The 121,896-nt window shown below is 39.9% G+C and overlaps 1 protein-coding gene across 5 annotated transcripts; it reads left to right on the forward strand.

The window, feature by feature from the left end:
• The first annotated feature begins 39,747 nt into the window (after positions 1-39,747).
• On the forward strand, positions 39,748-118,679 carry pbx3b (pre-B-cell leukemia homeobox 3b). 5 transcript variants are annotated; one of them, XM_015006961.2, is made up of 11 exons: positions 39,748-42,761; positions 43,312-43,385; positions 100,607-100,848; positions 102,238-102,428; positions 104,768-104,903; positions 105,805-105,834; positions 111,046-111,211; positions 112,725-112,802; positions 113,288-113,400; positions 114,242-114,331; positions 116,950-118,679. In XM_015006961.2, the coding sequence occupies exons 1-11, from the start codon at positions 42,514-42,516 to the stop codon at positions 117,040-117,042; spliced, it is 1,461 nt and encodes a 486-aa protein (XP_014862447.1). In that variant the 5' UTR covers positions 39,748-42,513; the 3' UTR covers positions 117,043-118,679. The 5 variants fall into 5 exon arrangements, with proteins under 5 accessions (XP_014862447.1, XP_014862452.1, XP_087865153.1 ...); XM_015006966.2 differs by lacking the exon at positions 113,288-113,400; XM_088009027.1 differs by lacking the exons at positions 105,805-105,834; positions 112,725-112,802 and adding an exon at positions 112,934-112,936.
• The last annotated feature ends 3,217 nt before the right edge of the window (positions 118,680-121,896 follow it).

A 121,896-nucleotide genomic window follows, 5' to 3' on the forward strand; every position in this document is an offset into this window, starting at 1 on the left:
TATTTATTTGCTTATTTTTTTTTTTTTTTCCAATATGTGCACTGTGTTGCATTTCAATAGCACTTTTTCCCCCCTCAGCTTAAGCGTATTATCACACCGCGCTAGACCCTCGACCCACCTCTCTCTGTAGGCTCTTATCTCTAGCTGGAAATAGGCCTCAAGACACTTCATCAGTGTCCTTCACCCTGCTATCTGCTGCTCCCAACTTTTATTAAAACTTCAGCCTTTATCAGCTCCTGGGTAATTCAGGCATGACAAATTGGGCACCAGATGCCACCTCCATTTGAGGCCGCTGTACATCTCTTGCTCCCCTATCAAGACAATGGGAGGTGGCAGGCTGCAGCATTGTGGGAAACCCACCTTTAGCCCATCACATCAGGTTACCTCAACAAACTTCCTACATCCATCTGAATGCTAAATACTTTGACTCGGGGAAAGTTCCTCTCTGTGCATCAGGACAGATGACGTTTGCTTTATTTATTTATTTATTTATTTTTATCAGTGATATGAGAGAATTACTACATTTTATTGACTCTAAACTGGGGGAAAAAAGGAACAATAAAGGAAAGAAAATGTCTCTTTCCAGATGCAGTTTGTGCTTCTCCATGCTGTTCTGAAAAGAAAAAGATCAACATTTATTTGTTTTTTTATGGTGCAGAACGAACGTATTTGCCAAATTGAGAAATGCTGCTTTGATAATAAGAATTTGTCTTGTGAGTGCGAATGTATTATGGATAAAACTGCTGAACTGAGCGATCAGCTGACGATTTTCACTTTGCACACCGGTTGAGAATTCAAAAATCAAACCTTTTTTTTAGATGCACCACACTTTAAATGCTACCAGTTTGCACTACCCAAAACACTCTTCTGTGTGGAAGTTATTACTGACAAAGTAGTGGGAGCACAAATGTGAGTTTAGCAGATGCATCTGACCGTTTTATAACATTTTTTTCTCTTTTTTTGCCAGTTGTAAAATAAAATGTATTTTTCCTGAAAGGGTCACATGGATGGGAACGGCTGATCACTTTTTTTTTCCATATTTATTAAATTATTCACAAATTTTTAATTTGTTGCACTTGCTTGTTTATGTGTCTTACACCTCCAATATGGCCACACTCAGTATTATGATGTTACATAAAACCAGAATCTGCTACTATATCACAGCAAATTCAACTGTACTGATCGGTAATGCAACATCTTAAAGAGTTCAAGATGTCAATTTGACATAATTGTTTGTTTTTGTCTTTTTCAAAAACTAAACGAAAGGATGGCCAAGCAGAAAGAAACACCTCTGAAGAAGCTGAAAATGTCAGAGGTCCTACAACATCTAACGTCTCCTTGGGGATAATAAAATATCTTCAAACTGAATTGAAATCAACATTTTGAAAGCTAGTTCTTGAAATTAATCAGCAGTCCAAATCGGCTAAAAAAACATTTTAGGACGGTCAAAGCTTTAGAGAGAAAGACCAGAAACCAGCAAAGCCGCATTTCAATGCAGTCATCTTGATGACACGGACAGCTCATACAGTATTTACCACCTCCTCCTCCATTACATTTCGGTTTTGGGCATGTTTAAAGATAGGACATAATTTATGATGCATTTAAAGGGGGGGGGGGGGGGACACAGAGCAGAGTTCCACGCTCAGTTTAATAAACCCACAGGAGGCCGATATAGAAAAGGAATTAGTCAATGTCATTAGTTCATTCATGACTGACTGGAACAGACAATACACATCTACTCACGTGTGAGATAACCTAATTCTGTGGTGTAAAAGATTTTGAAGTTGACAGGCATGCGCGCGGAGAAACCAGTTGGATCATTTACTCGAGCTCTTGGGATACAGACAGTATTCATGGGATATGGTCCCTGCCTTGACCTGCACATCATCTGCTCTTCAGGGGATTCAGTGAGGGTCCTGTCTGTAAATAAGAATCCATGATAGAGGGGCAGCAGGCGTGAAGCATGAGATTGGAAACCAAAGGCATCACACTGGGCTGTTGGATCTTAGTGATGTTTATCAACACATAACTCTCATAACTCTGCACACAGACCCCGGACATTTGGCACGAGCCAGTACACAGCCGTGCTCACAGGATAAGACGGGCTTCTGAACACTCTCTCACACACTGCATTACATCGGCATCCGCATTTCACAAATGTGGCTTTCAAATGAGCTTATGATAATCAAAGCCTGCACTTGGAAAGACGTTCTGGATCCAGCAGAGGATGCGAAAAAACCAAACAAGCAAACAACAACAAAAAAAAAAAAACAGCATAATGTCAATCCACTCTGATTGTCAACAACTGTGCTGCATTTTATTTCTGACATCCCAACGTTTGGTCCAGCCATGCCCGGCGCTGCAGCGCTGGCCAAGATGCCAGCTGCGTTTCAAGGCTGAAATGTGTTTTAAGCGCTGCTGCAGGATGGTAATGTGTTGTGAAACCTGCCAGCCCATGAGCATCCCGAGGCAAATGGGAGAAGCAGTGGTTAAAAAGCAGGCTTTTTTTTATTGGGTCAGAGCCAAGGAGTAATCTACCACATAAAGGCATGGTGTAACCGGGGGCGATCATATGGGATACGCTTCCCAAAAGGCATCATTTTGTGCGGAAAGCCTCCATTATTTGGTGCCAGTGGAATTTGGCACTAAGGGTCTTTTGTGGTCAATTAACATTTGGAATTAAAAAGCGCTTTACAAAGCCATGTTAAATACATTAGCAAACAGATTAATTTGTCAGGAACATAACATCATCAAAGTCACTGAGTTAAACAGAAAAAGCTGAGACTAATCTCTGGAATGATAAAAGATGTTTTCTTTGTTTTTTTTTCTTCTTTTACCAACTGATTTCAACATTATACCGATTTACTCAGTGGAAAGTTTTTTTGTTTTTTTTTGCAGTTCAAATAGGATTGCAGAGTGAACTGGACTTGGGTGCAGAAGTAAGTGATGAATTGAATCCATTAAGCGGGAATCTTAGAAACCGCAAAGTGAAAACATACCTAAAACAAGAGCATCATTAGGAAAATGAGCAAAGACCTGAACCTGGAGAGTTTCTGAGCAGAGATGAATGATGGCATCACACCTCAGTCCATTATAGACTCTATTTATACACTGGGACACAAAGGAGCAACACTACTTAGAGGCTTCTCTCCAATTAGGTTATTACTGGTCTGGGAGCCTTTTTACTGAAGAAAATTTCACAGTGAAAAATATGTCTTTAATCAAGCAGAAGAAAATCTATCCTGGAAAAAGTTATTCCCTGGTGTTTTAAGTCAAGTAGTCTAATACTCTTTGCTTAGTTTAGGTGAACATCTTCTTTTTTTTTTATTCAGCTGAAGAGGAATTATAAAAAAGAATATTTACTGGAAATACAATAGTCATTAATGAATGCCTTGGTTCTTTGTTTTGGAATAGATTAAAAAAAGTAAGAGGATAAGAAAGCAATGCCGGATGAAAAGGGATTATTTAGTCAGGCTGAATTATTTGATAAGGGTTTATTTTTTCGTTTGGTTTCAATAGGTGGAGCAGTGTCTGATTTATTTTGCTAAGGAAATGCTGCTTCACTTGGTCTACGTCTGGTTCCAATAGCAGGAATGCAAGGTAAGGAGGTAAGTACTCGATGTGGGAGGCAGAAGATATTGCGCAACTTCATTATGAAATAGACCAAATTCTTGTCACTAAATTACTGTTAACCTTTTTTCACTAATAACATCTAAGTCTCCCATAGGTATATCTAAACCACTTCCCAAAAATATCCCAAGCAGTAATGAAAAAATAAAAAATAGAGCTTTGAAAATATGAGGAACCATCTGTGATCTGTTCCAGTACAGTCGTCATGATCATTTTTCAGATATTATTCAGATTTTCACCTGTTGAGCAGATAAACACAGCGGGTCGTCAATGTGTTTGGGCAGCATGCGACTATAAATTTATAATAATTTTCAAATAAAACTGGAATAAAAGAGGCAGATGCAGGAACATGTTAAGATATTCTTGCAGCTGAAAGTGAAATACCCCCCACCTTTTAACCATAAAGCAGTGTTACTTCCAGGTACCACATGAGCAAAAGTTTTGACACTTATCAAAACAATATTTTTATACACTTATTGTCTACCTTAATAACTTAATATTATTAAATGTAAAAAAAAAAGAATTGATCCACTGCATTTTATTGCATTGAATAAGTATTTGATCACCAAGCAAATGACAAGAACGTTGGCTCTGACAGACCTGTGTGTTCATCTTTAAGTCCTCTTGTCCTTCATTCATTACCTGTGTTAATTACGCCTGATTGAACACAATGTATAAAAAACACTGTCTGTTAGTGGTGGTTGGTGAAAACAGTTTTCAATCAATCAATCAATCAATCAATCAGACTCCAACCTCTCTGGACAAAATCATAAAGCAGTCTAAAGACATCATGGACAAAGTTGTACATCTACACAAGGACAACAGGACAAATGTTGGTGCCAGAATTAGAAAATGGAAGAAAATGAAGAGGACTTGCGATCTGTCTTGTGGAATATCAATGATTGTAAAAAAGGTGACGAATCACCTTGAAGGAGGATCTGGTCAATGATCTGAAAAGATCTGGGACTGCAGTCTCAAAAGTTACCATTCATAACATACTGTACCATCCATCCATCCATCCATCCATCCATCCATCCATCCATCCATCCATCCATCCATCCATCCATCCATCCATCCATCCATCCTTGCCCGTTGGAAGTATTCCAATGGCCATCCAGACGAAGGATGGGAGAAGGTCATGTGGTCACATAAGGCCAAGACAGAATTTTATGGAATAGACTTTTCTCACAATGTTGAGTAAAAGCCCAAGGATACAATCCCAACCATGAAACCTGAAACATCACACCTTCCCTCAGTAAGAGAATTGAAGGCGTTTCATTCCTGGATCTTCTAGCAAGAGAATGACCCAAAACCCACAACCACGTCAACGGAGGAGTGGATCAGTAGGAAGCATTTCCAGGTCGTGCAGTGGCCGAGCCAGTCTCCAGACCTGAATCCAATAGAAAATCTTTGGAAGGAGCTGAAACTTTGTTGCCCAATGACAGTCCCCAAACCTGAAACATCCAGAGAAAGTCTGTGTCGAGGAGTGAGTCAAAATCTCTGCTGTGATGTGTGCAAACCTGGTCAAAAACTTACATTTTGACCTTTGCATTGGCAAATAAAGTTTTCTGTACCAGATATTAATCATGCTCCCTGAACCACTCTTTCACGTTGCGTGCCTGATGAAACTGAACAGACTGGGAGGAAAAGACCCTTATGTGATTAATTTGATGGAATAACTGTGATAAGATGGTCGTGAAAGTAGCAGGTAAAAAAAAAAAAGATGGGGTCAAGACTGAGGGCAGCCCCTCAAGGCTCTGGATGTGAATTGTTAGCGAGAAAGTTAAAGCTACAAAGATGAAAGTCAACCAAAAAACCCTTGACAACACTGTACTACTGTTTTATTAAATCTGTATTAATAAATCTTCCAGTATTCTCATTTCAACCCCCCTGAGTGCATCGCACCCCATGGACAATCCAACTCTTATCAACCCTGGTACAGACAGTATAGAACTACATCACTGAGATACCAAAATGTTACTAGTCTACCTTTCTACCACCTGCAGACTCTTGGTATTTAAACATAAAGCTAGAATGTATAATAACTTGTCCACTCTCTACAGCATTACAATATTTAAACTGCTGCACGTTGTTATAGAAACGCTATAAATGCTAATGCTAAAACTGTTTTGCTTACAATTCTATTGAGGCCATCCAGAACCACACCAAAACAATCACACCACTTTTATCGCAGAAAATGGGTCTCAACTCTTTCACGAAAACATTTGGTGCTATGTAGAGGGACACTGAGGGTTAAAAAGGCAATAAATGTTGTGCCATAATATGAGGTAATGTGTGTCTGCTCCCACGCAGCCTGAGTGACAGACAGGTCAGCGTACAGCCCTGGAATTCCCTCCGCGCTCCGCCTCATCACTGGACATGGTGGCCTCACTTGAAGTCGAGCGAGGAATAAAGGATTGCCTTCTGTATTTTTTCATTAGACTTTTCTTTTGTTACGGAATACATAAATCCATTGTGGCAAGATGCAATATGTATCACGGCACTCCACCTGCGGACGTCTCATAATGGCTGCCATGTCCCTCCAGTCAGAGATGATAAGTGAACCCCCTGTGAATGTTAATGATAGTGATCATTCTGAACCAGCCCGCCTCTCCGTCTTCGCTCGCAGCCCGGGTGTCACACGCCGGGTGGCAAGGTTCAAGGGACCAAAATGAAAACAAACACTCATGGAGGTTTATAAATAAATAAAAGACATAAATGAATGAACGAGCCGCTGAATGAATGGGTGAAGCCGCGCCGCAGAAAAACACACCCATATATATGGGAGATTTTTTTTTTATTATTTTTTTTCCATTGCTCTTATGCAGAAACGTGCGATTCCCAAGTGCTTTTGGGGTTTCACGGGGCCTGATTAATTAGCGTGCCACTTTTAATGCAAAAGTCCACACTGCTGGAATATTTCTGAAGAGAGAGACTTATTTCATTATTTACAAAACCCAGTAAACACCGGGGAGCAGGTGGGTTCAAACAGATGTGGCTGTTTACATGACCACAATAGTCTGGGCTTCATATCTGGTCATTGCTCGTAAATAGCTCTGACAACATGCACACTTGCTGGGCCAGAGGACGGCTTGATTCAGCTAATCGAAGCTGACAGTACTGAAATCACAATGAGCCTTTTTATATCAAGAGCTGCGAGTCAAATAGGAGGTGAGCCTTAAGGAGAGCAGTAATGCTGAGCAGCAGCCCCACAACACGACCGACCTGAGAAAGATCCTGCATGCACAGAAGTCAGTTTCATCTAAATCCGCCCCTCTATCCCCCCCCTCTCACACACAGCCTCATTAATGTAGCTTCCTCCGCAACATGTGGTTTTTTTTTTTTTTGTGTTTGGCGGATTGTTTTGACCAACACGGAAACTCTCTAAGCAACACGCTGTGCTTGAGTATCAACCAAAAGGGAAGGGGGGGGGAAGCCATTTCAGTTCATCCCCCTTTTCTCTGTGTCTCATTGCTTTCCTCCTTGTCTAACTTTGCCAGAGTCCTTGGAAGTTGCCAAATGCGGTCATGCCTGCTTAGCTTGCTGGACTGATTGTGCCAGAAAAGAAAATAAGACACAGATGTATACAAACTCTTGGTGGTGCCAGTGGAGAGACAGCTAATGGCTTCATCTTGACCCTCCCATTGTAGCCGGGCACAGGTGGGGATAATTAGAGCTCGCTCCCCTCCCCTCACAGGGGGATTCGACCCTGACAGCTTCAGCCCTGCCCGGCCTCCCTTACTGCTTTGTGACACCGGTGGGTTTGTGTTGGCAAAACTTGAGAAAACTGAGAGAATAGACACCAAGAACTTTCCCACTAGGGGAAAAAAAAAAAAGCCCCATAACAGAATGTCTCCTTTCAGGACAGACAGCGTCACAGTCCTTTAGTGAGAGATGTTGGCAGTGTGTCATAGCAAGGTTAAACATCTCAGCACAAACAATGTGAGCTTAGTAGAGATTGAAAGAAAGTAAGCAGATTATTTGTAAAGGTTTTATTTTCTGTTGAGATACGTTGAATAAAATCAGCTTTTAGCTAGAATTAGCAGTCTGATCAAAAATGACCATTGAAACTCAACTCAAATCGCAAATCTGATCTTTTTACGACCAGTGAACACACCAGATCTTGGCTAACTTTTTATTAGCAAACTTTAATTCAATTACATTTTTCAGGAAATATAGTAAACAGAGTAAGAAGAAGCAACACATGTAGGAAGAGGAAACTTTTATCCTGCATAAAAGTCAAGCATGTCTACAGTTCATTGAAGGATGCGAGAGAATAAAACTACCACTTTGTTTTGAATAAATTACATGCAGTCGTGTGGAAAACTGTTTTTCTGCATTGTGCAAACACTTTTTATATTTGGAGTGAGATTTTGTGTGGGCAGAGTGAGACTGCGCTGCATTTGGCAACTGCTCTGACCCCTCCATCAGCTCCTTCTCAAGCATGCTGCTATTAACACATAGTGACTGTATCGGATGATATTGGAAACTTTTGCTGACTTTCTGGGAACAAGCAGCAGGTGGGCCTTTGGGGCGCTGCCCTGTCACAAATGACGTAAGCCTGAAACTACTTCTGTCTAGGTTGGTTTTGTGAGTTACTGTAGTGAATCATAATGTTGAAAATGAAACTTGACTTAAGAAACCTAACCCATAAAAGACTAATAAAAATAACCCTTCCATTTCTTTTTTCTTTATGCTTTATATAAAATGCTTTATTTATGCTCATTTCATTGCGTGGACAAAAAGCCAAGGGAAGAAAACCCACATCTGCATCTGAAGCAACTGAGTCAGTGAAGTAGCTACATATGCTAGCGCGGGTTATTTGCGGCCATTTCTTCAAGTCGCCATTCCTCCCCGCATTAGCTGTAGGTAGCGGTAAAACAATATTGCCACATTTAAGCTGTGATAGTTGATGTTCCCACATATTTTATAGCCTAAATCCTCTGTGGAAAGCCAGTTAGCGAGTTGCTAACATGTAAACAAACGGCAGTTCCGGTTAGCAGCGGATGTCACGCCCATAAATCACGCAAAGACTCATGGGATCTAGGAATAAGGCGGATAACCTGGAAAAATTAGGGCTTTAGAAGAACCTCTTCCAGATGTTCATTAGGGATGAGTGAATATCCAGGTTTGTATAATTGTCACCGCATAAAGCAACAGGACAAGAACTAATGGAACAAATTTATTCCAATATTAAAGTTTCATAAAAAAAAAAAGAAAAAGAAAAAAATATATATGGCACAGAATGTAAATCAAAGAATCATTGAATGACCACATTTAAAATATAACTATTATGGAAAATGTAGATTTTTTTGAGACTTTGTAAGATAATTCAATTATCATTAAGACACTTTAGAGAAACTGTAAACAACACATGTACAATAAAATCAATATCGGTAGATGAAAAACAGGAGATCTTAAATTTTCCACAAAACTACATAGTATAAGTCTAGTTTTCCTCCTTTAAAAATGCTATGCTCTCTCTATAAACACAGTTAATATCTTAATCTAACTTGACCTAATCTCATTATCTTAAAAAAAAAACTGCAGGTGTTTAAATAAGCTGCATAGTGTGACCTTTGTCCTCTCTCCAAGAGTCTCATAATGAAATATTCCTCCCTACTGAAAAGGAGGAGTGCTATCATACAGTCCTGTGTGCTTCACAAAGCCTGAAAAGGACCCTTTTTCCACCGTTAGCCTGAGTGACAGCAGAGAGACATGTGTCTTCAGATGAGAGGAGGCGAGTCTCATTACGCCGTATTTGGCTGACACTGAGTGATTCAAGTGTTCCTGGACAATTCAGACACACTGATATAAAACACATTAAATGTCTTTCACAGCACTTTACCTGACACCGCTCATCTGCGCTCATCTGTTATCCCCGAAGAGCCTGCTTTGGTCGCGGCTCAAAGTCTGGGCTCGGGATTGTGCTGAGCGGCGAATAAAGAGGAACTTGTAATGAAACGCAGGAAGACAAAACATTAAAAGAAGCGAAACGTCAAATCTCATTTAGAAGCTGGTTGTTTTTCATCTTTCCCGAGGATTAAATATAGCGCTCGCCGTAAATATATTGTTGTTAGTGTAGGACCGGATTGAGAATACACAGCAGGTAGCATCTACAGCGGGCTTTTTGTCAAAATTGATGGACCACCTGCAGATAAAAATCAAAAGCACCATAAACTTTGCTGACACATATGGGTGTCTGACAAAGTAAACTCTACCGTGGCATACAAATATTTGTTGCTGAACAGTAATCATACATGACACACCATAAAAATATGTTGTCTGACACTGAAACTGAATGTTGACATTGAATATTTGGCCGCTGAAAGAAGCGACAGATAATGCAATTTAAGATTTTTTTTAATACAATATTGTATACATCAAGGAATTTCAAGTAGATGAAGGAAACGTGGTGAAGAGAACTGAACAGAAAATAGAAATTTGAAGTAGGTCATGATAAAAATAAGATGCCACCTATTCCAAAAACTTCTCCAAAACAACAGAAAGCCAAAGGAAGTACATATAAATCACTGAAGCAGTTTTGCAAAAATAGTTCCATGTAAATGAAGCATATGCCTTGAAGCTTTTTACATTTCTGTTGTGTAAAAAAGATCGTGAGTGCATTTTATTGGGATCAACACAAAGTAGTGCATAACTCTAAAATGGAAGGATAAGGATGTCATTTTTCAAAATGTTTTATAGTCCGAAAGGTATGCATTGAATTTATATACAGTCCCTCTGAGTTAATACTTTGTTGAGCCTTTGGCTGTAGGTCTTGTGGGTTATGTCTCTTCCAGTTTTTTTTGCATCAAGAGACTGAAATTGTTGCCAGTTCTTCCTGAAATAGTTCAGTCTCCGTCTCTCTGATTGGATGGAGAACGTCTTGGAGTGTGACGTCTTTTCAGAAATTCTCAGCTGCACTCAAGTCTGGGTTCTGGTCCATTCTAACGCATAAATGTGCTTTGAGCTAAACCTGTGGTGTTCAAACGTTGTCCCATGCCGAACGTTGTTTCCAGGCCGAAACTGCCAACGTGTAACTATTAGAGAGTAAAATAATTTTATTAAATTGCACAATAAAATTTACTAGTTTTTAAATATTTTATTTTATCATATCAACTAGAAACTGAGCATATTTAATGAAACAAAGGATGTGATGTGATTTTTGTAGAAAAGGAATCTGTCGCTGATTGTAAATTTTAAAAAATAGTCCCAGATGTTTGGCTTATTTCAATAGACGCATACATTTTCTAGAATTTTTTGAATTAGCAGTTGTTTTTTTTGCAGAGCCCATCTGGTGACGTGGGACAAAACAAACAAAAAAAAATCTCATGGTCACAACTTGTCATAATTAAGTTATTACCCACGAGATAAATTGTTTCTACAAGTTATCAAGTCTTTGATATCATTTCCTATATATATTTTTCTCCCATGTCACCAGATGGACTCTTTATTTATTTATTTATTTATTTAATTTTATTTATTTATTTTTTCCCCAACTGGTCTAGTGAAAGAAACTCAGTCTATTTTTAGCAACAAGAAGGGAACATCAATTTCAGTGTTTTCTAACACACTTACTGTGTTTGACCAATATAAAAACTAATAAAGTTAAATTAATGAATGATCTTGTTTTGAGCAAAAGTAGCTTGATGGCTATGGTTCTATTTGCAATGGAGTTAAAATAATAATAATAATAATAATAATAATAATAATAATAATAATAATAATAATAGAAAAGAGAAGTACTTAGCATTGTACTCAACATTTTCTTTTTGGAGAAGATTTTAAATTGTCAGTAAAAAGTACTGCAAAAAAGTGTCCATATGCATCAGCTGCCTTCTGGGCCAAATTTGTACCATTTTTGGCTTGCAGTTAAGGGTCACATAAAATCATTTCAAGGGTCACAAGTAGCCACTTATGACCTAAATCATTTCTGTGTACCTTTGGCTTGTCCTGTGAAAGGTGAATCTTCACTCCACTTTCAAGGCTTTTTTTTTTTCCTCTGACAGGTTGCCTTGTATTTAACTCCATATATCTTCCCATCATCTTAGCTTCTCGATGCCCGCTGAAGAAAAGCATCCCACACAGTATCATTTTTCTTGCACTTCACAATATATGTGTTGTTAAAATCCCAGTGATTCAACTAGGTGGGTTGTAAAATGACAGCATGTGAAAATATTTTAGATGCATGGATGCTTGTCCAAGTAGTTGCAGACAATAATACCTTCTGTTAATATATGATGTGTGCAAGAAGGGACAGGGAAGAAACAGAAATAGAAAACCAGCCAAAATCCCACCTTTCTTAAAGATTTGTAAAGTCAAGGATGCCTGATTAGACACACAGATATGAACTGAGGGTTCAACACCGTTGTCAGGCTGCAAAGAGTTCTCAAAAACCAACAAACCAAAGTCAGCAGCCAGAACCTTTCCTTGCAAGCATGCAGTCAGAAACTGTTAGCCTTCATCCCTCCTCTTTGACACAAAGGCCTTGATTCACGCTCCTGCTGCAAAGACGTTGAGGCGAGAATGAAGTGAGGATAGAGATACGGTGATAGGGCAGGTGAGCGGAGAGGATGCCAAGCCCAGTGGTCAGCAGGTAACACCGAGAAGGCGGCTGTCACATCCTGCTGACTTAGCCAAGACAGATGAGACAATCAACAAACCAAGGCCCGGACAGCGCTTCAACCCCGCCTGCATCCTGTGTTCCAGGGCAGGTTGTCCACACCATCTCCAAGCTGATCTCACCTTTCTCTCTGCTGCTGGCCGCTGCTTTGGATTGATAACAGACATGTGAAGTGTTTACAGATATTTGATGCACTCCGCTAACCCTCAACGCTGCACATATACAGCAGGCAGTGCACTTTATTTTGACAAAAAAAAAAAGAAAAGGTAAGCAGTAAAACATTACTGTCGACTACGGCAGTACAAAGATTTTTTGGGGGGTTGAGGGGTGAAAGTTTCGGTCTATAACTAACAAAGTACTCTGCCCAACATTTAAACCTTGGATCAGATGTGAGAAGGTTCTCATGGACTATCTAGATTCAACACTAACACTTACAAATGAGGCGTGAGGCGAGGGTAAACAATCACCTGGAGCACCGGCTCATTTGTTGTTAATTGTTCTAAGCTCTGGTAATTGGTGAAAGAAGAATTTCATACTGCCACAAAAATAAAAATGCAACCTGTGCAAAAGCTCCGAATGTGGATGTTTATCTCCAAAGTTTTACTTTACTGAATCCATCATTTAGGAAAAAACAAAAAAACAGAAAGAAATGTGCCTGCGTGTGAATGTGTGTGTGTGTGTGTGCGTGTGTGTGTGTGTGTGTGTGTGTCAAAAATTTCCTAAAGACCAGGCAGCTTCCACCCTCTCTCCTAATTGCATTGATTTTTTAGCACAGTAAATCTAGCTGTGTCACAATCTGCACTCCCCAGGCAAGATGTACTGCTCCAACACCAGCCTGCATGTCTGCTCCCAGAATTGCTGGCTTAAAGTTTGAACGGTGATGGCGTGATTAATGGTTGAATTAATTAATTGCTAAATATATGCTAATTGTTTAATCGGTCGCCTGATCTATATAAGATCATTTATAGAATAAATGAGTTGATTTAGAAAGTGTATTGATTAAATGTGACAATGAGTTATACGCCTGACTACCTGATTTGCTATTTTCCCAATTAAATTTGCAAAGCTCTTAAAAAGAGTGTGGTTTTGCAAAGTGTGGCCCATCCAAGTGATCTACACCACACCTGACACGGCTGTACTTATTTATGAAATCCGACAGCTGATAATGATGCATTAATATTAATGCAAACTGTAAATTTTCATATTGCTCTACAGAAACCAATCCAAACGCATTTGTCACCACAACTGCAGCCATATTTTACACTTTTTAATGGAAACTGAAGTGTAGGTTCTGAGTAAGGTCAAGTGAGAAACTAGATTTTTTTTTCTTGTTTCTTTTTTATTTATTTTGTCCTGTAAGCTACATGTAGATTATATTAAATAATAATAATAAAAAAAAAACATTCAGGAAACGTTACTGATATTCAATCTAAATTACGATAGATTTTCAAACTAGACAAGATGTGATGTGATTTAAAAAAAACACTTAAGGGAGCTGAAGGCATGACTCAGAAATTATAATGAGCTACAAATAAAGTTGTTGCAAGATATATGAATCAGGAAGTTACTGATTTTTCTTCTATGCTGCTAGAAGAGATTCTGCAAACCAAGAAAAAACAAAACAAAACACAATTTCAACTGTTTGTTTGGTTGTTTGAAGCAGAGGATCTGTTAGCGGACCCCCAGTATTTGCAGGGCTAGGGGCCACCACAGGTACCCATGTATACTTGAGACCTGTTGTAAAAATGCTTAGAGCTGGCTATTTTAATGAAACAAACACCAAATTAGCAGACACACTGAAAACTGTCCTAGTTTTACCGCAGAAGCTAATGCCTACACTCTTCCTTATGTCCACTCCTGAGGGCACAGCCAGAAAACAAATGAAGCTCCTGGATTGGTCGCTTTACAAACGCCAGCCAACAGTGTGCCAAGTGGTATTGCGCCCAGTTGTTCCAGCTCTCCAAGGTGTATTTTCTTCTTAATGTTTTAGATATGCTCTAAATATAATAAATAAATAAATAAATAAATCTCCCCAAGGACAGTTTTTCAGCAAATACAGAACCATGAATTGGAGGAGTCCAGTGTAGTCGTAAACAAGCTGTTAATTAGATCTGTGATAAACAAATGTCATTCAATGTTCTCCAGATTCTTCATTTAGAAATTTAAGTGTGTCTGTGAGTGTTTGTTATCATGACAGCATCTACTGTCCCAAGGCTGTTGAGAGTGGCCCCCCCAGTCCAGCAGGGGGCCCCCAAGAGGACCTAACCTCTGACATGGACTACATGTCGAAAAACTTCAGATTTGTAGTTCTGTTAATCAGGAGTTGTAAATATGCTTTGAGGGCTTCTGGATATCAGATTTGAAATAATTTAAAAGTAGTTTTAAAGTTAAAATTATATTTAGTTGGTGATTGGTATTATTGGAAGTGGTCACATAAATAACAATAAAAAAATAAAAAAACCTTTCCAGGCCCCGAAATACTTGAGAATGAATGGAGGCAAGACAGCAACACGGACATCAAGTTAAACTAAAAATGAATGGCCTAGACTAAAAGCTTATCCATGAGTTAGAACGGCCCAGTCAAAATCCCACTGAAAATTCTGCGCCACTTTGTGTTAGTCTGTCACATGAAAACTCAATAACACACAATAATGTTTGTGACAAAATGGGAAAAGTGGATATGAATAATCTTGCTGGTAGAGTGTTTATAAAATGCACAGGGAAGATATACATGTAAGCGTCCCACGATTCTTTTCCTCGCCGAATGTTGACATTCGAGCGACTAGTATTCCCAAATGACTAAGTTCAACTTAACAGTTATCAAAACACCTTTGCACAGCGACGCCCGGTGAAAAATCACATGTGATAAACACACGCTCGCGCATGTGCTGACACCCACGGAGACTAAAACTTGACTGAAGCTTTAAAAAATATATATATATGTAAAATTTCTGAACTGGACATCTTATTCAAGCAAACACAGAGATTCCAACAATGAAATCCAGGTTTTCTCTGAAATCACAACTGCCAAGAAATCTACCTTTCAGACACATTCATCTTCCTCTCTGTCTTGTCTCCCACCTTCTGTTTATTCTGGCTCTCTTCAGCGCCATTACTGCCGTGCATGTCAGATCTCTTAGAGGGAAATGAAAAACAGCAGTCATTTTAAAGTGCAGGGTAGGTTATAAAGTCTGGCACATCACTCTCTGTATTTGTGTCTCCCTTGCTAGTATATTCTGTATTACATGCTGCATACCACTGCTAAATGTGAAACTTCATAAAATGTCTCCCAATTTAGTGTCTCTCTTTTAACCGAAGCTAAAATACGAAACAGCGGCTCCAGTTTTGAGACTTCCAGCACGTTTACATCTGACCGCACAGAACTTATAAAAGCTTAATATGGTCTCCAGCTCATAGAAAGAAAGAAGAGTGACACTTTTTACAGCTATGAAACCCACATGCAATCAGCTCTCAGACAGAAATTCATCTCTGCAAAAATGTTCTTTGTGGAAAAATTCCTCTTTTGTAGCTCATATTTACATTTTGTCCATCCTTGTGAGTGAGTGAAAGCAATTAGCCTAGCGAAGCTCTCCACAGTGTCATGACAGCACTGAAAAGGAATGATTACACAGGTGGGAAACATCGCCGTGTCTTCAGAAAAGAAATGCACATAAGCAAATGTTGGTGTTCTTGGTCCAGAGGTCACATGTGGCACTTGTAATGATTTTTTTTTTTTTTTAGATTTTTCGTAGTTCCTCTGAGGTGATGAATGAGAATGGGTAATGTGCCAGTAGCAATATCTCTACAAGTAGCTTATTTCATGTTGCCAAATATGATTTATGACAAAAAAAAGGGGGGGGGGGGAGGGAGGAATCTTGTGACTTCACCATTTGCCCTCCTGCACTTCCATATTGCCCGAGAGGAGTTTAGGGGTACTGGATTGACACAGCAGCTGCACACATCTGGTTTGGCCATATACTCAAGCTCTTTTTTTAAGCCCAGAGACTATCTGCAGAAAAAAAAGGTGAAATAAGGAAAAAGAATAAATATAATAAGGCAGAGGGGGGGAATAGTATCCATGGAAAAGATAATTAAGTTACTCAGTTGTTTCTCAGACTTTGCTGTCCAACATTTTCTAAGTCCACGTAGTAGTAATGTCCTCGCTGGCATTCTTTTAAATGAGTGCCATTAAAGTGACAAGAAATGTTTTCACGTGCAGGAATAACGTCAGCCGTCTGCTGTGCAACACGAGAATCCCTGATTGGAATAAAATTTACTGTTAAATGCTGTTTCTTTGTAAGGCTACCACATAAAAGTTTTACTGCTGAGAGAGAGAGAGAGAGAGAGAGAGAGAGAGATAGGAAGGTTTTGAGATGCTCATTTAGTTTTACGCCAGATGTAGCTAGATATCCAAAAAGTGCCACTTTTGCCTTGTCTTTCTGCAGAATATTTTCACTTGGAGCCATTTTGGTAGGAAGGCTACTCATGGGAAGGTTCATCACAGTTCAATGGTTTCTATATTTAGAGATAATGGTGTTCATTGTGAATCTCCAATTGTTAGAAATTGATGTTCAATGAAAAGCAGAAGTCATTTTTGAAACCAGGTTATTTCAGCCCATTTTTTTTCTTTTACACTGCTGTAAAGATTTGTTTATTTTAGAATAATCCAGACGAAATTACTGCAACACCAATTCAGAATGAATATTTCTACTGTGTCAAAATATTATATATGTATGTAAATATATCAAAAATATATATTTCTTAAAGATTAACATAAAATTTGAGGAAAAAATGTGCTCTGACACTTATGGAGAAAGCAAGACTGTCTTTGTGTTATCTTTCATCAAATAATCCGTTGTCAGATTTGTTAAAAAAAAAAAAAGAAAAAAAAAAGGTCTCCATCCATTCTCAGGCAAATGAATCTATTTGAAAACAGTAAGAGTAGTTTGTTTGTTCTTTTCTACAGTAAAACTCCAAATTTTACATAGTGGAGTTCCTTACTAATCCATCCATTTTCTTTACACCCTTGTCCCTCAGTGGGGTCGGGAGGGTTGCTGGTGCCTATCTCCAGCTAACGTTCCGGGTGAGAGGCGGGGTACACCCTGGACAGGTCACCAGTCTGTTGCAGGGCAACACAGAGACACACAGGACAAACAAACAACCATGCACACACGCACCTACGGGCAATTTGGAGAGGCCAATTAACCTGTGGGAGGAAACTGGAGTACCTGGAGAGAACCCATGCATGCATAGGGAGAACATGCAAACTCCATGCAGACAGACCAGGGCCGGGAATCAAACCCAGAACCTTCTTGCTGCAAGGCAACAGCTCTACCAACTGCGCCACTCCTTACTAATCCATTTCCTGAAACTACCGAAAAATCCCCAAATTTTACTGTTCATAAGTGCCATTAGCGTCTCTGTCATTCTAAATAATATTAATATAAAATCAATGTGGCTAAAATGTTCAAGACATTTAGAAACTCTATTAATTCCAGCAGCGTGTGGCGTCATATTTAGATTTAATAGAACATTTTTAATGAAGCAGATTGGAAAAGGGATCCTTGCCTCCATTACTGGATGATAGATAACCGAGAAAGGTTAGCAGCCACTCATTAACACTCTCTTAAATTACGAAAGTACTTACTGCTTTTTTTTCCCCCTCCCCATCTTTCATTGCTTCCCTCTTAAATGAGATAAAATAATATTGAGAGGATAGAAGTTGAATCAAGCCAGACCATAATTAAACGCTCTGACGGGGTGAAAGTATCCTTTGGTGGTGGTGGTGTTTGTTAATGTAGCTGCATGTTCACACTTCAGTTTCAGTTCCCACCACTGTCTGTGGGAGTGTGATAGAAAAGTCTTAAAGTCTCTTGTTAGCGTCAAACATGAATGTTAAGTACAATTATTTAAGCAATTAGCTGAACTGCCTGAAATAGGAAGTGAGTTTTTACTATTTGTAGCTCTTTAGAGTTAATGTCGGGTTACAGCAGACATTAAGGAGAAAAATCTTTTGCATTTTATGTCATCGCATCAAAAAAATAGGGCCTACTTTTTGGGTTCTGATGGAATGTAGAGACAGTGTAAAACAACCAGAAAGTACATTTAATGAGCAGTTGTTAAAGACTTAAAATTTTGTAGTGGATATGAAAGGCATCCCATGTGAAGTATTACCAAAATTCTGTGCAGACAGGACCGCTGTGATGAGACCAACTGCAAGGAGGTGCAAGAATTATGATTGCTGTAAAGGCGTGAGTTGTTAGTATGTTGCATAAGTAAGACAGTGAATTTTATGTGTGAATCACGCTAACAAAAAACAGCAATACTTAGCTGAAGATGAAAATATCCTTTATAAGATGTTCTGCAGCTACACATCTTATGAAAAGCAACTTTTAGAAATGCTATACATGGGGAAAAAAACCTAAATTCATATTAAGAAGGAAATACAGTGGAATCAATTTAAAACCCCATAGCTGACAACCCCAAAACTCTCATTGACATGCAAGTCATCGGTCCATGAAGGCATCAGAGTTATCATGACAGTTAAGGGGTTGAAAACACTTACGAGAGACTGAGATTTTTTTTTAAATTTTATGATTAGCTGAAAAAGACTTAGTTTTGTTTTGAAATGTTTAGCATTTTCCCCAAAATCCTAAAAGTCAAGTATTTTGGTTTAGCATATTTCAGCAACAAGGCAGTTCAAAGAGCTTTACATAACAAAACACAACCACAAACTATGAAACAAGCAACAAACATTACATTATTCCATATTATGAGCATTATTTTTTACAGAGCTGATTCAAATGCTACTCTGGTAATGTATCACAGACCCAATATTACTGTTTCTTAATCTCATATTGTGCCATGCAGACACTCATTCTGCGCTGATGAAGATTCATTCATCTCTTAGAATATATATCCAAGTGACTTCATCTGACAGACCTTCTTCTTAAATCCTACTTTAAAGTTACATTCCACGCCCGTCTAAACATACACAAACTACACAAAACGGCAGCACATAATCGGGAAAAACACTGATTTGGTAGAAAATGATGCTTTTATAATGTGTTTTATTGCTTCATAAAAAAACAAATTACTTAAACAAACTGCTAGTTATAACAACATAGAATAAGCTTCTATATTGATGGTAGTAATGCATCCTGAACCCATAATATGAAGGCTTGTCTTTTACAGGGAGGAGTTTTAAGTTTACCTGCTAACACCAATAAAAACTGATTTAATTCCATCTTATTAACATTTATTTGCTACTTTCAGTTTCATCATCTGAGAACATTCTATTTTATGTTCGATTAAATATAATGTATGTTTCCATGAGGCTCATTTGTCAGGTGTATAATATATTTTGAAAATAACAACCGTTATGCAGGTATTGGACATATTTTCAATAAACCCACATCTCTATCTTTTTTAATTAATTTACTTTTTTTGTTGGTTGGATGTAATATTTCAATTTTAGAGGTCAAATTGTCATTAGCTGTTGTTCAAAAATCATCATAATGAACAAAAATAATGGCTTGAAATTTGACTCTTATTATGATCAAAGGTAAATTTCAAATGTATGTAATATGAGTGCACTCATTTTGACTTGTTCATGCACAATATTGAAATGTTAAAAAATGAGCAACATCAAATTACCAATGAGATTAGTAAGTAATAGCCAAAATCTTGAGATCTGCTGCTTACAACTAAGCCTAAACTGCTGAAAAAAAGACTAAAAAGACGTAATGCAATTTAAATGTGTAACCTGTCATAATGTGCATTGATAGTTCATTTCCTCATAGAAAAGAACTACAGCAAAGACTGAAAAGAGAATCGGGATGAAAAGTAGATCTTGATTAAAAAAAATAGAGGTCATAAGGTATTCTTCATTTTGCTGAGTACCACAGAAGTGGAATCACTTGGGATGTCGCTATATAGGCCACGTGCTGCTAAAACACTGCCGTGCTGTTACATGATTATGGCTTGATCCATTCTCCGGCGAAAGCTCATGCTGGCGGAAATCAAGTACCCTGAGGCTTACAGCACGCAGCCCAAGGCCTAAAAGGTAATGGCATGAAATATAGATATAGAGGTGACAGATGTTTACAGTGCGTTGTGAGATGGCATTGAGACACAACGGTGTGGCTCCCTCCATTGGAGAGGAACCTGATGAGTGGTATAGGAAAGAGATGGAGTGATAAAGGAGGCGCTCTGGCAGTGTTTGCAGGCAGATCATTAGGACCCCTCTTTAACTCAACCCCCAGTGACAATCTATTGCTCTCCTCCCCTGTCAGCGAATCATTATGGTCTGATCATTAGTGACATCGCCACATGCCCATCACTCAGGCTGGTGCCATATTGGCAGATGAACAGCCTCTGCCCCGGGCCCACTAATCTGCAGAGTTCAGACAGGAAGGATGAAGAAAAGTCAGAAACGGCGGACTCTTTTCATTCGGCTAAAATGTGGAAATCTCGGCAGCAGTGGGAGTGAGAGGAACAAGCTATATTTTTCAAAAGTAGTGTATATTTTTTGGCACAGATTAAAGGGTACATGTCATTAAGACGAGTAATCGCTCCCTTTCTGATTGCTGTTGTTTTGGCTTTTTATGTCAAGCTTAAATGTTTCAAACAAATTCTTATATTTTACAAAGATAAGTTGGTTAATACAAAGTACAATTTTCAAGTTATGATTTCATTTATTAAGGGAAAGAAAATATCCAAATTAACCCAACCATGTGGAAAGATATAATTGCCCCCCTTTTAAATCACATAAACAGCTCTGATTAACCATACTGCATTCGGTTCAGTTTCACCGGCCTCACACACGAGCAAGCCTGGCTACTGCCAGACTTATAGAGTTTGTACATTACTTATACAGTGTCTGTTGTATAATATGAATTAAGTTAATCCTAAAAGCAACAAATCAACACTTTAGGACACTGCTGCTCAAAAACAAACAAATCTATTTCACATTTGTCAGAAATCAACTTCTTGGGAAATTTTCACAGTGGCTTAATGATACAAAATAGTGATGCTTTGTGTGACATGCATTCTCTTTCATGGCATAAAGCTAGCACAACATTATTCTGTCGTGATAATGACAGTAGTGTGATGGTCCAGGGCTGACCCAGATGACTTACTGTGATCAATGGAGCCATGAATTCTGCTCTCTATCAGAAAGCTCTGATAGAGAGACATCACTAGGTGACCTTAAGCTTAAGTCTCCTTGGGTTGTGATCAGAACAATGATCCAAAGCAGATGAACAAGCCCATCCAAATCAAAGGTTTTAGAGTGGCCTAGTTTTACATTTTGAACTTAAGTGTGTGAAATTGTTGTTAACTTTTTATTAACTTTGGATTAGTTTCTAGGTTAGCACTTTAAAAAAAAAAAACAAACAAAAAGAAAAACAAGAAAAAGACAGAAGTGGGAACTATTTCCCAGGGTGCTTAGTGGTGTGTTCTTGTATCCTGTGTTGCACAGTGAGTAGGACGGAAGTATGTTACATTGATCTGACTCTTGTGTGATATTAAGGAAGAGGTCATTTTAACGCAGCTGACAGTTTGCAAAGCTTGAGGATCATGTCCTGCTCACACCAAGTGTTTCTGAACAAAATTCATTATAATTCCAGAAATTGTGTTCATGCAATTTGAAACAAGAGTTTAAATTATTCTAAAGTGAGATAAGTAGTTATTTTAATTTTAACTTAATATTGTGAGTAAAAATAAGGGCGAGGGCAGTTGTTTTTTCTCGCATATTGTGAAATAATTATTTGGTTTAAATTGCAGCATTAAGTTAAAACTCACACTCAAGATTAATGAACTTCAACTTGTCTCTTGTTGTTAAATCAACTTCATGAACTTTCATTTCTGAGCTTTCTTGTTGACTTAAACTGCATTTTCAAGGCAGCAGGTGGACTTTCATTTTCAAGTTAAACCACCTTCAGATGTTTTACAGTGTGTGGTAAAATTAAGTGTTGTATTTGTCAAAAATGTTCATGTGAAGTTATGCCACTGATATAAAAGATTAATTCATTTCAAAGTCTTTTGCTGATCTCAATGAGTGGTGTCAATAAATGCAGACTTCACAACGTGGTGCATTTAATCACCAGTTCAAACACACAAGTCACGATATATTTAAATAATAACATGGAAAGAACCAAATTATACATTTCTGTCTGGCACACACACACACACACACACATAGAGCAGAACAAAGTATTCAATCTTGGCTATAATATGCACGAACTGAAAGATTTCATTAATTTGAACTCTGGAGACTGTGTCAGCTCATTACTGTATGTTCTCAGATGATGATGCAATGAAAACCAGGAATGCATGGCCTCTGTTTTGTGACCTGTAAATAATTGATAAATCAATTTTCTTGACTGGAACGCCAAATAATTAAGCAATGCAATTCTTATCAGTTACGTTTTTGTCTTAATTGTTGCCTTCGCAGAACAGCACAGCAAAACACCATGCCATTTTTCAATTAAAAGGTCCAGATGTTTTCGGAGGCTTCAGTAGACACAGGCAGTTGTGAGAAATGCTTTATCTGCATTGTAATAATCACTAGAACATCAGCTCCGGGCTGCATTTACATACTCATGTTTTATTCCAGGCCTCTTTCTAATGCACCGCTTAATTATACTGAGCGCAGACAATGTCAGACCCCCATAGCTCCAAATTTATTATTGCACCGTGTGAAGCAGAAACCATCAAACCTAGTGTACCTCATCACAGCTTATTGTACCAAACCCATCACAGCTCTCACACGACGGCAAACACATCCTGATCTCTATAAAGCAGACATTACATTCCCATACCGTATTCATAGCAAACAAATAATAATAAAATTAATCAAGACAAGCCTCATCTCCTTTGCAAAAAGTATCATAACTTAATAAAGTCTTACAATTAACCTCCAATTACTGAAATCCAGGGACAGCTAAGAAATCCTACCAGCGTTGACGTGTGTTGTGAGCAGAATACGTCGGCGCAAGCGAAGGAGTTTATATATCCAGGTGTCTTGTTCACGAGTACGATGGAGTGAGAGATGGACAGACGGATTGGGGCTGCAGTAATGTGGGACCTCCTCCAGTCTTTTGAAGCAAGGAAAGAGCTGAACCAGAAAGCAAAGATTCACCTGCCATTATCTGCTTCCTCTGTAAGGTGACTGGGCTCACACGCAGAGATAGGTGAGGAGATTTGTCATCTACCGGGGAGCCTCAGAGTATTCAGGCATTGCAAAGGGCCAGTTGAGATGGATCCCACCTGAATGCCTCCTTCTGGAAGTTTTCTGGGCTCATCCCACTGGGATGAGACCCCAGGACAGGCTTAGAACTGGTGGGGATGACATATCCCTTCTTGGGATCTCAAGATCTCTCAGTTTCCCTCTGGGGCCTGTTATTCCCCCCATTGATGGATAGAATTATGTATTACTTAAAATTTACTTAAATGGGGGAGGTATTGTGTATTTGCAGGCACAAGGTGCCATTTTATAGCACAATTAAGTGACTGTTACCTTCAGTTGTTATAAAAAATCTTGGACATAACGTGAAAGAGATTTGACTTTGCAGTTTGACACCTTGAAATTGGCCTGTTTTCTTTCCGACACATATTTTTAAAAATGTGGCAGAAATTAATAGTTCATTCACTTGGTGCTAAGCTACTCCGTGAAGTTAGCTTCTGATCATGAGATCTCTTTGGAGGACAGCATAAGATGCAAATGCAGCTGACTGATGAGAGATGGGCAGGGAGAGACAGAAAAAACTGAACAAGACGTTTTGCTCGGCCAAGAACCAGGACTGATCACCCAGCTTAAATTAGATTACAGTAAATGACTTGTGTGCGTTGCACATTTTGCTGCATTTCTCTAATTTGACGTATAGATTTCTGTCTTATTTTTCCTTTGCACCTCAGATGTTAGTGATCTCCTATTGAGTCTTTGGATAGAAGTTTGAGAAATTAGGGACAAATTATTTATGTTTCTTAATATAGTTTAATGCAACATTCAAGTTTACATGTGCGTAATTCCATCTGAGTGTCTATATAGGCTTTTATTGTGATAATTCCCACATTGCGGGGGGGGAAGGGGGGGGGGGTAAAACAGACATCCAAACCACACAGTACATAAAAAAAAAAAAAAAAAAAAAAAAAAAAAAAAAAAAAATCACTTCTTGAGGCAATTTAAACCGACATCTCCGGTTTGGTAAGGTCACATATTCCATTACAGTGAGCAGAGAGTCGAAGCTCAGCGTCCCCATCCTCCCAACCGCCCTCCCCCCCCACCCCACCCCACCCCACCCCAGTCCAACATCTCAGCCCCGCTGCTCACCAATCCCTCTAAGAACAGCCAAGCATGGAAGAAATATTCTTATTTAGATGAGGGCTCGGCGAGGGGCACAGTATAGCATAACAGAAGACGAATACAATGTAGTGCGGCGAGCATTGTGAGCGACTCCAATACAACCTCCTGTACAGAAGGCAATCAAATCTGGCAGTCATGTGTAAAGATACTTATCTGCCTGGAGAGGATTTCAGCACCGTATTTCTGGGAGAAATGGAAATCAGGGTTGACAGCTGCTTGTCACTGGTATATATTCAGGACATTTGATCTCAATAGAGAAATTACCCTGAGGAAAAAAAATGGAAATAATAACAGAATACTTAGTAGAAAGATGCTGATCCTGCTTTGAGGACATTGCTAAAACAACAGGAAGCTCCCTCCAGTAAGTAAGCATTGAGGACACATACATTTTCCCACTTTGTCCACAAAGCTAGTTTTGTAAGAAATGTGGCGTATTATATTAATGCACTATAACATCTGGACTATGTTATTGACAAATACCTTTTTTTTTTGTTTTGTTTTTTGAGTTGAGTCGTGGCGTTATGGTTTTCTCTTGACACACCTGTAAATTTGCACTCCTCCCGGCTCTTGTGAAATATGACAATGCGGCAGCAAAATAAGACTTTGACACGGACAAAAGCACTTTATGAACTGGCATCCCCGGCGAATGTGGAATTATCGCCCAACCACCGAAACGACTTCACAATTCCAGCAAGCGGCGTTAATCAGATTTTCCCCTCCAGAGCCGTAGTTCATTGTCATTGCTAATGGAGCCTCCTCTGCAGGTTGTTGCTCTTCACTAAATTAGTGTGAAGCCTTATCCCAAAAACATTGACTAATACTGCACTTAATCTTGGAAACTCTCAACTCCTGTGAAAAATCTCATCTGGAATGACACTGATGCATCGGAGCGTTGCCCCGCATCGCATTCATCATGTTCCTGACAAAATTAATCTTGATAGACTGAAACCAAATTACACCTGAGTTCACACCCATTGCTCACCACAAACACTGAATAAATATTTATTGATGATATGTGTAATTTTCTCCGGGACAGGAGTGGCTAGTGAGGAAAATAAAGACGAAATAGGAAAAGTTTTACAGTAAGATACTGAAGACCTTCCACAAGTGTTCACTCCCATTGAAATGCTGTATTTTTATTCACATTGTTATATATTTCTTTTTTTTCATTTGGATTTTATGTGACACAATTTAGTTAATCATTGTGAAATGGAAGGAAAACAATACATATTTTTAAATAAATGAATGCAAATCTGAAAAGTGTGGCGTGCACATGTGCTCTGTCCTGTCAGAAGTGTGTCAAAGCACTTTTTGCTACAAGTCTTCATGGGTATGTCTCCACCAGCTTTGCACATCCCATTTTTCTTTAAGGAATAAGTAATGTTTCCCATATATATATATATATATATATATGTATATATATATATATATATATATATATATATATATATATATATATATATATATATATATATATATATATATGTATATAGGAATTAGCTCCTTATTTGCATACTTGTCTTGTAGACTATCATTGTAGTCTATCAAAGGTTGGAATAATGTGTTTGATTGTACGCTGATGTTCTCCAAGAAGTTGTCGAGGTTAAAATACACACAGGTGAGCTAATTTACTAATTAGATCAAATATGAAAACTGGTCTGGATTTAGAAAGTATAAGAGTAAACAAGCTTTAATCCAAAAGAATGCCACAGTTTTTAGCTTACAGTACGAGGTGGCCTTTGATTGTTATAAAAGTGTATTTTATGTCCTCCCTTGGAAAAGAGTTTTGAATATATTTTTCAAAAGTCTCAAATCATTGACAGTCTTTTGTTCAGCTTTGTAAGCAGTAAACTGTATAATTTCTTTGTATAAACGAGGTAAAAAAAAAAAAATCCCACCCTCAGCCTTGCTAACCAAACACATACACATCTCCCATCATTTGTCTTCCAAATGAACTCATTTTTCACTACTAATTAAAACAAGTTGAGATGAGGAAGAGCATGGGAGAAGGGAAGCATTTGTTTGGGAACAGCACAGTGATTCATTTAGACATATATGTTTGGCTTCTGTTTTAAAGAAAGCAACGTGACGTACGAACACAGACTAATAGCGACGCCATTGACAGAGAGCTGCTGATACACCCAGCTGACTGACGGGGATGAAATACTGCAAGCAGGACAATTTTTTTTTCTTGCCACCAGTTTAAAAATCAAAAACAAAAAAAAAAACTCATCTGTTGTCATACACAATAATCTGAAAGGCAAACAGCAGTTCAAAAGGAATATTTTAAACGATGGGGCTTCATGTTGGTGATTGATTGAATAGAAACGCTGCATTCCACAAATCATCCCTGTAATTAGCTGTAAGCAGCGCTATGACGATGCCACCTCTGTCTCAAAACACGAACAGTCAGGGTGGGGGCACCAGCTAGAGCTCCAGCAGAGTCTGGGGATTGTGGGGGGTGGGAGGGGGGATGTTACGGGGCTTTGAAAAGATGAGGGAGGGTTGGCAGTGAGTGGGGGGTGGAAGCCCCAGGCAGCCTGTGCTGCACACCCAGGTGCTGCTGTCAGCTGGAGTCCTGCTCCAGCTGCTCGCCAAAGACTGATTTAATTATTTCACTTCCCTCTGTCCCTGCATTTCTTTAATTCTTTGTCTTCTCCACCTTCAAACCCTGTGCCTTCTCTATGAAAGTAGTTATAAAATGCATATTTAAGAACTGGCAATGCACCCATTGAACGGGGAGCGATGCTGAATGCCCCATTCTACAATGATTGTTACAAATTACATTTTCTGTTCATGTTTATTAAATGCATTAAAAACAAAGAACACACGCCATTTTGGAAATAAATAGAAATCATACAAAGCGTACATGAATGTTTTGATGCATACATGGGGATAAAGTTTTTCCTTTAAATTCTGCTAAATTCAAAACTGCTGATTTTGCCCTCATTTGACTTTATATTACTTCAAAAAAACAGGGTGAGCTAGATGATAGATGACATAAAAAGCTAATAATTGGCATCAGTCGACACCTTAATCGGGTGATCTTTATAAACTTTTTTAAGTTTTAAAATGACAAACTTAAGAAAAGTGTAAAAAAAAAAATGGGCTTACATTTTCCAGAACCAAATTTTGACACAATTATCGCTTAATCCGTTTCCTTCCATTCGCTTCATTTTCATACATAATGACAGAAATTCGAATCATAATTACAAATGTTCCGTATTGTTACACTCCGCGAGCGGTGAAGGAGATCCGGGCTCCAGTCGCACTGGGTTGGAGGTCGTAGGACTTGTGTTATCAATTCTCAATGATTTAAATTACTCGAGTTCTTTTTCTCTTATCTGATCTTTTAAAGGGCAATGAAAGGGCCCATCTTTACACTGAAACCTGTCCTCAATCACTGTTAATGCTAACTCCATGTACACGTAAGAGGGCTGATAAGGAATCATTAGTCTCGTTAATGGAATCACAGGTCCAATCCCTTCATCCTTTTCTATTGAAAAGTGCTCTTCATTTCAAAGTTGTTCTGCTTTATTAAAGCTCATTACCATTTCTCTTTTAATAAGCACTCTTTAAAGTCATTACCTGCAGTGGAGTTAAAGGCTCCGCTATTAAAAGGTTACTTTAATGTGAATAATGGCCTCCCGATATACTCAAGTTAATTACTATTGGATACTGGTTCCAGTTTAATCTAATGCCTAAACCTTAATGAAAGATATGTTGCAGTACATTGAAAGGACAAAAATTGTTCCCAGTCAACACAAGCGTTCTTGTTCCGTCTCTGCTCACACACGATGTTCCTCCGTCTGTAGCCTGAATTTGAACGTGCGCTCCTTCCTCAGAGCGTCAGTGGACACACGGTCGGTGTGGTTAATTGCCACAGAACGAAGTCTTAATAAAGGTGTCGTCATCAATCAGTTTTTTTGTGAGATTGCGTTGAAGTCATCATCTAGTCAACTAGTAGTGACTTCCTGACCTCACAAACATGCTTTCGCTTGATTTTTCTTTTCTTTTTAAACTAAAAAGGGTGACTGTTTCTTTATTTTCTTTTTACAAATTGTTTTCATTTCACCTTTACTTTAATCAAAGAAAATTTAATTAAAGTAAATTTTATTTAATTACTTTAATTTGAATCTTGTTATTGACATGTAAAGGGAAAACTACACGCCGTCGTATTTACTAGAATGACGATTTACATTTAATTAGCTTGTCACATCACACCTTTAAGCTTAGCATGCAACTTGTCTTCTTTCTGTAATATTTTCAGCTTTGTAAGAAATGCAATTATTTTGTAAACCTGACAACATGACAGTGCTTCCTTACAGTTTTTAAAACACAGAAGGAAAAAAATCATCTCTAGATCCACTGGATATTTAAAGGGGAGTTGTTTCATTTAGTAAAAAAGCAAAATTATATATATATATATAAACAGCAAACACATTTATTGCTTTTGCTTCACTCTCTTAATTTATCTTATGGTATTTATTTGTTTTTATTTTATGTTTAATAAAAAATTAAGAATTAATAGAAAATTCCCCATTCCGTCAAAGGTATCAGGTCACTCCTCTAAATCATCAAATTCCAAACTTCCTGCCAATCCCAAGGCCAAAGTTGGATAAAATCTCTTACTTAGGCATGAAAACTCCCTCCATAACCATTTTTGAAAGGATGAGTCGCTCTCAGAAGCTCAGGGAATCCAATCCTGTGAAGAGATGCCAACTATGCAATAAGTTCAGCCATGAAATTTCCTCACAACTAAAAATAAATACCCTACAGTTAAATGTTAGTGGTGCTACGTCAACGTGGAAGCAATTGGGAATGAAAACAACTCAGCCATTAACTTAGTTATACGTGGTGTAAATTTGCAGAGTGGAGTCAGGAGGAGTGGAGTCACATAGTGTGCAGAAGTTGGCAACTTTCTGCCAGTGACGGCCAAACTTTAAACTTCTCTTTAAACTTCTCGTGCCCTTCAGATTAGCTCCACATCAGTGCATAGAGAACCTCATGGAATGAATGTCCACGGCTGAGAAGCTACACCGTACCAAGACAAGAGCAAGACCGAGGGAATTTCAGACTGAGTCAAGACCAAGACCAGCGCCCCGCGCTACATGACACGATAAAATGTGAAATATGATCAAAATTGCTTCTCAAATTGATCTGAAAGATCCACATTTCCATAAAAACACCTAGATATTAAATACTTAGAGCTGAAATAAATTTAACCAATAATAACCAATACCATCTCTGTGCCACAATCCACGGTGGTCTCGTGCCATCCTTAAAAAGATAAAGCCCTGGGTGTTTGCCTATATTGGTCATGTCAGAAACCACCACTCTCTGCACCGTTAAAAATAGCAATTGAGGCAATAACCTGATGGTAAATAATGCTCCACTATGAACACTGACGAAGGAGCAACAAGCAATAAGTAACCAAGCACAAGGCGCTATGAGACAAGTCAGTCAACATCTCCACACGTCTCTGTACAGCTAGCTTTGCTAACATCACATCATCGGATCTTACCTTCTTTGAGCTTCTGTTCTAAGTGACGAAAAAAATTAGACATAATCTGTGAAGGCGAAGCGCAGCTGAGTTAGCTGTGGCCATCGGATTTCTTATGATTTACACAGCGCTATTCTATTACTGACGATTAGACAGACATCTTCTACCGACCAGAAAAAACCACTGCGCATGTCTCTGTGAGCCGCGTGCGAGTGAAAAGTGTGGAGGGGGAGGAGAGGAGGAAGTAACAGAAACACGTAATTGGTGAGTCACGTTATTGCTTGGATTTTAATCGGTGTGTTTTGCATCCACTGAAAACAAAGATGTTAACAAATAAGCTGGACAGTATGCTGTACATTTAGTGATATTTCCACAGTTGCGGTCTTGACTGGTCTTGAAATAAAATGCCGAGTCCTCAGCGCCCGAAACCGAGACAAGACCGAGACCATCAAAAAAAGACCGATTTCGAGTGACAATGTCAACAAAATCAGACACTTTTATGTACTCTCCTCATTCTGTTGATTCAGGCTTTTAACTTCTTACCTATCTGCCTTATTGGGTAAATAATTTAAACACAAAAACTAGAAAAAAAACCGTAAACAATATAAGGCAGTATTAATTATTTGAGGTCTTGTAAATGATGTTTGTGTCAGATCTTTTGCTTTGAATTTATGGCCTTACGCCACCCAAAGCAGTGTTGAAATGTAGCTGCGTTTACGAAATGAAATTAGAACATCATCTTACTTGTTCTGGTTGCAATGAAACGGCTGATTGAATCAACCAAGTACCAGATTCATGAGGTCAGCTTCAGCCAATAAGTTGTGTTTGAGGTAGACGCTGTTGCACACAAACCACACAACTCGAATCATACATTGTGCTTAAAGTAATATGCATAAATAATTTATTTGCGATTAGGTTCCACACTTCAGCAGCTGCAGAATAGAAACTAAATTGAACTGCCAAAAACTGTGCAGACCTTTTAAAGGGGAAAAAGAGCCAAAACTCAGAACACACACAGAGAATTAATCACAGCTCAGAGTTCACCGCTAGCCCAGTCCTCCAACAAGACACATCTGACCTCGCTGCTATCTTTCTGTTTGAGGGCGTGGGGTCAAATAATGAAAGCTGACCCCCTCATTTCAAACTGTTTAAATTCACAAGTGAAAAGCCTAATTGCAGTGGTCTGCGCTGAAGGCCAGAGGGAAATTCTCCTGAGGAGAATTAACCTTGAGATTTCAGTGCGGCCCACTTTTCAGAAGAGTCACTGCTGCAGATGGGTAAAAAAAAGAAAAGAAAAAGAAAAGTGCTGTAAATTGACCAAACTTTAGAAATTAGATGCTTTTATGTCACACACACCTTCTTTAATTTACCACTACTGGCACACAAAATACTTACTTAGTCTCATTGCACTCTTCGCCTTTTCTGGAAACTTTCTAAATCAGCAGTTTGCTTCAATTCCAGTGTCTTCACAAGAAAAATAACTAGAACTCTGATGTTAACAATTAGGAAATTACTAATTGCTAAGGAGCTTTTTTTTAAGATTTATGAAAAAACTCATCACTCTAAAGCCACATTTTTATTTTTGCTGAAATGAAATATGCATTTGGTTCATGCACCGAATTAATGTGCACCAAGTGAACCACATTAGCATTTTCTAGTAATACGTTTTCTTCTCTCGTAAGGTCATGTGGCTTTAACTGGAGTCTTTGCTAAGACTCACGTGTGTGTGTGTGTGTGTGTGTGTGTGTGTGTGTGTGTGTGTGTGTGTGTGTGACCCATTTCATAAATCCTGTTGCCTCCTCCATGAGATACTAAATGTCAAAAACTAGTGGGTCATCCAATCCTTATTTTCTGAACAAACCACACTAATACCACGTTAAGAAGTGAGCAATGCTACATGAAATGCTAACAACACACGTGCTCCATCACATCCACAACAAACACTGCCTCCATGAAGAGGTTTTGTGGGCAGATGTAGTCGTAGTCGCTGGTTTCCGTGCTTCCGTGACAGATTGTTTGCAGAACTTCAATGTTTCTTTGAAGCCAATGGGTCACTTCATGCCAGCCACTGTCAGGGAGAGGATGGACAGGCAACTTCCAGCAAAGAACAGCATGATGAAAAGGTGCAGCGCTGCGTCTTGATCAAGAGCGGGAGGCTTCCATTCGGCACTGTCTGCTAAGATCAAATATTTCTGATGAAAATTGGCTGTAGCGCCTGCTATACGGTGGTGCACTTCATAAACACTGCACCATGCGCTTCACCTCCTCGACATGTTTGAAGAAAGATGACAATTTTAATCTCGCGACTTCATTGAAGCTAAAAATAAAGAAATTTTGCTTTTTGCATTTTGTTTTATAGTGCCTCCTAATTACTCAAACCAGGCTGACTGCTGTTTTCATTTTTCTTTTAAATGTTCTCACCATACAGTACACTTAAGAGGAAAAAAAAGACAGTTAGTGGTCACAGTGATAACACTGCTTGTCACTTACCCTTCACAAATGAACTCGCTGTTGAGGATTATCTCCTGTCTGGCATGTTTTTATGAGGAATAAAGAACAAAAGCTCCAGAAAAAGATATAAATAACTGCTTTAGATCGTGACATGTGTGTCAGTCTGGACAACAAGATAAACTAGAAGTTTAAAGTTTATTTTTAATGAAGTGTTGTCACAAAAATCCTTACTTGATTGTGATAATTGCTGTTCATTTGTCTGATCATGTTAAAAAAAAACAATGAAATATGTTTTTTTTTTTTTACATCATTTACTTTTATGAATGGACCATGCTACATAATTACATTTTCAAGAGTATTACATATCAGCCATTAAAACTGATAAAATTATAATGAATCATGTTGTTTTAAATGTGAAATTGGTTAAATTATAACATCAGCTACCTTAATTTAGTAACAAATCCTCCCTAAACCGAACTGATGTTAGATAGTCGACTATTATTTTAATTTTTCAGAGCCAAAGTGAAAAACCATTGTAAGACTTTTAATTTCTATGTATTTGGAGCAAAAATAGAACTTTCTATGTAGCTTTAGCTTGTTATGTGAGCGTGCTAATGCTAAAGTCATACTGGCTCGCTCCAAATGATTTTGAGTTGCTAATGACTAGCACACTTTAGCTGATGATCAGGAAACGTGTTAATAATCCTCCTTATTCAAAGAGTTTACTACCATTTCATTAATATATATATATATATATATATATATATATATATATATATATATATATATATAATGTATATGTTTGTAGTCAATACCAGATCATTGATTCTGCAAACGCACCCTTGCTATTGATTTTCTGTGGAGAAATATATTTTCATGTTTAAGACAAGATATGTAACTTCCTCTGTTGTCAGCTCTGAAAAGTGTCAAACAACAAGTAAGGACATTTTGCATAGAAAACATTTTGATGCTGGTTTTCATGAGAGCCAAGCACAGCTCCATCGTCTCATAGTAAGAACATATTATGTTTGGATTATGTTCCAGTCACTGTATGACCCACCTTACAAGTTTATTGATTTGAACAGATTTAACTTCAGACATTCAGAGAAACATTGGCTAATCTGTAACAAATGTTCAAATGTATTCACAGCAGAGTGACACAGGCTTTTTGGCAGTGTGCATTAAGCGTTTGACAAAGCTCTATGAATCAAAAAAGTTTACTTACTTTCTAGCATTTCCGAGCATTTTGGCTACATTGCTGTGTATTCGTATCTTGAAAGTCAGCAGTTTAGAATATTGTAAATTTACTTTTAATTTCACGGTTCTCATTTCTGGCAAACATTTAATGAGTGAATTTTAATGAATCTTACAGAAAGCACATGACGTGTGTACATTTCTATTATGGGACAAAGAGCGAGAAGCTACTGCTACTGCGCAGTGCTACAGAGGTGTAGCGTCTGTTGTTTTTAATAATATGTTTAAGATGAGGCAGAGCATATTATGTTATGTGTTGTGGGACGAATCAAAAATATGTAACCCTTAATTTGATGATGGTGCTGTTTGTTTGCAGTAAAATGTTAAGGTGGGGTTCTAGTGAGAGGTTATTAGAAATTAATAATTTACTTTCCCCAGGGAACTTTTCTAGCATCCTCATTTTAGTATAAAAACTGATTATTGTTTTCCAGGGACAAATGATACTGGGCATAGAGCAGTACCAGTATGAAAAATGACACATTGTTTAATGGGAACACAATTCTGCAAACCTTGTAAAGGCCTTCACATTTCATTAGAGGGCTGGTAACGTAGAAGTACATATAGTTCTTTGTGGTTATTTACTCAGAATGTCTGTTTCCATAAAATTCCAGTTGTTACTTGATATTACTTGACCCAATATGTATTTTATATTCCAGTATCATCTCAAATATTGTTTGCTTATTCATGTTCTATGGAAAATGTGAGCCATAGCTCAACTATCGTATTAATCTTTTTATAGATTATTTACCAAAATTACGAAAGCAACCCATTAAAATAAAATAATTAAAAAAAAAACAGATTTTGGAGAGAGCATTTCTCCTCTTTTCAATTTATCACAGCATCAAAGATTTCATGTCAGCTTTTCCTCCAGTGCTTTTCATTAAAAATGTAATGACTTTTTTTTAAATACAGCCTACTCAAACCCCGTGACACCGAAGCAAAAGTTAGATATGTCACACCTTTGGAAACACAGACGCCGCTTCCTGTGACATGCATGTTGACAAAGCAACAAAGTCATCACCAGCTGCAGCTAGCACTTGCATTATGCTGATGAATGGCAAGTCCTGCCAGATTACTTGATTTGATAAGCAGTACAACCCTTCGGTAACATAATACATCACAAATTGTTTTGTCAACAATTTATGATACCATTTATCAAATGACCATCGCAGTGGGTTGAGTTATGGTGTCATAGCTGGCATAATGTCAATACTCAAGCTGAGTTGAGGGCAGTCTGGCCGCAGTGATTTAGACACGCTCCGGTCTGACCTCTTCAGAGATTTTCTCTTCATTACCAGACAAACTGATATTCAAAGAAGAGAAATTGTGAAAGTGTATGCTTTAATCTGTACAGCTGCACGCAGCAAGAGATGAGTAACACACCACAAACTGTGGCGTTGAGAGAAATCTGCGGCCAGATGAAGAGTTTAGATTCAACAGACAGCGACAGTTTTACATATGGTTTCACAAAATGACATTACTGCTGGGCCGGAGTGAAATTAAACAATTTCAATTAAACGACACGTACCAGATTATGTTTGTGGAAGATATTTACAAGAGAAGATCCACATCGGTGTCACGAGGGGAAGCCGCCTCATTCCCCCCCGCCGCCACCCTCACTTAACCTCTTTCAGCCTTTCCGCAAATTAAAAGTTTAAGAAAGCCTTCAAACCGATTAGGATTTTTTGCAATAAATAGCGCGGCGATCGAGCTCCGATTGCATTCCGCTCTCGAGAATCAATGTTCAGCTGCAGCCTCAATGTCAATTAAACCGTGAGGCCTTAAAACGCCTCCCCTCGAGTCAATCCGTGGCTCTGGTATTGACTAGAATATATGGCCCATGTCCAAGCCACCGCCGGCCGTTGGCCACTCTTAAAGGTTACTGCAGCCACTACATGTACCCACATTAGCAGGACACTCACCTCTCTGGGTTTATGGCCTGTGTAATAATTTTAAGCAAAGAGAGAAGCGCATTCACTGGAGACAGTAACAGCCAGAGAGTCGAGGGAGGACAAGTATAGTATGATTGATCGTGGCGAGCGGTATAGCTGTGTACCTCTCACCTTCCCCTCCTGATTACTGCCTGCCACTGATCCTCCACATCTGTCTTGACTTGCTAAAGACACAGAATCCACGCATAAGGCCCTCGGAATTAAAACCTTATTGAAACGTTGATATTCTAAGGCGACATCTTTATTTTCCGTCTTTTACTTCCTTGTGGTCGCAGAGAAAAATGAGCTGCCTCGTATAACCAGATAAAAAACGAGTGGCTACATACTGTAGAACCACTCACACTTATTACAGGGCATATTTTCATTATTGTTGATTTTCATGGAATTGAAAACAGCTGCTTATTTATCTTCATCATTAAAAGCTTCAAATAAGCCGTAAAGCAAAGCTTTTTCCTTTCAAGAACAATTTTTTAAAATATCAGTTTGTTATTTACGGCGTTTTTAGAGCTTTTTTTTCACTCCCACATCTCCTGTGCCATGTTGGAACCATTTGAATAATTAATTACATATGAAATTTTAAGGTTTCTCTTCGAAATTTTAAGATGGTACAAAATCTTCCAGGAATTTATATCCAGGCAGCTAACTTATGTGTAATAGTACAGTTTTATACTATTTTATAAAGGAGACTATGACACCACTGACAACATAAATAACTCTTTGCACAGTTGCAGATTATATGTTCTATATTTATGTTAATACTCCCACATTATATTGTTGCTGTCAGGCAAATAATAATAATAATAAAACAGCAAAGGAAAAAACTTGTATCTCCCCAAAGCACAACTTAAAAAAATGTTCCAGATGGAAATTCAAGTTGAAGAGCAATCAGTAGAGCTGATTTTCACAATAAAACAAAAATCAATAAATATGGAGATATAAAGGGTTTCTGCCAGATGACGGCTGTGTGTGTCAAAGGTGCATCACTGACATAACATACACCATCAGTTAAGTTTTAGCAAAATATGCATTGTTACACAAAACTGTTTTTTTTTTGTTTTTGTTTTTTGCTATTCCAGCACAACTACAAAATCAAAAGAATTAACAGCATTTAATTTTTTTAGATTAATATTTCGTCGTGGTATTTCTATCAGTCTGACAACAATCCTAAAGTTACAAATTCATTTAAAGAATAAGATTCGACATCTCAAATATGAAATTAGTTCAGAGTATACAACATATTCTTTACTGACTAGATTATATAAAAACCTAGGACCTACAGCGATGAAATAAACTTATTAATAACACAAATTCCTAAAGGTTACTCATCGAGGTAATTAATACGACATATGAACACATAGTAATGTAACTGTGAGTATATATCTAGTTTATGCAGCACTATAATGAGAGATCATGTTCATATTAAAAGTAACTTTTTTCTGGTAACACGGAAGTGTCCTTGTACTTGTTCGTCTTTGGGTCAGGTTCAGCCACCACTCTTTCTACTTTGCTCTCTCCTCACACAGGTGCAGTTGTAATGGAGACAAAGTGTGTGCACGGCAGAGACAAATATCAGGATATAAATAAAACGAAGTAACCAAAGCAGATGAAAGACTGCTGATAATTAGGTTAGCAATGTCTCCGGCACCGTCTGCTCGGTCGTTTCCTCCAACTTCCCTGAGCAACGAGGAACGATGCAGGCGACGCTCAGACCGGGAGGGATCCGTGTGGCAGGCCGCCCCTCTGCTGCTTCCCTCCCCGACCGTCAGTGTGACTCTGATGCAGGGAGGCTGCGAGGAAACGTGAGCGCCGTCGTCAGATGTGATACATGCAGCTTTTCCCCCCACAAACCTTTTAATGATTTGTGACCCGTTTGTGGACAGAGAAATTGTGAACTCACGCACCCATAACTTCTCACTTAATCTGTATTACTCTCATCACAACAGAGCAAGCCACTCTATCAGTAAATGCTAATCTCCTAATTAACAAGCTAATTAGGCAATTACAGCTTTGCAGAAGGATGCCTAAATGAAATATGACAACACAGTCACTTTCTACAGCACCTGTGGGTCTTTTCAGATGTCACAATGAGAAGCATGATGACAAAGTGTTGTCTCTGCTACTCGTAGGTGCTTATTCCTTCGCCTCGCTGTACTCGCTTTGCTAAAACACTTTCTCCTAATTTAGCCGGGAAAGAAACCAGAAAGTCAAATAAACTGTCTTTCAGGAATTTTTTGGGGGGGAATATTTGTTCCCACCAATAAAGGAAAACCGCTTGTAGAAGTGTTATGTAAACACGTTTTTGAGAGAACCAGTGCCCCCCTCACGCCCCTCCCTCGTCTCAGCAATGTCTTACTGTTAGGAGCTGTCACATAGGGAAATGGATTATGTTGACATATGGCTGAAAACAACGGTGAATAGGCCTGCTATGCAATGCAATGAAGAATCATGCACTGCAAGAGAGGAGAGGAGCCGGAGCTGTACCTTTGAGCCTTTCCTGACAGGTATGCACTGTGACTTGACAGCTCAGTATTTCCATGATAAATGCAGTAGTCCTGGGACTCCCATTCACTAAACTTAAAGACTGCGTTACTCCCCTCCTTCAAGGTCAAACGGATGAGTAGAGGAACGCAAAGTGGCAAGTCGCTTCGTAATGATTTATTTACATATTAAAAATTTGACTGAGAATCGGGTTAGATTCAATCTGAAATAAATAAAAGTGAATAAAAGTACATTTTGGAATATGTTTAAATGTATCTTGCTATTTTTCTGACTTTTGCTTTTGTTCTATCTTCTATCATTCTGCCTGTCAAGTTCTGCCTTTTTTTTTTTTTTTTAGCAAAATGAAATATTGAGATGCCTTCACTGCTTCTGTGAGATTTGAGTTTCTCTTTATGGTACATGGCTCCTGCCTGTACATCGCATCCTCATAACTGGATCTTCTCATTCATGTGAAGCACATCTGACTCATCCGCCTCTAGTTTGTGAAGTGCAGAGTGGAGCAGTAGGACGATGTCCTCCCCCTGCTGCTAAAGCAATCAAATGTCAAACTATTGTTTTAAGTAATGAGTCACTGTTCCATGGCTCCAAATTAAGTTTTTAGAGAAAGTCTTTCTGCCTTTATTGAAGATTTAGACTCGTCACTCGGCTGTTAGTCTTGACGATGAATCAAGACTATGAATCATTTTCTTTTCTTTGTTTTTGACCAGCACGAACAAACCATATCTCAGGAACTCACTGATACATTTCTACACATTCAAATCGTTAATATGGAGAATTAAGTGTTAATATAGAGAATTAAGTTATTCTATTTAAAGAATATAGTGCCTGATTTATTAAATGGGCGATATGAGTTTGTTGCACAGGACACAGGTGTGACAATAGATTCTCAAAAAAAATGTGAACAAATTAAATTATTTGTAATCTGTTCCTTCAGAGGTTTTCTGTTGTTTATTGGGATGTCCAGTCAGTTAATTACCATCCCTCATGTGCTAAAACATCGCTGTATACCATTGGATGCTAACGAAGCCAAAATTGTTTTTTGATCTGAGATTATTAAATGCCGTGTTGAATTTAAGGGATTGGAATTTAATTAACTTTTCTTCAAAATCTAAAAGAATAAAAAACAATATTTTCTGGTCAAACCTGAAATGAAATATTCAAGAGCTTTGTAAAACACAGTTTGAGATTTATGAAATCTCTACCCGATTAATGAGAAAACAAACTGAGCATTTTTTCTGCACTCTTCTTGCATCAAGCAAATCACACACTGACACAAGCGTGAAAACTGTGACGTACAGAGAGGTCAAACCTGTACTGGTTAAACATACTACTGCTAATTGGAGATTCTTTAAAATTCAGTTTTGGTTTGTGGAACACATAGTTCCACAAAACACATAACACATTCTTTAAAAAAGAAAAGAAGCAAAATCCTTGGGGACAGTACGAGGGGCCCCACCCAGTGTGGCAATCATGTAAGAACTGCCACTGGCAGAAAGTGCTAAAAGTTTTATTTTATAATCACGTTACTTGTTTCCTGCTGTCACGTCTCAAGATTTAGCAAAACACTAAGTGTGAGATCTCTGCATGAACTCGAGATGATCGTTATAAAGTAAATAAAATGAAACGCTGCCACAACCCATTTTTATTACTTTTTTGTGGCTTACTTTAACTCTGATGTTAATACAGACTGATTTGCATTTTTTATTTACTTTTTTGTTTTATAATCGAACTTACAGCTTTACAATATTATTAGGTGATATAAAATATTGCAATGCGATGGATACCCAGTAGCTCTAAATTTAACAACTACTTGAAACTATGGAAACGCATTATATTTTTGAAAACGCATTCGCATAGTCTGTTTACAATCTGCATATGCAAGACAAGAAAAATTACCAGGAATACTGAGAGACACGTTAAAATATCCGATCCTGAAACTGCTAAAGCTTCACCACACAGAGCCAGAGGTGGAATAATATGAGGCAAAAGAATCCTACACAACAAAATGAGTTATAAATCTTCTGGATTCTTTGTTTTAAGATATAACTGGTTAAAGCTGTAGACAGATATAGAGCCACAGAGTGTTCCATATGTCCACTTTTCTAATTTCTTTAAAAACCCCCCCCCCAAAAAAAACAACAACAAAAAAAAAAGAAAACTTATTGAGATAGAGATACAATGTGCTTTACAAACCAGTTCCATGAAGCACATGGAACACTTAGTTTTAGTGGAAATTAAACCTTTATTATATTTTGTATTTATTTTAGTGTCTTTTGAACAAATAATGTAATGAAAACAATGCCACAGTTATTTTTCAATTATGTTATTTTTATACAATTCACTAGTCTGGTCCAGTCTAATTCAACAAAATCTGGCAAAAAAAAAGAAAAAATCTGTAAAAAGTTAGGCTTTGAAGGGCCGTGCATAACACCAAGCTTCTCTTGGGGAGTGGGAAAGCTATTTCCACAAACTCTTGCTCAGGAAAACAAAAAGTAAAAACTAAAAACGCCAGCCTTATTGCCCAATAACTTTCTGTACAGCCAGATAATGCGTGAAAACTGCCTCAAACCGAAAGCAGCCCTCTTGCTTTTTTCCTTCTTCCTTTCCCCCGGAATATAGATGCATGCTGTAGGAGCGCGCTGTATATTTGTTGCCTCGCATCCAGCAGCTTAACAACTTGTCTGCTGCCATAGCAACTGCGGAGGAGCACCGAGCAGCGCCGCCTGCTTGTGCAATGGATGTCACTCGTGGCAACGACCAATCAGAAGTTCCCATCCTTCTGCACGAGCGGGCTCGAAGATGGAGGGATGGAGTGGGTGGGTTCTGGGCGTCATGCATCTGCCAGCAATAGGACGGACGGCTCGTCAGTCTTCGTCCTTCCGGGCCCGGATTGGCCCACGGAGCTTTACTTGCAATAATATAAACATGTCTGGCCGCTTCGCCTGGCTCGAACCGAGGCTCGCAAGGGGCTATGCAGTTCTTCATCAAACTGTGCAAAAACTCTCATTATGCATTTGCCCGCGGTGGTGCAGAGCTAAATCTCGATCATTGCTAGAGAATATGCACATAGCTGCGGCGTGCACGCGCGAGGAAAGAGGATACCCTGCCTGCAGCCGCTGCAAGAAAGAGAGAGGGGACTCAGCCGTGCTTTCATCATTATAATCACCATCCTAAGTGCTCGCTCTTAACATTTTGTTTTTCGCTGTTCGGGCGAGAAGTGACAAGAGTATAGACCCCTCCTCTGCAGGGCGGAGCGTGCATTTTCATTTCGGTATTTTGTATTTTTTTTTATTTATTTTTTTTTATTTTTTCCTCCTTCCTACCCCTGTACCCTGCTCTGACACGTCTGCACTGAGTGAGTGGCATTGGCACACTGTCAATCGCTCACTAGCGCTGCCATCAAACAACATAAAACACACACAGGCAGAGGGCTGGAGCTCATAAATTTCAGCAGGGCAAGATATTTTTTTGCGCATCGCCTTTTATACAGCGTTCTATTCTAATTAATTTCGTCTCGCCGTTGCTTTTTTCCTCCCCTTTCTTTTGCAACAACAACAAAAATCGCAACTTTTTCTACATTTCATATTTTTTTATATTAACCTTTGGACACCTTGTGCTACAGATTGTGATTTTTCTTTTTTAAATACAGGGAACATTATTCCACGTTTACCTGAGATTTAGCCTGAGATTTTTTTATTTTTATTTTTATTTTTTTACCACTATTATTTGTTTACACATTTCCACGTTGGATAATTTTCGCAAAGGAGGATTTGGACATTTTCAAGAGGACATGCGCCGGGGATTCTGGTGAAGAGACCACCAAGGACCGTTTCTTGTCTCCACTACCGGTGTTAAATCGCAGAGAGAGAGTGAGAGAGAGAGGGGGGGAAAAAGACTGATCGGTGCGAGGATTTGCAGCGGGGATATGATGGAGCGTCAATTTTGACGAAGAAGTTTTTTAGAAGAAGAAGAAAGATTTTTCTTTCTTTTTTTTTTTTTTTTCTTCCCTACGCAAAACACTGCCACGCGTTTTTTGGGCACTTTGGACCCGCGCGTAAAAAAAGAAAGCATCAAGAGGACTACTTTACACTAAAAATATATGTATATATACATACAAGATACATATACCTGCTGTAGTTGTTATTTAAGAAACACGCGTCTTTATTTCGCCGAACAAACACTGCGTTTGCATCCATCCTAGTCTCTACGGCATATGCTCTAGCCGATTTCGTATATGAGTTTTTCAATTTGTGTGGCTCAGTGCACAGACTCTTTAGCGGCTACTATGGACGATCAAGCCCGGATCATGCAGTCCATCGGCGGCGTCAGTCTGGCCGGCCACTCGGTGCAGGGAGGCATGCCGCTGCCGCCTCCGCACGGACACGACGGGACGGACGGGGACGGGAGGAAGCAGGACATCGGTGACATTCTGCATCAGATCATGACCATAACCGATCAGAGTCTGGACGAGGCGCAAGCAAAGTTGGTTGATTTATATGTTTTGTTAAGTTCGCCCTCCCAGCAAATCGCTGGACGCGTCTTTTTTGTTGAGAGATGTTGTTGGCCCTGATTACCTGAAGTCCCAGTGTGTTAACAATAGACCGGATTGGCTGTAAGAATAGTAATGCCCAACGGCTGAGCCTGGCGACGCGTTTAACACACGTGAAAGTTGTCACAATAGGGAGCAACGTAGTTTTTATTTAAACTACCTGTTTGAACCTGAGCGAGGTGGTGGTGTTGCAAAAAAAAAAAAAAGAAAAAAAAAAAAAAAAAAAAGTTGGTGCACACATGTCAGATTTCAGCCAAGACTGTTGTTAAAATTCAGCCCCATACAGATGCAACCACAAAAGCATCATTTAGAAAATAAGTCATTTTCATAATAGATGTTAAACTTCAGGTAACTTTAAAAAAATATATATTTATATATAAGTGTGTGAGGTGAAGTGCATAGAGGCTTAAACTTGTTCATGTCTAACATGTTTTTATCTGTGACCTTATTTGAGTGTTTTATTTTTTTCTTATACTGAAACAGGAAACATGGACTGAACTGTCACAGAATGAAACCAGCACTCTTCAGCGTTCTCTGTGAAATCAAAGAAAAGACAGGTAAGATTTTCCTGCTAAAGATAAAAAAAAAATATATATATATATATATTTTTTTAGGGAAAAAAATCAAAACAATAGAAGAATAGATCTGATGGCATTGTGCAGGTTAAGGTTGCAAGGGTTTTTGGAAGAGGAGAGAGAGAAAGGCAGGGTGGGGGGGTGGGGGTGTAGACCTCTGCCCGAATGAATCAATCACCTTTTTAAATTTGTCACTGTGTGCCATGTGGAAACAGTAAGTGTTGTCACTTTCCACTGAAGATGCTCTCGTTCCTGCAGGAACGTCTGCAGGAGCGTCTTGTCTTTTGAATTTGAGCAGAAAGCGTGCTTCCCTACCCCTGGCACAGAGCAGGACGGGGAAATCCCGCAGCATATGCTCTACACAGCTAAGATCACACAGAAATTCATGCTTTATAACATGAAAACAATCCCACACTTTCAAACAGACTACAGTCTGTGTGTCTATAATTAGAGTGCTACTCTGTGGAGTCTCACTGATTTGGAGAAAACAGAAACAAGAAAAAAACAAAACAAAAAACAAAACAAGAAATAGACATGTTATTTTTGCTGATATGATTTGCAGAAAATATCTTAGAATTTGTGTGAATAATTCACATATTTTCGCAGCAAAGAATTTGAAACTTTCTCCGCACCTGCGAGATGACACACATAATCGAGCTGAGAACTGAATTTTAGATCCTAAGATCAAAACTTTTCAAAACATTAGAGCCTGCAGGACAGAGCTCTTTCTATGATGTCTTTATTTGAATAAAAATAGAGTGAATTAGATAAACTCCTCTTGTTCAGATTGCAAATGAAGTGATCTAAGATGCCTTTCTTTTTAAGGACCAGGGTAAAAAAAAAAAAAAAAAAGAAAAAAAAAAGAAACTTTTTATTTAAACACCTAAATCTTAAGGTTAAAAACAAAAAAAAAAAAACGTGCAGGTGGTTTGCGGTGTGTTTCTGGCGGTGAAATAATTAGAAAAAAAGAGAAAAAAGTCTAATGAGGAAACCTCCGTGCCAGATTTGTGACCTTTGTGCGCTTTATGAGGAAATTAGCTTTTAGGAGATCATAAAACTTTATGAACTTCCTCAACACAGGTGGCGTCCACAGGGACCGGCTCGGGCTCCTTGGTCTTGTGAAGGCTCTGTGGCTGTGCTGTCGCTGAATTTAGAGAATTTAAATGTAGACAAATAAGACTAACGTACGTAAACGACACCGGTGGTGGATCTGATGCAGTGCTCAGCAGCACAAGAGCGTATCTCGTATGTGGATGGCACAGAAATAGATTAGTGGATTTATTTCTGAAATCACGCTCCGCTTCCCTCCCTGAATTTACAACTCCGACATTAAATGTTTTAAAAAACATTTTTTCTTAACAGAATGGAAAAAATAATTTAAGACGAAACAATGAAAGTTTTACGTGCACGCCGTTAGCGTGGCTGTGTGAGATTCAGAATAAGTGTGTGTGAAAGAGGTGAGATATTAGAGAGCAAGTTTTCTGTGCGCTTGAGTTTCACGTGTGCATGCAGTGTGTGTGTGTGTGTGTGTGTGTGTGTGTGTGTGTGTGTGTGTGTGTGTGGTTAACCTGTGCTGTGGAGTCCCAGTCTGTCCCTCTCTGAGTCTGACAGAGCTCAGCTGGTCTGCTGGCCTTGTTGACCGGTCCGCTCCTCCAGCACACGCAGCGAGCCTTTCATTCGCTGGTGTCTCCTTCACACTTTACACTATCTGTTCAGATGACAACACGCTGCCGCTGCTTTTCAGCCATGGGGACCCGGTGCTTTCCTGAGCAACACTTTTTTTTTTTTATATAACAACTCTTTGCTGTAATCGCTGTGATCAGAACTTATTGTCATGTCACGTCAAATTGCTTTTTTTTTTTTTTTTTTAAAGTGGAGTGAGACATTTGAGCACTTGTCAGGGTGTTTGGAACTTTATGGCGCTCCTCTAACTGTTTTTGTAGAGCCGCAGCATTTTTCCTGCATAGCTAATGCCCCTAGAAGTATTAATTCACTTTGATATGCTAATTAGAGAGCATTATGCAAGAAATGAGATTAAGTGGCAGCATGAAGTCATTTGCCTGTCACTAAATTGAGTGTTTTTAGCAAGAGCCCACCCCAACCTCTTTTTTTTCCCTCTTCTTCTTCTTTTTCTTCTTAGTTTTGCATTTAGATAAGCTAAAAAGTGAAATTCGGCTCACATGTGTCGTTCTTTGTCCCTCGGTTGGCCAGGGGGTTTTCTTTTTGGTTCCAACTATCAAACCTGAAAGCAAAATTCTGCCATGCTTCAGGACAATAGGTAACATTCAAGCTGCGCGAGGTGACAATGGGCGCATTTGTGTGCGATTCAGATGAGTTTTGCAGTTATTCCCCTGAGCTGGGTTTGTATTATCCCACTGGTCTCCCCTCCTCATGCTTGGGAGAAGGAGCTCCCAGCAGCAGGGGCAGAGGCAGCAGCAGCAGCGGTGGGAGCGGCAAGAATAACAAAGGTGAAAGATTACCTCCATATGGTATTTCTGAGCAGGAAAAGAGAGGTTCTGTAGCAAGACTTCTCTTTGATGTGAGGTTTAATCAATAGAAAGAGATTACAGAAAACTATTACAGGCTAAATCACAGCGCGCTGCAGAGGGGCTTACCCCTCTCCACGGCTCTCTCTGAGCGGCGAGGCGCTTCTTCTTCGTCCTGGTTGCGTATTGACTTGTTGTTTTCCTGACCTTTGACTCGTCAGGTTCGGAAAATGGGGGGGGGGAGGACGGGGAGGTGGTCTAAAGAGGTAACCGAGAGAGGGAGAGAATGTGGCAGATTCAGGCTGATAAATGCTGTGATCCGGTGTGTGAAGCTGTGGATTATGGGGCGAGCCTGCGCTCGGAGGCCAAGGGAACGTCGCCTGGATGTGTCCGACTTGGATTCTGGGAAAGAAAAACAAAAAGAAGGAAGAAAAAATAAAAAGCAAGGAGGTCTTTTGGGTGTGTTTAGGAATATGTCTGTGTTACATGTTCTGCTGAGTTCTGAAAGAAAGTATTGTCTGGAAAAAAAAAAACATTCAATATAGAGATACAGAGAACTTGCCAGGAGTAAAAGAAAAAAAAAGGGAGTTAGGACTGAGCATGTCAGAGTAAGAGAAAGAAAAAAAGATTTTGGTGTTTCCTGAACCAGATGTGATCTGCCGTGCATTTAATTTAATAAACTCAGTAATGCAACAGGGGTGGCGTTGGGGGCGGGGGGAGATGTGTGATTTAATACTCTTTTAAAGCAAGTTTCCCCAAACACTGTACAGCAACCAGACCCACCATGCTGCTTAGCATAAGTCACAAACAGAAGTTGAAGAGAGAAAAAATATTTTATTACTCCTAGACAAAGATAATGAGCCTTCTTCCTACAAAAAAATGTAAATTTAAAACATAATATTTTTATAAATGTATATAAATATATATGTAGCTATATAGAAATAAATATTGAAAATTTTTTCTGTAATTTTAGTTTATTTTTGTACATTTAGTTCATTGTATTTCAGTCCCTTTTCTTCACGCAGAAAAAAAAACCAGAAAGGCCTCGTAAATGCATGACAGAGAACAGAAAGCTATTCAGCAGCTGAGACAATTGACTTTGGCTGCTTTTTTGTCTCGTGGAGCCCCAGTGATGCGGCTGTACTCACTAGATAGCGGTTGTGCCGAATGGGTCGTGCACAGCTGGGTTCCTGGCTGGCTCAATGGCAGGGCCACTGCTTCCTCCTCTAAAGCACAAGGGGGACGGAGGAAGATGTGGCTATTATCTAAGTAGCTTCCAAATACCCTCCATTTCCCCATCAGGCGGGATGAAAAGAAGGAGAGCAAGACAAAGAGGACAGGGAGAGAAAGAGAGGGAGTAAAAAAAAAAAAAAAAAAAAAAACAAGAGCATGCATATCAGTTTCATTTGGAAGGGTAAATGCTTTTGTGCTGTGGGGAGAGATGTTTCTGCAGCGGCGCTGCCTCGTGTAGCTGTGCACATGGCCTCTCAAATCTGTTTTTTATGTACAATGATCCGGCGCTGTCCCTCCATCTGCACACTCGAGCACACGTCTTCTCTCCCCCCCCTCCGCCCCCCGCTCCACCCATCCACCCCCCCATCCACCCCGTCTCTTCCCACTCAATCGCTCCAAGCGTTTTCTGCAGGGCTCCTGTGCGATCAACAGCTCATAATTGTTTTTTGCACATACGTTATGCAAATGAGCCTTTATGGCAACTGGCATAACAATTAGCATCCTCCAACAATATTTTACTAGGTTAATTGCGAAATTTCTAAATTGTACATCTGAGTTGTTAATTAGGCATGACAGAGGTGGTGAAATAGTTATCTTCAGGCGGTGGCAGCCAGCAGAGGCTGCTTTGGATGCAAAAAGGAAGGATTGATTGAAATTAGTTTTCAGCAGTGGGAGAGGGCCTGTCGGCGAGTCGGCGGCCCCTCTTGCCTGTTTACGTGAAAAAAATAAAAAATAAAAAAATAAAAACCCCCAAAAACTCCCAAAACTGGAGCAGACAGGGAGAAGGTGGAGCAAATTTAGGACTTCATTCGAAAAGCGTTTGCCCGGTCGTGTCGATTGCAAGTAGTGTTTTTTTGTAAACAGAGTAAAACCGACAGGAGTGATAGAGCTTGTCATATTGATGCAAGTTTGCAAAGACTCTACTTTCATACATCGCTGGAGTTGGATTGTTGTCAAAACTGTACAAAAAAAATGAAAAAAAAAAATATTTTTGACCTGCCATACATGCTGGAGCTGAAATTTCCACAAGCCCCCTTCTGCAGCTGTCACTGATTTTCCTGACGAGATTTAACCTTTGGAAATACTGCAATTTGCGCTTCCTTGTTTACTTAATTATTGACAGAATGATAGAGAAAGAGATGTCAACATGTTTTATCTGCAGCAATCATTTGCGAAAATAAACCAAGATTGAACAAACTTCAGAATAATTAAATGCATAACTTCTGTTTTTTTTCCCCAGCTCTAATTTAGCTGAACAGAATTTATTTTTGCAACAACAACAACAACAACAAAAAAAGATAATATCTGGAGACTGTAGTCCCAGTGTCTGATGCTGTTTGTGTCTGTGTCACTTACAGAGCCTATGTGATGCCATGAAGCTGGTTATACGTGTAAACAGGGTTAGAGTGAAAAGGCTGGTGCAAACCAAGTCCTCCCTCAGTAATGACTGCTATTTGTAGGTCTCTATTTCATTAGTTCTAGTGTTTCAGGGTAGAGCTTTCCCTCGTGGGACGATGGGAGTCTATGAAGTTCATTTACTCTGTACACATTACATGTGGACAACTCAAAGTCTTATCAGTGGCAAGTTCAGCAACGCTGATAAAAACCAGACGTTTGCTCATATTCCTGCTTTTCTACACATAATCTTGATTACATTATGTCATTTGTGGTAGAAAATATGTTTTTCTTTTCTTTTGAGTTTGTGTCTGAGTGATTTTTTTTTTTACACTGATAAAATAAGCTGGTAGAAGTAACCAGTTAAATTAGTGTGGCAATTTGCATACAGTTTATCTGGGCAGATTTGTATCATATTTCTCAATAGATGTTATGTAAGTTTAAGAGCTAAAAGACACTTTGAGTTGAGTTTAAATAAACCTACTCAACAAAATTGACTCTGTTTATTATCTACAGTAGAGAAATAAGCCTTTTAAATTTGTGTATATTTTACGTACATTTTGGATAACTACTCTTGTTAAATACTTAAGATAAAGTAAGCTCAGCTTGAGAGTAAGTTCGACTTTTAGCATTGACTCTGTTGCTAAACTAATTAAGGGAAAAATGTTAATGAAATAGTAATAAATATTTTCAAACTGTTCTATCAATGTGGAATGTAAACACTTCCCCTTATAAGCTCAGTTATGATCATTAGTTGTCATAAACTGCTTCGGGGTTAAGAGGCTCAACTGGCTAGCAGGTTTAGCATTAGCGCTGTTGCTAAACTAGTTAGAGCTGCATACAAACGTAAATAATTGCTGAAACTCATACAGGTTCTTGTAGTTACAGGCTTGTAGTTACAACTGATTTTTTTCCCCCAAAAAATAAAGTAGGTATTGTTATTAGACTTTAAGCTTCATTAAACTAATTTGCTTAATTAAAATGTAAATATATTTATTAGCTAATATCTAATAACCTCCATAGTTCCTTTTTACAGTGTGGACATGTTTTCCCAATATTTGGGGAAGTTTTGCAGCTTGGATATATTTTGACAAATATGTCTTAAATCTCACTTTCAACTCTTTGTCAGTGTTGTACTTGGAAGCCTGTTGCCTGAAATTGCTCTTTTCTCTTTCATACGATTATTTTCCTGGAGAGTTGTCTTTTCTTCTTCTGCAAGCTTTAAATTTGAGCTCCTCTCTCGCCATTGTTCCAGATGCCATTGTTCTGCTTTTCGTACATTACAATGATATATCGGTGCCAGAAATGGGAAAAAGACTGCAATGCAATGAAATTTTAATCAGCGTCTTCTGCTGCTTTAATAAGGCAAATAATTCTTATTGGCTGCCGTGTTAAGATTTCTAATATTTAATTCATAGCAAACCTTGCATTATTCTGCTGTAGCCTTAAGACAAGCTCCACTGTGGTGCTTTCTAAAAGGCAATGCAGAAAGAAAGAGGGGATCTTAGAGCTTGTGCACTGCCAGAAAAGATGTCTTGATTTTGTTTGCGCATTCAAATATATTTATAGAATTATAAACCAGCCGTATAATAGTTTCATTGCAGCCCATGAGGTGGAGTCAGGTCTGCTACCGCCGGTGTTAAATGGACAAACTCTTAAACGCCTCTATAATTTTGTTTGGGAGTTTTACTCAAATAAAAGCCATTCGCTGAGCTGGCTATCGTTTTTGTTTTCTTAAGTCCCTTGAAGTTCATTTTTGTTTCTGAAGTAATGGAAAGATGGCGAGGGGCCAGCAGTTACGTGCTGGCTCATGTTACAGCAAAACGGTGGGTCCCTATTTTTTTTTTTTTTTTTTTCGGCTCTCGGTGAAACGGCTTAATTGGTGTCAGAGCCCCAGGGATAAAGGCCTCTCGCTCTGAAACGCCGCCACACAGGCCCCTGTCTTCCCTCAGTCCAAGAGGAACGGCCCAACGTCTGCTGCTGAATGAGGACTGAGCCGTGGCATAACAATACCAAATGATGTTTGGGATGACAGAAATTAATATGCACTTGCTCCCAGAAAGCCGTGATTAATGACGGCGAGCGGGGGAATGCTGTCCCTCCTTTTACTCCTCTTGATGGGGACTGAAAAACCTTAAAAAAAAAAAAAAGAAGGGAAAAAAGAAAAAGCCTGGTTTCTCCTCTCTTTAGGAAGTGGAGGTCATCCAGCGTACGTTGCTGCTGTTCCTCTTTTGTTTTCTCCTCAAGAAGACTACGAGGAAGAGGTGACAGACTGTAATGAATTTTAGAATGAATAACTAACATAGCTGGCCAAGGTTTTTGTCCTGCTGTATCAACAATTGTAGGACGTTTCTCCAAATACCTCACCGAAGCTGATTTGATATGATACAACTACGTGCAAATATAGCCTGATAATTCTCCTTCATGTGGCTTGTTTTACCAAAAAAAAAAAAAAAAAAAAAAAAAAAGATTCAATATCATTCCCTTCCTCCTTCCTTGTTTGAAATTTAATACATACCCATTGATCTGGAGCCAAATGTGTGGACAAAATGGTGGTATGCTGTTGCCATGATAATGATCAGTATCTGTTGTGTCCTAGGAGGAGACACATGAATATTTAATTGTGTCTGCTAGAGAGATCCCCAGACCCTTCTGTTCATTTCTTACTTTCTCTAATGCGTTTCCACCCTCCCAGGTACTTCCTCTCTAAGTAATGGAGAATTAAAGCGCGCATTAAAACGACATAAATTGCGACGTAAGGGATTTCTGAGGACATTCGTCTCGGCGCGATGTGCTCGAAAAATTCAAATGGCAAGTTTTGACAACGGACATTCTGCTGACGCCGTGCATTTGCCTCACATCGGCTCCTTCAAATAAGCATTTCCTCTGTCAGGGTGATTGATATGTATTCAGCATGCACTTTTTACGTGGCGGTTTGCTCTGGGAGATGATGTGGGTGCAAGGATACGAGTTTTAAACAGTGAATGAGCTCCCCTCATATTGATCTATTTGTGTTGCCGGAGTGGCAGGTGCTATACGAACACTGTGTCAGCTTTGATTGTTTGTGTCAGTGATCCGAGCCGACACTGAGCTCTCTTACTGTTCGTCGCCATGCTGGCTTCCTGTTGATGAATGGCAGCATGCTGCTCACATCCTAAAAAAAAAAAGAAAAAAATCATGTCAGTGTCAAAATTCACACTGGATTTTAGAGATTAGTCATCATTTGTGTAGACTTAGTTTTTTTTTCCATCTTTTTTTTTTTCATTTGTTTTTATTCACCAATCAGGCTTTTGACTGGACAATATCAAGTTACATTTTTGTAAAGTCTGACCTGCCTTTTAAGATTTCAACCAATTAAGATTTTTCTTTCAAAGGATCATAACATCCCAAAAAAAATGCATTGAATTGAATCGAATTGATTATGTGTACATAATCTGATTATTAATCAAAAGAATCCAATCAATCCAGATAAATGTGGACAATTCTGATTGGTACATCTCTAGTAACTGTGAGGTGACTGAAATCTTTATTAGGATTACAGCATGGTGTAATTAAGCTTTGACAGTATTTTTAAATATTATGTTACAGCTTTCAGTGTAAAGTTTTAAGTAGGCTGTTGAAAGTGACAGAGTGAAAATGTTTTTTCTCCAGCTCTATAGAGCATAGAGTAAGGCAATGTCCCCCCCATCCCCACTTGTTGCTGGACACTGCCACTCAGCTGGCTGAAAGCAGGCAATGGCAGTAACACTTAGAAGAAGGCTAAATTCTCCTAATTGGAAATATTTCATATGGCAAAAAATCCTGACAAAAACCCATTGTCAACGCTACATCCATCCCTCTTCATAAGCTAACACAGTTTTCAAACTTTAGCTATGAGCAGCATTTTTATCAAACAGCCAAATCTTTCCAACCAGACATTCATAGTATTTAAATAGTGATCATCCGTTTGTTACTTGTTTTACTCTATAAAGAGCAGAACAGTAAAAAGTCAAGTTTTTTGCATAGTAAAGCACTCGTAAACTACATTTGTGTTCAAGTCTGTGCAACCAAGAAGCAACAGCTAAATATTATTATAACTATAAAAATACTATGCCATATTTTAGCAGCAGTAGGGAATTACTTCTGCCTTTTTTACAATAAAGGCATTTAGATGTCATACATTTTTTATTACATGGTACTGTGACAGTATGACACAGAAACTTTATCATAATCTCATACACTTTCTTCTGATGTTTTTGGTTTCTTAACATAATTATGTGAAAGCTTTTATCATGAATGGTAGCTCATTATTGAGGGACAGGAGGTGTGGTCCCTCTCCTTCTTTAGACATTCAAATTTCAGTCCTAACCTGTGTTTGTGTGTGAGTACACATGCGTGCACGTGTGTGTGTGTGTGTGCTGGCAGGCTCGCTCGGGTACGGCGTTGAAGGTGAGCCCCAGTAAGTATGCAGAGCACGGCGGGCTTCGCACGGGTGCTGAAGGAGAGCATGGAGTGGCAGAGTTAATTTATTTAATGACTGAGCGTCTTATATCTTCCCCAGCCCTGATTAGAATCCATGCTTGATGAAGGAAGCGATAGAGGAGGGGGTGCACTGCCCCCTGGGCCTCAGCACGTACATTCATGATTTTCTTCCTCCAGCGACTGCTTTCCCGACGCTCTGTCAACCAGCTTTTGGAATAGCAGAAAAATTATACCAAAAATGTAAAAACTCCATTACTTTTTTATCATGGCGCTCTTTGAAAATGGCCGTACGTGAGCATCGTGTTGCTGCGCTTTGACAGCAAAAAACACAGCTCAGAGCTGATTAAATATGTGCATTTGCGTGTGAGTGCGTGCGCGCGCGCGTGTGTTTGTGTGCTTCTTGATAAAGACGAAGCACCGTGGAGCTGTATGAACGTGGGAAAGCCAAACAGAGTGTGTCACTTTGGCAGCGCGGGCTGTCAGCATTGAGGAGCTGCAGTTGTAAAAACCATGACCTTCCTCTTTGCCAGCATGTCTCTCGCTGAGCCAAAGCGCTGCCCCGTAGATTTGGGCTGGCTGTGGGAGGGAACACAAACAGAGAGGAAAAGACAGACAGTGGAGAAAAAAAAATAGAAATACTTAGAGCCATAATTGTAAAGAAGGGCTGGGAGGGGTGATTTGCTGGTTGGAGTAATGAAATACTTCTTGGAGCTATCATGACTGTGAAGCTGAGAGGAAGCAGGAGGACTAAGGAAGAGGGGAAAAAATACTCCCCGGCTTCTAACATTTCCATGAGCCATCATCAGTAATGCCGCAGCAACCCCACAAACCAGAAATTATTTCTTCAGGCGTCGCTGTCAAGTGTTATTCAAATAACACCAGCCTCACATTTGAATAACAGCCGACATTTTGAATTAATTAATCAGACAAGATAGTCTGGGCCTTTTCTCATTAGTCTACAGGTCAGGCTGGGGAAGATATATGCGCTGGTGATGATATACTTGTCTTTAATAGTGATTTATGGAGATTTGGGATTGTACTCAATTTGTCAAAGGGCTCGGTTGTGGAAAAATAGACGAGTGTATATTTCATTACTTTATCTTTGATGCGTTCCACGATGTTAAAAGATACAGTCCTGCTGTTTAGATGCGCACAGAGCTCTTTTACATTCACCCTTCCTGACTGAAGACACACACACACACACACACACACACACACACACACACACGCACACGCACACCCCCACACACACACGCACACACACACACACACACACACACACATTTAATCTCTTCTCATACTGTACAGCTCTCCCATTTTACTTTTCCTATGCAATTAAGCGAGGGCTGTAAATTATAACTGCGCCGTACTTTAATTATCGCAGTGTAAAAATAGAGTTCCTGTCTTTGAGAGGATTTCATTAACTTCCTCAATATTCCATGGCATATCAGAGAATCACAAGACTGCAGGAGGGTTTGTGCTTGTCATGCTCCCAAAACAATAATATATATATTTTTTTATTGCAATATACAACAAACACAAGTGGGATAACTTAAAGATGCACTGGTCTGTCGTCCGGTGATCAGACTCATCTGATTTTCTCTTGATCGGCTCAGTTGAGTCAAACAATTTAAAAATATTGATTTTTTTCCCCCCGTATTCATTAAATGCATCAAAATAATAAATTGCTGTCAACTTTGATCTATTAATGGGTCGAACAAAAACATCTACTTTGATGTTCCTTTTCTCAGATTATTATAAATTAAATTAAGATTAGTGACATGTTAATCTGTGTTAGAAGCTACCACCTTTTCCACATTTTATTTTATTCTTTATCATCCCATAATAATAATAATAATAATAATAATAATAATAATAAAACTGAAATTTGTATCAGCCAGAAAAAAACAAACAAAAAAAAACAACAAAAAAAAAAACAGATTGGTTCGTCACTAATAATCCACCCCAAAAATAAATCCTTAGTTCAAAACTACGACTTCTATACAAAGAGCCACACTGTGTGTATTTTCTTTTATATTTTATAAAAGAAACAACAGCAAAGCAAAGAAAAAAAAATTGGAGTAGGTCAAAACCTTCAAAGAAAAAAAAAGGAAAAGTGTGGTCGGTGCATCTCTGGCTGATTTGCCAATATATACACTAAATATTTTCATGGCTGCATTTCTGGATCCACCTCAGTGCTGCCTGTTTACCAGCTGGTGTGACATTTTATTTTGGGTTCATATACGTCAGTGTGTGTGTGGTTATGGAGGTGTAAATTAATTTTTTTTAAAGGATATCCAGTGTTAATAATATAGTGTCACCTGTTTTATGAGGTGTTAGATATAAATAACTGGTTAGTCTACAACTGATTTTTTTTTTCTTTTTACATACTCTGGTTTTAATTATAGGGCAGAAATAGTACAGTATGCATCTGGGATTTTATGCTAGACTCTCTCTGTGTGTGTGCTAGCACATGTGTATGCGTGTGTCTCTGCGTGTGTGCGTGTGTGTGTGTGTGTGTGTGTGTGTGTGTGTGTGTGTGTGTGTGTGTGTGTGTGAGTGTGTTAGAGAGTGTCAGGAAGCTCTGAGCTGTTGCCATTCCGGTGAGCAGCCCACACAAAATGCACCAACACCAGTGTGACAAAACATTCAAATAAATTGCTGTCAGGCTGCCGAAACACCAAGTGCAGCGATTTTTATCTGACATGTGGAAGACCCAGACATGCAGTCCTGACAAGTAACGCCGGAGCACCTGTGAGAGACGAGCGATAAAAATCAGAATGCGCCTGATCCTCGGCATAACAATACCTATCATTACTTGATATTATTTCTTGTCTTTAAGAGAGAGCTCAAGATGGGGAGATAGGAAAGATTCGCTGGCTGCTCTAAAGTGAGACTATAGCAAAAAATGATCTATGGGTGTGCATCAAAGTGAAAATGCTTTTTAAATTTAATGTGGACTTGTTTGCGTGAGTGCATCATCTGGAGAAAACTTTAATTTCTGTAAATTATTTAAAATGCATTCATGCATTTTTTTTGTAAATATAACTGGAATTTGGAGTTTTACATGATCCAAATATGTTCTTTGACATTTTTTTGTGCTGAACCCCCCCCCCAAAAAAACAAACATGCTGTTGGGCTTTTGTATCACTATGCCTATCAGCACACAGACACAAACATGCACCGAGAGTGGATGTTTGTGCAACTCTGTAATTCTGAAATCCAATTGAGAAATACTAAAAATAAAAGAAGTAGAAGAAGAAGAGGAAGAAAAAAGAAAACTAGGAGACAAAGAACTGACAGAGGAATGTGCCATCCATTCTCTGCTGTATTGTTATTTTCTCCCTTATAGGTTACTAATGAGGAATCGGCCCTCATTATGATTTTAAGGATGAGAGAGGAAAGCTTTTAATTAATGATATGTAAATGGTTCTGAATTGATTATGTTAGAATATCAAGAGAGATGGGTAGAAGCTGTGGTGTAATATATTTTAATTAAGAATTAATTAAAAATGATGGCAATTTTATAGAGGCTCATGCAAAATAGAAGAATTTATTCTCTGTCACAAGTAAATCAGCCCTTGATTAAATAAACAGACACACACTGTATTCATGGAGGAGATATACGTATCCAGTATATATATATATATATATATATATATATATATATATATATATATATATATATATATATATATGAGTATTAGTTTATTCATTGTGGACCACAAGCCACGTTTTTCTGGAGTTCATTTTAATTTATCTCATTCTTAATTCATGAGATCCTCCTGGTTTGTGTTAGGAGGATCAATAAAGCTGTGTTTCCTTTTTGCATTCAGTGTCTACAATTAGATTTGCAACAAGGAATGCAATTATGAGCAAGACATGAATGCGAGTTTTTATCTCTTGTGGCAAGTGTATGTACACCCCCTAAAGACACCAGTCTGTATACGAGGTAAAAAAAAAAAAAAAAAAAAAAAGATTTGTGTGAAAAAGATGAGTTGAGACGAGACGTGGACCCCGGTTAACCTTTTTAATTGCGATTTGCTTTCTTTCATTCGTTCTTCGGGGCACAGGGAAGCAGGAGACATTAGGTGCGTTAATAGTGTGCGCCGTTATTAAAGGGAGAGAGGTCTTTGTTTTTCTGCTAACAGTGGCATACATGCTCTGTGCTAAACTCCGCGATCAATGGCAGAGAGGCTGCTATCACAGCACTCGGAGCAGGCGTTGCTCAGGGGGGAGGGAAGCGGGGGTCCCTGGTGGTTCATTTTGATTGGAGCACGGAGTTTTGTGTTGAAAGGCGAGGGAGAGACAGGCTGTTGGAAGCAAATCCCCCCGGATCAGTTAGAGCTTTGCAACAAAAACACCTTGATATTCCTGGGAACATTTGCTTAGGAAAAAAAAAAGAGGATGAATTTAAATAAACAGGCAATGAGAGAATGAGATGATCTAAAGCAATTTTGAAGGTTTGGGTGTTCAGAAAAAGCTTTTGTACCCAAAGCTTGGAATTAATTTAGGGCCTCTTTTCAAATCACAGTGGAAAGCTGCAATAGAAAACCATTGCTACTTTGGTTTGTAATATTTATTTTTTTAAGAAGCAAATTGTGTGAGTAATATACTGGGAAGAGTCAAAGCGTGAGTGGAGAACGTTTATAACTTAATAAGTTAAGGGTGAGTTTAATGGAGGATGTGCTGCTGAGATAGAGGGAGTATTAAATCGATAAATAGTTCCCCCATACCATGCTACATGAATGGTCACATGTGCATGAAATATCTGGGAGAGCACAAGGAGGATGCATGTTCATGAAAAAAAAAGAAAAAAAACAACAACATGCAATGCCCAGATGTGAGCATGCATGCATATACAGTGTACGCGCACCAGTGGCTGGAGGAGCGTCTTCTTTTTGACACGTTCAACTAGTTGCAATACATCACTGTCAGGATCACTTTCTCCACCTATCCGAATTTGTGCATTAGTTATCCATGGAGGCCTTCATCAAAAAGTTGAGCAGTCTTGACATCAGCTCCCTAGCGGGAGCAGCAAAGGTGAAGTTGTGCTCAGGGTGCCATGGCGGTTGTCATTGCAGGATGTACTCTCTGCATCGAGCTGCGTTAGAATGACAACTGAAGAGAGAGAAACGATGCTAAAACGTACAAATATTGTGCCACCATTAATTTAGCCGTCGACACGTGAGGGGGAGATTATGAGATGCGAAAGCAAACATGCTAGGTGTCTCTTTATAGAGATTCACACAAACATGCTCTGCTGAGTGTTCTATGGTTATGAAATGAAAAGCCTGACATTGTAAAAAGCCACAGTGGTGATTGTTTTAAGGCCTTTAATCTAGATTCAGAGAGAAATCAGCTGCTGACCAGAATCTGTTAATTGACTGACTGGAGACTGGCTGGTTGGGAACATAAATATCTTGTTTTGAGAATTGAATTCACCTGGATTGCCACTGACATTGATGTGTGAGAAAAACTGATTGTTCTGATTGGTGAGGAGTTTGTTGCTGTGTTTATGTAAAAATGCGCTAGGCAGCAATGTCAGTATTTCTCTTTAATTAGCCTGCTTCCAATATCCAGTTTTTATATCCGCAGGAGACATGGATACATCCGAGGAACGTTTAGCTGATGGAATTCTGAACATTTCTATCATTCTTCACTGAATAACTACTATATTCTTAAATGGTTAATAACTTCTGGATGGAAGTTGTAACATTGCTGTGCACAAAGGAGACTGTCTGCATAAAAGTGTGGTGCTAGCTCCTTTTTGTAAAAGCCCCGGGTGGTCTGTGCCGTTGTATGAAAGGTGTATGCGAATGCGAACGTATCGAAACCTCGTGACTGAGCGTCGACTGTTTGTCTTCAGCTGATGTATGTGGGAGCTTTTAGCGAGTCCATAAAAATCCTCTTAGAAGTGGAAGGTGTTACTGAGCTAAGAGAACTCAAAGTTAGCTCATTTCCGGATCAAGTTCAGTGCTTAAAAATACATGTGTAGATAGAGAGATTCAGATTCATTCAGGCTGTGAGGAAGCGGGAGAAAGCAAGACTTTCTGTAGACACTACTAAGGCTGAACAATGTGCACCAGAGTCATTTTCTTTTTACCTTTTCTAACTCTGTCGTGATAGATTTTGAAATGTCACATTTTGTAAGGTAGAAGCTCCATTTCTCTTGATGCTAGCTGTACTATGCTTGTTAATTGCTGTAATAAGAATCTAAGCCCTGATATTTGTGTGCTAACATTTAAAAAAAAAATCTTTTTGGTAGCTCTCTCTAACACACCAACAGTCACGCCTTTTCAGTTCCTAACCACTCACGGCAGGAAGTGTAGTAAAAGCATTGGAAACACAGATCTTATGTCTTCCTTTAAAACAGTATTTAGGAATAAATTGTAAGCGACTAGAATCGGCGTGTTGGGATACGTGTCAAAAACATTTTTGATCAGTGCATTTCGAGCCTCGAGTGTGTTTGTGTAATCTAACAGAGAGTTTGGCTGGTGACGGGGAGGTGAGGTCAGGGCTCCCCCTGTGTGCGCGCGCTGCGGAGATGAGGAGAACCTTCCAGTGGCACTGCTAGTGGTGAGCTCCAGCCACGGCAGAGAGGAGATTGGGAGTAGTGAGTGGTTTGGAAAGCGCGAGGGGGGGATGGGGAGATGGGGGGGTCGGTGGTGCTTCAGCATCTGAACTGGTTGATGGGAGCCAGAACATGAAACAATGCCGGGGGAACGTCTGGTGGGTTCGCTGCACAGAATTACAAGCAAGGGAGCAGGCCTGCTGAGGCAATTACAGCTTAATGGGGTCATTTGGAAGGCAATTGCCAGGGGTTAATGTAGTATGGAGAGATGAGGTGAGATTGAAGTGAAATTTTTGGCTAGAAAATGTGTTCAAATGAAAAGGGAGCAGGCAGACAAGTCGTGCACTGATGGGGTGGGAGGTTGACTGGGGGGAGCTGGTCTCTCACTGAGAGGTGAGAGGCCTGACCGCACACTCAGATGAACACTACTGCAGGCAAAATGCACATGTCCACACAGGTGCACTCCTTCTCCTGCTGCATGCCCTTGCTGTCCAAATCTGGGGGATTTTGATTGTCTTTAGTTACAGTTGTATTAATCCCAGCTCTGAAAATATTACAATCAGCATTAAAAAAGAAAAAAAAAAAAATAGAGCCCGATGCTGTTTTCAATTGATGCAAAGAGAGATGTGTCAGATGAGCTGCAAGAGGCACCTTAGAGAACAGGGATAAAAAGGATGATTATGGCTGTTATGTTAGCCAGTTCATTACCTTAATTACCCAACATAATCTGGTGTTGGAAAGGGTGCGCAGAAGCCTTGGGAAGGAGTCTTTGCCAGGACCTTCTTGCCCAGGTCTCATCTCCCTGATCCCCCTGATCTGCGGTAAGCAGCCTGATCATCCTAACGCTAAACTTTGATCAAAACCGAACTTATTTAAGGTCAGTCATGTGAAATCTCCCGGGAGCCACCGTGTGCGGCCAAGTGGTCCACGGTGTAGGAAGTGGTACAGCACTGTGCCTTGCTGCTGCTGCTGCTGCTGCTGCTGCTACAGCCTCTGACCGTGCTGGATCACTGGACAGCAATAGCATTATCATCAGCGCTTTCAAGTCCTCAGCATTTTTACGCGATTATGCTCAACAGTGGAACTTAACATCGTCCACGGCTGGAGATTCCCGGAGACCGCGTTTTCCCCCACATTCTCTCTCTGTCTGCCATTCTGGCCCGCTCACTTTCTGTCATCTCTGTGAAGTCTTTGCCCGCCCGCCTCTCTCCCTCCACCCCCAGCCTCCCCCCTCCACTCAGGGTTTTGGCTGAGAGCCGGGCACTTCACTGAGGCAGATTTTCCCAGGCTCCCCAAAGGCTATTTTACCAGGACTCCCATTAGGTCTTTACCCATTACCAGTGTTCCAAATCATTTACAGAAGAATCTATTTATTTTATGTAGTAATGGATTCATTTGACACAGTTCTCTGTAATGAAAGTCTTGCTTTTAACATGCACCATACTCCAGTGGATTTATTTACTGGTCTTTCTATGCCTGATTTATTTCAATCTACTGGACATCTTGTTGCCTTGCAGAAGTTCTTGCCATTTTGTCACATTGCAAGCACAAACTTTGATGTTATTTATTTTACGCGAGAAACAGAAGTAGTGCATAGATGGGTAGAAGCCAAAGGAAAACAGTTTTCACATTTCTTTATAAGTTCACATATTTGTATTCAACCCTCTTTACTCTGTTGCCTCTAAACAAAATCTAGCTTAAATGTGTGGCAGACAACTAACATTGCATGTCAACCTGAACACACTCTGCTCACAAATAAACATGGTGGTGGCAGCGTCATCCTGTGGGGATGCAATTACTCTGTTGGGGCAGAAAATGCGGTGAGAAGAATGGACATGGTTCAAGCGTGTTCATTTGTTAGAATGGTCCAGTCAAAGTCCAGACCTTAAATCCAGTTGAGAATCTGCTGTATTGACTTAGGAGGTCTGATTACAAGACTTCTTAAACTTTTCAAATGTTTATTTGTAAAAAGCGAAACAGAATATAAAGCAATGTGTCCTCCTTGCCACATCAAACCTAGAAACACATTGAAGTTTTATTGTGACCAAAATCTGAAAACGTTCGAGGGGAGTGAATACCTTTGCGAGGCATCGTTGGTGCCTGACATCATCCTCACCCAAGTACAGTACAACACAGTGGAGAGGTGGTTGGGCTTTGTGTCAGTGCTGCAGGAAAACAAGCATGATGCAACTGTGTTGTCATTTCAGAGTGACAAATAGACAGTGGCAGACCGTCAGAAAAGGGGAGAGAGTGGAATAGTGTCACTGACATTCTGCTATGACCTTTGGGCCTTTGGGCCTCCACAGTGCAAGGCACATAAAATGTTTACCTCAGGTCAGCAACCGCTTAAACATGCTGGATGTGATGCATGTGTCTGTAACAAGGATTTAAAAAAAACAAACAAACTGGGTTGCAGACTCTTTGTCTTCTCTTCTAAATCGCGAGTGTTTGCTCATGTGAAAAAGTATTTAATTCATAAATGGTCCATGAAGCTTAAAGCCAATGCAGAAGAGAACTGTAGTGCCTGAAGCTAGTGCACTTCTCCTTCCCCTACCCCCTGTCACCCAAGCATCCCATCAAAGCCTGCCTCCTTCCTGTTGTAAGGTAGGGGGAAAAAAAAAAATCAATGCCGCAATCTTTTCTTTTTGCCTCCTCCAATCCGTAATTGAAATGGAAAATCAAATGAACGGCAAGCAGATAATTGTTTTATCAATATTCCCTGCCTGCCCTACAAGGGTCAGTGCAGAATGATCATGAGTCGGGGATATGACGAGGACAAAATGTGAAATTGAACAGCTAGGAGGCAATAAATCAGCCCTGACAACTAAGAGTGACCAGCATGTAGCTGCAGCAGGCGGCTCTCCCCTCAGAATTTGTCCTAAAGCTGTCTACAATAAATGGGGAATATTCATCTCATTATTGTTGCACTTAATATTGCTATCAAATATTATTCCTGGAGTCCAGACAGGGAGTCAAGGTCACCCGTTCTATTATTGTTGTCATTGTTAGCGTGTGATATTGAGAATATAATGGAGGACAATACCATGTGGTCTGCTGGAAATATGAAAAGGTGAAGACTACATTTAGTTATCAGAGTTGGAGAGAAAACGTTTGGTGTTTGGTTTATGAAAGGTCGTGCGCAAGTTTCACCTGAGTTACAGCTCACGGCATTCTGACACTGCATAATTTTTTATGTTTTTTTTCAAACTGTGAAAGTTAGACTTTACCGATCAATAGCTAATTGTTTCAGCTCAGCAGAGATTCACACCGGCTTATTTCCGCGTGATACATGTATAATACACGTTTAAATAAACTCGTCGCACAATCCATGTCTTGTTAAAACTGGAGATAAAACCATTGCGAGGAAATCGACATCTTAAATCATACGACGTCCCTTCCCATCGGACTCATCCAGTTGCAAGACATCGACAAAAATATGAAATTGATTTGGTTGAAGGGTGTTAAAGAGCCGACAGGAGAATGTCACAAACAATGAATGGTCACAGCTTGGAGGAAAATCAATGGCGGAGGTTGAAGCCAGTCTAGAGTGCAACTTGGCAGCATTACAATGTTGCTTTGAAAGAAAGAGCTGTCTCTCAGTCTGGCTTGCCCTGGTCAAAAGAAGGGGTTTGATTGTTTTTGATGATGGGAAGATACGTTTGAATGGACGACGTACGGACAAGATGTATTTTTGCTTCAGCAGGGATGACAGTTTTGGATGAATCCGAACAATCGCTTTTAATTTGAAGCTGCATGATATCGTTCTTTTAAAGTTACTTTTCAACAGCGTGTTTGTCCGTTGGCAGTGTAACGATACATGCGCCTCACGAGACAAGACGATAACGGGTTGTGAGAATGAAACAAGATTTTTCAAAATTTAAGGGAAAACTTAGATTCCCTTGTTTTTTTTTCATAATTACAGTAAAGCATGAACAGATGTGCTACAGAGTCTGTACCCAGTATAAAATATCCCAGTGCAGTTTTGACTAGTAATGCTGACGATTATTCATACTCAATCCCTGAAAAGCGGTGAAATAGCCCCTTAGTTTTGTTCCACTAGCAAGACGTCTTCAGTGCCTTTTGACATGAATCGTGTAGGCCAGATCCACAAATTGTCTTTATTAGTTGACTTTATCAACACAAGAGGACAACCCAGCACAAACACTTCCTTTTTTGACTTCCCAATTTGAGTCTTGAACTTAAGTATAACAGGGTGTAAATCCTGAAACACTCATCTTCAACTCTGGGACCTATAAGAATAGCTGACACTTACTTTATTAGATCAGAAATGTTGTGATGTTTCATTGTTGTTGTTTCATTGTTGCCATGAGATTTCATGACCTGGAGATTTCATGGCAACCCCTAAGTATTTTGTAGAGGTCTCCAGATCCTTGGAAGCCTCTGGATAGAAACACACCGATCAGGCTTTTCTTGATCAATGCCAATTTCCTTTTTTCTTCTTCTTCTTTTTTTGGTCTGACTCAGCAGTTCAAGTTTTGACACTTTAAAATTTTTGACATGTGCAACGTCTTTGAAAAAGGCAGTAGTTGTAAGTGGGACTGCGAACAAATGGATTACTTAATTAACCCCTTAATTTACACATTACAGCATATATTGCTATCATTTATTGGATTTTATTCGCCTCACACAAGTACGTCAAAGTACAAACTCTTGGTTGATGCATTATAACACTCTCATCGATCAGTGATGAAGTTGATCAAGGACAGATTGGTGCATTTCAGTCTCTGGCCAATTGATTGCCGGATCTCTATTTCAGGAACATAACAGACCAACTTTATTTATAAAGCACTTTAAAACAACCACAGTTGATACAAAGTGCTGTCCATTAAAACACAACATAATAAAAAATAAATAAACATAAAAAAAGTAAAAACATTACTTTCCTCCCACCTAAAGGAAATTACTCTTTAAATTATTTTAACTGCATTACTCTCTGAATAATAGAGATTTGGAGTTGAATAATATATTATTTTTCTACTTGTGGATTAGAGTGGGGGGGGGGAGGGGGCAAAAAGACAAAAGAAAAGGCAGAATTGACTGGATGTCTTTCAAGTGGACACAGTGATGGAAATCCGCCCCCCCTACTTTGTTGGGATTGCAGTTGTAAGCTTTGTACCATATGCTACTTTCCTCTTTAGCTGGGATTATGCCATCATTATTGCTGATAAAAGCTGTTTACTGCCTTGGCTCCAAATTGATGCTCGGGGCGCTCTGAAGCTGGCATTCCCTCTCCAGAAGAGTTCATTCTATGCCAGCTGCTCGGGACTCAACCCCCCTTTTGTTTAAGATTTCACAGCTTTTGTAATGTTTATTTTCCATTTAGTCTCCTTTCTACCCCGTTAGCGTACAAGGTTTTTCCTTGGGTTTCACATGTGTTTGACATTTACACTTGATTTGCTTATAGCAGATTGAAGGTGTCTGGGAAGCAGCGGCGCACCGCTCAGGAGCTGCAGCTCTCGCTCACAATCCACAATAACAGGGCGTGCTTGATGGTTTGCTACCGCATTTTGGAGCAATATCCTGAAGGGTCCCTTTTTACCATTTTACCAATCAATGGCATAATCAGTCAATGCAGATTCAGCTCGACAGCTGAGTTAAGATAACAACTGGTTCTCATGACTAAACCGGCCCCAGTGACCTTGTGGGCCTCAAATTAATAATGTAAAATCAACACAAGACAACCACGCCGTGGTTCCCATGCAGACAATGATGAACTACCTTTTTTCTTCCCATCAAAGTTCACTCAGACGAAGACATGTTTCAAGGCATACGCTAAAACGTCACTTTTTTTTTTCCTTTTCTTTCTTTCTTTTTTTTTTTAAGTTAGGCTCCACGTCCCTTAAATAATGTCTCTCACTCTTCCTCTACAGCTCCCCGGTACCCAGGGAAATCATGCTGATCAATATTTCCCATTTTAGAGGAACTGCTGCAAACATTCACACAGGATTTACTGTAGCTCTCTGTTAGACTTTAATCAAGCTATAATTTAGATCCCACAAACAAAAGGTTTTCTTGGAAATAAAGGAGAAGTCTATTTGCTTTTGCCAGGGTTTTCCTTTTCTATTAGGTTTGTTCCGTAATCTTTCTTCTGTTTGTTTTAATTCAGATTGTGATCCATCTATTTATCCTTTTTTTACGTTGCGTTTTTGTTCATGGGTGTGCTTGCGTGAATTGATAATGTCTTCACAGGACATAAATCAGAACATGCTATCTCAGTACCTCTTTATATTGGTTAAGGGCCATTGAACAAAACAGCTTAATGCTCCTTTAACCATTTCATTCATGGCAGGAAGTGGAAAGGCACAGATCCTCTGCAGTTTGTTTAGTATATAACCGCAGTTTGCCAGAATCTCTGGAAAATACATATAATAATAGTAATGAAGTATTTAAAGTGATGTGAGTGAACATCAAATGAAGCTAAATGAATTATATGTTTTATGAATAAATGCCTTGGAACAGCTGCAGAAGCACTTCTGGCAGTGATTCTAGCACAAAGATAGGGAATACTTAGGTTTAGTGTTGCTCAAATCAATGTCTTTGATAAAACATCTCTCCGTTTTACTACTTAAGGTCATAACATAGAAATATCTAAAGTAGGAGGCTATTTAGCAGATACTATGCAGTGTCTATAAAGAGTATTCATCCACTTGGATGTTTTACCCCTTTTGATTGCTTTCACAAACCCAACATAATCAACAAAATGTAACTTTTTTTGCCTAAATTTGCAAAAACAACCTTTTAATGTCAACACAAAATAAGTGACTGCACATACACTGCTCAAAAAAATAAAGGGAACACTCAAATAACACATCCTAGATCTGAATGAATGAAATATTCTCATTGAATACTTTGTTCTGTACAAAGTTGAATGTGCTGACAACAAAATCACACAAAAATCATCAATGGAAATCAAATTTATTAACCAATGGAGGCCTGGATTTGGAGCCACACACAAAATTAAAGTGAAATGTTCCCTTTATTTTTTTGAGCAGTATATATCCTTCCCCTTCAGACTGACTGACCTGAACTGGTGCTAGTTATCTTAAAATGAATGGAGATCACGTCAGAGCCAGCCCAGTCCTTAATGCGATAGAAACTTGAAAAGTGCTGTTCACAGCCGATCCTCACAACCAAAGTGTGAATAGTTTTGCAAGAAAGAATTGAGTAAAATTGCAGAGTCCAGAAGTGCAAGCCCGACTGAGATATTTCCACCCAGACTCTGTGATTGCAGCCAGAGGTTCGTTTACTAAGGATTGACTGAAATACGGGGAATAATTATGCTATAATTTATTTTATGTTATATATTTTCTTTGCCATCACTGTGTAGAAATCAGTTTTCACTTGACATAAACGGATTTTTGTTGTAAAAAAAAAAAAACCCTACAAAGTTTGTTGATTATGATTAACTGGTAAATGCAGTAGGAAGAGTTAAATATCTGGAGGAGTGGATAAATATATAGGCAAAAATAGCATAGCACAGGCTATGGACAAGCTACTGAATAACTGGGTTAATTAGTCTGTAGCCTGCGAGAAAACAAAAGTTATCTGACAACACAAACAGCTCAAAAGTAGTCTTTACTAAAACCAACTCTACAGCAATGAAGCTGCTTCCTTTACTATTTCAAAATAAGAGCCTCAACCATACATACAACAGTGTTCAGCTTTGTGCGCCTTTACATTTGGATCTCATAACCTTAACGATACTTTACCAGACAATGTCACATGCTGCCGGGAACTGGATAAGGCATCCTGGGTTGCTTTGCCATCTTTATTTGAACCTGCTCAGAGGAACTAAACCTCAGCAAAGACTTGTGTTGATCTTTGTCCATGTCAGGAGATGACAGCGCAGATGTGGTCCCATCACAGGTGTGTGCAATTACCCTGAATTACCAAGAAATGAGACCCTGAACTGTTTTTGTCACAATATGTACGCATTTTCTGTGTAGTTTCCAGAAAATTTGAAAGTGTCGATTTCCCCGATGGTACATTTAACGAAGTAGCGCCATGGTGCAGCGTTGTTGGGTGATGTCACACAGCACAGTTTACAGATCAAACACAGGGGATATTGTGATGTTGGGGAAATCCTTGTGTCATTTACTCAGCCTGCTGTAATGGAAAATGGATTTGGAAGAGAAGAGAGGGTAATGTATTGGAAAATATCCCTTTCAGCACCTCAGCTTTACTTGTCATAGGTCAGGCTTAAAACGTATCTTGATACAGTTATTAACTCTAATCCAGGCATAAACACAAATCCTCAAGCACCAGCCCAATTAATAATTTGCATAATTAACATGCATTTTAAATAGAGGCTGCTCTTGTCGTTGCCAACGCAGGGATGTGGGTAATTAGGGCTAACGGAGTGGCGCCTAGGGCCTTTACCCGTGGACGTGCTGCAGTCATTTCCAGCAAAGGGATTGACAACTGCAAGACAAGCTCCCTCGGCTTAGAGCAAAACCCCCTTTGACAGAATTAATAGTTGACAAACTGCTCCTAAAGCCCTGGCATTGTTTCTGTCAGTTGTATGGTTTGATGTCACTGTTAGACATTATAAATCAATAGTGTCAGGATTTAGTAATGTTTATAGCCAGCCATGGTTTATTATTTCATGTGACTGTCATGGACAAATAGTATTTATCATAGCTGTCTATAAATTACCGCAGACAGACTGTTGGTTTACTAAAACTCAGGCCGTTTCTTACAGGACCCGTTCCAACTTCCCCTTACATATTTAGAGTAATTTGCTTTCTCAGCCATAGGCTCACGTTAACCCTTTGCATTCGTAACTCCTCTTCTCTCCCAGAATTATCTTGGCTTGATTACTGTGCGTCTGCTGATGCATTAAAAGACAACAAAACAGCTGATCAACGCTTGCTGCCAGATGTTTTCTGCATTCCTTCTCGCTTATCTTTGAATTTGATTTTGATTGAAAAGTCTGATGGATGAGGCTCTATGTGTCTATTTATGTTTTTATTCCCTGAAAAAAGTATTGGTCCCTTGAACAACTGTTCTGTCTCTGTATTTCTGTCACACCTACAGATGTTTCATCGGTTTCCCAATGATGGTTTCATTTATTAATAGGAAAAACGCTAGCCAAAGCAAACAGGCCATATGTACGAAGGTAACTGCACTCTAAACCTGTAACAACTGCAGATAGGTTTTTTTATGTGGCAATGGTCACTGTTCTGTGCAGAATTGTTCTAATTCAACCATGTTGGAGGATTTTCAAGCATGTTTTTGGCTATGTCACATCATCTCAACTGGATTTAAGTTCAGACTTTGACTGGGCCAATCTAAAATGTTCATTTTGGTTTTGTCATGTAGAGGTGGAGTTACATTGATGTGTTGGATCATTGTCCTGCTTCACAGCCGGACATTCTCCTTCAGGATTTTCATTTTTTCATTTGTTATGGAGAGTTGTCTAAATCTTTGAAGAGCAAAGCATCTCCTTACCATTTCACCGCCACCACAAAGCTTCACTGATGGTTTTATGTTCTTTTCCTTTAAAGCTGTGTTGGTTTTACACCAGCTGTAATGAGGTGCACAGCTGCCAAACAAGTTCAGCTTTTATTTCTCATTGATTCACAGAAAATCTTTCCAAGAGTTTTGGGGTCACTAATATGTTTTTCTGGCAAAATTGAGAGGAGTGCTTTTTTTCTTTTGGTCATCAGTGACTTTTACCCTGGAGGACATTTTTACTTTCTTTTTAACTGTTTTACTTTCTTCACTTAAGAAATCAAATAATTATTTGAGAACTGCTCTTTGTGTTCACTCAGGTCATCCCTGTCTGAAATTAAAATCTATGTCATGATCGGAAATATTTATATCACAAAAAAAAAAAAAGCCAAAACAGAAGAAATAAATTTTCACGGCACTGCATTTGTGGTATTTTCTGTTGTCTTTTTGATGTATCTGAGGCTTATTATGAAAAAAATAAATAATAAAAAAGCCTTGAATGATGTTCGTTGGAGCTTCCTTAGTGTCAGATGTTAACCTGATAAAGTTAGGCTGTAATACGATTGTTTCAATCTTTTGCTTCAGTTCATCAAAACGGCTCAGTTTTTTAGGTCACGCCGTGTCAAAACAAAACGCTGTTACTGTTGTTAGCGATTGATGATATTTGGCTGCTTTACTGGAACACACCAGGATATGGTTTTGTGTTCTCCTCCCTAATGGATTGGTGAAAATAAGCTGGCATTGACCAGTGTCTCTTATACTCGGTTGTCGTCCTACAGATGCATCACTGAGTATCGCTGATATTCAAACGCACTTTGGATTATTATTATTATTTTTTTTCCCAGTTTACGTTTTTAATAACTTGTATTAATTATCTTTTCTAAGGCAGTGAGAGGCAACTGTTGAGCACTTAAAAGAGAGAAGACAATGTAAGTTAAGCCGGAGCTGCCTTATTGATCAGCTGTGCCATCGACTATAAGGTCCACTTTCAGCAGGGAGGTCATTAGTTAGTCCCGTGTGCTAATTCATCCCCGAGTTGAGGCGTATCCGTTAGAATGCTAATTCACTGCTATGATCTGACAGCCAGGGTAAAGACGGGGCCAAGCAGGCTGCTGCAGAGAGAAAAAAAAAGAGTGAGCTGCTGCAGAGTAGTGTGCTCGTATTGTGCTTGGGTATAGAAGAGGACTTCAGCTCATGGGATGTGGCAGAGTGTGCACAGGAAGAGGGGTGCAGAGCTGACCCCTGCTGTCTTTGTCCCCTGGTTGCAGTGATGTAAAAGGAAGATGACATTTGGTGTCCACATTTAACTTGCATTTGCAGTCCACTTGAGAGGTCCAGTATGCATGACCTACCTTGATTAAGCCCGGAGCTGCCATGGTATGTACCCTTTAGACTGAAACAAAAAAGTGGAAGCTCACAGCCGAAAGCCGAGCCGTATAATTGGGCCAAGTAGAGCTGCAGGAGGCAGGCAGTCTCCGCTTCGCCTTTTGTATATTCATGACCCCCCCGACTTGATTGATGGAAGGATAGCATTTGGTGACACTGTCATTTGCAAGTTGAAAAGGTAGTGCAGTGGCTGGAGCGGCACTGTAGCTGTGCCTTAAAAGGGGCATCGGGAAGGCTCATTTCTATGCTGATGATATCCAGCCCCCTCTCATTTTCTTTGTCTCAGTTAGAAGGACATCTGCTGACAAGACTGAGCTAAAAAGAACCAAGTTGGAAATGAAAAGACGGCGGAGGGACATGCATCTGTGTGTTTGCATGTGAAAAGCACATTGTGCGAATGCGACTTTAATCTGTGCGAGAGATAGCAATTTGGTTTGTGTCGAACTGCGTCTTACTTTTTTATAGCAATCTAGCATTTTGAACTTGCTGACGTGTGAAACGTAAAAACGTGGTCACGTGTGGGGTTGCTGATGGTTTGGATTTGAATTTGGTGTCAGATGACGTCATCAGCCTCAAGTGTACGCATTTTGGAAATTGATCAAGGAGGAATGAAATATCATGAGATGAAATAATATAAAATATTGGGTTCACCAGAGGAGATTTGTCTTATTTTTCATAACTAAATAGCTGAGTGATTTAAATTTTTTTTTTTTTAGCTTTGTCAAATGATCCACTTGATCAGGCTATAGAAATTAAATTGTAGTTTAGCTCAGAAGCTGCAAAGCAGGCGCCAACTTCAGCAGCATTAGGTGCAAACATCAAGATACAGTTTTTATGAATTATTGGTTTGTTTGTGCAAGTTTCTTTTTCCATTGGAGTACCTAAAACTTTACTCAATATTTTCTGTCGTTAGGTGAAGTCTTCTGTTTTGTTTTAGCCTAATTTTTGCTCCAAAAGTGTCATCAAGAAGAATTAATAACATTTTTCTGTTTTTTTTTTTTTTGGCAATATCTCAAATGATTTACCTTTTTAGACATATTAACTTTGACAAGATGGCTGTGGTGTAAAAATGCTCTATTTACGTCAAAGAATCCACTAATTAATTTAGGCTATCAGACAGCTGTAAGCAATTACATACACAATATTTTTATATATTTGATTAAGGTAAAAACTATTCATGTTCCAGGCAAATTCAGATTAAAATTACATTTTGATTTATTTTTTGATAGAAAATGAGACTGGTATCTCTGAAAAAAACAACAACAAAAAACAATAAAACATTGAAATCAAAGCTTTTATTTATATTTTAGTTTTAAAAAATTGGCATGTTAAAAATGATATGCTTATAAATAATTCTTCAATAAACATTAATGGCACCACAGCAAGCCTTTCTCATAATTACTGGCGTGGTGTTTTGATTATTTCTAACCTTCAGGTGGTTTAGCTCAGCCTCCCTGACATCACCCTGATCTTTAGCTTCCCCCCAGATTCTCTAATTTCAAGTCAAGGTTCTGGTCAGCCCGCTCCATATTGTTAACTTTATTTGCATTCAGAAGAAAAGGTGATGGGAAAAGTGAAAATTACTTTAGGACCTACATTTGCCATTTAAGTATGAACAATTGTGGACGTAAGTGAACATCTACATATAGTTTTATGTATTACATTTAATTAAATCTATGTATTTGACAGAAGTGTAGTGTTGGATGTTACGGAGATGGAGAGCTACACATCCATATATATTTCAAACTGGGGGAGAGTGCCGTGTCTTGACAATTAAGCTGACAACTTGGCCTTGAAATAATAAATGTGACATTTACCATGCAAAGGTAAATTAGACTTGCCAAGCCAGAAGATGCAAAGATATCTTAAGCTGTCAGGATATTATTCAATGCACGAAACATTCTCAGTGTGTAAAAAAAATAAAATAAAACAGACAGAAATATCAGTTTCTTAGAGACACTTCTGCTATCCCCTCAGCACCACAACCCACACTTTTCAGAGGTACAATTTATAGCTGCGGTGTGAAAGTGATTGCCTGCAACTCCCATCTTTGTATTTACACCAATTAGCACATAAACTCTAATTACTGAGATCATGGCAACCGGGAGTCCATAAATGCGAAGCGACACGGAGAGCCAAATCAGCTGACAGGGAGGGAAGGTGACAATAAATAGGGAAGTATCAATTAGGCATCAATGGCGCGATGATGCATGCGCACGCCGGGAGGCGTCACGTCGAGGGAGGTGGGAGTGTGAAATGTGTGGGGGCAGCAGGGTGCACGGAAAGTTGCACAGGCTGTGGGGTCTTGTAACTCAGCCGCTGATGCACGGCGCAGTGACACGTTGACTGTAAAACACGCTTCCATATTAACACCGAGGCACAATCAGGCACTCCCATTGTGTCCCTGTGAAAAGTAGCATTTATCACAGCGATGCACTTCTTCTAAGGTAACAATTAGCATGTGCTAATTTAAGGAGCACGTCGCAAAGTCGAAAGGTATAAAAGTTGGTGCAAAAATAAGAGGAAATTAATACGTTGCAGCAAAGGGTCATTAGAGGACCGTCACAACTGGAGGAGAGACTTGACAGCTTAAACTTGTGTGTAATTATAAGGACTAGGGACCCAATCACAGCTGGAGAGAGCGGAGGCTTCACATAATGACTCGAAATGGATCGTGGACCGTGCTTGAACCCCAGGTTAATCCCAATAAATTGAACTTGATCAAAGACCATGGCAGTAAAAAAAGTATGGCTCTGCACATTAATCTAACAAACGCATAAAACAGGACCAGCTCAGCTCTATAAATTAAACTCTGGCCGCAATAATGCTGATCAGGTGAAATTTTGCCAGCACCGGCTCAAACTGCCTCAGTATGTCTGGGCTCTTGTTACACCCTCGATCAGAGAACAGAGTTCACCACTTTTCCTCTACCCGTGCAGGTTTTGGGTTGTATTTTTTTGTGTGGGATGGTCCGATGATGAATTTGCAAAGTGGCTGTTTACAAGAGAGCGTAGAGCATCTAAGAGCTGCCAGAAGGTCCATTACCATAAATGTTTAAATCAAACACACAAAGTTGCGCGTCCAAAATAAAGCTGTTTCCTGCATTAATCTGCCAGATATGCCTTTGGTCCAACAATTAGTCCCCTCCCAACCCATCTAGTTTTCTCAGACAGTTGCCAAACTGTTTGAGAAAAGGCACAAAGAGGCAAATATATGGTGTGTTCTCACTGCTGAGGCAGCAGCTTCGGCCGAATCCAGAAAAAAATAATTTTCGCTCTTGTATATTACGATTAAGTTTACTGTGAGGTCTCACAGACCTGCTGTGACACACCAGACAGTTTACTTCTTCTTTTTCCCCCCTCGCTCCCTCTCTCTATCAACACATGGCTGCAGTGCTGATTTAGAGCCTTGTAAAAATGTCTCATTTTAAAAACTGTTTGCATGCAGGTCCCTCGAACACATTTCATGTTCAGCAGATTTACATTACAGCTATTATTATGATTTTATGATGCCGAAGTCTTGAAAAGTATTTCCCTAAAAATGCTTGGGAATTGTCTGAGTGTAAATATTTGCCCGCGCTCCATCCGTGTTTTTCTCCCACGAGAAGCCAGAAACTCCCAGGCTTGCCATGATTCTCCCACGAGATCGTCACGGCATCCTTCTCCTTTTTCTCAAATCAGGTTTAAAATTTATATATATATATATATTCATTTATTTGTTGTAGAGATGAACAGATCAGAGTATTGTGGTTAGTCTTTGGTTTTGTAAAGCCTTTGCCCGTTTATGTTAACTGACTGTGAGTCCTCTTTGACATTTATAAGCTACAAAAACATCGTAACAACATTTAAAAATTACGTTTTAAATTAACTGGAGCAGAGGTAATGCCCTGATGTAGGTGACAGAAAACAAGGGGTTTAATAGGAACTCTTACTATTTTCAAGCAAAGACACAGTTCAGAGTTATCAGTGCCAAACATCAGCTCTATATGTTCTTAGAGAATAAAGACCCATTTCTTTCTGATTTCCAAAAAGCTGCCAACATTTCCAAACGCAGCATGTTTCATGATAAATGTTGACAGAGCAAATTTGCTGTAATACCTTTAAACTTCCTGTTACCTCTTGCTCTCCCACAGCCTGAATCAACCACACCCGTCTCAGCTTGTCATGCAATTTGTTCCCCTTAAAACAGCCAGCGTCTCTTGGCTCTGGTCCTTTTAAAAATTTCAGTGAGAATGAGAACTTTCTTTATTCTGACACAACATCCACACTGAAGAGCGTTGCTGTCACTGCAACCTAGTAGATCTGAAAAAGGTTAGATTCTTGAGCTTTTCAAGCTAATTTGGTCTCAATTTCTCTGCGCATCTTTTTGGGCTTTTCTGGGTTATTTTATTGAGTTCAATAAAGTTTTACCATTTCCATTTCTTTACAAAGTAAATCTGATGAAAGAAGTAGGAATAAATTTGCATCTCCTTATCCTATTTCCTTACATTAGCTTATCTATTAAAAACACCATGGCTTTTTTTTAAATTTCTTTTATTGCGTCTGGTTGCGTAAGGCCCAGGCGGACGTGTCTGTGACCAAAATGTTGCTGAGGTGAAAGAAAAACGGAAAAAGACGAAGATAAAAATAAAAGAGCATCTGCATCGATTCCTCCATCACCTGGACGGACTGTTGATTTTTGGGGAAGACTTATCGCTGTTTCTCTAAGTGCGGCGTGGAGATCTGTTGGAGGGCTGAGTGATCGATTCAGCCGCCTGTAGTATCCTAGTGTGTTTATACATGGCTTGTATGGCAGCTTTCATAAGACATTTACCCCATGATTTGCGATGAGCTTATGTGTGAATAATTAATGGCAATTAATCCTTAATTACAGTAATTAGGCAAGTCACAGGAAATTAGGCTGCAGCTGGAGAAGCCCGTGCCGAGGAAAGGGAGGAATGGGGCTGAGAGAACGTGCCATTTAGTGACAGTGGAGCCATGGTACAATGATCGTGTGGCAGGCCTGCACCACTGTGATCGCTTGCCAGCACAGATAAGAGTATAGGAAAACACAGATGCTGCTGGCTCGCGAGCCGGAGTGGGTAAAGCAATCACAGGCACAGAGCGCAGACACGCCCAATAAAAACCGCCCTATTAAAGTCCCAACGGCGTGACCTTTGACCCCAGCCGTGCGTATATTTCTTAGTTTGCACAGAATTACACGCTAAGAGGTGATGAACCTTCAACAGGTTGTGACTGATGGGCCAATGGTAGCCGGTTAATAACGAGACAAGCCCTTTTTTTTTTCTTTTTTTCTTTATAAAACCAGATTTGCCCATTTATCGGGGGGCCGCCTCAGGCTGCAGACTTGTGCAGCCAATTTGCTCCTAACGCGGAGCTTATGAATCTGCTGGTGCCGGATAGAGAGGCAGACCTAGAAATATTTATTTCTACCTCCAATAAAACAATTAGCCGGCTTAGAATTCTTAAAGGAAATTACAGCGAGTGGAGTTGTTTGGTCGCTGATTTCATTGTTTGGTAATGGTGGGGAGAGATTAGGTGGAGGCCGTGCTGGAAAAAAACAAAACAAAAAAAAAACACAGAGCAGAAGAATAGAGGGCCGAAGCTCTCTGAGTCTCTCTCCGAGCTCATTTGTGCTTTTCCATGCTTGCCTTGATGAATTTCCGCTTCTTTCTGCTCCTGTTGCTTTCAATTACACTCTTATTCACAATCCTAATTGATATGCCAGTCTCAGAAGATGAGCCACGGACTTTTCGCAGTCCATTTTTCTATTCTTAGACCAACGTTTCCACACAACAAAACGAATGTGAGTGTCTGACTCTTTTGTTATCTCCAAATGCGTTGTTGTTATATTTAAAATGAATAGATAACACTCATTTAACCGATCAAACAGATCCTCATAAAAGGATTCTTTGAGAGGCCATTTTTTTATTTATTTTTTTTCCTTTGGTGTAATTCTCAGGCTCTCTGCCACGCTCTCTCATCATGGGCATCTCCAATCGTCACCTCCTTTCATGCAGGGCAGACTCCCCCACCCCTCCTTTTTTTTTCACTGAAGGACTTTTAAGCTAACAGGGAATGTAAGTGAGTAGAGGAGGCATCCAACTGTGATATTACATTAACCCATAGTGCTTGGCCATGTCTGCCTGTGACTGAGGAATAAAAGAGAACATGCTCTGCTCTACTCCTCAGCCTTCAGAAGCGCTATTAGAAATAATGAGAATTTATAGTAAGATAAAAGATGTTTCTCCCAGCTCCTGAATTTTGAATATCTGGTCATATTCCACCACCTAAAGCTGAATCAGGCTTATTGATGATCCGTGCGCAGCTGCGGTGATGTAATTAGAGAACGCATTGCATTTCATATTGCATTTTTCTGTTATGAGGAAACAAGCTGCGTGTTCAAAACCAGATATTAGACTGTGCAACGATATGCGCTTATGCTGAACATGTAATAAAATCTTTTAATCAGAGCTCAGCAGGCGTGTTGCGTTCTTTTCTGCCGTTCAATAAGCAAACGGTTTTCCAGGGACTCGTGTTTTTATTTTTTCCTGTCTCGTGGAATATGAGCGGGACACCTTTGAGTGCCCGGATAACAATACTTCAGCGGGCTCATCACTGGCGCCGGGAGATACAGCTAACAGTGACAAGGTCAGCATGTTAAGCGGATTCCGCACATGCATTCCTCACTGTAAGTAATATAAATGAGGCTGAGTTAGCCGTGAACTCGCAGCGTGTTGCTTGTAAGCTAAAGGGTAAGTGTGCAAAAGCAACATATCGAAACCTCCTCCTGAGCAGATCTGACGACACGTAGCAGTCTGTGTTGCGAAGGATAACAAGCTTGAGTTTATCTGCTGTTGTGCCTTGCACGGCATTCATGCTCTTTAAACTTCTGTCATATTTTGGCAGAATGCATTCATGAAGGTCAAATTTACAGGGATTTTATGTGATAAACCAGCAAAAATCTAATCTCTTTGTAATTCTCATTGTTCTGTGAAGGCTTCAGAAGTTTGTTAGAGGAGATCAATGAACAATCAGTATTGTGGAAACTAAAGAACACAGCTGACATGTCAGGGATGTGACTGTGGAGAAGTTCATAATGAAAGTAGGTCCTAAGCTTTGAACGTCCCATAGTTCACTGATCAGTCCATCATCTAAAAATGAAAAAAAAAAAAGAAAAAGTATGCAAAAACTGCAAACCTACCAAGACATGGCCAAGACAGCACCATTTTCTGAATAAAAATATGCCACGCACTTAGGGGACATAGTTGTAGCAGCATCTTTTTTCACCTTAGCAGAGAGTTGACTGTAGATGGATGAAGCCCAAAACTAGGAAATATTGTTGAACTCCGGTGAAAGTTCAACTTCCAGCAGGAAACCAGCCCCAAACACAAACCCAGGGCTGTAATGGGAGCGATTAAATCGAGTCCTCTTTGTTTGTCAGACTGGCCCGATGGAAGCCCAGACGTGGTAGAATGTTGATATTCATTCATAAAACATTTTAAGAGCTCATATTTTCAGTACACTTTACCGATGTGCACCACTTTGTGTTGATCTGTCATAGAAATCTCATTAAAGGACAAATAGATTTGGGACCATAGGAGTGAAATGAATACTTTTGCATGGTGGTGTAAAGAAATATGCTAAACGTGGCTCAACTCCTCATCCCGTGACACATACACACCACGTTACTGCAAGAATTTTCTCCCAGATGTGAACAAACGGTGCCACATCGCATCTTTCCAAACCCCAGCTAAATTTTGTCGAGCGCACGGCTTTAAGTGGGAGCAGCATGGTGGGTGTTGTTGGGGGCATTCTTGTATCTTCACTGGTGTTTACTCACATTGCCAATTAATTATTAATGCAGAAGCGCTGAGAGGTTACAGCGATATGGCGCTCAGGCTTTCCAAGCACTGTCTTTATATGAGCAGTCAACAGAGTGAGAGCTTCAAAGGAGCCCTCTGAAAATGCTTCAGACTCTCATGGAGAAAGCTTATTACAGTTGAAATGTTTTTCTAGGAGCCCCAGATATTCTTTGTGAATGCTGTTGCCTGGAAAATATGGGGTATTTTTGTTTGTCTGTATCAAAAAACATGTAAACAAAGAGACAGCACTTGCGGCTTACTTGGCACAAGCACTGCAGTTCACAAGTGTGAACTTGTTTGGGCAAAAAGATGAAAAACTGAAAGTGCAAAAAAAAAAGAAAAAGGGGAAAAAACTGTGAAGATTTGAAAAAGGGAGACATGAAAGATTTGGTTTCTCAATTTAGAAATGTATTGCAACTTATCCCACTTCCAATATGAAAGACTAATTAGCTTCTTCCATTAATTTCCTACAACCTCTATGTGAAAAACTAAATTCGGTTGCAGTTAAAAACAGACACAAGACATTTCTTCTTTACTCTGTGACATTAAATCTGATTAAACTTTTCCTGTTTTAGGTCAGTTAGTATTAGCAAAAATAATTACTATATTCTAATTGCCAGTGTTATTACATATATTTTTTATAAATTTCTCTTTTACTTTCTATAAACTTAAACGTTTGGCAGAATCACCGTAAAAACTGTATCATTACACAAAACCCTGAAATCAGAACTCTGTGATGTCTACATCTTAACATGAACTTTATTATCTTGAAGTAAATAATTTGGTGGTTTGCTTAAGGTCGTCGTCCATTTGAAGGATCTATTTGTGTCCACGCTCTCCTTGATTGATATCTTGAGATGTTGCTTTAGCATTTCCACTTGATGTTCTGTCCTCTAAATTTGATGCGTTTCATGAACTGTACCACAACATGATGCTGCCACTGCCGTACTTCAAAATTGGCACAATCCTCTCTTCTTTCAACCTCTCCCTTTATTCCCCAAATGGTTGTGATGAATTTTAGTTTTCCAAACTGAAGAAAATGTCTTTGAGAAAGTGTAATCTTGCCTTTGTAGTAGTGGCTTCTTCCTGTATGAATGACTTTTCAGCCCGTTAGTTGGATAACAAAACTCTCTCATTTTGCTTACAAAATCATGACATCATCATTTGGCCTGACCCCAAGTTGTGGTAATTCAAATGTATCTAAACTTTTGACCTAAACAGAGTTAACAGGATTAATTAAAAATATACATTTTACTCATTATCCAGACATTTAGCAACTATACAAATAATTTTGGCATCCAGGACCGACCTGAACATGAATAGCTACGTCAGGTTTAATGGCAGACCGCTTTTCGATGCAGCATATGTAAACATCTAGTTTGAGCTACAGAGGCAGAGATAAACATCACTTCACAATCTGCTCTTTTCGAGGCACATTTTGTTGCCTGCAGAGCCCCTCTTTCCCCCCCTCGATGACACCTCTGTAGATCTGCTAATGGAGGAGGACCTGTAAGGCTATCCCCTGGCCTTTGTCTGACCTCTTTGTGGAGCTGAATTCTTCAGATGTTTGCAGGATCAAGTCACTTAATCTGTGGCATAGAGTGGGGGCCAGAAAAAAAAAAACAACAAAAAAAAAAAAAACAGGAGAGCAATAGGAGGAGGAGGAGGAAGAAGAGAAAGGACAGCAGACAAGCGCCTCGCTTTGTCTGAAGGAAGAGAATTCGGCGCACAGAGTAAAAAAAAAAACTAAAAAAAAAACTGCAAATGTCTGCCTGTTCTGTTATGCACCATTGTTTCACACAGAGCTGTAAATAGACAGAAACAGTGTAGCGGCAGAGCTCTGGCAGCCGGCACATTTTATTACTGCTAGACCATAGACTCAGACATTAGTGAATATGGCTCATTAAATGGCATGGAATGTTACCATTTTACATAATTCCTCCTGTATCGTTGTTGTAAATGAAATCCTGTTCCTGTCTCTGACTGCACTCTCGTCACTCCACAGCCATTACAGCTTGCCCCAGCACTCCTTGAAAGCAGCTATCTGTAATTTCAGGTCTGTGTCACACAGGGAGAAAAAAAAAAGAAAAGAAAAAAAAAGCATGCTTTACAAGCCTAATGGTTGAAGGAGGTTGATGTAGAAGGGGGATTTCGCACAAATAGGAGGAAATCTGAAGAAATATTTGAGAATTAGGACATGATGTATTCAGATGACTGAATGGAGAGACTGGGGTGGGCAACAAATATAAATAATGCATGTGGCAAGGCCCCTTAACATAAGCTGGAATTTGCTGCTGCACTTTTTTGTTCTCAATCACCTTGATGAAACAATCCAGAAGAAATGGCTGTGTGAATGAGACCACTGACAAGCTGATTTTCCACCCCTGGCATGAGGCTGTTTTCTCCACTTAATGTTCCCCGATAAAGTGTAGCACAGAAGTAAACTAGAAGAGCCTCCACTCCTGACACATGTGACAGTATTTGCATCAATTATGCAGTCTACGGCTGCAGCGGGAGGGAGAGGGGAGGGAGAGGGGAGGGAGAGCGACGAAGAGAGAGAGAGGCAGAGGGGAGGAGATAGAAGAGAAAAGGGTTTGTGACAAGATGCAGAGGCAGAAATGGGAATTTCTCTTTAAAATGCATTCTTTAGAAAATAACATTCAGGATCATTTACATGAAAGCGGCTGCAGTGGTGAACCCGGCAAGGCGGCAGCAAAGTCTGTGCAGCGTTTTGACACTAAAGACTTTGGCAAACAGACTACAATATAATGGGAGAGTTCTTTGTCTCCTCTGTATTCGGCTGAACTCTTACTTTAAAGGATGAAGGAAGCAGCTGTGGAATGAGGAAAGATAGTGGATATTTGATAGTGATTGATTTTCAGGAAGACACTCAGGGTCAAGTGAAGCAAATAAATGGTGCTGTGCTACAGGTAGACTTTTAAAATCGACCTAACACTGAAATGTAATGTTCAGAATAAGGAGGGCTGTTAAAGTCGTGTAACGTAGCCTTCATGTTTAAGTAAATATATTCAAAAAATGAACCTCATATAGACTTATAACACACAGTAATATATTGTAATCATTTATTAACCATGTGTTTTGATGGTCATGATGTACAGCGAATGAAAATCCAAAGTTCAATAGAAAAACATGACTTACTTTGGTTAAATAGTTTCTCTGAATTGTCTGTGAGTGTGCATGACTTTATGCTGCCTGTCCAGAGTGCACCTTGTTTCTCACCCAATGGCTGCTGGAGAAAGGCCCCAGCAATCCTCTAAAGACAAGTGGGTGTAGATAAGAGATGGATGGATCAAATGTTTTTAGATTTATTGGAAGCAACAGTGAAATAATAATAAAAAAATCTTATCTAATTTTTGCTCATTTTTCAGTTTGCAAACATTATCAAGTTTATTGTTATCATGAAAACAATTATCATATTTTTCCCCCCAAAATAATGAATGATATAGCCACTGCCTATCCCTGTTTGGAGGCGATCATAAGATTCTTATGAACAATTAAAGGTCAAAGTTCAGATCCTCAGAAACTTAAAATGAAGCCGTGACTCCAACACCTTGAGAGCCTCTCAGACTCCTGAATATGTGCTGCTTCACAATCCTTGTGTGGCTGCATTTATGCCTGTTGGTTGCACACCTTTCCTTCCACTCAACTATCCAGTTACATGCTTGGACACTGCACTGTGTGAAATGCCAGCTTATTTAGCAACCTCTTTTATGGCTTTCTCTTCTTGGGAAGAGTAGCGATGAGTGCTGGACAGCTGTGTCGGCCAAAACATACAATTTTTGTACTAAAAAAAAAAAACAAAACCACTTTTTATTTGCATTATGTATAATTCCGATTTTCTAAGAAAAATCTCCGTCTGAAATCCCAATAATTCCCACTTGTACGTCAACGTCAATTCACTTAGATGCACCTGTGCGTGTGAACAGCATTTGATATTAGCAAACTCATGAGGCTGCAATTCCCCCGCAGCAGGAGAAGAAGAAGATGGCTTTTTATTAGCAGGGGGCGGGGGGGGAGAATAACTTTTAAACCGTGTCCCAGTTTCAGCAGACTCCAGCACAGCATTTTATTTCACTGTGTCCAACCCTATTCCACATCCTTGTTAAGTACACATACAAATCTGCTGTGCCATGGTTTCCAACCTCTCATCCGCATGCGAACCCACACCCACAAACACAAACACGCTCCTGCGCGCGCACACGCGGAGCCGCATCACCAGGCCTGTCACTGCCTTTTATCCATCGTCAACCTTCAGCTGTATGGTTTATCCGTAGTGACACTATAGCAAAGTGCTTGACTGCTTTTTGCCAACAGACTGCAACACTTTAACTGTACTTAGTCATGCATCATTATGGCAGACTCAAAGCGGTGTGTCTGGGAACGCCTGCAGATGGTGGAGCCTGAACCATTTGGAAGGGAAGGCTCTGTGACAATGATGCTTATTGCATGAGTAAGTGTGGCGCGGACACCGGAGTGTATCTGTGTGCAGACGCGCCGGATAGAAATTATGCATCCAAAGGGGAAAGGGAGAAAAAGGTGCAGTGCCGCTAATTCAACAGGCTTTTTGAGAGAACCTTCTCTGTGGAGAATGATATTCGAAAATCCACATGTAAGTCTTTGTTGGAAAGAGCCTTTTATGTGCGTATTGATCAGTCATTGTTTACTCCAATCGATGCTGACTTAGTGAAATGCAGCCCTCACTCTGCTCTTTATAGAGATTCAACCCTCTCTCCGCACTGCACTTTTTACGGCTTTGTTCTCTCTTCAAGCCTTCCTTCTGCAGAAAATGTGATAGCGTTTACTGTCACTTGTCACTTTCTCTTTATTTCAAGAGATGACAAAGCTCTTACATTCGGCATTCATCGCCACACACACACACACACGCACACACACACATGCACGCGCACACGTCGGTATATTCAACAGATCTTTTTTTTTTTTTTTTTTTCTGCCGTTGAAAGATAAGATGTTCGCCTCATTCGGCAGAAGCCACATTCCACGGTGCGCACAAAGCGGGTCCCTTTTATTCTTTAAGGAAATAAAGAAGCCATTTGCAAAAATATTCTTTCGCGGCGAAATAAAATCTTATCTTTATCCTCCATGACCATGAAGAGCAATATTACGTTTGACATCATTATGTAAAATCGATTCCTCTCTCGCATCATTTCCACCGCGCCGCATTGCCACGTCTGTACACTTGCTATTCTTTATTACAAAGTAGGTGGCCGAGAGGAAAATATATGCATTTGGTCCTGGTGGCATAAAATATGCATATAGGTGCCTCATTTCATCTCCAATCTGTGTTATTCCGTTAATAATTCACAACTGCCCGCAGTTCCTCTTTAATATTTAATTTGACAACTTTTTAATCTGTCTTTGTGTGATGATGAAGAAATCGTCAGCTGTCAGCGAAATGATTGAAGTGTACAATAGGGCTGAAGTGACTCATAGGTTGTAGGCTTCATTATTTGTTTTGCTTCATCTGCAGCGTAAGCTCGGGGGGAAGAATATACTTTTCACACACTAATTTATCTTCCATTCTTATTCATCTTTGTTTCAATGGCTCCCCCCCCCACACGAAGCAGGGCCGCGTGTGACATTCATGCATCATTCATGCTTTGTTTACTAGCTTTTTAGTTGGAGGCAAATCAAAATACTAGAGCGAGAGCATTTTGATTGTGTATCCATTGTGAGTGCTGCTCCCAAGTCCTGCATTTATAAGCACAGCCATGGTGCGGCGGCAATTATTGTTTTTTTTTTTTTTTTCCTTTGCTTCGTCCTTATTTTACCCATGAGTGCAGCTAAATAATTAGAGGCGACAAGCAGGTGAACATGCAGTGCCTTGTTACAACCACATACATCGGGGTAGTTCGTTAGGGTTTTATGCGGAAGGCCAACACACACAGCATTACTGTGATGAAGTGGAAGGAAAACAATGTGTGTGTGTGTGTGTGTGTGTGTTTTTTTTTTTTTTTTTTTTAATTTTGCACAATTAAACATCTGAAAAATCTGCTTAGATTTCACCTAATTAGTGTGTGTTTAATTGAATCTTTGAATTCATGTTCTCCACGGCGAAGCAAGGTGATGGCGGCATTATGCTGTGGGATTGCTTTTTTTTTTTAAGCTGGTCAGAGTCAGAATTACGAAGGACTAAGCTATGAAGGCCTCTGTGGTTTGCTGGAGAACATTAGTGAACAAACAGCATCTTGATGATCAAGGAGCTCAGCAGAGAGGTCAGAGGTGAAGTTGTGGAGAAATTCAATTTAAAGCATGATTAGCTTTAAATCCCAGACTTTGAATATCCCAACAAGCACTGCTCAGTCCATCATTCATAAATCCAAAGATGTGGCCATGTAAGAGAGCCACGGTAGCTCTGGATGAGCTGTAAAAACCTGCAGGGGAATCTATTGTCAGGACAAATCTTTGGTCAGACATCACACAATAGCCTGGGCTTTATGGAACAATTGAAAGATAAAACCGCAATTTTTAAGAGAAAACATGATAATTTTGAATTTTGATGCAGGTCACACATGGCAAACATATGCTTTGCTCAGATGAGACCAAAATACAACCTGCTGGCCTAAACGCAACATGTGTGGTGGAAAACTCAACTTTGAAGCACCAAAGCCAACTGTTGAAACATGGTGATGGCAGTGTCCTGCTATGGGAATATCTTTCTGAAGCAGGAGCAGTCAGCTTATTAGAGTAGATAGGATGATGGATGGAACTAAAAAAAACAAAAAAAACAAGAAAAATCCCAGAAGAAAACCAGTGTGAAGCTGTAAAATACCACTGTTCAACCACTGGACATGTGTTGATATCTTTTCTGTGTATAACAAAGAAACTAACCAAAAAAATCGAATAAGTTGAAAATGCGATTAAAACTTGTGGCTCAACCTCAACCATGTTTCAGACACATTGAGACGTCAATAGAAATCTAACTGAGGACGCCCCATGTCTAATTGGACCGAGTTTGAACTGTCTTCCAAAGAGAGAAATACATATGCACACCTCTTTATGTAAAAATAATAATAAAAAATCACTTCTCATTTCACAATCCGGCACTATTTTGTGTTGGTCTGTTGCACCAAATTATACGAACAAATACATTCAAGCTCGAAGTGGAAATACATGACAGAATTTCGAAAAACTGAAACGGTGTGAATACTTTTTTTTTTTAAAGCATTGCAGAATCTGACGAGATAATAGAGCTATTTTACTAAATGTGGCAGCAGAAGAATGATTAGCCCCTGCTAATTCTGTAACACCACCTCTGCCGGCTTTTCTGGCAATATGGCCAGAGCGGGCCCCCACTGTGGAACAGCATGGCACTGGGACTTGTGGTAGCCAGTCCCCCCATAGCCCTAGGCTGCCTCTACCTTTGGTGAGCTATTCAAGGTTAAAGGGATCCCAGTAGGGTGTTTAACAGCGTTGTGCTCTCATCTGAAATCTCTCCAAAAAAACATGTGGTGGATGCTGCTGAAGAGTCATCCAAAGCTGTTTATGTTGGGCGTTTTACATCTAAAAGGAAGACCTTGCTTCGCTGCTGCAGAGGTAATATTTCTCTGGCACACCTTTGAATCCACACGCCGCGGTAATACTCTAATAAAGTAGCAGGGGAAAGTGATCCGAACCATTTTATCTTGAGGATGTGCCGTTTGCTGTACACACGCAGCTTTTGCTGACATTCATTTTGAAACCACTCGGAGCGCTTGCGACTCTCGGCAACAATACTGAGCGAGAGAGAGAGAGAGAGAGAGAGAAAAAAAAATGCCTGCTGAGCTCAACAGTGAATATACCTCTGACCCAGACCGAGGAAAGGGAGATTTATGAAATCCACATGTTTAATACATTTCATTTTGTCCAAGGGATTTGTATTGCTTACCACACTATTTTAGGGTTGAAACATTCTGAATAGTCACAGCTTGTATTGTCTGAGGAGAATAAACCTTGTCCAGTTGTGGCTGCTAAAGATTTGTTTCACAACACCTCCTTTCCCTTTGCACACATCAGCCATGCACTGTCTGAGGTATTGCTTTCTGGTCTGCTGAGGTGTTTTTATATATATATATATATATATATATATATATATATATATATATATAAAATCTTTAATGCATAATCCTCTGAAAATCCGCTGCATAAATGGAAAAGATAACCCTCATATCAGTGTGGTGACAGAAAATAAGATAGCTGGGTAATTTAATAAAGGATCGGCGCTGGCCCTGGTGTGATACGGTGTGTGACCTCTGTGTGTTCATTGTGCAGCTCGGAGCCGGTGAGTGCCGCTCGGATTCTGGAAACCCATCCTGGTAGTGGAACATCTGAGGTGACAAACAGAATGCACCATATGGATTAAAGCGCAGGGAGGGTAGTCACTGAAATATTTGCTTTCCCAAAGTGTTGACACAGTTTAAAAAAAAAAAAAGAAGGAGAGCTGTGGCCGCCCCTTCCTCCTTCCTATAATCAGGTAGCTGCTATGGTGCTGAAGTGTTTACCTTCTTAATGGTGTTTCCATTTTGTGTGAGTCTGTGTCATTGGCTTCCCATTTGGCTCTGTCTCCTACCACAAGTGAGCTCCAATCTGCAAAGGATTAGCATGTGGACTTTTTTTGTTCATGTCTAAAATATTCAACGAACATGCAGATTGGAAAGCTAAAATATCTGGGTGCATTTCTACTTGACATCCTATTGGTTGGCATTTACAAAGCAGCCAATCTAAGAGTGGTATTTATTTTCCTTAGTCCTGATTGGCTGTCCCTGCCAAAAGGGGACATAAGGAAGGTATTCTGATGTAGTACTAAGAAGGTTTATTATGGTATACTTTGTGTCTGAACTGTTAACATTTGCATTTTTAGAGGGGATTTCTTGCAAACTTTAGTATTTTTTCAGGTGGATGTTGTCCTTAACCCCTGTGAAAACCAGGGATTCACTGTAATTTATCAAACTGGACTTTATATATCAGCATTAGCATTAGCATGTTGTAGTTGTTTTGCTCAAAGCTAAAGCTGGACCACAGTCTTAAGACTTCGGCACAGTTTCACAGGTTATCCTGAGGACGTAGCTTCCTCCTTCTTTCCATCTGAGCATCCCAACAGCATGATGCTGCCAACACCATGCTTCACTGTGGTGATTCTGAGACTAAACTGGATTTTATGTAGGGATATCACAGATAACAGGCCAGATTATTATTATTATTTGCAAAAAAAAGTCTTAGAACTCATGTTTCATTTTCCAGCCGCCTCATAATGACGCACTAGTTTGTGTTAGTCTGTTTCCATTTTGTCCGAGTCTGTGCTATTCTTCCCATTTGGCTCTGCTCCCACAGCAGCTAAGTTGCCAGGCTGCGGAGGCTTAGCACGTGACATTTCTGTGTTTGTTCTATTTGGGAGAATCTAAAAAAACAGCGGGTGACGAACCGGGTGAGAAAGAGAAGTATTTTTGAAGTGTTGCAAGTGCGGCGGCTACCTACTGCTGTGGGAGGTACTTACTTCATTTAGCAGCTGACCACATAAAGCCATAAATACTCCTTTCGGGGGAGCGCTTGTTTTACATCTAAAATGCACTTGAGTGTAATGTTGACAGATATAGCTTGTGACGAGTGATAGTCAGAATGTATGAGCGCCCATAATGCCGCTGTCAACCACTGGTGCCAGATTGACAATAAGCAGTTCACCTCTGTTTTCATTCAGCAGAGTGCAGCAGACAGCACGGGCTCCTCCACTATATTTATTGACTTGTTTTACTAGCCTGAAACAGGGTGCTTTTATACGGGCCTGCTCGGTCTTAAGACTCTCCAGACATTTACATTATTCCTGAATGAGTTACACACACACATAAAGGAGCACGTCCGCAGGCAAGGTTAGATATATGCTCTTTTTTCCCCCCCTTCTCTTCATACAGACTTGTACAACGTTTTATTACCGCGCAATTTTAGATATTGTTACACCGTACCTTTCTGCAGTTGCCTTTGTGCTCCATTATTTAACACTTGTAGGCTAAATTAAATCTCTTATGTATAACATTTTTATAAAATACCAGTAAAGCATTCTTCAGACTCCACAATCACACTTGTGAAACCCCCCCCGTTTTTTCTTTTCCTGTTTATGCCGAGGCGGATTCGGACGTGAAAAAAAAAAAAAGCAGCGATTTTACAAAGCTCTAAAAACTCATCTTTCGCTGACTAATCTGCGCGACTGCAGTGGGAGATAATGAATGCCGGCACCAGAGCCGGAGCCGACACTGTGATCCACCCCACCCGGTCTAAAACTCCAGCAGTATTTACATGATATTTCATTTTTAGAATAAACCTCTTTTCTCTCCCACTGTGAAGATATTGAACTCTTCCGTGCAGATGTCATCTTAACCAAAGCTTATTAAAAAGATGGACATCAAAGTTGTAGGCGCCCATTTATCTTATCACACTCTAATTGGCCACCACAGGCTGGAGAACAACTAACTCCAAAATAGGAGGCGCAGGGTGGTTGGGGCTAAAGAAGAGGGTGTCTAAAGACCTCTCAGTGGATTTGTTGCCAATAAATCCCCCAGAATGAAACCGGGGCTTTTCGTTGGGGGATAAGGCTTTCATAAATATATTATAAAATTTGATTTGTTGAAATACCGGTACACTTGTGAACACACGGTTTGTTTTTTTTTGTTTTTTTTTTGTTCTGATGGATTTTGCGGCGACGCTGTCCTGCACCTGACCTGCAGCTTCGATGTTTGCTTGACATACTTTGAGTTTTTAACATCACCGCTGACAACATGAGGCAATACGCTCTGAAAAGGTCACACAGCTCGGTAGCCATGAGTGAACTCAGATTAGTTTTTACCGCTCCGTATAATATGTATTGTTTTGAGCTAAGCACTAGCCACACAGTGAATGGAGCTGATGCTTTAGCCGAAGTCGCTACAGCCAGACTACACGGCGCACACACACTTGAGGTCAGAAATGCACGGCGGGGCCCTGCAAACAGCCGTTCACGTCATCATTGTAATTTTTTGGGATTTTGTGTGACTATCTGTTACACAAAAAAGGAATATGATACATGTTTTTCAACATTTCACAAAATAAAAATGTCAGCGTTGATAGGAATGGAGGGGAAACACAGGATGAGGCTAAATACTTCAGACATGTGGTCGAACCTACAGAAGACTCTGTCCTGTGTTTGCAGCAGAGGTAGGATTGCTGAATTGTATTGCTGTTGTGCCAAATACAAATACTTGTGACATTTTTCAGAATTTTTATTGTTAAAGCAATTATGAAAGAATGTATTTTTCCTCCTTTTCACTTGTCAATGATGCATTTCATTGGGTTGCTCTTCTTGCACAAAATGTGGAAAAGTAACTTTTGCTTGGTACTGTGTGTTTTCCACACAACCACTGCCATTAAAAGAAAAAAAGAAAAAGCAAAACAAAACAAAAGCAACAACAACAAAAAAACATTAATTGCCCACATACAGTAACCAAATGCCATCAAGAGCTTGCACACTCATTAACCTGGCACCTAATTATCTGCCTCCAGTCTGAGTCCTGACAAGCGCCTCCGTCTGAACCCTCAGCTCGGCTTGTGTTTTGCCGTGTTGTGTCAGCGCACTCCAACCACAGCCAAGGCACCATCAGAGGAGACAAAGGCTTCTTGCAGCAAAAGGTTCCATCTGCACGCGCCACCACAATGTTCCTCCTGTTAATGCCTTCCCTTCCAATTAAATCTGCAACTGTTAATTATTGTAATTATGAGGGTGAGCTCTCAGTTTGCCCCCCCCAAACTCCCCTTTCCTCTGAAGCCCCTCCCTCCATGGTGTGTGGAGACGCTACGGGAGCTGGTGTGCTGCTTCACTGGGGCCTCGTCTCTGCTCCGTTGAAGCTCTAGCAGGGAATTGGATGCGGAGGGGGTGGAGGGGGCAGGCTATAGGTGCACATGACAAGGGGTGATGTGAGGGAGATTGCACGGTTGATGCCGGATAACTGGAAGAAACAAGTCACAGCCAATGGCCACGCCTCCAGTCTAACTCATTTAATGGTGTGTAAAGTGCATGCTGGGAGTAATTAGCACCAAATAACCTTTTTTGTTTTTTTTTTTTGCTACCTGATTCGCAGGGTAGCACGCAACAACAAAATGTGATGTATTGTCTGTAGGTGTGCAATAAAACTATTCAGCTGCTCGATTGTTAACGGGAGACATGATATTCCCAAAACAGTACTTTACCTGAAATCAAATGACTTTCTGTCGTGATTCTGGTCGATGGTTGGCTGGTCGAAAAACTCTGAAATTTTATGTTTTTCTAGTCAGTTAATGCGGCAGTCCTTGATTGTACCAGGCTGTGGTCACAACGACACTCTTTGGTGTTGACGCTTTTAAAGAGTCGAGAAGATCCGAGAAGATCTATTTTCCGTATCAATGAACTGTCTAAATGAAGTCAGAGGGAGAACAGAGACATTGGAAACCATTTCAAAAGAATGTCACCAGACATGTTGATGCATGTGACTAGTTCAATTTGGTTGGTTGTGAGAGCAAGACTTTCAGTAACTAACAGGAAGACAGAACATAGTACAGAAAAGTTGCTCTGTTTTATCCTGTTTGGCTTTAAATCTCTTGTTATGGAACATGCTACATTTAGAAATGTTTGTGGCCTTTTGGAAATCTCAGAGTTAAGGAAAAGATCAGCTTTCTCTACAAATACACACAGACTGTCATAATGACAATCTTGCTAATTGCTAATGTGGGATGCGAAAAACTGGTTAATATGTCAACTCATTAGCAACAAGTCAATATGGAACATATCTTGTAATCAAAATGTTGTTATATTTTCTAAATATGGACTTACAAAGAACCTCCTCTATGCTTAAAATACCAGTATGGGTTAGTTATGTTCCTAGTCACAAACAATGTTTTACATCGACTGCATAACACACACATAATGTGATGTTGCCTCTGCTCCTAATTAAAGTAATTTGTGAGTGGTAACTATACACATTTCATGAAAACATATCAGATTTTTATCTCAACTTCACAGATAAGAACAGCTTTAAAAAAATATCACATCTGAGACGGACCACAAAACCCTGATCGCTCGCATGTCTGTACATTTATCACACGGAGCAGACAGTCGTATTGCTCTTTTTATATGGCAACATGAAACAAAAATTCTTGCTGTGTTCCGCGGGAGACAGTTGCGATGGATCTGAAGTGATGTGTTGAGTATAAAGAGAGCTGAAAAAAAGTGGATGGCCGGCCGGCTGCCTGTTAAGTCTCTGCATATCTCCACATCCTCTTTGGCCTGCTTCTGTCACAAGCTGTTGTTTGGCTCGGACCTGATCTGCCCGGCTACTCCGTGCGCTGCGCTCTGCAGAACTAGCTCTAACCTGCTCCTCGGAAACAGCAACTACGTCTCTCAAACATCAGTGATATCTAAGATGATATACGGACGTTTCTAAAGTCTTATTGGCGCTCTAAAAAAGAAAGTGGTGTGTCGAGAGCAGTGCCCGTAATGTGTTATTACCTCAGTTGCCTAGTCCTCACATGCACGGACAGCCAGCAAAGAATTCTGGCTTTACAATTTGGAGCTGCATTCTTGTCTAAAAAGACACTGAAGCAAAGAGCAGCTCCTTCTGCTTCAGGCGAAGCAGCCCTTTTTTTTTTTTTTTTTTTTGTGGATACACTGCAAAATCTAAATGATGGACTGTCAACTCTCATGCAGAAATGGCACTGCAAAGACTAATCTCTCTGGCAGTGGATCATGGTTGGCTGTATGCTACCAATGGCGTTTCTTTGCTTATGCGCTCACGTTGCTTTCACGCAACTTGCATGCAGACAAGAAAGGGGGGGAAAGGCACACAAACACGACATACGTGCACTACAACGCTCCCAGCCTAAATCCCTCCTTCTGGAGCATACAGTGAAATATATGGGATTAATAACATGAATGACATTATTTCTTCACCTCCAGCCCTGAGAATAATGCATGCTTGGCTTGGTGTCTGGATGAAGTTTTGCCCTCGTCTTCGCCTGGTTATCGGTGTGTACGAGACCTGCTGTGTGACCTGGTTTCATGCAATCTCCAGCTTCTAATTAGGAGGCTGCAGAAAGGCTGGAACGAGAGGAGGAGTGATTAGTTGCCTTTGGGTATTTCATAAGTGGCTTTCAGTGCCACATTTGCATTATTTGCTTCGGGTCTGAATATCAAATCAGCCTACCTTTTTCAGCAAATTGAGGCTAGCAGCTAAAGACCATCAATACGTGAAATATAAAATGAACCAGAAGAAAAGGAATAAGCAAAACATGATAATTCAATATAAGTGGAATGAAATGAAATATTGAAACATGAGGTGCAATAACAGTCCCCAACTGAGTCTGCACAGAGGAGGGATGGTATTCTCTAACAGACTGAGCATGCTTTTAGTGCGTCCCTCAAAGATTTGGCATGTCCTGAAAAAAAAAAAAAATCCCCAAAAAACCCCACCAAGCATCCATGTTTTGTGGATCATTCTGTGACCATCAGACCATGTGAACCATGCGGACCCTATGATGGAGCCCCCATGCTGTACAAGTCCTGTAGGGTCAGTCAGTGTGCTGATCTGTAGCGGAGGTCTTGTCCACTTATTTGGCCAGCCTCCCCGACCGCTGCGTGCGGCCGCCGCAGTCAGGTCTGGTCAGCCATCACTACTCCACTTGGCCGTTTGCCCACGCCAAGTCTTGGAGGGCAGGAAACAAAGTGGGCACTCCACGCACACACACACACACACACACACACACACACACGCACACACACACACAAGCAAATACACACATCACACACGATCACAGCGAGTGACAGTGGCTCTTGTTTACCCCAGCCCTCCCACCCTCCCTCAGCCTCCTTTCATCCTCTCCTTCTAGTCTGTCATGTTGCGTGTCACTTCCCACAAATGTCAGTGCCACCGTGGGACAGTGATTAATTTTGGTGTGCCTGGCAAAATGTCTTCAAGATGTTTGTTTGGGTTGTCTTTTCCCACCCCCTCGCACACCTCCCCCCCCATTTCCATGCGCGTCTTGGCGTCGTGGGTCGAGAGTGGCAAGCACCCCTCCTCCGTCCTTTACGCCCCCTCGCCTCCCCCCTGTCACATCCCTCCTCTGTAGTGGGGGGAAGGAGCGCCTCATCATCTTTGACGAGGGACAAAGGCTACCTGAACTGACAGAGATCTTCTTTTCTGACCAGAGCCGCTTTTTGTCACTCGACCACTCCACCGCCACCAATGGCTCCACGACTGTCTGTTTAGCGTGTGCTGCTGGTGTATGATGGGAGAAGTCTTGACCTGGCACCGGGGGGGGGGGCTGCAAGACTTCACTGTCAGCGTGGCTGATTAGCTTATCACTCACTGCGCTAGGAGGAAATACATCACCATTCCAGACAGGGATTCCCCAGTTTCCGTCTTGCTCCCTGCCTTCTTTCATTCAGCTTCCAATCATCGAGAGAAAGAATCATTGTCCATGCCAGTCTTTCAGCCTCATTGCTCCAAGATAGAAAAAAAAGGCTTTCTTCTGTTTTTAATAACATCAGAACTGCCAGATTATTTGTATGAAATCGCTTCCTACGATGTTCGTTGTTCAGGCTTTTCAGCGTTTGACGAGTAAAGCAGTTCAAGCCATCACACCAATTCATTCCTTTCAACTGCCTCGACAAAGAAAGTGAAACACAAAGTGGCAAATGTGCTTTGGCTTCCCTACAGTGCGGTATCAGGTATGGTAATTACTCTGCGATTAACATTGGGAATAGTTAATGTGTATTAATGTGTTAATGGCATGTTAATTACTGTACATACCAGGGAGTGCCTGCAGGCATTTCTTTCAGATTCTTTGTGCCATGTGGATGTAGGCCAATCTTTCTTCTTTTTCTATTAAAAAAAAAAAAACCTTTAAGAATGTCGATAAAAGAGGATCCTTATGTTTCATTTGTCAGAACAAAAGATTTTCAATGGTAATGTGAGCCAGTTCCCGACTTCTGCAGCTGAAGGTTACTGATCCAGGCGCCATGACAAAGGAGATGATTTGAAGTCAAAGGAGACGCAGAGCGCGGCTGTAGTGACACTTGGCCTCTTTGTGAAACGGATACCCTGAGCCCTCTGTAGTCTCTGGCGTGTTGCTTTGGCGGCGGGTCTTAATAACACGGTGGATTAGAAAGCTCAGATGCTCAGAGCCAAGCTGGAGTTGAAGCCTTGCGTTGGACGAGCCTCAGAAACAGAAGGGGTCCCGTGCTTCTGTACGTCTTTCTCCTCTCTTCCCGGAATCCTCTCCACTCACCCTGTCCGCTCCACAGCTTTAAGAGAGATGACCTTTGCAAATATTGGCAGAAAATAAATTCTGTTTCGACCAGTTAGCTTTCGGAGACCTTTGCGGATCGATGCAATTAGATGAACAGAGTGTCGATATGCGGTCGGAGCTGTTCATTTGAGGCACGTGGTCAGGGAGGAGCGGCAGGAGGTCAGGGTTATTGGTAATGAATAGAGGTGTGACGACATATCCAGCTCACAAGACGATAAATGACTTGGATTTGCTTAAAATATAATTATAAAATTAGATTTTGGGGAAATGACAAATCTCAAATTTCTTGTTTCAAATGTAAAGGTTTCATAAATCACAAAAAAAAATGTTTCTGAGAATTAGTGAAGGGTGTGGACGTCTGCACTGGACTAGTCCAGGCTGTATGTCTAACCCTCAGGTGGTCCTGATGTCAAAAAGAAAAGTAAGTTGTTATATATTAATATCAAATTGTGCTCATTTAAGATTAGTGTAAATATTTTAGATGCATAAATAGACACCGTCAAAGTTCAGACTAATTAAAAAGCTGCGACATGGCCTTTTTACATTTGTTAATAATAAGCTATGAAGCTTGTCAGCATCGTTAGCGACTAACGCTTGGCCCATCCTGGTTTTCTCACGGTGCTTAGAAATCTCTCGTATCTTCTCCGTGTCTCTCTCCTCGTCTTCCTCTCACCAAATCCCAAATACGACTTCTACTTCACCACTTTTGAAAACAGATGAATAAACAAAAACACGACTGCGATAGGAAACCTGTGTCAGTTGACTCCGAGACTCGTAATAAACTCAAAAAACGTTTTGTTTTTTTCGCATCAAAATAAGAGCACAAAGACAGACATGAGCTGATTACTGAGATCAAGACAAAACAAAAGGCTTTCAAAGGTTAAGACTGTGAATATTTCCTGTCAAACTGTTTCTACCATTTGAAATCCCTTCCATAAGACGCTGCAGAAAGTCCCAGAGCGACTGGAGTTTTCTCTCCTCACATGGAGCGTCGGCTAATGCATCATTGCAGCGCCTCCATATTTTTCTGTGCACTGCCAGTCAGCTGGTGGAAAGAATCCTTCTACACTTTCACAAGAAAGGAAATAAACAAAGCAGATAAAAATGGTGTGGAAACTAAAGGAACTCCACTCATCTCTCTTGTGTGCTGCAACAAATTAACCATGAATGTCAGCTTGGCGCAGTGTTGCACTTATTCCAAATAAGAAGAAATGAATGCATATGTAGCTCTTACTGTAAAATTTTTAATTGATGATATTCATGTATTTTGTGTTAATCGTTTTTGTTTTAAATATTGATTCAAAAACCAAGAAATCGGGTTATTCTTGGTGCATTTGATAAATGGTATGACAAATACCACTCCTACTACTTACCATACAAACAACGTGTCGGAGCTTAAAGCACCGACTTCCATATGTGAGGGTCGTAATTGTAGTTTTCGCTGATTCAGCTGCTAGTTTGTGCCTCACTTTGTGGAGAAATAGAAAATGTTCGCATCGCAAAATCTCGAGGCATGAGGTTCTGTCTGCCACATGGCCAGTAACAGGCTGCTTTGGAAACGGAGGTAGAAACGCTGACAAAATCCTGTCACTTCTACAGAGAGACTCGAGGAAAAAAGAAAAAAAAGAGAGAGAGAAGCGTTACGGTATCGAAACAGGAACGTTCCAAATAAATCTCGGGCTTTATTTGCAACAGCTCCCTCTCTCTCAGCGCGCTGTCTCGAGGCTTTGACAGTGCAGCAGAATGAGGTGGAGAAGCCCAGAGGAACCCCTTTCCTCTTCAGCAGGCCACATTAACCCAGCAGGGCTCTGCCTTTATGGCTCTCCTGCTCACACTTCAGTGATGAGAGTAAACAAGCAGCGGGCCAAAGGTCAGCTAAGCCCACAGAATAAAAGAGGGCACAAGGGGGGGAAAAGGAGGTGGGAGGAAAGGAGAGCGGCCCGAGGCGCTGCTCATATCACTGTCAGGGCTTCAAGCAGGGAGTGATGTACGAGACAACAGCCCTGAACCGGAAATGATTATAAACAGAGAGCACTGGGGGTGGAAGAGGGAAAAAAGAGCTGCATTGTCTTTATCTGTCAAATTTAGCTCATTCTTTGGATCAGATAGCTGCGGTTAAAAACCTGTGCAAAAATACAATAAAGGAAGAAGCGGGAACCAGCCCTGACAGATAGGCACGGATTGATCACGGTATTCTCTTTCTGAATGAGGGACAATCAGACGTGCATGTGGGTTTCTCCCAGCGGCCCCACCTGCATTGTTGAAAGACGGATGAGGCCGATTAAGGACACGTGAAGTCATTATTAATATAACTTCTGATTTTCCTTTTTTCCTTTTTACGTCATTAAACGCAACTCTGGTAATTAAGTGAGCTGGCGTCGTCGCCATCGCGGCCCGTGCGAAATCACAGCGGCACGTATAGATTTTTCATTCTTAAGTTCTCGTCGCTCGCAGGCTTTAGCAAGGTGACTCTCCCTTTGCACCGAGATTAATCCCACTTTGACTGTGGAGGTGGATTAGAGCTCAAACTTGTTTTAATACCCATATCATCAGACACACACACACACACAAAAAAACGGGATAAAGATTTTGAGCAGAAAAGCAGCTCCGTGGAGCTAAACTACGACTGTTGAATAGCGAGTTAGCTCGCAGATTTGTCTGCCACACAGCAAATTAAAGATATTATCTTGCTGCAGGTTATATTGTGGAAGCTGTGTGCGATGATGTTCAGCTTAAGCAGCGAATCCCAAATCTTTTAGCTCCTCCAACAAAGGTTCACAGCAAGGGGACAGAGATAGAGCTTCTTGTATCATTTAATTTTTTATTTTTATTATTTTATTTAAATTTTTTTTTTTTTTTTCCCCGGTGCGTTCGTCCCTCCCAACACGTGTTATGAATGACCCGCCTGAGCTGCTGTGGCACAAACACACCCTTGGCGGACTCCTGCAGGGCCGTCTGCGGAGGAGTAATCATTTTTATCCCGCTGATTCCCCAAATAGAAATGGACACATATGATAAAAGTGTCGCGGCCACTCCACATGTCTGTGAACTAACAGGATTACACGTCACTTTCCTATGTTTTGTCGCGAACGGCCACGATATTGCGTGCAGGAACTTTTTTTTATTTTGGAGTGGGGTTGGGGGGTAATATATGGCGAGAGACAAGTAGCTCCTTTATGGTCTGTGATTATTTAGTTTGAATGAAACCAGTGATTTATGCCCATTTAGCTGAAAAGCCGTGTAAAAATGCCCCCCTGCCCCTCCCCCCTCCCCTCAGCTGCGTTTTCCCCTGGATGTAGAGTGAGCCGAGTGAAAGTGACAACTGGGTTTGGTGTGGAATAGCGCGCCGCGTCCCAGAGTTATATTTAATATACCTGACATGAAAAACGTGCCTACCTACTTACCACCACCCGCAGCACAAAGGAGAACCCCGTGGCCCGCTGAGCTCCGAGAGTGGGAGTAAATAGCAAATTAGGAAATATGAACTGTTATGGCAGATAAACCACCAGCTATTAGAGCATGTTGAGATATGTAGCCAGGCGTCTGGTCAATCAACATCTGAGCTGTGTGCCCATTTTAATTTTTTTGTTGTTGTTGTTGTTGTTTTGTTTCACGCTGCACAGCAAGCTGGAGCAGAAAGCGATGGAGTCAGGAGTGGTGTGTGCTGTGGACTGGGGGAGGGGGGCCGGGGGGGTTAGTGGAGCAGCGGCAGATTGTCCACTTGGATGGCTTGGCTCTGCAAGCATGATGGAGCTCTGTCCAGCATCTCAATGTCTCCAACACAAATAGGCACATTCATCCACTCCTCTCACACCATTACACCTAAAAGACTTGAAGCCCAGCCCATCCATAAATAGAGGCAAATTTGTTTTTGTTTCTTTTGTTTTGTTTTTTTCTCGCTGGCACTGTGACCAAAGAAAACACCAACAGAGGCGAGGAGGCCACAATATGTTTGCCTAGATTTTTCTGTTGCAGTTTCTTTATTTTTTTATCCCAAGATTGTTTTTTTAAGGACACAAAGGGGTTGTTTTCTGTTGTGTATTTCCTCCTGTGGACAGTGGCAGTTCTTTCATGGATAGCATCTTGCACCACCCCCCCGGAGTCCAAACTGTGTTTTAAATATCCTCTTTTCAGCGTAAGACCAGTCTGCTTTTTATTCTACCATGTATGCCACGATATCGATGAAAGCAACACATGCTCGGCGTAAAATCAAGAGGATTTTGTGCAGCTTCGGGTTCTCTTCTGTATTCGTACCTCATTTTTGAGGAATTTCTACATAATCCCAAACTATTCTCTATATAATCGCAGTTTTGCATAAAAAGATCCAGCTCCGGTTTAACCGCAGTAGTTTGAATTAGAACAGATAAATCGCATTCCAGATTCCTTAAAAAACTGTCAACTCGTAATATTAGCGATAACTTGTTTAGCATCGTTAGCCAGCCTCACTATATCACCACTTTATATATGAGTTTGCACTTGTTTGGGCAGAAACTATGAAATTCTTTTAGGTGCCCTCGGACAGTGGTAAATACTTATACGAAGGCAACGTTCTTTGAAAAAGAAAAACAAAAAACTTTTAAGAGTAGTTTTACTCTACCATGCTTTTACTTTTACGTCATTAGATTCATGATGAAATATGACTTAGTAAAATTTCTGAGTAGTCTACCCGCTGCATGTAAGTTCACCGATTGAAGAACAAATGTGTTTTAAACAAAAACCTACAGTTTAGGGTAAAGTAAGATTTCTTGTTTCTTCATAAGCTTTATTCTAATTTTACTTTCTACTTGTGGGTCATTTGGATGACTATTTTTTTTTTTTTTTTTACTTTTGCTTGACTTCAAATTTTGGGTACTCTACCCACCTCTGTTAGTCAGTGAGTCATATCAACCATATAAAACCCCCACCAGGGCCTGGGCATGGAGGGGTCAGTGGGTTAAAGATCGGTGTTAGTGGTTCTCTGATTTCGTTCCCACCGGCTTATACAATAGAGCCTCTAATCTTCTTACTCAGAATCCAGAGGCTGCCCATATCTTAATGAAGCTGTAATGAGCTGTTGAAAATCTCTGAATTGCGAGAGGGATTATTGAATCGAAACAACTCTGGCAATCATAACGTTTGAGTGGCCACTCAGTATTTACCGTCTATTGAGCCACCTTTTTATCCACTTACCCAAACTGGATTGGCTGGTGCTTGTTTGTTTGTTTGTTTTTTTCTTTCTTTCTTTCTTTTTGCTGTAATTTTGACCCGCAGTGTTTTTGTGTTTGCTTACTCTCTGGAAAGCCATGGCGTTGTGGCTGCAATGCCAGTGCACCCAGGTGTGAATGTGTGCTATCTGCTGTGTGATTACGAAGCGCTGAGAGGCCGCCGAGACAGACAACCACTGGAAACAAACAGCAGGATCTGTGAGCAGATCTCTCAAATAGGCACTTTGCATATGACTGACTAAGTGCGCATCTTGCTGTATGAAGATTTTACTCCATCCGCTTTGTTTTCGTTTACGTCTTCTCCCACCGTTAAAATAATAATAATAATAATAATAATAATAATATAATAATCCTGTGAAATTAAAACAGGAAACCGTACTGATGAGATTTAGGGGATCCCTTCAGTCGGGTTTGTGGGAGACAGAGACACTTACAGTAGGTATAGCTTCCTGTTTAGCATCCTTTCACAGAGTAGAAGTGCCACTTCGCTATTGAGCATTTGTCAGTTTATGGATGTTGCTGTCATGTCAGCTTTCCTGTACACCCGGTATGCAGCGCAGTGTGTAAATAAAAGAGAACAGACACAGATGCGGGCGACAGGAACACAACACATACACAGGAGGCGCTCGGTTCATACCTGCAAGGGAAGAATCGCAGCATGGGACACCGCAGACAGAATGCATTTAATTGCACTTGACTGTTCAGTCATCGTTTTGCATCTTTTTTTCTTGCAGTTTTCTTCTTTTTTTTTTTTCCTCTGAATGTCATTTGCTGAAGGTTTGCTCTTTCCTTATGTGCTGCTGCAGGTCTCAGCATCCGAGGTGCCCAGGAGGAGGACCCTCCGGACCCTCAGCTCATGCGCTTAGACAACATGCTGCTGGCGGAGGGAGTGGCGGGGCCGGAGAAGGGCGGCGGATCCGCGGCAGCTGCGGCGGCGGCCGCAGCCTCGGGAGGGGCGGCCGACAACTCCATCGAACATTCTGACTACAGAGCCAAACTCACACAGATCAGACAGATCTACCACACAGAGCTCGAGAAATACGAGCAGGTAAGAGGGGGATCTTTGCAAATTCCAGGGTCATTTTCCCTAAAGTTTGAGTCGGGAATAGGCTTTTGCTTCCCACGAACATTTATGCTTCTGAATTCGTCAAAGCGGGATGGGGAAACAATTTTTTTTTTTTATTGTTTTTACAAATCTGAAAAAAATGCTTAAGCTTCTCTACAACTTTCTCTGTGTCGTCTCTGCTGGGTTCCTTTGCTTTCATGACGCTCTCAAAATAAAAAAATGAGACAATTGTCCACTATTTACTTATTAAGAGACTTTTACAAGCAGTTGGCTCACTAAATTTGTAAAGATTTTCAAAACCACAATTTTGCTTTACTTGTTACTGGTGAATATGATAAAGTCACAATAAAGCATAATGAACTTTGCAGTTGCAGCCCAACAAAACATGGGAACGTTTTAACAGCAGGCAAGCTACTGTGGCTCCTAGTCGTTGTTTTGTTTTTCATTTCATTCAGCTAAAGAACATTTTCAGCCATGTTTTTTTTTCTTTTTTCAACTGCAAAAACTTTTACATGACTTCCTGATGGGAATATTGACATATATTTTTGAACTTAGCCTGCTGCACCGAGAGCAGCTTTCATGCCCTCCATTACTGAGAACATCCCTGGCATTGTGATGAGAGAGAACAGCTCTGGAAAATAAATTGCAGTATTATGCACTGTGTTGCAGATGATTATAGAGATCCCAAGGATTGTACTCGTCATCTTAGTTCAATAAAAAAAAAAAAAGTATGATCAGCTCCTTCACCTAGCACTCTGAGCCTCCCATTAAGCGCTGAAGCATTATGGGTTTAAAGAAAAGGTGTAGCAGTGATGCCTCAGCAAGCCACTGAGCTAAATTAGACTAATTTACTCTGTGCTTTGCGAGAGGAGGTGCGGGGGCACGCAACACTTTGCCCGGAGTAAATGCATCTTTCTTAAGGGTGTTTCCGTGTTTTAATTATCTAAATGTAAATACTTAACGAATTTTACTTAGAGTAATGAGCTAAAGTGTGCACTGCGTAAATGAGTTATTCTAATTAATCTTGTATGAACTACTGGTTTAACAGAAGCCTGTTTGAATTCACCCTGTGTTATGGGCAAGCAAAAACTGCAAATGTGCACTTATTGAAAGATGACTTCATCTGCTGTGTCATCAGAGTCACATGAGCGCTAAGGCACTCTGCCGAAGTTAATTTGATGAATGAAAAATTGAAATAACTGTTGGAAAATCAATCTCTTTCTTTCTTTCTTTCTTTCTTTCTTTCTTTCTTTCTTTCTTTCTTTCTTTCTTTCTTTTTTCCTTTTTTTCTTTCTTTCTTTCTTTCTTACGTTTTTTTTGTGAGTGCAGATGACTCACTTTGGTCGGTTATGCTCTTCTGTTCCCTTTCAGGCATGCAACGAGTTCACCACCCATGTGATGAACCTGCTGAGGGAACAGTCTCGCACGCGGCCCATCTCGCCCAAAGAGATCGAGCGCATGGTGGGAATAATCCACCGCAAGTTCAGCTCCATCCAGATGCAGCTGAAGCAAAGCACCTGCGAGGCTGTCATGATCCTGCGCTCCAGATTCCTTGATGCCAGGTCTGTGGATTGCGTGTGTTTAGCGTACGTGTGTGCACTGTGGATATAAAAAGACTCCACGCGGCTGTTGAAATACCGCGTTTTTGTGATGCAAAAGAAAAAAAAAGAGAAATAGACCGTGAGAAATCATTTTAGAACGTTTTTCCTCGTGTACCGTGATCTCTATTGTTTATTAATCAACTGAAAAATGCACCAATTTAAAATGAAAGCCTGATGATGAAGCCTGCGTAAGTGTGCACACCCTTAAAATAACACCGGATGAAGCTCCTTTTGATCCAGTTTCAGCAATTGTTGATCGTAGCGTACCTGCAATCAATATAAAAGAATTAGCTTTTAATAAAGTTCAGCTGTTCTCGTTGAAAAGAATGACGTTGTTTGCAAAGAGATTACAAAAGACTAAATTATGTTGTTACACAAAGGTATCAGTCAGCAGAAGAGTACAAAAAAATCCACAGCAATGGTTTCAGAAAATATGAAACCATGACATCATTGAAAATGGATGTTTCTCCGTAACTGATTGAAAGGAACTTGTCAGAGAGGCTGAGAGTAATAAAGAAGTACCTGGAAGAATTTTTTTTTTTAGATGTTTTATCTGGGACAACAGTCTATTGTATTCTCCATAGAGCTAAACTAACACTTGCCAAAATTTCCAAAACCCTAAAATAATAATGCGTTATGGTCAAATTAAAGTCAAATTAGATCCTTTAGTCTCAGTTATGCTTCAAGGTTACTTGAACTAGACTTTTTTCTTACGTTGTGATAAGTCACGAGTATTTCAAAATATCCGTCAGTTTTTGATGCAGAACTCTCAGGCGTCTGCAAGAAACCCGAAGAAGAGGGGTTTCATTTTTACACGTTGCAATAAGTTCAAGCACCGCAAGAAAACAAGGAGAAGAAAAAAAAAAAGTTTGGGAATGGTCTATGCAGAGTCCAGAACAAAATCTGACAGGAAATCTTTGAGGTCTCCTGAAGAGGGCTGTGCACAAGAGACATCCTCACAAGGTGATAGATATGGAGAACTTTTGGAAGCAAACATTGTCAAGTCAGAACGTTAGACGCCGATAGACTCCTACGCATTAAGACGGAGCGCATAAATCGAACCAAAATGTATTTACTTTAAACAAAACACGATTTTAAAGGTGTACACACTTAGGCAACCAGATTGTTGCACCTTTTTTACTTTCTCATATTTCCCCCTAACAGATTTGTTTGTTCTTCAGTACAATTACACAGGGTCACGTGTCACATTAAATATGGATCGATTTCAGAATTGGTTTATCTTGGTCTTTTTTTGTATTTATTTATTTACTTTTTTGCATTATAAAATCCTGGGATCTGAAAAGGAGCGTGTACAAGGATGTGTGTACGTGTGCATTAGGTACTCGAAAACTTCCTCTATGCCTCTGTGTGACCCACATAAGCACAAACCCAGCGGGCGGGAGGAGGGGGGTTCTCGGAGACTTTTTGTGCAGGTCTGAAGTTACTCTCGCCTTTCTAGCACAGCACACAGTATGAGCACCGCAGAGATGCACGAATTTAATTACATCCATGTTCCATGCATTATCCATTTTGAAGACAATCACGGCCCCGCACCTGAAAGCAGTTAAGACCAAGTGAAACTCGGGCCGAGTCACGCGTAATGGATGGAAGGGGAGGTCATCGGCAGGTGTTGTGGATTACTCTAATCACTAACAGCAACCGTGCGGTGCGGAGCTACGCTGAGAGCGGCACAAGTTCTTCTAGCCAAACAAGCCGAGTAGAAGCACATTTGCTGCCCGCCGCCTGTGTGGAGCGCGGTAAACAAGGCAAAATAAGCAAATGCTCAACAACATGATAAGTAGTGCCCTTGGGAGGGAAGGGGACCCAGATCTAGTTAAGAGTTTTCCTTGTTTCTGCCGCAGAACCCAGGGCTGTGGCACTTCAGGAGCAATGCTCAACTGTGCATGCCGTGATTTCTATAATGCACCGAGATGCACTGCGACCGGGCTTTGGCGCTCCATCACGAAGCCCACCCATCCGCTGCACTAAACTCTCCACATTACACGCTTGGGCTGGGGATTGGAGACCAACAGACCAAATTAAACATTGTATGTGTTTTGTGTGCGTGTCAGCTTATTGAAGTCCGAGTTTGCTGGCGTTTTTTTTTTTTCCTATGAGCAGGACACGATATTCCTCTCCCGGAGGCCCTTAAAAACAATTCCTCATTATTTTCACCATTTCTGTGTGAGACTGATTGTGCAGTCCAAAAAAACCCCCAAAAATACAAATGGACTGGTTCACGCTGGTCTCGCTAACGGGCCCTTTTTCTATGTTTCTTTTTTCCTTTTCTCTCCACTCAGGCGAAAAAGGAGAAACTTCAGCAAGCAGGCGACGGAAATTTTGAACGAATATTTCTACTCGCACCTCAGCAACCCGTACCCGAGCGAGGAGGCTAAGGAGGAATTGGCCAAGAAGTGCAGCATCACCGTTTCCCAGGTGGGTAGCGCTCCTCTTAACAGTGGGCTGCTGGGCGAAAACGAGGTGGGGGAGCCTAGAGGGATCGTTACAGTGGGTCACACCAGCGAGACACAATGTCCTCTGCTAACCTTGACATTGTGACTGCCTAATGATGCTTCAGTCAAGGCCAGTCCCAGTCAGTCAGAGCAGGGCCACGGGGAAGGGAGGCCTATATCATCTTAGCCTCAATCATAGCAGTATGCTGTCCTTCCTTACTGTGGGTCCCCTGACATTTTTCCTCCTCATTCCCATCCACCATGTTTTCTCTCTCTCTCTCTCTCTCTCTCTCTCTGTCACTCTCTCTCTATCCCTCTCTCCCTCCCTCTCTCTGTCTCTCTGTTGCCCGGTCAGTCGTTCAGGTCATAAGCTGGGGAGATAAAAATGGCATCATCCATTAATTTAAGAAAAGCAGTTAAAGGCTGGTGCTTCAAAACTCTGGGTGAAATTGGGTATTTATCCGTATGTTTTCCCTTCAAGTGGCCTGGCAGGAGTCTGCTAATTCACTGTTATACTTTACACTTAAAGATGAGGCTTTCCCTCTTTCTATATATCACAGCCTCCTCATTGGGTGCACCTGAAGGCAATATCCCTCACATCTAACACCCCTCAAACCCTTACACATCCAAAGTATTATTATCCTGTGCTCTCCTTTTCTTTTTTTCTTTCTTTCTTTTTTTCTTTTTTTTTTTTGTTCTGCTGTGATTGTACTATAAAGATTTGTATCCTCTGTTGTTCTGTGGCCGTCCTCGTGAGACACAGTAACATGGAAACATGAATCTATACAATTATCTGCAGTGTTTTGTGTGTGTGGGGAGGGGGTATATTGAGTGTAGTCGTGAAGAGTCAGATACTGTAAAAGCCCATTCTTTTTTGCCTTCAGGGGGTGGGAAGCACCATCACAGTATCACAGGTATGTCATAACCTCTCCTGATCAAATGTTTTCATGTTCTTTCAACCTCCTTTTGTTTTTTTTTTTTGTTTTTTTTGGTTTCTTTCTTTCTTTTTGAATGTCGTAGGCTTCCAGTTTTCTCCACTGCACAGAACCTTTCCCCTCCCCCCCCTCACATGGACCAATGCTAATGTTAGAGAAATACAAAAGAAAAAAAAAGAATGTGAAGTTTGACTTTACATTTTGAAAAGTGAATGACAATATTCAGCATTTGCCTTACAATGTACCTGCAAGTCTCACAGATCTATAATTGCATCACACCCACGTAATCACTGTGTGTAACAATGTGTCACATTCCTCTATAGTCATTTATTATCATGATTTATTATTTTTATGTTTTTCCTTTTTTTTATTTTAATTAGTGCTCCAGTTTATTTTTGGTTTGTGTTTTTCTCCGTGTTTCTCCACACAGGGCTCTGTTTCTTTGCACTTGAGTGGAAGATAACATTTTCTAAAATATATATACATTATTTTTTTTTTTCTTTTTAAAGAACCTGAACTCAGATACTATTTATAGACTTCTTTCTTGATGAATGCATACCAGACAATCCTATTGACTCATTTTGGTTGGGGAATAATAATAATAATAATAATAATAATAATAATAATAATAATAATAATAATAATAATAATTAATAATACACCTAGACTTTAGCAACCCTTTTCAGAAAACAGTTTTATTGTGCTTAAAAAAAAAACGGTATAAGAATGAACAGATTGGAAGCTATGTTGTATAAAATGGGTGTATCAACGGGCAAAATTGTTATTATTATGTTAGTAATGTGTAAATAGGTGTTCAGTCAATTGTGAGAATACGTGAGTTTTAAGTTTCATTTAATGTGGGGAGACTTTAAAGGTCTAGATTGTCTTAGGTTGTATCAGAGGAGCAGGAAATCATAAGATCTTTTATCTTCTACCTGCTTCTTTTTCAACAATTTGTGTTCAATTGCATGTCACTTGGCATGACTGTTATTTGTTTCTTTTTTTGTTGTTTTTTTACTATTTTTTTTTATTTACTTTTGGTCTGTTTGAAATAAATAAATAAAAGCGAAAATTATAATAAAGGTTTTTCACATATTACAAGCAATATTTTTGAACAATCATTGGTTAGGGTAAAACAATCCAGTTTAGCTTTGACAAGTATACACACTACTTGCTTTTATGCTATCTTAATTCTGAGATGGTACTGATAGTGAAGCAAAGGTTTGAAGAACCTTCAATGATCCTACTGATAGAAATATTAAGCGAAGGTCTTACCACTGTATTTTGTTTGAACTAGAGGAAATCACTCCAGGCTGATGAACAAACCTGTTGAAAATGCCTTTAATTTACCACCAATAATGCTCGCATTATTAGAGGCAAACTTTAGCAGCAGTTTCATCGACCAGCCGCGGTGAACGACTTCATTTTCCTAAACTGTTTGTACTGCATGCAAATAAGAAATAGGAAACACAGTGATGCCCTGGCAGAGATGGGCCCCGGACCCGGAGCCAGGTCACAATGCCATCCTACGTTCTGGCTGGTATCGAGTCAAAAACCTAAAACCTCGATGTAATGCCGGGTGCATGTAGACAATCCCTCACAGTGACTGAACCTTTTCAGAGTCACAAACTCACTGTGGTCACGTTGAAGCCCTGGCTGAGTCATTCTTCAAACTCCCCGTAGCTCTTTTTTTTTTGTTGTTGTTTTTTTTGTCCTGCTTTGTTGATTGCGCACATAGTTCATTAAGTAAACACCATCCGTTGTGTACGGTATGCCAATATCGCTCTGCGGCTCTGCTCGATGCATCATCGCTGATGAAACACCCGGCATCAGTTTAGCAGTGATCATTTAAAATCCCTGTAATGTGCAGAAGTCATTCCTGGGAGAGATCCTTGGTTTCAAATGCCAAGTTAAAACGTGTCTCGCTTCATGGACTCTTAAAACGCCTCAGTCTTCAAAATCGCTGAGGTTCAGTCAGAGCTTGACACCTCTTCAGTGGCTCTGAACTTACATACTTACTTGTGTGTTGCAACCAAACGCAAAGCATTAGACTATTTCCATCCAACGCGTTAGAGGCCACGGTTGATACCAGTTTGTGACTGGATCTCTAGATTCAATTCCTAAACCTTTTTTTTTTTTTTCAGTTCAAACATCAGTTATTAATGTTTAAAGAGGCATGTTTTTTCTAATCTTGTGTGACAATTAATTTTGGAGAGAGCGCTCTGACAGCTTTTTGTCTGATATAAAAATAAAAAAAAACTATTACAAAATTTACAATAGAGGGTTCTTTTATTGCTGTAGATTACCCAGAGAATTCAGGTGCCAACTTAATTATGCAACAATAGTTTTTAATTATTTACAACAGCTTCCCAGTCTGTAAAATTGTCATAAAGGTACAACATTATTATGTCTTTGCAACATATATGCATTGCCTTGTTTATGCCTTTTAGGAAGCTGATGTTAGGCACTGCAGTCTCACAGTCTTGCTCTTTATTTTTTTCCAAACACAGAAGTGAAGTGAATGCACTGCCTCTCATGAGACTGAAGGGAATTAGTTCTGCAGATTGGGTTTTGCTCCACACCTTACACTGCAGTGCATTTGCTCGTTGTTTAGCTAAACTGGAGGATACCTTGAAGCTGGAGTAGCGGCGTGCAGGACGGAGAAATATGGAGGAAAAAAGAAAAGAATTAAAACAAAATTGGGATTGAAGTGAATTTTGGTGACTGTTTGCTATATTACTAAAATAGTGGCTGGATTTTATAAATATATGCATATAAATATATATTTTCCTTTTCATTCATGTTGATTTGTTTAATGCACTGCATGAGCATTTTGTTAAATTATGCAGACCGATGAGCATTAGGAGAAAACTGTATGATTTTGGTTGGTTTGTGGCCACAATGTGAGCTATCTAAATGAGCCAGAATATTGCTCGGTGTTTGGCCCTACAATCTACTGTAAGCAGGTTAAGTAAAAAGGATGATGGCCAGGGCTTTCATTGCTTCCAATTAAACCTTGCTTGTTAGTTTAACCTCTAGGTAAACCCATCAAACAATTGATGTCAAGGAAGCCCTGCCAACTGTGGGCCTCGCCTGAATGGTCATTAATTTTAATTGCCTAGATATTAAAGATTTAGAGCGCAGAGACGTGCAGGATAGAAATGATCCGATGTCCTGCAAATCCAGTCAGTTTTTACACCACGGCATTGGCGGACTGCTAGGGATATTAAAATTTAAGCACATGGGTGGAAATTAAATAAAGCGTCATTAGGGGCAGCTGCTCTTTGGCTGGTCCAGCCGTGGGCTGCAAGGGCCTGAGAGGGGGGCTGCAGCACAGCGACAAGACACTCTAATTTATAGGGCCATTAAAAACAAGCATCATCTCATTATTATTCCGCTGTTATTGCAGAGCCAGCATTTGCACATAAGGTTCACTCCTCGCGCAACTTTTCAGTGTATGATTGTGGATGTCATCGTTCCAATGAAATTAATACTTATAAGCCTGAACTAGATGTGGACCTAACCAAATCCTAACATTAATGCGATTAATGCGACCGAAGGTTGTTTTTTTTTTGTTTTTTGTTTGTTTGTTTGTTGGGTTTGAAATTTGGGTTCTGCTTTAAAACATGCTGAAATAAATGAAGAAACGCACCACCTGGATTTCACTAGTGGAAAATATATAGGAGCCTCTCGTTGAAAATGTAGAGCACAGATTATTGTGACTCAGCTGGTAGGAAGTTATTTAACCCCAACTCGTTCTCATAAAGAAACAAATCAAAATGAGTAAATAAAGCAGGCAAGTTTGGCAAAAAGAAAATGTCGCAGCATTTGCTGCCTATAAGACAACCGAAGAAGCTTCAGCCGCTGGGTCGGAAATCCTCACTGTGTGATAATATTGACGAAAAAAAAAAACTTTTTTTTTCTTTTTTTTTTTACAATTTTTCCAAGAATTCTAAGCAAAAATCTGTTAAATCAACCTAAATGTTTCTATTTTATGGAGAAAAGAAAATATTTTTACTATTGAAATAATATAACATTTGTTGTTTAGATAAACTGTTCTTTATTTAAATAAACACGCACCTTATTGCCTTCTCAATCTTTATAGAGTAAGAAATGTGTAGAAACAAGGAAATCCTGGAAGTATGAAGCAGCAGATGAGGGAGGGGTAGCACCACGTTACCCTGTTTTTCTTAAAGTTGGAGAAAACTTAAGTCACTCTGGGACTTTGTTTGAAAAAGTATCAAAGTAAAGTAGCAGCAGCATGGCTGAAGATCTTAGTTGGTTTGAAACTGTGTTTTTAAACCTTCATATCGGTTACCATGACGAGCCACAGCCAATGTGTACATTTGTAAAAAGCTTTGAATGTTCTGGCAAAATGTTACCGCCACTTTTTATTTTATTTTATTTTATTTTATTGATCATTGTATGTAACTGCTATTCATAGCTGCACATCTTTACTCTCCTGCACATGTTTATGCATTTTATCACGAGGCAATCCTCCAAGTCACCAGTTACGCATGCGTACAAACACACAAAAATGTTCTGTTGTTTTAATGTCATATAAAATATAATTAGCTTGGAACAAGTGTCTTCATTAAAGCTTCGATAATATTTTCAGACAAGTTGATCAGTTTTTTACTTCCCTCCCCCCCTCCTCCTTTTTTTGGTACTCATGTAAAATGTGACATGTTGCCGTACCCATGCTAAATATCTCACAGCTGTATTTGCCAACTCGCTTTACTACATTTACTCTGTGAAGACATTTTTTTTTATTTGCATAAGGTGTCAATCAAGTAGTCACCGAAACGGGATCAGGAAGCATTCGTCAGTGACCAAAAATCTGAACGTTCCTAACTTTTCAGCAGCCTCTGGAAACCAGTCCAGTTAGAGAAACTCTGCCACAGCGACTTTAATGTTAGTGCAATCGGAGCCGCCTGTGTTTTCATTTTGTCAGGAGACAGATGTGGGAGTGTGTCATGCTCCTATCCATGAGAAGACACAAGTGGCTCCTGATTACGGCTTAATTAGCTTGTGTACCCGGCGGACATCACCGCAGAGGCTGGGAATTGGGTACTTGACGGACCCAAACATGACATCTTGAAACAATCACACTGCTGAATGCACACTGCTGTGGCTGCTTGACGTCTGACTCCTCTTGCTCCTCCTCCCTCTGCTGTCTCCCGCACACAGGTATCCAACTGGTTCGGCAACAAGCGGATCCGGTACAAGAAGAACATCGGCAAGTTTCAGGAAGAGGCCAACCTGTACGCCGCCAAGACGGCCGTGAACGCGGCGCACGCCGCGGCCGCTGCGGTGCAGAACAGCCAGGCCAACTCCCCCACCACTCCCAACTCCGGTAGGCATTCCTACGTCTAAAAATAAAAAAAAAATAAAAAAAATGAAATCAAATAAAAGATCTGCCCTCAGCCTCAGTCCTAAACCTGCTGCCTTTCTACCACACTCACTCATGCACCATTCACACTGGCAAGAGTGACAGGCTCTGCTCCCAGCTTGGGGATCACAGTGTCTCCTGTCTATAAGACAGTTGATGCCAAGCAAACTCATGCATAAAGAGAGCGTTCCTGACTTGTGAACCGAGAACACATGTTTTTTGGGGGAAAGAAAGAAAGAAGAAAAACAAAAAGTGAGTGTATTCAGAATGATGCCATGGGATTTGTTTTCCCTTGACTTTGTCAACTTCTTGTCATTTGTAAGGTAATGGTATGCAGTTCCACTGAATAGTTTGAGATTTTTCCAAAAAAAAAAAAGAAAAAAAAAAGAAAAAGGAAACATAATTGCTGGGGGCATCTTATCAAGAGTAATAATAAACTATGTGGAGTTTACAGTGCAGGAAAAAGTATTTATTCTGTTTTTGCTTTTATCTTACACTTAAATGTTTGAGATCATCAAAATCGTTTTTACTAGTGAATGCAAAAGAAGTTTTCAAACGGTGATTTCATTTATTAACATGAAAAAGAGTGTGGCATGAATGTAAAGAATAAAACTGCTGATCAGAAATAAAATCACTGACATCTGTCAGCAAGGAAATTGTTACCAAACCATTTCTGAGGATTTGGAAATCCAGCAAACCAGAGGGGGAGCTATTATTAACTACAGATGGAGGAAACATGGAACAGTGATAAACCTTCCTAAAAGTGTCCAGTGCACCAAAAATACCCAAAGAGTCCATTGATATCTCCTCCAGAGTATCACAAATGAACTCAGAACCCAGATTGGACAAAAAAAAAAAAAAAAAAAAAAAAGTAGAAAAGTTTTAATGCAAAAAGCGCTGCTGACCAAAGGAACCATCTGGTTTTTAATTTTTTTTCTTTGCTGTTTCTTTCCATGAGCATCTTGATTGATGTAAAATTATACAAAAGTGTAATTGTTTTAGAAGGTGTATGTCCTGTTACATCTGGTGTAAAGCTAAGACATAATTTCATCAGTTTGTCACCTTAAAGTGAGGAATGTATGAAAGGCCCAGACGTAAACAGGATCAGATTTTGAAGTTGCCTTTTTAAGGACGTTAATCAGAATTAGACGGCGTGGCATAACGCGAAGCAGACCAGAAATCCACAGCGATGTAAACATGGCTGGCACAACTATTATACATTTATTAAAAGAAATCATCATCTGAAACAATATTTTGTATTTCTAGTTATCTTTTTTCTTCTTTTCTTCTTTTACGCAAAAATCTGAAAGGGAGAAATACTTTTTTCACAGCACTGTATATTTATAAGGATCATCAAAAATAGAGCCTGGATGCTTTCGTCCATGTTAATAAGCAATGTTTGATTTAAATTGGACTTGGCTGACCGGGCGTGGGGATGTGGCGAGCTTATGAAGTGGTCCCTTTTTCTTGCACCCAGGATTCCAGATGAAAGACGAAGAGTTTCAGCTGGATTCTGCAGAGAGCAAAAACACTCTTTTAAGCAACATGTTTACTGGTACTGCTCTTTTCATAAGCTTCTTATTGTCTTTGTCATGTACCGTATACAATGCCTCCCTGTCAGATTTTAGCCTGGAAGTAGCTGATGTGGAACAATTGGGAGCTTAGGCGACCCAACCACATGTAGAGCCGGTCCCCCTGTGTGTCGTGTGATCCTCATCCCCCCATTTGTGTTCACCACATTCGTCATGAGACATTTGGCCCCGCTGCATTCCGCACCTCCTCCTTTTGGCTCCTCTGCTTTCCCCTTCCTTTGCCCCCGTAGTTGCTTGCTCTGTGGAGACTCTCTTCTGTGTACTCGTCTGCCTGAGTCGGGTTTTGTTTACACAGACGCACGCGTGCCGTGAGTCTGTGTCGCTGCATAGTGCGTGGGCGGTGTGTGTGTGTGTGTGTGTGTGTGTGTGTGCGTGTGTGTGTGTTGTCTTGTGTTTCTCCCGTTATACACCTCTCATGTTTTCAGCCACTTACATCTTCCCTTTCCAGGTTCTTCGGGTTCTTTTAGCCTCCCAAACACTGGGGACATGTTCTTGAGCATGCAGAGTCTGAATGGGGATTCTTACCAAGGGGCACAAGTCGGAGCCAATGTACAGTCACAGGTAGGATCAACAACCAGGGACAGTTCCTGAGGTGCCACCACAGAGAGCTGTCCTTGTCTTGCCTGTGTACTGAGCCATCCACAGTGCAGTCTGAAGCACGTTAAAACCAAAATAAAAAATAGAAAATAAGGGAAAAAAAAACAAAAAAACATGCTGCTCCTGCGAGAGGCAGCTCAAATTACCCAGTGAGGCCTCCAATGTTATCCGACTGTATGAAGTGTTTACTGACTTTTTCGCTTTGGATGGAATATTTTGGCAATCAAAATATAATCCCACCCCACTGCTGCCATGCCAGGAAACAGTTTCCTGGTTCCGAACGTTTTGTGAATGCATTTGGCTTTGACTTGGGCTCTTGGGTTTGGTATTGGGTTTCTTTGGTACAATGTTTCCCCTTTATTTCCTGTGCCGTGTTGCTGTCCTCCTGTCTCATTGTGTTATCGTTTATTGTCAACGTCTTCCATCCTGTGAGTTTTTTTTTTTTTTTATCAACCTAGAAAGTATTGATTCCTTTAAAGCAGTATGTGCTTTGTTGCTTTCTTTAATGCTTTGATTATATATATATTTTTCTTGTTTATCAAACCAAAAGCAATAGCCCAGAACAGAACATCTGAGCATGCTTGTTACATTGGTATGCTTTATTTCTTAAGATAATCTGTTAGTTGTGTTAGCTAGTTCAACCTCTGGCTGTCTTGGGAACCTGTTGTTTTGTTTTGTTTTGTTTTGTTTTGTTTCAAAAGCTTTTGATTAGCACATCTTGCTTCACCTAGCATGTTTGCAGTCATGTCCGAACTGCAGAAAGACGTACATCTGACCAGTTTCTGCACCTTTTCTGTCCCTCTAGGTGGATACCCTGCGCCATGTTATCAGTCAGACGGCAGGATACAATGATGCTCTAGCAGGAAACACCATGTATAGCCCTCATGGCATAAACGTAAGTTTAAACTCCAGTGGCTAATGATTAAATCACCTTCTGTAGTTCTGCTTTTCTCCTCAAATACTCTGCGAAACAGTTGGATGACAGTATGAAGTTGTTCATCGTGGATCATAACCGTTAGCTAACCGATGTGAGTTAATATTACATGAAGACGTCAAGAGAGGGAAAATACGACATGCTTACAGGGTTTTAACAAAATCTCACTTTAAAAATATTGAGCTATATCTTTAATATGACATTTTACGTCTATTTGATAAAACTGGAATTGCGAAATTTCATTTGTTTCCCCCTTTCGAAAAACGATCTGTGTAACGTTAGACAACGTGGCCCGTCACTTCATCACCTGAAATTATTGCACTCAGCATCACTTTGTCTCAAAATACGAGTTAGATGGAAAAAGAAAAAAAACAAAAAGTATCCCGCTGCATATTCCTCTGCATTTCAGTTGTTTTGAAATGCTTCAGAGAATTTTCCATGGACTTCTCCTCATTATAAAAAGTGAACACGTGATGGCCCGAAGCCTTTTTCAGACATGAATTCCATCTTTCCTGATGAGGTTTGATATGGCGCCTTTTTGTAAAGCAACGCATAATCTGAAGCCATTAGAGTAAAGATTAATTTTCTTGATGAGGGAGGAAGAAGAGTGAGGGAGGAAAAGAGAGAGAGAGAGAGAGAGAGAGAAATGGTATCCGACAGCTTTCTCTCTGCAGTATATCAGAGCCGCTCCCTTTACATTGTTACTGTATGCCTGCTGGGTAAAATGCATACGCGCACACACACACACACACACACACGCACACGCACACACTCAAATACCACTCGGAGTTGAGGCATCAAAATAAAATAACACATTTACCTCTTACTGAAAATTACAGGAGGATTTCTGTGAAACAGAATTAGCATGTTTTATGTAAACAAATAGTGGCAGTTGGTTTTTTTTATGTTTTTTTTTAGAGTTCAGGGTTTTTAGTGTTGTTTTGGCTTTACTGTTGCTGTATTGCTGTAAGCCATGTCGGCATGTCAGCTCTGAACAAGATCAAGTGTTTTTCACGTTCTCCCAAGGTTTCTCACTTCCATGTGCCGTGTGGACCTCACGGTTCACCAGAGTAGGCTGATGCTCCGAGTAAACACTGTTTAATATCTGAAAATAATATGAATATTTAAAAAATAAAAGAAAAAGAGAAAAAGGTGAAAACTCTTGTAGCAAAGCTCCTTTTTTCCTCCCTCTTTTTTTATTTTTATCAGTAACAATCCGCTTGTTCTTACATGCATTTGCAGAGACTAACCTTTAGCTTTGTTGATGGTGACGTAGAGAGATCCAGTAAAGGCTAGGTCACGCCTGGAGCAAAGCATAGTCAGGCTGGCTAGGGCCGGCTCTCTTGGAGAGGCCCTGCCTTGTCACTTTCGCTCAGCTCTCCCCACCTCACCCGGCCGAGCCCTCCCTCTTCTTGACTGACAGGAGAATATGTAGCGACAAGCTGTCGGCCGCTGCTGAAATCTGCTTAGACACTGATTTCAGGGACCGCTCCCATTGGTTCGGACAAGAGACAAATTTGTTTCCGGGATGTCTCTTTGCTGATGCCGCTGTATTGCGATGACTGGGCTACTCACATGGCATCAACATGTCTGGAGATGCAATTCGGCAAATGTGTTTGCCACCTTTAGTATGTCTTCTTGACGGAAAGGCTTCTTGCTTATTTTTGTCTTATTTTAATATCAGATGTAGAAGTAAATTTTGAATGTCGTTTCACAAAGATATTCTCACTTATGAAGGAAATAAAGCTTCCACATTTCTGGAAGGGTTTTGGCCCACTCTTCTTCATGCAGTTGTTCCTATTCATCCACATTGGAGAGTTTTTATGCTTTAACCGTTCGTATCCCAGCATCTCGGTCAGATTAGGTTTGAACTTTGACTTGGCCATTCAAAAAACTCTTTTTTTTTTCTTCTTAAGCCTTTCAGAGGTGGACTTGTTGATGGTCTTTAGATTATTATCCTGCTACATAACCCGAGTCTACTTGAGGTTAAGATGCCCAAACGGTGTCCTTCATAATTAGTAGAGAGGAGAATTTATTGTTAGTGTTGAATCCTGAACAGAAACCTTAACTGAGACAAGAGAGAAAATATACAACACTGTTCCATGTTTTTTTTTTCTTGCCCCCAGTGAGTCGCAAAACCTTAAAAAATGGGTTTGTAACTCTTTTCAAATTGAAAATGTCTAAGTTTATTTCTCATTTATTATTTAATTTCTTTAGATTGAGGCACAATGTGTAACTTTCATGTTTTCAGAACGGTTCAATTTAACTAATTTCTTTTTTTTTTTTTTTACCTGTGAGGCTGTAGTCTCACAGGTAAAGAAAACACAAGAAAATGTGCTTAGTCACACTTATGTAAACGTTAGTTCATGTTGGTTTAAAAACCTTCCTCCGATTAATTCATGAAATCATCATTTGAAAACTGAGATGTGTATTTTCACCTAATTCTTATGGATGCATTAGTGAGAATAATGTGTATGCAGCTGTTCATACTCTCTTCCGTCTCTGAAGCCGACCTGCTCTCTTGTTGCAGCAGGTCTAACTGAAATCTCAACCTTTTTTTTTTTCCGTTTGTGTCCCAGGCTAATGGAGGATGGCAAGATGCAAGGACTCCATCTTCTGTGATCTCTCCTACAGAAGGGCCTGGAAGTGTGCACTCGGACACCTCAAACTGATTAATGCATCTTCCCCTGCAGCGCAGCATGGACTTCTTCATTTCCTGTAAAACAGACGAGGACTTAAAAAGCAAAAAAAAAAGCAAAAAAAAAAAAAGCAAGAGTTTTCTTTAAGATTTCCGGTGACTGCGGCGCACACATTGCACATGGCATCCTCCATTATGGACACTAAGTGTTTCCTGATTGCTCAGACTTTCTCTTTCATGAATCGACTGTAGTCGCCATGCTTTTGTTGTAGAGGTAAACACGCAGGCGTACAAATACACAAACAGTCTCTCCCCAAGCCAAACACACTCCTCCAAACTTTCAGGACGAATATCTCCAGCTCTGGTACGAAAACAACCGGATGACATTTCATGACATTTTAAACGCCCGTTCGTCCGATCCTTGATTTGATAGCCGCTCTCCATTTTGATAATTGAGCGCTCTCTCGTTTCCCTCAATTAACGCAGCTGTTTCTTTGACTCTAATGTGCTCGCAGCCTTGTCCGGCGACTCGACAATGCTCGACGCCGACAGCTCGGTGGCAGCTTCGCGGCTACTTCTCAAGATTTATTTTTGTCTCACAGCTGTGTACACGAGTGCGAGAAAACGACTATTCAAAGCGTTGGAACATAAAGAAGCGTAATTGATTGCTTGACTAAAAACGTGACACGGTTCCATATTTTATAATTTGACGTTTTGTTGTGTACATATGTAAACATTTCTTTTGTACTGCTTATGGAATCAACAAATCTCCCCCACAGTAGATCATTCTGACACGGCCTGCAGGAGCCCGCCCCGTTACGCTGGAAAAGTTGTACATAATATTAGCTTAAGAGTAATTAAAACATCCAACCAATCAATACGCCACTTTCTTACCTCATTCATAAAAAATAAAAAAAAAACAGTCATTTGCAACATTTCCGTAGCTTAGAGTGCTCACTTACTACCTCTAAACAATATCACCATCACACCTTCTTTCTTTTCTTTTCTACTTTTCTGGTCCTTATTTAATGGTTTAATCTACTTATTTTTGATTACATCTCACAACAGTGTAAACTCTTCATTCCCTATGTAATCTAATGTATATTTTAATCTTTTAATAAAATTGCGTTGCTGTACTGCAACTTAAAATGAAACAAAAAAATAAAAAATAACAATATTAACACAATGGGAGGGGATGGTGGGGGGAAACAGACGGGGATAGGGTGAAGAAATTGTTGGTTTAATGGCTTTTATCGAGGGCGGGGGGGTGATAAACACCAAACAGTAAAACTGTTGTAAATACTGAAGAAGAAAAGAAAAAAAACAAACATTTTGAATGTTGCTCATCTTGTTACTAAATCATTCAGAAAAAAAAAAAAAAATCACTATAAAAACTGTAATGCATAGAGGTTTCAGTATTCAGAACTGTACATTTCCAGCTCTGTTCAACAGGGTGCAAGACTTCTTTTTCTCCCTTTTTTTTTCTATTGTATGTGATTCTGAAACTGAAAAAAAAAAGTCATGACAAAATGATTTGTGGCAGTGATTCTAATGTATTAAAGATGTTTAGTGTTACTTTCTAACCAGACTACACCCTGGACAGAAAAGTCTTCCTTGTGGTAGTTGTGTAATTTCAAACATGAATAAACCTTTTTGCTTTCATGACACCAAGGACTTTCTCTGTCTGTTTGTTGCATAAGCGGGAAAGCTTGATGTATTTTTTTTTTACCTATACCAACTTGCAGAAAAAAAAGAAGAAAAATGTACAGATTGATACTGAAAGTGCACAAGTTAATACGTTCCTTCATTTGATCAACAACAAAACAGTGCATTATGTTTATTTTATTTTAGAAGAAATTGTGATGTCAAACATCACATATCATGTAGTTTCATGATGGTATTTTATTATTATTATTTTTTACCTCTTTAGACTTTTCACATTTTGTTATGCTAAAGCCAGAATTTTATTGGGACTTTTGTCATAGTCCAACTCAAAGTTGTAGTATACTTAAAGATACAATATTTAATTTTTTTTTTCACAAATAAAATCTGAAAAGTGTGACATATGAATGTAGTCTACCCCCTTCAATCTGATTCCCCTAAATAAAACCCTTCCATAGCCTCAGTTGACACATAAGTCATGTTTGCAGTTCATCACAAGCCAATTGGAGGACACAACAAATATGTGGAAGACCTGCAATATGCTATGCATGGAAAAATCAATGCTACACACTCTGACTACACCATATTGTTGGCAGTAGCGTGTCATGGGATACTTTTCATCAGCAGAAAAAAAAAATTATGTGGTTAAATACAGTCAGTCAAATACAGACAAAGTCCAGCTCCAAAGATTTGATTAAGAATTACATTTTTATTTTTTTTTGGATAAGCTCTCATGTTGTTAAATGCATCTAGAGACAAACTTAAAAAAGCCCTGCAGCTGTAAACGCTGCACGAGGCGGTTCTGCAAAGTATTTACTCGGGGAAGCCGAATCCAAATGTACGCCGCACTTTTCATATTTATATTTGCAGAAAACAAATGCCATTTTATTCCACTTCACACTCGCCGAGCCGTCATGCGTTAGTCTCTCGCAAAGTTTGCGGTTTTAACAGGACAAAGGTCAGAGAATCTCATGCGGTGTGAATACTTTGGCGAGGCGCCGTGTGAGGATGCTCTGTGTGGATGGAGGATGAGGATCTGGTAGGAAGCTACTGTTAGCTGACATAGTTAGTGCAATTAACTGAAATGTCAGACGCTTCTAATTCAGGCTATTTTGTTCGTCTGTTGTGAAAAGGCTGGCTTAATGGATCATTGGTTAGCAATTCCACATGGAAATTGACATCCATTTATTCTCATTTTCACAGCGGCGTTCTCCATTCCCGTCTCTTTCCCTTCTCAGCTTTTGTCCCGCGTTTGTGTCACTCATTCTTGGACCTTCTTGGATTTTTGTCAAAAAAAACAAAACAAAACAAAAAAAATACAATCCACTCCTGCAAAATAGAACCTCGCCTCTCGCGACGAGCAACATGCAAATGCACACATGTGGCTTCCGTCTTAAAATGTGACGGCGGGGGGAAAAGCAGAAAGAGAGATGTAACAGCACAAGTTTAATTCAAGCGCAATGCACAGACGGTTTCCCGGGAGAGCACATTTGTCCACTCAACCAGTGCAGAACTTCATTGAACACCTTTCTCTTGAAATCATATCTTTATCCTGAATGTTACACATCCGTGCTTCAGATCTCCAGCTGTATTTTTCACAAGGCAGGAATACTCTGCTGCTTTTTAAATACCCTAAAAAAACACAGTTTTTTTTTATTTTCCCCCCTTTTGAATATCTTTTACAGCCAATATGCTTTTAATGCATGCATTAATATATTCTGTCAGAGATCAGGTTGTATATTTTCCTATCTAGATGATTCAGGAATTTAAAAAAAAAAAGTACATTTAAACCGAGCTGGTTGCACCGCTGCCTGTTTGCTTATTCTGCTTTTCCTAATAAATACATTTGCCTCCCAACAACCTCGACTGCTGGATTTAAAGCGGTGCGCTCTGCAGAACTGCTCTCAGAACCTTTTCGAATAGAGAAGTTGCATTTTCTTAGATTACGCCTATTAGAGGTTTTTCCAAGCTTCATTAAGGACGACATTTTCTAAGTAAAATTCACAGTGAAAAGCATGCATCATTAAATATGGAAATTCAGAATTATATTAGCAATATGCACCAAGCTAGTGCCAATTAAATTAGAGAAAGATATCATTTATATTATTAAGGTAGGGTTCATATTAGATTAAATATAATGTAATTTTTGTCACAGTTTGATTTATTGCTCATAGTGTATTGTTCACAGACCCATGTTACGCCACTTCTCAATAGACTGATTGTTTATATTAAAATGTAAAATGTTGTAATTGCCTCCCACTAATAGAAGATTAGACTGCTGTGAGGTTTAAGCTAAAAGTTTACAGTCATATATTGTTTCTTTTTTTCTTCTTCTTCTTCTTCTTGTTTTTCTTGTAGAATGTGATTCCATTTGCAAGCGCTCCAACAACTGCGCCAAACCACAGGCAACGCTCGAAAGCCGTGGAACCATTAATGCATTCTGTAACACTTAAGTAATGTGATCTCAGAGAGGGGGATAAATAAGTCTGGGTGGAGTCTGTGACAAAAGGTTGCGGCTTTGATACTTGATCAAAGATTGCGGCATCACAAGGATAAGCACAAACCACAGACTGTACTCTTTTTTTTAAGACAAAACATAACTTAATCTGACAAAAATATTCCAGTAATAGTGATTGTACAGACGCTTATTTCTGAAAATAACTAACTAACTAACTAACTAACTAACTAACTAACTAACTAACTAACTAACTAACTAACTAACTAAAGGCACTGTTCTCTTGTGAGTTTTCCTGATGAAATGCCAGATGCATCTCAGTAATTTAGTGTCATCAAAAAGTTTATTTATTTTAAGAATTTATGGTAAAAGGCAAAGCATAAGTGATGCAGATTCATAACTCACAGAGTGACATCTCTCAACCGCTAATTTCCGATTATTTTGTTGACTGCGACTTCCAGCTAACATAAACTCCAGATCAGGTTTCTAAGAAAGCTAAAATATTAGATAATACCTGTAAACAAAATGCAGAAGTACAGAAATAATTTGTAATGTTCACACTATGTCCTGCATAACATTAGAGAAGATTTTCCCGATAAGTCTTTGACACCCACCACAAAAAGAGTAAAGCAGCAAAGGTCAGATGGGAAGAAGCTGGGTGTTCACCAAGTGCTATGTCGAAGTATTTTAATGGAAAGTTGAGTGGAAGAAAAAAATAGGTGAGAAAAGGTGCACAAGCAACAAGACAAATCTAACATTGTCTTGGTTTCT

This window comes from Poecilia mexicana, unplaced genomic scaffold, assembly GCF_051168715.1.
Source record: "Poecilia mexicana isolate PSO_F unplaced genomic scaffold, ASM5116871v1 scaffold_9, whole genome shotgun sequence".
In the NCBI taxonomy this organism is placed as follows: domain Eukaryota; kingdom Metazoa; phylum Chordata; class Actinopteri; order Cyprinodontiformes; family Poeciliidae; genus Poecilia; species Poecilia mexicana.

Bases quoted from the DNA above. Each gene is read 5' to 3' on its own strand.
- pbx3b (XM_015006961.2), top strand. From the start codon at position 42,514: ATGAGTTTTTCAATTTGTGTGGCTCAGTGCACAGACTCTTTAGCGGCT. The intron at 102,429-104,767 runs GTCTGTGGATTG...CTCTCCACTCAG, and splicing joins TCCAGATTCCTTGATGCCAG to GCGAAAAAGGAGAAACTTCA. The intron at 105,835-111,045 runs GTATGTCATAAC...TCCCGCACACAG, and splicing joins GCACCATCACAGTATCACAG to GTATCCAACTGGTTCGGCAA.